This window comes from Stenella coeruleoalba (genome assembly GCF_951394435.1).
Source record: "Stenella coeruleoalba genome assembly, chromosome: X".
NCBI lineage: Eukaryota > Metazoa > Chordata > Mammalia > Artiodactyla > Delphinidae > Stenella > Stenella coeruleoalba.
This window is the reverse complement of record NC_137152.1, coordinates 33,134,075-33,278,253: the sequence shown is the minus strand read 5'-3', so window position 1 is coordinate 33,278,253 and position 144,179 is coordinate 33,134,075. Positions and strand designations below refer to the sequence as shown.

Below are 144,179 nucleotides of genomic sequence, written 5' to 3'. Positions count from 1 at the left end.
AGCTCCACGTAATATCAAATGGTGAAAATCTCCCAAAGATCTCCATCTCAACACCAGCACCCAGCTTCACTCAACGACCAGCAAGCTACAGTGCTGGACATCCTATGCCAAACAATTAGCAAGACAGGAACACAACCCCATCCATTAGCAGAGAGGCTGCCTAAAATCGTAACAAGTCCACAGACACCTCAAAACACACAAACAGATGTGGACCTGCCCACCAGAAAGACAAGATCCAGCCTCATCCACCAGAACACAGGCACTAGTCCCCTCCACCAGGAAGCCTACACATCCCAATGAACCAACCTTAGCCACTGGGGACAGACACCAAAAACAATGGGAACTACGAACCTGCAGCCTGCAAAAAGGAAACACCAAACACAGTAAGATAAGCAAAATGAGAAGACAGAAAAACACACAGCAGATGAAGGGGCACGATAAAAACCCACCAGATCTAACAAATGAAGAGGAAATAGGCAGTCTACCTGAAAAAGAATTCAGAATAATGATAGTAAAGATGATCCAAAATCTTGGAAATAGGATGGAGAAAATACAAGAAACATTTAACAAGGACCTAGAAGAAGTAAAGATGAAACAAACAACGATGAACAACACAATATATGAAATTAAAAATACTCTAGATGGCATCAATAGCAGAATAACTGAGGCAGAAGAACGGATAAGTGACCTGGAAGATAAAATAGTGGAAATACCTACTGCAGAGCAGAATAAAAAAAAAAGAATGAAAAGAACTGAGGACAGTCTCAGAGACCTCTGGGACAACATTAAATGCACCAACATTTGAATTATAGAGGTTCCAGAAGAAGAAGAGAAAAAGAAAGGGACTGAGAAAATATTTGAAGAGATTATAGTTGAAAACTTCCCTAATATGGGAAAGGAAATAGTTAATCAAGTCCAGGAAGCACAGAGAGTCCCATACAGGATAAATACAAGGAGAAATACGCCAAGACACATATTAATCAAACTGTCAAAAATTAAATACAAAGAAAACATATTAAAAGCAGCAAGGGAAAAACAACAAATAACACACAAGGGAATCCCCATAAGGTTAACAGCTGATCTTTCAGCAGACACTCTGCAAGCCAGAAGGGAGTGGCAGGACATATTGAAAGTGTTTAAGGAGAAAAACCTGCAACCAAGATTACTCTACCCAGCAAGGATCTCATTCAGATTTGATGGAGAAATTAAAACCTTTACAGACAAGCAAAAGCTGAGAGAGTCCAGCACCACCAAACTAGCTTTACAACAACTGCTAAAGGAACTTCTCTAGGCAAGAAACACAAGAGAAGGAAAAGACCTACAATAACAAACCCAAAACAATTAAGTAAATGGGAATAGGAACATACATATTGATAATTACCTTAAATATAAATGGACTAAATGCTTCAAAGCTTTTGCACAGCACCAGAAACCATAAACAAGACCAAAAGACAACCCTCAGAATGGGAGAAAATATTTGCAAATGAAGCAACTGACAAAGGATTAATCTCCAAAATTTATAAGTAGCTCATGCAGCTCAATAACAAAAAAACAAACAACCCAATCCAATTATGGGCAGAAGACCTAAAGAGACATTTTTCCAAAGAAGATATACAGACTGCCAACAAACACATGAAAGAATGCTCAACATCATCAATCATTAGAGAAATGCAAATCAAAACTACAATGAGATATCATCTCACACCAGTCAGAATGGCCATCATCAAAAAATCTAGAAACAATAAATGCTGGAGAGGGTGTGGAGAAAAGGGAACACTCTTGCACTGCTGGTGGGAATATGAATTGGTTCAGCCACTATGGAGAACAGTATGGAGGTTCCTTAAAAAACTACAAATAGAACTACCATATGACCCAGCAATCCCACTACTGGGCATATACCCTGAGAAAACCATAATTCAAAAGGAGTCATGTACCAAAATGTTCATTGCAGCTCTATTTACAATAGCCCAGAGATGGAAACAACCTAAGTGTCCATCATCGGATGAATGGATAAAGAAGATGTGGCACATATATACAATGGAATATTACTCAGCCATAAAAAGAAACGAAATTGAGCTATTTGTAATGAGAGGATAGACCTAGAGTCTGTCATACAGAGTGAAATAAGGCAGAAAGAGAAAGACAAATACCGTATGCTAACACATATATATGGAATTTAAGGGGAAAAAATGTCATGAAGAACCTAGGGGTAAGACAGGAATAAAGACACAGACCTACTAGAGAATGGACTTGAGGATATGGGGAGGGGGAAGGGTAAGCTGTGACAGGGCGAGAGAGAGTCATGGACATATATACACTACCAAACGTAAGGTAGATAGCTAGTAGGAAGCAGCTGCATAGCACAGGGAGATCAGCTCCGTGTTTTGTGATCGCCTGGAGGGGTGGGATAGGGAGGGTGGGAGGGAGGGAGACGCAAGAGGGAAGACATATGGGAACATATGTATATGTATAACTGATTCACTTTGTTATAAAGCAGAAACCAACACACCATTGTAAAGCAATTATACCCCAATAAAGATGTAAAAATAAAAAGAAACGCTCAGCAGCATCTAAAAATAATTAATTTATTATGTAACTGATAGCCTCAAACTAAAATAATTAAATATATGCCTTGCTTAGAAAAAAAATTTGTTAACATTTGACTATAATTATTTCTCTCTTAAGATAGTTACTGAAATAAACTGTCTGTGGTAGCAAAACAAAACAAAACAAAAATTTGTTTGTAACAGCCAAAAAATGGAAACAACCCAAATGTCCATTATCAGGTGAATGGATAAACAAATTGAGGTATTTTCAATGAAGGGAATATCATTCAGTAATAAAAAGAAATGAATTATTGTTGCATACAATATCATGGATGAATCTCAGCATAATTATGCTAAGTAAAAGAAGCTAGACCAAAAAAATTACCTACAGTATAATTCCAAGATCATGGTGGTGTTCCCTGCCCTGATCCATTCCAGCACTCTTCATTCTTGAGGATGAATTTAGTGGGAGGGAGGAATGGAGGGAGGCAGAAAGCAACCTTGAACTCACACTTAGAAGCAATTGGGAAGATTTAAAATATACATATATCAGTAAAAAATGAAAATAAAGTAAATATAATAAATATAAATAAAGCAAGTGAGAAAAGAGGAAGTTGGGGAACATGTACAAAATAAAAGCAAGTTGAAGCCAGATGTGAGGTTAGGAAACAAAATGCTTAGTGTAAAGACCTATGCACTCATAAGACAGGAGTCATGAATTTGGCTCTAAGCTTTCTACATCAACTCAAAGAGAAAAAGATAGTTATTCAATATGACCAAAAAATAAAAGCAAAAAGGGCTTTGGAGGTAGTACAGCAGAGGTCAGACAGGAATTTCTTCCATGGGGTCATCTAAACAAGAGATATTTAATGCAACAAAAAATAAACTTCTTCAGCAACACTGTACAGTAAATACAACAGGACCACTTTTATTGAACTTTTCCTTGTAACGTCCCTCAGTATAGATCAATGACATAAAGTCAAAGTGTGATTCAATAAAAACAGGATTTGGGGGGCGGAGGGGGGGAGAGTGGAAACAAGCAAAAACAACATGGTCCAAAAAATAAAATAAAACGAAAACAAAAAACCCAACATGATCCAGGTGTGTGGCCCTGTGAAGGTCTAGGTTAATCAAAGGATACATTTTAGCGTCTTTAGAGAAATGGGTGTTTGCATGTCTCTTGACTGTCCTCTATTCATAGAATGAGGTTTTTTGTCATGTTAGTCAAGAGTGAATTCAAGGTTATACTTCTTGAATATATCTGAGGTCCATATATTCTAAGTTGCTGGTGAAATGAACATCGAAAAATTAAAAAAAAATTAAAATGTGAAAATTGTGCAGCCAAGTGAAAACAAGTGCCCAGCTGCTCACAGAGGTCGTCAAAAACTATACGCAGAGAAGTCTCTGGATTTTCTGCAAAATAATTTTGGGTCTTCCCTTCCATATGAATTAATAATAGGTGACTGAGAATCAAGATGCATAGCATAGAATATGCATGCAGGAATTTTTGCCTAAAACTCTTCAAAGTGGCTATTACCAAATGCCAACTTTGATCAGAAAAGACATAGATGGATGGTAAGGAGGTAAGTAGATGTAGTAGGTTGGAAGTTACACTTGTTGATAGATATGATGTCTAAATTCAAGTCAGTGAACATCTTAGGAAACCCTCCCAGAATAATTGACTATCAAATGTGACTGCATTTTTTAGCCAGAAGATATTAGCATTGTTTTGGAGTGAGGGTGAGGGCATTCCCTCCATCTAGAGAGCAGTGAAATCCCTGGCAGAATCTTTCCATCTGAGTTATCTTTTCCTATCATTGTGCAAGTTCTACTTATTCTTTTCTGCAAGACTCTTTCTGGTTTGGACCCACATTGGTCCCTTATCTGTAATGGAGGTTTCCTTGTATCAGACCTTTATCACTCATTACAACAAATTTTCAGAAACTGTAGGCAATCAGTTCTAGAGACTATTCTGAAAACTCTTCACACTTTCTGTGATTCACTCACTATCCTGAGAATGGTTTAGCTACTTATTTTCATGGCTTTTCCCCCTTCGGCCCCTTTCTTAAGTACTTCTTGCTGCTTCAGTAGAGTAATGGGTTGGGGGCAGTAGTGTAAATACCTCTGTTTTTAATCAGCAACAGTAATTTCCAGATTGGCCCCAATCTAGGGACAGATTCTTCAGTTGTATAGAATGCAAAAAAAAAAAAAAAAAAAAAGCTTTAGATGCTTCCTGTGTGACGCTCCAGCTCCTCCAGCAATATAGGGGGTTTCCCCATTCACACCTGCTACTTTTAGAGTTGTGACATTACTAGTTCAAGGTTCTTAATTGAACTGTCGATAAATTTTAAGCTCTTCTTTTTCAGTGACTTTCTCAGGACTATAAAAATGACCTCTCTGTGTTTCTGCACTGAAACCTTGCCCTTGCGTCCCAGGACTAAGGATAAAAGAAGCCTCCATACTTGCTCCTTGGTCACCTCCTCTCTGCTTCACATTTGAAAGGGTCTCTTCATTTGCATCCAGATAATTTGCATCTACGAAATTAGGTCCCTAGGGCCCCTCCTTAGCTACTTTTGACCTGATTCTCTCCTCCATCTCCTGCTACATCCATAGTCAGAGAGATCCCTACTTGCCCTCTCTCATATATAGATATTACGTTCTTACCACTACATCTTTTTTTTGTGTGTGGTACGTGGGCCTCTCACTGTTGTGGCCTCTCCCGTTGCGGAGCACAGGCTCCGGACGCGCAGGCTCAGCGGCCATGGCTCACGGGCCTAGCCGCTCCGCGGCATGTGGGATCTTCCCGGACCGGGGCACGAACCCGTGTCCCCTGCATCGGCAGGCAGACTCTCAACCACTGCGCCACCAGGGAAGCCCTTACCACTGCATCTTTGTCCATGGCAGCCCAAGGCATTCACACTGTGCTTTCTATCATTTACGACTTACTATCCTTTAAATTTCACTGGAAACCTGATCTCCTCCAGGACTCCCCTTCTATTATTCCCAGCATTCTCATCACAACATTCCTCTGCACAGATATGTGTGAAAACTGGACTAATACCGAGTGCATTAGGTTGGAGCAGTAGTTCTGCACTGTGCCATCTTGGATAAGTCACTTAGCGTGTCTTAGCCTCTCTTTGCTCATCAATAAAATGAGGATGATGCTACTTAAACTCCTTTAACTCACCCAAGTTCAAGATGTTCACAGGAAAGAGCGTGGCAAAAGTTCTATTCATTTTTTCCTGCTTGACTCATGCTCGTTTTGCCACTCATTGATCCCCTGTAAAGGAGGGTTTCTCTGTATCAGGTCTTCATCACTCATTATAGTAAATTCTCAGAATCTGTTTGCAATCATTGTGTTGCCAGACCAGCAGAATCAATGTTAACTCGGAATTTGTTAGAAATGCAAATTCTCAGACTCCACCCCAGGACTATTAAGTCAGAAACAGTGGGGTAGACCTAGTCATCTATGTTTTAACAAGCCTTCCAAGTGATTCCGATTCACACTAAAGTTTGACTGGCTAATTATCTGCACTGCATTTCTATTCATCTGCACTTGTTTTGTTCACTGTAAATGTATTTAGCTACTCCCTTGAAATTGGAAACTTCCTGTGAGAAGGATATGCCCTGAATATCTGCCACTAGCACTCACTAAAATCCTGTGGAAGGGTTATTTCAAGATAAATTATCTTAATATGAGTCTGTATTGCAGCCTGAAAATATCAGTTAGCATTTTCATTTTTACAAAGAAGATCACTTGGATTCATAATACTCACAGAAATGCAGTTAATTGACCCATTTATTTTTCACAACATGTTGAAAAACTGCCAGGCAAAGACAGTGCCAAATACAAAGCTCAGTTGGCAACTCCTACACGCCTCCATCTTCAGACAATTTTCCCGGGACTTCAAACATCAGAAGCTGAAGTGAGGCAGGAGGGAGGAAAGGAAGGACTTAATAAAAGAAGCCCTGAACTTCTCTCAGGGCCTTAACATTACAGGAAGAACAGCACCCAGTGGAATGGCAATGGTGCACCAGGCTTGACAAATTGACTGCAATAAATCAATAAAGCCAGCTCCTGTACCTATATTCTGATTTTAATTTACACATGTTTTTCAAAGCTGGACTATGAATAAAATGCAGCTAAAAAGCTATCGTAAACACTCTGGAAATTTTGTAGAGAATAATCGACAGTTTTGGGGTCAAGATCATTTTAAATTCTAAATGGAGAGTCATATTTTCCACCTGATATCACTCTCTGCAGAGGTTTCTGATATTCAGTGAAGTCACTGAAAAATACACATTAGTAGAGTGAAAAATGATGACAATTTGGTCTTTTCAGATACATCTGAATATAGCACAATGCTCATCAATATTGGAATTTTCACTGCTACAATCTGGTTACATAAGATTAGATATCATTTTTGCTCTCTTTTTAAATAAAAAGGCTAGTGAATATTTGAATATAGTTTCATCTGGCTTTCATAGGCAGGAATACATTCTGTATATTGTGTGTATCTCACCCTGAAGTTCTACCAAACAGGAACAGAACTATGTTCTCAGATGATCTTTCTGTCCCAGCAGAGTCAATGTCCTAGGAATTTCTTGTCGTTTCATCTTCTGAAAGGTTAGCATTTAGAAAAATACAGTTCCATGAAGGATTCTCAATATTAGTTTGTATTGGCATCTCTGTATTTCTGGTTTAATTTTAAAAGAGGACAATGGAAAACTAAGAAGTAATATCTTTCTGACTTGTGTGATTATAAAAAGGTCTTGCATTGCACTCATGAGGCAAGTAAATGCAATCTTTTCCATTATCCTGTCAATATTGACTTTTAGGAAATTGTTCATTTCAGTTTAGGCTGGTGTCCTATGAAGCAGCCTTAGCTCCAGAACTCTGATGACTAGACACTTTCATTTTACCTTTTATTTAATATTAATTTCCTTTTCTTAATTCCATGTTGTTCTTTTTTCCACATGCACTGGTCCTTCAAATGAATTTTCTTGTTTTTCAGGTTTTCCATTATTGTGAGATGATTTTCTAGCATTGAAAAGTCAGGGGGCTCTGTTTTCTCTGAGTTATAAAACTTTTTTTTACTCTGACCCTTTTGAAAGATTTCCCTGAACCTTTATCCACCAGGTATTCCTGACACATCTCAGAAACTGCAAAATTGAATTAGATAAACTTTCTAAGTAGTAAATTTTCCAGGTAATTTTAATGGAACAGGATAGAAAGCCCAAAGATAAACCCACACACATATGGACACCTTATCTTTGATAAAGGTGGCAGGAATGTACAGTGGAGAAAGGACAGCCTCTTCAATAAGTGGTGCTGGGAAAACTGGACAGCTACATGTAAAAGTATGAGATTAGATCACTCCCTAACACCATACACAAAAATAAGCTCAAAATGGATTAAAGACCTAAATGTAAGGCCAGAAACTATCAAACTCTTAGAGGAAAACATAGGCAGAACACTCTATGACATAAATCACAGCAAGATCCTTTCTGACCCACCTCCTAGAGTAATGGAAATAAAAACAAAAATAAACAAATGGGACCTAATGAAACTTCAAAGCTTTTGCACAGCAAAGGAAACCATAAACAAGACCAAAAGACAACCCTCAGAATGGGAGAAAATATTTGCAAATGAAGCAACTGACAAAGGATTAATCTCCAAAATTTACAAGCAGCTCATTCAGCTCAATAACAAAAAAACAAACAACCCAATCCCAAAATGGGCAGAAGACCTAAATAGACATTTCTCCAAAGAAGATATACAGACTGCCAACAAACACATGAAAGAATGCTCAACATCATTCATCATTAGAGAAATGCAAGTCAAAAGTACAATGAGATATCATCTCACACCAGTCAGAATGGCCATCATCAAAAAATCTAGAAACAATAAATGCTGGAGAGGGTGTGGAGAAAAGGGAACACTCTTGCACTGCTGGTGGGAATGTGAATTGATTCAGCCACTATGGAGAACAGTATGGAGGATCCTTAAAAAACTACAAATAGAACTACCATATGACCCAGCAATCCCACTACTGGGCATATACCCTGAGAAAACCAAAATTCAAAAAGAGTCATGTACCAAAATGTTCATTGCAGCTCTATTTACAATAGCCCGGAGATGGAAACAACCTAAGTGCCCGTCATCGGATGAATGGATAAAGAAGATGTGGCACATATATACAATGGAATACTACTCAGCCATATAAAGAAACGAAATTGAGCTATTTGTAATGAAGTGGATAGACCTAGAGTCTGTCATACAGAGTGAAGTAAGTCAGAAAGAGAAAGACAAATACCGTATGCTAACACATATATATGGAATTTAAGGGGAAAAAATGTCATGAAGAACCTAGGGGTAAGATAGGAATAAAGACGCAGACCTACTGGAGAACGGACTTGAGGATATGGGGAGGGGGAAGGGTGAGCTGTGACAGGGCGAGAGAGAGGCATGGACATATACACACTAACAAACATAAGGTAGATAGCTAGTGGGAAGCAGCCGCATGGCACAGGGATATTGGCTCGGTGCTTTGTGACAGCCTGGAGGGGTGGGATAGGGAGGGTGGGAGGGAGGGAGATGCAAGAGGGAAGACATATGGGAACATATGTATATGTACAACTGATTCACTTTGTTATAAAGCAGAAACTAACACACCATTGTAAAGCAATTATACCCCAATAAAGATGTTAAAAAAAATTAAAGAAATGAAGGAAAATGGTAAGAGAAGACCAAACTGGAATTAGCATTCCAATTACAAATATCAAAATATAAATAACTTTACAGTAATATAGTCAAATTCTCCTGATTTCCATACCTATAATGCCTGTTTAGTGGGTCAGAAAAGATCAAATGGGAGAGCTAGAAGTTATAGTCATGAATGTTTAAATATATGATGGTTTCAACCTCACCTCCTAAAAATTCCCATGGATCTCTGATCTGTGTCATTCCAATATTGCCCTTCTGATAATTCAAATTCTTGTGGAGCTTTGCTACTTTGATAATTAAGTCCTGAGCCAGATTCTCCACTTTTTCTGCCCTATGGCTTAGAAGGATAGCTTTTTCCTATGTTGCCAAGGATACCATCTGACTTACACATTTAGCTTTTAATTACTGATTAATCTATTTCGGCATTGAATTTCCTTTACCAAATGCAATGGCCCTAAACAACAGCTGTCCAATCCCAAATTCTTTTTTTTTTTTTTTTTTTTGGCCGCGTCTCACAGCATGCGGGATCTTAATTCCCCAACCAGGGACTGAACCCACGCCCCCTGCACTGGAAGCATGGAGTCTTAACCACTGGACCCCCCAGAGAAGTCCCCCAAATTCTTAAAATTACTACCTCTCCAAACATCTCAAATGCCTGAGATATTGTACTCACCAGTGCATTCCACTCTGCCAATATCCCACACTAGTTTACCACTGGTAGGTGGAGTAAGGAAAGCCACCAGTGTTGGAGTCTGTTTTGCCAGCCAGCCTGCAGATGATCCATCTATACCATCTTAGAATCTGCTGTCTAAGACCACTTCTTATATGAACTGTCACAGGTCACATTTCCAGGGAAACAGATTTGCATGTGGGAAGGAGTGTTATTGGGGAATATTCTTGAACCAAAATACCTGTGGGGGAGCAAGGGAAGCAAGAATGGGTAGAGGGGGCTTCCCTGGTGGCGCAGTGGTTGGGAGTCCGCCACCCGATGCAGGGGACGTGGGTTCGTGCCCCGGTCCAGGAGGATCCCACGTGCCGTGGAGTGGCTGGGCCCGTGGGCCATGGCCACTGAGCCTGTGCGTCCGGAGCCTGTGCTCCGCAGCGGGAGAGGCTCCAACAGTGAGAGGCCCGCGTACCGCAAAAAAAAAAAAAAAAAAAGAAACAAAGAATGGGTAGAGGGAGAGGTTGAACTATGGTACAGTCGCACCGGCACCTTTGGCTAATCCAGTGGGGGAACTCTGAAGCTGGGATGGCCTTTCAGAGATGCACCATCTTAAGACAAAGAAACTGTGCCTCTGAACAACAGCATCAACCAATCATGAAATACAACCTTGAATGGTGCAGCATTCTCTGGCCAAGGGTAAGACCCAGAGGGGGCACAGCTGTGACCTGTCAGTAGCCAACAGTTGAGGTAGATGGTTGAGGTAAGTGATTCTTTCCTGAAAGGACATCTGGGCGGCAAAGCATAGTATTCACTACAGCCATAATATACAAAGAGACCTACAATTGAATTAGCACCAGTACATTTAAGTAAAAAAATCAATTCACAGAAAAGGAAATTCAAATGGAAAAAAATATGAAAACATGTTCAGCCTCATGAGAAATTAGGAAAATTCACATTAAAACAAGATATTTTCATTCATCAGATAATATGTATTTCTAAAGATTGGCAATATTTAGTGGTGATGAGAACACAGGGAAGTAAACACTTCACATATTGCTAATGGGAATGTGTCTAAGAACATAATTGGATGAACTGGACAGTATTTAATAGCATTAAAATTCAAAGTAAAGTGCTTATTTCCCCCAAATTAAATTATAGATTTAATGCAATCCCAATGAAAACCCAAGAAAATGACGTGTGCAAATTGACAAGCTGACTCTAAAGCGCATGTAGAAATGCAAAAGATCAAAAATTGCCAAGGCAATCTTGAAGAAGAAAAACAATTGGAAAGTGTTCATTACCAGTGTCAATACTTATAAAGAGGGATTAAGATAGCGTGGCACTGTTATAAGAATCAACTAATAGACAAATGGAACACAATAAAAACCAAGAAACAGACCATCCAGATCACCCAATTTATAACCAAGATGCCAGCCACTGAAATGTAGTAAGAATGGGTGGATTTTTTAATAAATAAAGCTGGGTCAAGATTTTCATATGGGAAAAAATAAATCTTGACCCCTACCTCATCCTATATTAAAAAAGGAACTCCAACAAATAACAGAAACTTAAAAAAAAAAAAGAACTCCAAATGGGAGAGGCCTAAATGTTAAAGACAAAACAATCAAGCTTCTGAAATAGCACCATCCAATACAACTTTCTGAGATGATGGATATATTCTCTCCCTGTGCTAACACAGTATCCACATATGGTTACTGAGTGCTTGAAACTTGGCTGCTGTGACTGAGAAACTGGATTCTTAATTTTATTTAATTTCACCTGAAATAGCCACATGCGGCTCCCATATTGAACATTGCAGTTATAAAAGATAACATAGAAGAATATCTGTGATAACTATTGGATGTCTTGACTTGACCAGGCTGAACTACAGTTCCAAGGGAGATTCTCTGGCAAGCATGAGGGAATGGAATGGAGGCGACAGCCATTTTGTAGCATACACAGGCCTAATCTGGGTGCTGCTATAAAGGGATTTTTTTTTGATTTAAAAAAGTTTTTATTTTGTATTGGAGTATAATTGATTAACAATGATGTGTTAGTTGCAGGTGTACAGCAAAGTGACTCAGTTATACATATATAAATATATATATATTCTTTTTCTAATTCTTTTCCCATTTAGGTTATTACAGAATGTTGAGCCAAGTTCTTTGTGCTATACAGTAGGTCCTTGTTGGTTATCTATTTTAAATATAGCAGTGTGTACATGTCAATCCCAAACTCCCTAACTATCCCTTTCCCCCACCCTTCCCCCCGGTAACCATAAGTTCTTCTCTAAGTCTGTGAGTGTTTCTGTTTTGTAAATAAGTTCATTTGTATAATTTTTTTTAGATTCCAGATATAAGCGATATCATATGATATTTGTCTTTCTCTGACTTACTTCACTTAGTATGATAATCTCCAGGTCCATCCATATTGCTGCAAATGGCATTATTTCATTCTTTTTAATGGCTGAGCAATATTCCATTGTATATATGTACCACATCTTCTTTATCCATTCATCTGTCGATGGACATTTAGGTTGCTTCCATGTCTTCGCTATTGTAAATAGGACCGCTGTGAACATAGGGGTGCACGTATCCTTTCAAACCACGGTTTTCTCCCAATATATATCCAGGATCTGGATTATTGGATCACATGGTAGCTCTATTCTTAGTTTTTTAAGAAACCTACATACTGTACTCCATAGTGGTGGTACCAATTTATATCCCCACCAACAGTGTAGGAGGGTTCCTGTAAAGGGATTTTACAAATGTGATTCAAGTTCATAATTAGTTGACTTTTTAAAAATTGAAATATAGTTGATTTACAATGTCATGTTAGTTTCAGGTGTACAACACAGTGATTCAGTTATACATACATAGGTATGTATATATATATATATATATATATATATATATATATATACACACACACACACACACACACATATATATATGTAATCTTTTTTGGATTCCTTTCCCTTGTAGGTTATTACAACATATTGAAATATTGAATATAGTTCCCTGTGCTATACAGTAGATCCTTGTTGGATCAGTTGACTTTAAGTTAATCAAAAGTCTTTGTGGACCTGCTTTAATCAGTTAGAAGAGCTTTAGTAAAGGGCTTAGGCCTTTCTTGAGTTCAGAGACTCCAAATAGCACCCAGGTCTACAATGGCTCTCCCATTCCTCCTGGATCTTCCTTCCTAACTGCTGCCTTTGGACAATAAACTTGACTCACGCTGTGCTGTTCCAGCCTGCTGGCGATCTGCCCATTCTACCTGCTTGCCTGTGAACGAGCTTCAGCCCGTGCCTGTAGGGAGCCAGCCTGCTCATGATCCTGCCTTCCCAGCTGCCCGCCCTACAGATTTGGGCTTTGCATAGCTAGGCCCCACAAAATGCACTAACAATAAAGAAAATGATTGGACAATTGTAATCCATTAAAATTAAGAACTTCTCTTTATCAAGAGATAGTGAAGAAGCAAAGCCCAGATTGGAAGAAGATATTTGAAAGATATATATGTCATGTCTAGAATATATTTTTTTAAATGCCTCTAGAGATAGGGACTTTAAAGAACTGATAAAGTTAAAAGGAAGTCACTAGGATGGGCTCTCATCCCATCTGATTGTATCCTTATAAGAAGAGGAAATTTGGACACAGACACACACAGGGGGAAGACCATATGAGGACACAGGGAGAAGAGGGTCATTTGCAAGCCAAGGAGAGAGTCTCAGAAGAGACTAACCCTGCTGACATGTTGATCTTGAACTTCCAGCCTCCAGAACTGTGAGCAAATAAACTTCTGTTGTCTAAACTAAAAAAAACAAAAAGCCTCCTAATCAGTAAGAAGCAGACACCCCATTTCTTTCTTTCTTTTTTTTAATGAATGAAAGACTTTAACAGACCTTTCACAAAAGAAAATATCCAAGTAGCCAATGATAAGGTGCTCAATCAGAACCACAGTGAGATACACACCAACAAGAATGGCTAAAATTAGAACAACAACAATAATAGTAAAGTTTAAAAACCTCGTAATATCATGTGTTGACCAAGATGTGGAGCAACTGGAACCCTCTTATGCTACTGACGAAAGTATAAATTAGTAAATTTACTTTAGAAATTGGAACAGAGGTGTGTGTATGTGTGTGTTCAATTTATCATAAATTTTCATCTATGATTAGTGTTTTTTCTGTTCTGTTGAGAGAGTTTGCCGACTCCAGGGTCATATATTCATATACTCGCTATATCTGCCTATGCATTCTCCCAGAGGCTTTATATTTTAAGCTTTAATTTTAGGTCTATGATCCATATCAAATTAATGTTTATATATGTAGGAGGTAGAGCTTACGAATCTTTTTTTTCATATAATATTCAGTTGCTCCAGGCCCACTCAGTTATTGCTCACTGAAAAGACTCTCATCTCCTCCATTGAGTTGCATTGGCATCTCTAGTTCCTTATACATTAAGCTAAAAAAAAAAAAGGTTGCATGATACGTAGGATTATTGCCTTTTTTGGTCAAAGAATTTTAAAAGTTTGGATATTTTAATATAAGAATCTACAAAGGTACAGAAGTTACACATTGAACATTCTCACATTAGTTACCTTGAAGGGATGGAGGGGCAGATTATAAACTATTCCTTTATATGCCTCTGTATTATTTGATTCATCATTATGCAATATCTCTTTACGCTTGTAACTTACACAAGTTTTGAAAGCAAAACAAATCAGAAGCAAAACAAGGAATGTGATCTTTCCCTCTTTTCAAATGTCTCTTCTGGGGCCTAACATCTACCTTGCATCAAAGATGATTTGTGTCTCTGTCCTGGTTGCTGCTCTTAAGTTGTCATCAAGTAGTGGGATCACATGATACTCTTCTTTGCAACCCCAGTGCAGCCCTTTCCAGTGCCATGGAAGGTTGCAATCAGTTGAAGGACAATAAACAAAGCAGGGGTTTCTCCTCAGTTTGGCTCCTCAGGTGACTTTTGTGAATTAATTCTTTTATGGTAAATAATTATTTCCTTTGCATGAATGCTAGATCATTATATGGCTCTCTTTCATTTTTAAATCTCATTATTAATAGGAATACAAGTCTTTTAAACTAGATACAGAATAGGATGAGTTCAAAAGGCTAGCTTTGAAAACTAGCTCAGCCATTAACATGGACTGTACTTATAATGGGAACGCCATGCTGAGGATTCATCTATTTCTCTCTTTTAACTTTTGCATCTAATTAATCTTTGTCTGAAGGGCATGTTCCTGGTATTCAGAAGCATTCCTCAGTGGGGCTAATGTGCTGCAGCAGAGTGACCTCTACTGAGAAAACAATTTTCACCCAATCTTTTTCCAGCCAATTATCTCCAAAGGTACAGAGAAGGAGTACTTATTATGCTCTCCTCTCTCACAAGGGAAGAACATCGAAAAATTAATTTTGTTTCCCTAGGAGAGGTTATAAACCTTTGCATAATATATCATGAAAGGGCAAGGTATTGTTGACATGATTTCAATACATCTCTGAATTTTCAGGCATCCCTAAGAGGATCTCCAAATACTGTTTAGTTGACTATAATGTATGCTTAGTAAATAGGAAAATCCTAGAACAGAGACCTAAGTATTGAGATGGAAGCCTTTTTTAATACATGTAGAATTTTTACATATGCAGTATAGAAGTTGTACTAATGAGCACTTAGCCAAGTGGCATCTGGGGCCCCAAAGAAGGAACACAAGATTGGCAAGAACTTGCTCCAATAAATTAACAGGTTTTCAAGCAATAAACTCCAACACCTACAATGCTATGGTTTTGTCTTATAATTGGCACCCACACTAGAGACATGAGAAAGTAGTTGAAAATTCACAGCCTGGTGAAAATTGTTTTAAATTAAGAGAAAATTTAAAAACCTATTTACAGGACTATAGTCAAGTCTCTAAAAGTAGGGTTAGATCATGGAAGGTCCAGAATGTCTTGCTTTGCAGTCTGTGGTGAGGCTATATGCTGATGTCGTAGATCAGATATCACCAAAGATTCCCCAAAGGAATTTGATAACATTCAACATCTTGTACTGGTAAAACTCTTAGTGAAAAAATAATAGAATAATCATAGGAACACTTATATTGCATTTATTCTGTGCCAGGTACCGTTATGTACACTTCACATGTTTTTTGAATGCATAAGTTATTTAATCCTCAAAACAAAGCCACATGTTAAAAATATTGTAGAGTTTGGTACTTTTATGTAGCAAATACTTTAATATATCCAGAGCAGAGGGTACAGAGAGGAAGTAGGTGAGGTTGGAAATGAAAGGAGGGGTTATATCATAGAAGTTCTTGAGTGTCTTACTAAGGAATTACACATCATCTTATGCAAGTAGGATGAGTTCAAACAGGGATGTGACATAATCAGATGGGTATTGAAAAAAAATGAATCCTGAAAGTAGAAATGCCATATAAACATCACTATAGTTGCCACAAAGGCATTTGATAAAATCCAGCCTCTAATGTTGATAAAATTCTTAATTAAATTGTAATAGAGTAATAAGAAATAGCACTTATATAATACATGAAATATCATTGTTTTTATTATATTGTATTATATGTTGTACAACTATCATATTGTATTATATTATGCTATATTATACTGGTATTATATAATTAAGCATTTATTTAGCAATTATTATGAACCAAGCACTGTTCTAAGCATTTTTTCATATTTTTAACATATTTTAATGAATTTAATTTTGAAAAAGCCCTTTGAGGTACTGTTATCATTGCCATAATATTCAGATGAAGAAATGAGTGCTGAAAGTTTAAGTAGCTTGCCCAAACAAGAACACATTACACAGCATGTAAGTGGCAGAGCCAGAATTTGAGCCAGGATAGTTCTTTACACGATATACATCTCAAACCAAAGGCCAGCATCGTGTTTATCAGTGAGAAAGTCAACAAATTCCCATTAAAGTAAGAACAAGGCAAAGATACCCATTATCACCAGAAATTATTATGTTCTGCCAGTACTAGTCAGTGCAAATAGATAAGAAAAAGAAATCAGAGGAATAAATGTTGGAAAAGAGAAGGTAAATATTTTCACATTTTTTTTTATTGGCAGTGTCACACAGCTCTTGGGATCTTAGTTCCCCGACCAGGGATTGAACCTGGGCCCTGGCAGTGAAAGCACCGAGTCCTAACCACTGGACCACCAGGGAATTCCCTTCACAATTTTATAAATGTAAATTTTGAAACCATAAGCAATAAGAAAAATCACTAAGAAGACTATTCACAAAATTACTATAATTAATATACAAAAAATGTTAGCTATCTTTATACAAATAAGAATCACTTGAAAAATCCAAAATGTCAGACCACCAGGAACACACCTAGAGTTGAACAAGTTGGGTTTATCGCTTATCACTATGAGAGAGAGTGCATGCCACAAGGGATCATCTCGGTTAAAAAGTGTTAGAAAGGACTTATTACAGAAGAACCTAGAGGCGTAGGGGAAAATTTCTTCCTCCCTGAAAAGGCTTTCTAACTTTAGAGGATCAGTCTTAAAATAGGTAAAGTCTTTGGAAATAAGGTGGTGGGGTTAGCTGGATGAAAATTGATGACATCATGTTTCCGAATGCTGTCCCCTCAAAGGCAGACCTCAGGTAGTGGTGGAGGATATACGGAGTGAGGTCTAGTAACTCCAGAGAAGAATTTGACAAGAATTTAGCAGGACCTTAACCCAGGTAAGTGGTAGGTAGATTTAGGGGGAAACTGTGGGCCTACTTTGGCCAGGCTATTGTGTAGGGATTAGGGGAGAACACACATCCCTAGCATACTTTACCCTTAGTGTATTGCATTAAAACTTAATTCTAAGTTCTTTTTTTTTTTCTAAGTTCTTCTTGATGTCCAGCTGGAGCTTCAGATATTTATGGCATGTGGGATTGTCTCAGCGCCTGAGACCAAACTTTGCCTAGAAGAAAAACCTGCCAATGGTTACAGGAAGCTAGACAGGTGAAGGAAAATTTAGGAGAGAGGAGTTGGGGGCAAATAATGACTCCTTCAAAGGGTTTACATTCAGACTGAGGAAGGAACTCTAACATTCCTATGAGAAAATAACAAATGATATATGACTGCACAGGTGGTCACCGATTTCTACCACAATGCATTGCATTTCTAGGAACAGAGCATATCGTCCTGAAATAGGTCATCTTTCTCCTTAAGGAACAACGTAATAATTGGGATTGTGTTTCTAACCAAGAATATGATACAAAATAAATTATAAACATGAACAACAGTATGTTATAGAAGCCAAGATGTAATGACTACAAACAACTACAAACCTCCACAGCAATTTAACAGAGTAAAATTTTGTGTCAAGTCCTATGTAATGGGCAGAAATATATTGTGCACGTTGACTATACAAAAGGACCTCCAGGGTGCCATAAAGAGTATATACAACACATAAAACTACAGCTCTCATGAATCATGAATTTGACCTAAACTATCATGCTATGTATAACTCACATTAAACATTTACTTAATAATTTCATGTGCCTTCTTAAAAAAATCAAAGGGCTTTTTAAGAGATGGTTTTGCTGACATCCCTTTGAAGAGATATCTAGGAAGGCTTAAATAGATACCTTTCTTTTTCTTTTAGTAAACTTTGCAATAGTAATGTATTGAAGATTATTTCACTGTCCTTAAGGATGCCATAATAAGAGCAAGGTGATAGGATTTAATTCAATATACATTTATCACATGTCTATTAAAAGTTGGGCCCTGTATTAGGTACTAGAAACATACTGATGACAGAACATGCCTTTGTTCACAGTCCTCAGAGTCGCCTCTTCTGGTTACCTGTCTCCTCAGAACAAGGATCTTGCAGCATTCCCATTTACATATCTCTCTACCCAACTAGGCTGGGAGTTACTTGAGAACAAGAACCTCCTTTCTTTATCCATCTATCCTCAGCTCTTAGCAGTATGCCCCCAAAAGAGTAAAAGTCCATGATTTTTTTTTTGTAAGTAAACTACTGGATATATATTGCCTGTGATGATTTTCTTTTCTTTTGAAATTCAGTACGTATCCAACATGATTGATTTTACCTACTTCTAACTCCTCTTAGGCTATTCGAGGGTATGATGCCAACTGTTCAGTCTCTAAGCAGACATCAGACCAAAGTAGTGATGATAAGAGAGAGAGACAAAAACCCCAGAAATGGTTGTTAAAGGCCTCTTTCTTAGAGTTCACAGCTACAGAGAAGAGAAAGCTATTGACAGCTATTAGAAGGACTTCACACTTCATTGGAGAACCATGAACAACAATTACCAGGTCTTTGGCACAGATTTTTCAAGAGGAACTTCAAAACATCTCTCATAGAATTGCTAAGACAGGCATAGAACTGGAAACACATTGTCTGTTTTTTTTGCCTTTATACTTAGATTTTGACAGTAAGACTCCAAAACAGTAGGTAAAGTGAGAGAAAATTGGGGCATGGATTTTAATTCGGGAGCAGGTTTTCCTGGGACTCATCAAAAGACAGAGATTGCCATAGACTAAGTGCCCCCCCCCAAAAAAAAAATAACAAACAGTGGACAGTCAATAAATAGAGCTACAATGTTAAGTAAGGCTTGATGAAGGGGTGAATATTGAGCTTGAACACGGAAAGGATTAGTAAGGGCCTCAGTATAGACATGGATTTATAGGTGACCCCATGTTCCCTAGGCAGTGAGGAAGCCAACCTGCTTGCAACAGATTAAATATGCTGTTCGCTAATAAGTTAGATCCATAAGATGGGGCAAAATCAATAGAAACTTGGATGAGCTTCCTGAGACGACTCAATACTTTCCTCGATTAACAATTATATTCCAGGGCTTCCCTGGTGGCGCAGTGGTTGAGAGTCCGCCTGCCGATGCAGGGGACACGGGTTCGTGCCTCGGTCCGGGAAGATCCCACATGCCGCAGAGCGGCTAGACCCGTGAGCCATGGCCGCTGAGCCTGCGCGTCCGGAGCCTGCGCGTCCAGAGCCTGTGCTCCGCAACGGGAGAGGCCACAACAGTGAGAGGCCCGCGTACCGCAAAACAAAAATCCTAAATCTTGTGAATGTTCTTCCTTAACATACACACACACACACACACACACACACACACACACAAATAAAATAATAAAATGGCAGGTATGATCTTTAAAAAAAATTATATTCCAAGTGTGGACTCATAGTTAATATAAAAAAGTACATGTTTTGGCCATCAATTTTTGTAATGAAAATTCCAATTCAAATAGCTTCTAACTATTCCTCCGGCTTATATCAACTGGAATTTAGTTCTTAATCATAGCCAATGAGAGCCCATATGAGTATACACATGCTGAAATATCTGTGCTGGTCTTCCCCATCTGTGGGTTAATGAGAAGGTTAATTTCAGGTTAATTAGCTGCGGTGTGGGAGATGAGCAAGCCTTCTCAGCAGCAGACTCAGCAAAATCCCAGGAACCTGGAAAAAAAGCAGTGAAACATGGACAGGGAATTTCCCTGATTTTCCTTCCAATTTGTGTAAGCCTGAGCATTGAACTTCTGGGACCCTAGGCTAGTTTTAAAATGAAGACAGTTCCAGCTTAAGCTCTAGAGATAACACGTGGCATCTATACCTGGGGGCAAGACAATTAATCTCATTATAAAACAGTGGAAGTGTTTTCTTCAAAGGAAATTTCCACCAGCTCCCAGCCATTCGTGGCCTTTGAAATTCAAGATAGTTGGATAAATACTCATTTAGGATAGAAGGAAGCTACGTCTAACACAGGTTGTGGCCTTTCTTCCCCAAGGCTAGAACATGCTGGACTGCTCCACAGAATACTCATCATGTTTTGGTCTCTGGAACTACACAAGTTTGCTTAGCCAACCAAGTCAGCTAGTAAAAAAAAAAAAAAAAAAAAAAAAAAAGCTATGAGATAACATGGAAATAAAGACCATCATAAAGTAAGCTACAATCAGACAACACTATACTAGAAAGCAGTCTATTATGTCTCAAGGCTCCAAACACTTGTTTGGTCACTTTGAATCTTTTCAACAAGGCTGCTTATTTATTTATACTCATTTCATTCTGAAAATAGATGCTTAGAATGAGAATGTACCAGTGACACACAGGCCACTGTCAGGGAGGAAGAAATTTTCCTCTACCCTTCTAGGTTCTTCTGGCTGGTCTAAGAATTAAATTGACATGAGACAGATTAACAGGAGAAAATCAAACGAAAGTTTAATAACATGTGTACATCAGAGAGACCCAGGAGAACTGAGTAACTCCCCAAATGGCCCAAACCCTCACCTTAAATACCATCGTCAGCTAAAGACAAAAGAGGATGTTGAGGGTAGTGGTTTGGGATTTATAAGAGGGGGAGGCAATTCACACAGAGATAGAAAAGCAAATGTTTGCTAGGCCATGCAGGGACAGTGGGACCCAGAGAGGGATCTTAACAGACTTTGCTAGGTTCCTCTCTGTCTACCATACCTAGTTCATACTATAGTTACCTATGGTGATTGCTCCCTTCCTGGAACAAGTCCTCTATCTACTTCTACTAGAAGATCAAAGGTCTTCTCGAGTCTTTTGAGCCTAAAAATAATCATCCTAAATTAATCCTCATGCCAAAGAGACACAATTTGGAGGTGGCAAATTTTGCTCCACTACACCACTGACCTTGACACCTAGTAAGTCACCAAAGAAGAAATTTAGTAAAGTATGATGTATAAAATCACTCTTCCACAGGAGCCAAAATTGAGCATCATGGGTATCAATATCACTTGGTGTTGTTTTCTTCTATTCTATGAGGTATGGCTCAGAAGATGGGCTGACCTCCATTTTCCTTTACTTGTTGGGCATCTACTAATACCTGACTGTAATACAAATGTAAATGTCAGTTGAATGCTAAGTAAATTAGCATTTGTGGTTTTCCAATTCGATTTTAACTTGCATACAAAATAAAATCGAAAATCATCCTCATCTCCTAGCTTCTTTCCAAAGAATAGAATGAACTCAGAAAATTGTACTCTACTCTCCCATTTTCATGTTATTGTATTTTAGCTCCCTCTTATTTTAAACACACCAAAGTTAGTCTTTTTTTTCTTTCTCTCAATTATTCTATTATTGTTTAGAATTCCTATCATGCTTACCCATTTCTTTGCTCACCATGGTTTTTTATATTCTACATGTTCTTTTTGGATAATTGCTGAAGCACTTTCTTTCATTCTTTCAGCAAGGTTCTATGAATAGTAAACTTTCCCGTTCTCATGTAACTCTAATGCCTTTATCTGACATGGAATTCTAGTGTAACAAATATTTTCCCTCAACAATTTGGAAATGTTATTCTTCTGTCATAACTGACCAAAAGCTTGCTGTCTATCTTTCTAGGTAAGCTCTCTTTTCTCCTTGACTGCTTTTAAAATTTTCTCTTTGTCTTTGGTATTCTACACATGTATTACATTGTGTCTAGGTATTGAGCTTTTAAAAAATTCTGCCTGGGACTCAGCATGCAACTTTAATTTGTATTTCCTCCTTGACTCAACTAACAAGACTTATTTTTCTTAATTCCCAGTAGATAGCTTTTTTTCTGATTATATTTTTAATTTGTAGTATTTTTGCAACAGAACAAGAGAATGTTTCTTGGTTTTGTTTTGTTTTGGAATTAACTGAGATTTTTGTTTTGTTTTGTTTTTTGTTCTTTTTTTTCATGACTGCTTATTGTGTACCAGAAAAAGGTTAATTCTGTATTTTCAGGATAGAGTTTGATATGTGTGTATTAGATCTATCTTCTTAATTGCATTTGGCTTTTATATCATCAGAAAACAAGTGGGGCATACATAAATTGGATAACTTGAAAGTAGTTTAATAAAGGGATACACAATGGTATAGGCAGAGTATAGAGGGAAAGCACAAGAGATAGAACAGTAACTCAGATGTTTGAGGGGGGTGCCATTACCACATATAGGCTGGAAGGTGAAGGAGAAGGAGTGGTTACAGAACTTGAAATAGAGATAATATGTGAACAGGGCTTATACCCTGAGAAAACCATAATTCAAAAAGAGACATGTACCATAATGTTCATTGCAGCACTATTTACAATAGCCAGGACATGGAAGCAACCTAAGTGTCCATCAACAGATGAATGGATAAAGAGGATGTGGCACATATATACAACGGAATATTACTCAGCCATAAAAAGAAACGAAATTGAGTTATTTGTAGTGAGGTGGATGGACCTAGAGTGTGTCATACAGAGTGGAGTAAGTCAGAAAGAGAAAAACAAATACCGTATGCTAACACATATATATGGAATCTAAAAAAAAAAAAAGGTTCTGATGAACCTAGGGGCAGGACAGGAATAAAAATGCAGATGTAGAGAATGGACTTGAGGACCTGGTGGGGGGGAAGGGTAAGCTGGGACGAAGTGAGAGTAGCATTGACATATATACACTACCAAATGTAAAGTAGATAGCTAGTGGGAAGCAGCCACATAGCACAGGAAGATCAGCTCGGTGCTTTGTGACCACCTAGAGGGGTGGGAGACACAAGAGGGAGGGGATATGGGGTTATATGTCTATATATAGCTGATTCACTTTGTTATACAGCAGAAACTAGCAACATTGTAAAGCAGTTATACTCCAATAAAGATGTAAAGAATAAAATAAAATAAAATAATTAAAAAAAACAGGTCCACCTGACTGGAGTTTTAGTAGAAGGCTATAGCTAACTTGTAACAACTCAACAGGGAGCGAGACATTAAAATACTCTGATCTCTGTTCATCTTATGGAGAATTTCTTGTATGTGATGATGAGTCACGTCTCTCTTGCTGCTTTCTATTGATAGAGTCTCTCTCTGTGGCTTTAGTTGGTTTGGTTATGATATGTCTTACTGTGAATCTCTCTGAGTTAATCCTGCTTGAGTTTATCCTACTTGGAGCGTGTTGAGCTTCTTCAATATGTAGATTCGTATTTTTTCATCATTTTTGGAAAGCTTGGGCTGTTATTTCTTCAAACAAATATTCCTTCTGCCCCTTTCTATTCTCTCCTTCGGGGACTCTGATTATCTGTATGTTGGTATGCTTGATAGTATCCCATAGGTCTCTGGGGCTCTGTTTATTTTCCTTCGTCATTTTTTTCTTTCTATACCTCAGATTGGATAATCTCAATTGACCTACTTTCAAGTTGGCTGATTCTTTCCTCTGATTGTTCAAATCTGCTGTTAAACCCTTCTAATGAATTTTTAATTTCAGTAATTGTACTTTTCAATTCCAGAATTTGTACTTGGTTCCTTCCTACGATTTCTGTCTCTTTATTGATAGTCTCTATTTGGTGAGACATCGTTTTTGAACTTTCATTTAATTCTTTAGATATGGTTTCCTTTAGCTCTTTGGACATATTTAAAATAGCTAATTTAGAGTCTTTTGTTTGTTTACCGAACTCAGGTTTGGCTGCTCACTATTCAAAAACCATACTCAAGAGGCAAATGTTGGTAGAAAGGAAAGTTGCTTTAATCAGAAAGCCAGCGATCTGGGGAGAAGGTGGACTCATGTGCCCCAAAACCAACTCCTATGATTCCTTTAACCGTGACAGTTTTTAAATGGAAAAAGGGGAAGTAATCTCAGTTAATCATTGAGATAGAAGGTTAGGTTCACATCATTTTCCATTGTGTGCAGGCTGGCTGACTCCTCATGATATTTCTTCAGATGTTATATTGCCCAAGTGGTCTGCCTGCAGGATTGCTAAGGGGACCGTTGGGGATAGAGAGCTACTCATTCTTTAACTACTTAATTCTTCATTCCTGCTTCTTTTAATCTAGGGAAAGAATCAACAGGTTAGGCTAGGTATTGTGTGCACTTAGTAGAGCATAAGTCAGGAGTTGGGTTAAATGTTCCTTAATGATCTCATTTTTATAATGAAGGTTTAAGGGGAACAGAAACAGGCAAACAGGAAAGAGGCAAAAGAGCTCCTTACAAATCCCCACTTGTCAGGCATCATTCCATTTCTAAGGGATTGGGGCAAAAGTCTGTCTTTTGTAACTTCTTCATGCTGACATAGGGTGCTGTATTCTTAGAGTGGAAGATGTTGACATGGGTCTGTAGCATCTCTTTGCTGACAGTTTTAGTTGCCTGCTTACTTATATCGGCAGAATAAGCTACAATTATTTTCAGGCCCACAAATATATAGATTATTATGAGCAATATTGTTAATCCCATTCTCTTGAGGCCAGTTCTCGGAACTGTGCTAGTCATAGATTCAGCACTGCTCAAGATGGAGTAGCTTATGTCATGGCTACAGTCTAGTCACCATGCAGTTAGCCTTTTCCCTCTGGTGGCAGTTATAGTATCTGTAAAACAACTCAGGAGTGTGCATCAGACACTGAGTTTGTGACTCTATCATCCTCATCATTAACTGCTTGAGCCTGCTCTTTTGTAACTCTGGGAGGCCTGTAGACTTCAGCTTTTCTACAACCAAGAGGCAGGGGACAAAGAGGGGCCTTTTCACTTGCGGGGACCCTGCAGGGTTCTGTTTGGTTCCTTATTTAGTAAGTCCAATGTCTGGTCTTCCTCAGGGACACGTTCTATGGATTGATTTTTTTTTCCTGTGTATGGATCATGTTTTCTTGTTTCTTTGCATGTCTTATAATTTATTTTTTGTTGTTGAAAACTGGACATTTGAAGTAATATAATGTGCTCACTCTGAAAATCAAATTATTTCCTCTCCCTAGAGTATGTTGTTGTTTACTTGTAGTTTTTGCTGTTTGTTTTTTAGTAAGTTTTCAGTAAGTTTTCTGTAAAGCCTGTATCTTTGTCATATGTGGCCACTGAAGATTGTACTTGGTTAGATGAGTACTCAGCTAATGATTGGACAGAGATTTTCTTAAATGTCCGGGACAAGTAAATCTCTCCCAGTCTTTGCTGAGGGGCTCTGTGCATGTGTTGGGGTATGCCTTCAATACTCAGGCAGAGCAGTTTAAAACTTTGCCTTAGCCTTCACTTCCTATCTGTACAGAGTCTCAAAGTCAGCCAGAGGTGAGAGCTTAAGGCCTCCTTAGATCCTTCATGTGAATGTGCATAGCCTTCGGTGTGCAAACAGCCTTAGGCATGTGCCAGGATTTATAGATTTCTGGGAATATATCAGAGATTTTGAAAGCCCCTATGGAATTTCATTCCCCAGCTTTTGCTTTGAAGTTTTTTGGTTAGTGTATTGTTTCCCTCAACTGTTATCCTGTGCCTCAGGCAGCCATGAAATTCAGCAATGGTCTTTAATTGCTTTTTGATAAATGTTCCTGGATGATAAGGCTTTTCACACTGGGCAAGTCCGGTAAGATACAGACAGCTTGCAAATATGGTCTTCTAGGGGACCACCAGGCAGGTCACAAATTGACAACTTTGGGGAATGATGCTTTGAAAGAGCTCCAGCCCCATTCTGCTCTCCCATAGTTGCCAACCTTCACCATCACTGTGGATTATTCTATTTTAAGGCCACTGTGTTTCTGGAAAGCAGAGAATGGAACCAGGAAAAGTTAAAATGCTCCAAAGCTTGTTGTTTTCACCAAGATTTTCAACTGTTTCTCTTTAATAAAGATTCTGTGAGCTGTTACAAGCATTTAGTTAATTTCCAGAGTTTTAAAAAAGCTGATTCTGATCAATTTTGCCAGTTTTCTCATTGCTTTTATGAAGGAGAGAATTTTTGGAGGCCTTAATTTGCCATTTTTACTTTATATCTATAAATTTACATAATACCCTTAATCTTCCACTTCTTAAGCAGTATCTATTATCTGAGCTATGATAAACTTAGGATATTCTTTTTTCCTCTTATTTCCTTGCTTCACTTCTACCACTCAATTTTAGTTAATTATACTGTATTTCTGTTGATCATTCATAGTTAACTATGCTTATGCTTCTATGACTTTATTTGCAACTTTCAATTATCTCCTTGGACTGCCAGCAATTACAGATGAAGCAGATATGTGCAATAGTATAGTTTCTTTCTCCCCCCCTCAATCTATTTTGACTAGTTATATTGTCTTAATTTGGGTTTCTTCAGAGGCAGACCATGAGACAATGATTCAAGTGTAACTTCTTTGTTTGTGAAGAACAAGAAATGCCAGTAGGGAAGTAAGGAAGTACACAGGAAAGGGAAAGCAACCAATAAAAGAATTATTATGCCAGTTATTTCTGTGGGTGACTAAAGCCTAATATTGTGAAGAATTTCTGGGAAAGATTGTAATACACATGCCTCAGAGTTGTCTCTCCAAGATCTGGAGTATGTATTCACCAAATCCTATCAATCCTTTGTTGAGGGCTTCTCCTGGGGGGATTTTAATTCCTTAGTACTTCTTTTATGCGGCCCTTAGGAAAAAGACACATATATTGTTCAATGGAATCAGCTAGGACAAACTGAAGTGGTAAAGCTGCAGTGATATAAATGGGACACTAATGGAGTCCCCTACATATTACATCATTTCTCCATTATTATTATATATAACTTTTACATTCTGTTTTGTGCTTTCTTCCTCACATGTGTTTTAGGCTTGTTTCTACTATTAAATATATTAAAAAATCATTGTGAATTCTTTCTCCATAATTTCTTTGTTAATCTCTTTATGTCTTAAATTTGTCCTCCATTAATTTTCTCAGGAAGTGTTCATGGCAGTGATATTCCCTGAGCTCTTGCATGTTCAAAACTATTCGTCTTTATCCTTTTGTACTTTAAACACAATTTGATTGGATAGAATATTCTTGGCTCACATTTTTGCCAAGCTGTTATAGGAAGCTGTGAGCATCAGTGATGGTTTCTTACATTTCGTGACTTAACTGCTGTACTAGGCTGAATAGTATCTCCCCAAAATTCACGTCTACCTGGAACCTCAGAATGTGACCTGATTTGGAAATAAGGTCTTTTCAGATGTAATCAAGTTAAAATAAGATCATACTGGATTAGAATGGGCCCTAATCCAAGAAAAGATTGGAATGATGAGTATAAAAGAAGACTTAATAAATTTTAAAGGATTGAAATAATACAAAATATGTCCTCCAACAACAATGAATTAAATTAGAAATCAGTAATAGGAAGAATTTTGAAAAATAAAGATATGTGGAAATTAACCAATACACTCCTAAATAACCAATAACCAAGAAATTGCAAAGAAAATGATCTAATAATTTGAGATGACCAAAAATAAAAAGCCAACGTACTAAAACATCAAAAACAATGCTTAGAGGAAAATATATGTGTATATCTATACACTTATCTATAATATATATATATACACACACACTTATATTAAAAAAGAATATCTCAAATCAATAACCTAACTTTTCACATTAAGAAACTATAACAAGAAGAGAAAATTAAGCCCAAAGCAAGTAGAAGGAAGGAAGAAATAAAGATTAGAACAGATTTGATTGGAATAAAAAAATAGAGAAAATCAATAAAACCATAGTTGATTCTTTGAAAAGATCAATAAAATTTACAAACTAGCTATACTGAGCAAGATAAGAAGAGAGAAAACTCAAATTATTAAAATCAGGCATGAAAGAGGAGACATTACTACTGACCTTATAGAAATAAAAATATTATAAGAGAATACTATGAACTACTGCATGCCAACAAATTAAATAACTCAGCAGAAATGAACAAATTCCTACAAAGACACAAACTGCTGAAACTGACTCAAGAAGAATTAGAAAATGTGAATAGATGTATAACAACTGAAGAGACTGAATTAGTAATTAAGAAACTTCTCACAGAAAAAGCCCAGCAACAGATGACTTCACTGGTGAATTCTACCAAACATTTAATAAAAAATTAACACCAATCCTTCACAAACTCTTCCAAAAAATTCAAGGGGAGAGAACACTTTCCAAATCATTTTGTAAGGCCAGAATTACCCTGATATTGAGTCCAGACACAGTAAGCAAATGAAATCAGATTAAGAAATCACAAGAAAACAGATTAAGAAATTACGAGAAACTACAGATGAATATTTCATGAATATGGACACAAAAATCCTCGACAAAATATTAGCAAACAAAATCCAATAACATAGAAAAAGATTTTACAACATGACCAATGGAATCTATTCCAGAAATGCATGATTGGTTTAATATCCACAAATTAACCAGTGTACTACACAATACTTATTGAATTAAGGTCATTAAAGAAATGACCATCTCAATATGCAAAAAATAAAATGTATTTGGAAAAAATCCAACACCCTTTCATGATGAAAACTCTGAACAAACTAGAAATAAAAAGGAATTTCCTCACCCTGTAAAAGAGAATCTGTGAAAAACCCACAGATAATATCATAATTAATGGTAAAAGACTGAAAGCTTTCTCCTTAATAACATTAGAATCAATACCAGGATGTCTATTCTTGCCATGCTATTCAACATCATACTGGAAGTTCTAGCCAGAGCAATTAGGCAAAGAAGAAAAAGAAAGAAAGAGGGGAGGGAAGGAGGAAGGCGAATAGAAAAGAAGTAAATAAAAGGCATCTAATTTGGAAAAGAAGAAGCAAATTTATCTTTATTCAGAGATGATATGATCTTACCTATAGAACATCTTAAAGAAACCACAAAAAATCCTATTAGAGTTAAAAAACAAATTCATCAAAGTTTCTGTGTACAAGATCAACACACAAAAATCAACTGTATTTCTATACACTAGAAATGAACAGTCTGAAAAAGAAATTTTTTAAAAATTCCATTTACAAGACCATCATAAAGAATAAAATACTTAGGCATAAATTTAACCAAGCAGGTGGGTGAAAGACTTCTACACTTAAAACTATAAAACATTGCTGAAAGAAATGAAAGAGGACCTAAACAAATGGAAAGACGTTCTGTGTTCATGGATTTGAAGACTTAATAATGTTAACTTAATAATTTAAGATAGCAATACTACCCAAAGCTATCTATGGATTCAATGCAGTTTCTTTGAATACCCCAGGATGAAATTCACTTGTTCATTTATTTTTATTCATTCTTTCATTTACCCATTTGCTTCTACTCAATAGAAATAATTGTTTAGTGTCTTTTTTTGTGAATGCGAATTATCTGTGATCCGGAGTATTAGTTAAATGTCTATTGTCTCTTTACACATGTTAGACTCAGTTTCCCTTTAAATGATCATTTCTCTGCACTTTTCCTGCTTGAAGAGGAATCTCTGAGAGATGTTGGCAACACAATGGTAATTGAATAGTTTTTCTTTCTCCTTCATCTGTTAATATCACACCCTCTCCCTCAATTTGGCACCAATCTACAGATCTGGCAGTCTCTTTTATTACCACCCAATTCCCCTTGTGGTAGAATCCTCTGTATACAACACAATGCTCTCCCAAACTTCTCCCCAGTCCTTCCCCAAATTGAAGCTAGCTAGACCACTGGTGCTCTGGACCTGATTACATGCAGCTTTTCTCATTACTAACATGAGGAAAGGAGCCATGACCAGGACAATAAAGCATGGGTTTTGGACAGGGTAGCATTCACATAAAATTTTCTGCTACTCAACTGGGCTCCCACTATGTTCTGTTATCTTATCTTTTGATTGTAAGAATGTATACGTTATTTGATCTTTGTCATATTTCTATAAGTATTAAAGTTCTCCTATTATATTTTCCTAAGTTTATAAATAGCATCAATGTTAAAATATCCTCATTTATCATCCCACTATTGTCCTTCTCCTTTGCTAAGTTCTCTCACTAAAGGAAACTGTTATTTTATAACCTTTATGAACGATATCTGACCAAATTATTCTTACTCTAAAATAATGAATTATCTTCTGATTCTTACCAGATCTCATCACTACATACTAATCTCAGATAGCAATATAGAAGCTTCACAAATCGCACTATATTTATCTAATTCATTCAAATGTATTTTTTAAACATATGCATCAAGCCCTATGCTAAGTGCTGGGACATGGTTCCTGAATCCCAATAGCTCATAATCCTTATGAATAATGCAATCAGTCCTGTAGCAGTGACATGTACAAAGTAGTAGAAAAGCACGGAGGAAATTGTGCCTGGAGGGATCCAGGATTACTTCATGAGGAGGTTCATAATTCGTCATTTTAGTCATCTGGTAAATTACTAAAATTTTAATGAAAAATAAAAACATTAACTTTTGAATCTAAGATGTGTTTCAATCTACTTTTTCCTTCTGTCTTCACTCCTAACTCTATACTATCAATGTTACTGTTCTGCTAAGTATCGTTGAGACCGTGCAAAACATGTATGATTTTTCTTTTCCTTATTGGCTTTTGAGCCTCTCTTACCTGGGCAGACAACAGAATATGTGGACTGCATTAGTTACATTACTGATTTATCTTCTTTCAAGCAAGAAGCCATGAACAGTGGGCCTCAAGATCCATTTGACAGATCCGAGCCACCTCTGTGTCTAGGGATTCATCTCAGGTGGATTGATAGGCAATACAAATGAAGTGAAATTTATATATGATATTTTCTTCCAGAAAAGGTCTTCTCCCACTCCCAACATTCATGAACCTTCCATTGAGAGAAGGTAAGTTGTAGAACTACTACAAATGGTTACCAAGCATCTTTTAAATAGGGGCCTATGGAATATCCTGAACTTGAGTACATATTTCAGACACGGATATCAACAAGAAATGTAGCAGAAATAGCCTGATGACCAGACTCTGACCTCTCCCTCTTTTCTATATGGGTATTTATTTTGTTAACCCTGACTTTAGGATATGACAGCCCTGTGGCAGCACTGTATTCTACACAACTTCCTTCCGTCCTCACAGCTCTAACTGACTTTAAGCCAGAAATACTCCATTACATCCTGGGGTGAAATCCACACTGACCCACCCTCTGATGGCTGTGATCATTTCAGAGTCACTTAGATGCCACGAGAATCATTTATAATAGGGAAGACTCGATAAATAAATATATTTCTTACATTTCCCTTGGCATGATGCCTTTTTCTGTAATGTAAGGGGACCTCAATAATGAATGTTTATTTCTCTTTTTCCTTAAGTTTCTGCTACCCCAGCCAATCACACAAGAGAAAGACTGGTTTGGCTTGAAACAGGCCTAAGTGTTAGATTACTACAAAATAGCCCCCTATAAATCATACCACCATGAATTCGTGGACTTGTACAGCCTCCTCTAACATTGAATGAAGGTTGGCCTTATAACTTACTTGGGCCAATAGAAGGTGAAAGAAGTGATTCTGCACAGCTCTGGACTAAGGACCTATGAGGTCTTACGGCTTCTTCTTTTGTTCTCTTGGACACCTAAGACAATCATGCAGCAAAAAGTCTGGAGTGAAAAACCACCTGGGAAGAGAAGTCCAGTCCTCTCAGCTATTCTAACAGAACTCAGCCCCCATCAGCCCTTTCTGCTCAATAAGTGATTCCAGGCAAAACCAACCGAAGGCAAAAACCCAACCGACCTATGGAATCATGAGAAGTAATAACTTGTTGTTTAAAGCCTTTAAGTACTGGTGCGCTACGCAGCAACAGATAAATAATTCAGTTATTGTTGGTAAAGTTTTCTGGGGCTGGGAGCTGGCTACCCTTACAAGACTGAACTGCTTGGACTTACAGTCTCAGGCTCATGCATGGACCTATATTTACAAGGAGAGTCGGAGCCAAGTTTTTCATCTGAACCTGCGAGGCAGAGTTTTACAATGATGAATGTTTCTCAGTTCCAGTTTATGTTAGTATGTACAGAGTCTGAAAGTGCAGCAGAAGACATGACCTGCTTTTTAAAGAGCAACTGACAAGAAGCCTAGTGAGAAAAGGAGAATACAAAAAGCTCTGCAACTCTAGGTAACTCTGTCCGTGTTTGATTATTTCATTTTCCAATGGCAATGTCCCAGCTGTGCTCCAGTGTCTCTTCAGCTTATATCTGTGTTCAAATGGGAAGTCTTCCTAATTTCTCTCCTCTGTCATTTTCTTTTTTTTTTTTTTTTTTTTACAGTATGAGGGCCTCTCACTGCTGTGGCCTCTCCCGTTGCTGAGCACAGGCTCCAGATGCGCAGGCTCAGCGGCCATGGCTCACAGGCCCAGCCGCTCCGCGGCATGTGGGATCTTCCCGGACTGGGGCACGAACCCGTGTCCCCTGCATCGGCAGGCGGACTCTCAACCACTGCGCCACCAGGGAAGCCCCTCCTCTGTCATTTTCTTATCCAAGTTTCTTGGTTTTGCTGTCCAATTTATCATTGACAAAGCCTCGGGTGAAGTACTTCTGTGCTTAGAGTCTTATTTATACTATTTATCACACTGGAAATTAGTGAGAAGAGCCTCATTTTAGAAACACAGACACCACCAAAAAAGAGAGTCTCACCATGTAGAGAGGCAGAATAGTGTAATGGCAAAGCATATAGGCTCTGGAAAAAGATTGCCTGGCTTAGAATTCTAGGTCTGCAAGTTACTAGCTGTAAGACCATGGATAGGTTATTTAACTCTTTCCTTCACCTTACTTATCTGTCAAGTGGGGATGATAATAGTCGTACATACCTTGGAGACGTAAGTGCAAATGTAAACTTGGCACTTGGTAACTATAGTAGTTTAGTGTTAGCATTATTTTGATTATTACGAAAGAAGAACTGAGTGTAATAGTTGTAGACCCAGATCTTTGACAAACTAAACACTTGACCTTGAGTAAATTACTATGTCTCTGGGTCTCAGTGTTTTCATCTGTGAAATGAGTACTGTAAGGGCCCTTTCAGCTCTAAAATTCAATAAATCTATGAAATGTGAAAAGCATGGCTAACTTTGACCTCTCAGATCATGACCACTGAGGGTAAGGCATTTATTTTCCTTGCCCAGAAGGGACCAGAGAAGTCTTGAAGCATGGCATTGTTTCATACATAAATCAAGCCCTCATTTTGTTTGGAAATCTGGTTTCAATTGTAAGCAGGGCAGTTTTTCACCTGGCATCTGATGAATAAGAAATGGTAGAAATTGAGGATTAAATATATTTATGATATCCTATTGTTATATATAGTAACCAATCGTTAATAATATCATATATATATATATATATATATATCCCTTATATATAAAGAGAGATTTATTATAAGGAACTGGTTCATGTATCAATAGTTATGGAGGCCGAGAAATCCCAATATCCACAGTCTGCAAGCTGGAGACCCAGGAGGGCTAATATGTAGTTCTAGTCTGAGTTCAAAGGCCTGAGAACCAGGAGACCTGATGGTTTAAGTTCCAGATCAAAAGCTGGTGAGCTCAAGGCCCCAAAGCTGATGTTTCAGTCTAAGCTTGAGGGCTGCGAAAAAGACAATGTCCCAACTCAAACAGTCAAGCAGGAGGAGTTCCCTCTTACTTAGCCTTTTTGTTCTACTCAGGTCTTCAATTGATTGGATGAGGTCCACCCACATTCAGGACGTCAATCTGCTTTACTCAGTCTAAGGATTCAAATGTTAATCTCATCCAGAAACATCTTCACGGACACACCAGAATAATGTTTGCCTAGTTGCCCAGGCAAATTAACGCATAAAATTAACCATTACAGTTACCTTCTTATAAGTGCCAATTCTTATATTTGCATTAAAAGCCAAGGCTCTTAGACATTTGGGGGGACACCTACGCATGAATGAAAAAAAATTAAAATAAACAGAGAACTCGCTTTCTAGAGAAAGAGAGATAATTTTAGGAGCATATGAAAACTTGAGAGAAAAGCACTGTGCACAAACAGATTTGTGGCATTAATACATACGTAAAACAAGAAGAGGATGCAATTGTGAAGGAATGATCCAAGATTAATAAAGATCTCTTTGCAATTAAAAATATGAATACTGGGCTTCCCTGGTGGCGCAGTGGTTGAGAATCTGCCTGCTAATGCGGGGGACATGGGTTCGAGCCCTGGTCAGGGAAGATCCCACATGCCACGGAGCAACTAGGCCCGTGAGCCACAACTACTGAGCCTGCGTGTCTGGAGCCTGTGCTCCGCGACAAGAGAGGCCACGATAGTGAGAGGCCCGCACACAGCGATGAAGAGTGGCCCCCGCTCGCCGCAACTAGAGAAAGCCCTCGCCCAGAAACGAAGACCCAACACAGCCAAAAATAAACAAATAACTAAATAAATAATAAAAATAAAGGAATTCCCTGAAAAAAAAATATGAATACTGGGGCTTCCCTGGTGGCGCAGTGTTTGAGAGTCCGTCTGCCGCTGCAGGGGACACGGGTTCGTGCCCCGGTCTGGGAAGATCCCACATGCCGCGAAGCGGCTGGGCCCGTGAGCCATGGCCGCTGAGCCTGCGCGTCCGGAGCCTGTGCTCCGCAACGGGAGAGGCCACAACAGTGAGAGGCCCGTGTACCACACACACACACACACACAAAAATGAATACTGGAGTATGAAGTTCAAAACAAGGTTGTTAGGTAAAGTTCAGATTATTGACCCCTAAAAGACAAAGTGAAAAAAATTATGAAAAAAAAATCAGAGGTGTAGAAATCACCTATAAATTTCAGAAATATATACCAAAGAAAGTACAGTGAATAAATAAGAAACTTTCCAAAACCTGAGGAGAGAGGTGATTCTTTAATTGGGAGGTCTAATTTAAAGGCCCACCATGTGAAAATAGTGAGACTAAAGAAAAATTTTTTTTTAATTTTCCGGAGAAAAATAGGTGATTTCCATAAAAGTGAGAATTACCTTAGCCCTAACACCATCATCCACATTGGATTTCAGAAGAGAATGGAGCACTCTTTTTTTTATAAATTTATTTGTTTATTTTTGGCTGCATTGGGCCTTCATTGCTGCGCGCGGGATTTCTCTAGTTGTGGCGAGCAGGGACCACTCTTCGTTGCCATGAGTGGGCTTCTCGTTGCAGTGGCTTCTCTTGTGGCGGAGCACAGGCTCTAGGCACACAGGCTTCAGTAGTTGTGGCATGTGGGCTCAGTAGTTGTGGCTTGCAGGCTCTAGAGTGCAGGCTCAGTAGTTGTGGCACACGGGCTTAGTTGCTCCGCGGCATGTGGGATCTTCCCAGACCAGGGCTCGAACCCGTGTCCCCTGCATTGGCAGGCGGATTCTTAACCACTGCACCACCAGGGAAGCCTAGCACTCTTTTCAAAGTACCATTAAGTAATGACTTTCAAGTAGAATTCCATTCCAACCAAATTATCATAATAATTAATAATTAACATGAACATGCTTTATATTTTTTAAAAAGCACACAATATGGATAAAGTTAAAATCCTTCTTGTCCACTGCATCCAATCACAAAAACAAAAAAGAGGTTATCAATCACTTCTGTCATTATTGTGTGCAGGCTTTTAGGTGTTTTTCTATATAAATAAAGCTGAAATAAATAATTTTCTGTTTTGTCTTGTTTGAACATAAATAGCAGTTTGCTTTTCAACTTAAGGACATATCTGTATTCTCTATATGTATCCACATAGGAACCCCACATCATTGTTTTTAACTACCGTGTCATATTTCAGAGCATAATTTCAGAGCACTACAATTTATTCAATCATTCACCTATCAGTAGATAGACTCTTCTCTAATTTTTGTTTTCTTTTATAAACAGTGCAACAGTGAACATCCTTGTACAAGCCTCCTGGTGTCTGAGACTAATTTTCTGCAAAAAAAATACTTTTCTATTTATTCATTCATTCATTCATTCATTGCCTATGATGAATGTCCCCAGGGCCTCCTTATTTCTCTGTCTTAGCTTCCTGTAAGTATGACAAGTTTTGTTATGTCACTCAGGGTTCATGATCTTTTCTTTCCTTCTGTGTTGTGTTGAGTAAGATTAAGGGGCCTTCTGACAGAAATCTCTAAACTATCATTTTTATGATTCATTTCTGCACTACGACATTTACTCAGTATTATAGAATTATAATTTCCTATCTTGAGGGACAAAGATAGGACTAAATTCCCTAAGATGCTTTTCTTGACAATACTTAAGGGTAAAAATCAAGCTGCTAAATCTTTACCTTTATGTCTGTTAGCTTTGAGTTATTCTGCAACTTGGGCTCTAAGGGTAAATTAGCTCTTCTAGTCAATTCAACTAAGAATCGGTCAGCAGTTAGGTCCTAAAAATCTATTCTTAAGAATTCTAAAGTATCCATAATCCTCCTTACATTACATTCTTCTTGGGAATCTCTTTTTATAGAAATTTTCTTTCTGTGTTTAGTGATTGCTCTTGAAAGAAAGTCACAAGTAAGAAATGCATTCAAATGCCTAAATATGCCATCAAAGATTTAAGGGAAGATCAAGAGCCAGTGACATTTATTGGTGTCTTAGATATATGCATTGTATAACTTAATCCTTATCACAAATATTAAAGGCAGATATTGCCTTCATTTTATAGACTGTCTAACTAAAGCGTGGAAAGAAAAAGTAACTTTCTCCTAGTCTCACAACTTATAAATGATACAAGGAACCTCAATATATCACACAATCTCATTTGGGCAGTGAACACAATTTCAGTTTGAATCCCAACTAGACCTCTCTTTAATAGTCTACTCTTAAGCAAATCATTTTCTGTTTCCTAGATCTCCGTTTCCTTCTCTGTGAAATAAAGTTCAGTGAAAATTGCCTTATAGCCCTAAATGTATATAAATCATTTATTGAATACCCGTTACATATTAGTGCTGATATTAAGTAATGTTAGTGCTAAGTGTGCACTTATTCTATGGAGGATTAGTTAATGAAAGTTTAAAGTGCTCTACTGTAATTCCATCTCTGGGGAGTTGGAGAAAGTCTCCCTGAGGAAGAGAGACTTGAGCTGAGATATGAAGGAGAAATAGGAGTTATCTAGCCTGGGAATGAGACTGGAAGTGAGGAGGATTGCCAAGGTCTTAAGATAGGAGAGAATATGGTTAGTGGATGGACCCAAAAGATAGCCAGTGTGATTAAAACAGGGAAATCTAGGAGCATCATGGCACAAGATGAGACAGTAAAGTTAGGAGCCAGGCCATCTGGGTATGCAGACTCTGTGAAGATTGTGATCTTCATCTTAAGAATTACAGAAAGTCTTTCTACTATTTGAGGTAATTAGGGAAGAAGAAGCTTGGCTAACATGATCAGAATTGCATTTTGAAAAGCTCACTCAGGATTCTTGGTGGAGAACTAATTAGAGGGAAAGAAATGGATGCAAGGAGATCACTTAGGAGATTGTCCAAGCAAGAGGTAATGGTAGCTTGGACTGGAGAGGCCATAGTAGAAATGGAGATGAATGGACATACTAATTTTATTTTGGAGGTGACAATATAAAGGAGTTGGCAACAGTTAGGAATGATAGATAAGATACAGGGGATGAAAAATACAAAGATGTCGAGGGGAACTCCAGCCTTTGTTGCTTGTTTGGTTCCTTGCTTTTGCTTGATTTTGCACTACCAGGAGGACTATGGTACTATTCGCTGAAATGGGGCACAATAGAAGAAAGCCAGAGAGGAGTGAACATGAATTTGGCTTTGAAATTGTTGAGTTTGAAAATATTTAAGACATAGAAATAGAAATGACAGCTAAGAAGCTGGAAATCCAAGATCTGGGTCAGAGATGTAAATATATGCAGAGAGTCACTGCATATACATGGGGATTAGAGCCTTGAACATGGATGAGATGACTTAGGGACAGAGTAAAGAGGAAAAGAGAGAAGAGCCTAGCATTGAGCTTTGAAGAAGGTTCCAATAATTGCCAATTGGTGAAAGAAAATGCACAAGTAGAGAAAAAAATTGTAAACATTTATGGAGGGTTTTTATTTGTTTCTGCGATGAAATGTTTTCTGGGTCAAAAATGATCTGACCCATGTAAAATCTTTCAAATTTCATTTCTTTAAAAAATACTAGCCAGGCAAACAACTAATCTGTGGTCAAATGTGGCCTCTTGACAACCGTATTGTGACTTCTGTTTTAGGGAAATTAAAGTAGACCGGGGCATAGACAATGTTTGGAAGAATTGTGTGAGTGACAGTAAAGCACCACTTCTACTCAGATTGGAAAAATGTTTCTGGGGATGAGGGGAAGGAGAGACAGAGGGGAAGCAAGGAGACTGAGACCAGAGGCTGGAATAATTCTGGGCCCTTCTTTTTGGGTTAGTGTTCTGGGGAGTTGGAAAGACCCAATGGGAAGCTGGAGGACCAAAGGGCAAAGAGATTTATACTCTAAAAGTCTGTTTGGATTCTCAGAGTGACCACAAAGTCGAGGTTAGCAAGTGGTTGTGTAGGGGCCACGCAGAGAGGAATGAAGTGTAAACAGACTGATGGCCAACAATCTAGCAATGCCTTGGCACTTGACAAGGATATGAGGAAAAGGGCTTCCTCTCCTCGTCGTTATTGGTCATATGACTTGTGGAGATATATTTGTGGGTATAAATTTGGTATTACTTATCAAAATAAATAATGTATATGCTTTAACCAAGAAATTCTGTGTAAAACTTTAATCTGACAGTGATAGAGTAGTACTATCTTGCAATCCCAAGCTGTGTTTAGTCAATGCTACTTGCTGCCTTGGAGATTCTATGAGGTACCTGCCATTCTTTATTAAATTGCCTTCTGTGGTAACTGGCTAGAATGGACTCTGTTGCTTACAACAAGAGATTCTGAATTATATAAGAAGAATCACAGAATTTTGAAGTTGACAAGACACTTACAGCTCATTTTCTCCAAAGCCTTTTCAGCCCTAATAACCCATTCTTTTATTTTCCCATTTGAAAATTTTTTACTAGAAAATGAAATTATCCTTGACTTGTTCACCCTTTTTATAAACAAAAGACACAAACTGCTAATTATTGTGAACTAATAGAATTCTAGACAAAGCCAAAAAATGATATTATGTTTGCTCTCTACAAATATAATATGGATAAAATATCAGATTTTCATCAGCTTTCTTGAAATATTAAAAATAGTGTATCCATTATTAATTTTTTGGTTCTAGTTTGAAAGATCCTGCTATATCCTTCTCATCTTCATGCTGAATCAACAACAGCTCAAGGGCCTCCCTGGTGGCGCAGTGGTTGAGAGTCCGCCCGCCGATGCAGGGGACACGGGTTCGTGCCCCGGTCCGGGAAGGTCCCACATGCTGCGGAGTGGCTGGGCCCGTGAGCCATGGCCGCTGGGCCTGCGCGTCCGGAGCCTGTGCTCCGCAACGGGAGAGGCCACAACAGTGAGAGGCCCGCGTACCACAAAAAAAAAAAAAAAAAAAAAAAAACAGCTCAAGAATGCGGATACTTTGTCTAAGATGACACGGCTAAACAAATGCAGAACTTGAAGGAGAACCTGCCGTTGGATAATAGCACACTTTATCAGGCACCAAAGAAAGACATACCACCTCTCTGAGGCATCACCACATGATTCATCCAAATATTTATTGAGTGCCTACTCTGTGTCTGGTACTGGTTCAGGCACTGAGGATATACCAAGGAATAAGATGCATAAGATCCTGCCTTCATACTAGTGGGAAAAGACGGACAGCAAATAAGAAAATAGAGATAAACCTAACTTTGGGTGGTGCTGAATGCTGTGCTAAATAATAACAGTAATCATAATAATAATAAACAGAAGGGTAGAGAGTGGAGGGTGAGGGTGGTCAAGGAAGGCCTCACTGAGGAAGTGGTCTTTGGGCTGAGACATAAAAGCTTTTCAACACAAAAGATTAGAGACAGAGCACTTTAAACAGAGAAAAGGGCAAATGCAAAGTCCCCAAGGCTGAAGCAAACTGTGCGTTTAGAAGAACAGCAAGATGGTGATCAAGGGGAAACAGTGGAACATGAGGCCAGAGAGGGACAAGGTTGGATCAAAATAATACTCCTGTTGAAGGAGGAATTTGGATTCTTTTTATAGATTCAATGGAAAGACAATACAACCTTTTGAGCAAGGGAATAACGTGATCCATTTTCCTTTTTTAAAAAATCACTCTGGCTCCTGCCTAGTGAATGAGTGTTCAAAGGGACAGAAGTGGTCTGATTTCTGTTGTACATAGTTGTATCTGCTTCTTTGTTTCTTTGTTTATTTCAGGTTAGTGTATAGACCTAACAAACAGGAAAGACTAGAGAAAATGAACTGAAGGCAAAGTTCATTCGTTTCCTCCGGTACCAATAGTAATAAGGGATTAATGTATGTTTGGGGGACAATAACAAGACTAACAGTTTATGTTATTTTAGGAAGATGCAAGCTTATGACTACTACGTCATCCATCAAAAATGTCATTCCTTAAAACCACACAGTCACACTATGATAGATTTGAAATATTTGCTTTTCTATGATAAGCCTTAGTGCAGTAATTTTTCTTCATATCAGTTTGTACTATGCATATACATATTAATTTAATGACAGTTGAATATTTTTAATTGAAGTATAGTTAATTGACCATGTTGTGTTAGTTTCAAGAGTACAGCAAAGTGATCCAGTTATGCATACATATATATTATATATGTATATACATATACATACATATATATCATATATGTGTGTATATATATATATACGTACATGTATATATATTCTTTTTTAGATCATTTTCCACTGTAAGTTATTAAGGTTATTACAAGATATTGAGTATAGTTCCCTGTGCTACAAAGTAGGTCTTCGTTGTTTACCTATTTTATATGCAGTAGGGTGTACATGTTAATCCCAAACTCCTAATTTATCTCTCCCGTCTCCACCACCCTCTAGCCCAATTGGTAACCATAAGCTTGTTTTCTATGTCTGTGAGTCTGTTTCTATTTGGAAATAAATTCACTTGTATTATGTTTTGAGGCAGGAGATAGATGGGCCCTAGGCTGAGCAGCTGGAATCTGTCCCCTGTGAACAGATACTTCAAGATAAGGATAATGGCAGGAGCAATGAGGGGCTGAGTCCTGCTTGGATAAGAGATAAAGAGACCACATATTTCTCATTCTTGAGGTCAAGGAGACCCCCAAGCTACGCATGTGCAGAAAGGATCCTCAGGGGAGGAGGTGCCAGACCATAATATGTTCTGTCAACTTCCCAGAGACCCTTGCACTTGAATCCATCTTGGCTAAAAGATGTGCATGCACACAGAGGAGGGCCTGAGTCAGACCAAATTCAGACTCAAAGCCAGACAAAGCAAGATGATTGGCCAGAGGGAACCTGGAAAAACTGCCCCCATATAAGTGATTTAATCCACCCCAAAAGCTCATCTCCCTCTCCCTCCCCCTCCCCCTCCCCTCCCCTCCCCCTCCCCCTCTCCCCCTCCCTCCCTCCCTCCCCGTCCCCTCAGAGCCTGCCCATGCTTTCTCCGCACGCATCTTCTCTCCTAATAAACACTTTACTAGTCTCACTGCTTTTTGTCTCTTTGCTGAATTTTTTCGTCAAAGCAGACAAGAGCCAGGGCCCTGCTCCTAGCCACTAGTCAGTCTCTGGTAGTCTAGCGGTTAGGATTCCGCGCTCTCACCACCTCGGCCCAGATTCAGTCCCTGGTCGGGGAACTGAGATCCTGCTTCAAGCAGCCACATGCCGCAGCTGCCCTACAGCCACACGAGACCAATATCATATGATATTTGTCTTTCTCTGACAGTTGAATATTAAGGTTGCTCAGCATATAGATGCTCTGAATATAAAGGCTCTGAAGGAGCTGAAATAACCTGTCAATTAAAGAATATGTGTTTCAGAAGCACTTAACCAAGAAACCATAATGACTCAGAGTGGGCTTGCTAAAGTGGAATGGGGAAACCAACTCATGACAGCTCTTCTCAGGCCAGTGAGAGGACAAAAGATGTCTTCAGCACCACTGGACTGATCTGACCAAATAGGTTCAAGGGTAGATTGCAAGGAAGTGTAATTTTAAAATAGTATTCTTTTTCCTGTGTTCTTCTCCTTCAAGTTTTCTGGCCCTCAAGTTCCAGGCAAAATAAAAGTTTAAAAGTAAACTATAGTGCTGGCTGAATAGTAGGAAGTTGAGCCCATGTGTTGGCTAGACCTTTTCCAATAGGGAAGCATAAGGAATTTACAGTAAAATGAACTAGTACAAATACTCTTATCCTTACAATGTATGTTTTATTCTTTTTAAATTGAAGTATAGTTAATTTACAATGTCATGTTAGTTTCTGGTGTACAGCAAAGTGATTCAGTTATATATATATAAAATAAATATATATTCTTTCTCATTATGGTTTATTACAAGATATTGAATATACTTCCCTGTGCTATACAGTAGGACCTTGTTGTTTATCTATCTTGTATATAGTAACTGCTAATCCCAAATTCCTAATTTATCCCTCCCCCCTGTTTTATTCTTATCAGTAGTAATACTAGTTAACCTTGTTGACCACTTACTGCACACCAGGTGTTGCGCTAACGTTCCACACAATATCTCAGTTGATCCTTTCTACAACCCTGTCAAGAAGATATTACCAGGTATTCTTTGTGTACATGGGGAAATAGAGGCTCAGTATGGTTAAATAATTTCTTTAGGTTCACAAAGATTCTAAGCTACAGAAATTAAGGATAGAACCTGGCTTCCTGCATCCTTCCTGCATTCACTAAATTGCAACACCAACTGTCAGAAATTATTGCCCCTTCATTAACTCTAAGTAGCATCAAAATGAGATCACCTGACATGACCCACACTACACAAGGCAATGTTTTGAAAATGGGCCTTTTACTAAACTGCCAAAGTCCACAATAGTTTTTCAACAGATCTCCTCTGGTTTATCTGACAGAATGATTTGCATCTTTTTTTTTTTTAAAGATTCCCTACCTTTTTTAAAATCTAAATTTATTTATTTATTTATGGCTGCATTGGGTCTTTTTTGTTGCACACAGGCTTTCTCTAGTTGCAATGAGTGGGGGCTGCTCTTCATTGTGGTGTGCGGGCTTATTGTGGTGGCTTCTCTTGTTGTGGAGCATGGGCTCTAGGCATGCAGGCTTCAGTAGTTGTGGCACACTGGCTCAGTAGTTGTGGCTCACGGGCCCTAGAGCGCAGGCTCAGTAGTTGTGGCGCATGGGCTTAGTTGCTCCGTGGCATGCGGGATCTTCCCAGACCAGGGATTGAACCCGAGTCCCCTGCATTGGCAGGCAGATTCTTAACTGCTGCACCACCCGGGTAGGGTAGTCCCAATGATTTGCATCTTAAAAGATGTAGAATTGCATACAAACAAGTTCAAAGCTTGAGTAAATCTTTATAACTAATTCCCCTGAAGCAAGGAGTCTTTGTTTTCCTCTTTGCATAGCAACTTCAAAATTCTAGAATGTCCTAGATCATCTGAAAACCACATCACTTGATGATTTTTTGTCCCCAGATGGACCCAGCATCCATGGAAGAGTGCATTTAAGGGTTATCAGCACAGTACAAAATATGGCCAAGCCTCTTTTTCTCCCAATTCACAAAATGAATACTCAGATTTCTCTTACTTGGAGGTTGAGCATGATAATTATTGAGCAGTTGTGAAAATTTCCAGCATTCTGTGCTAAGGATGAGGGTTCTTGGTATTTCTTCCATCCTGCCCTCACTCTCTAATTCTACTGCCAAGATCTATATACATGCCCCCTAGGTCCTGGTGCTAAGGATAGAAATATTTGTCCAATGAATGAATGAATGTTTTCTGAAAATTGGAAAGAACTGGGGGCAAAAACATATATATATATATATATATATATATATATATATATATATATATATATATATATATATATAAAGGTTTAGTACATTAAAAAGGCAAGTAAAATGCCTATCTACTTTATCACATTTCTAGGATCAAGAAGAACCATTTTGTTATGTGACCAATCCTTAAACAAAATTGAGACACAGACAAAATTTACCCAACTGTGTTGATCCTTACTGGATGTTGTCAAGGGCAAACATTTACTAGATACGTTACACCTCAGCCCCTTCCCTTGACAGTCTATTCCCCCACCCACTTCCCAATTGTCCTGATACTGTCTGGCTGACGTTGATTTATTAAATACATATTTATCAGGCACTTACTATGTATCAGGCTCCTTTGTTGGATCTTGGGATACATCTGATCCAGACAAAGATCTTGGCATTCATGGAACTTACATTCTACTGTCCTAGGAAAATGCTTTGATTGGTATTCAACTTCCTCTTAATAAAACTAGTTATGGATCACAAAAGTGGAATTAAAGCTCAAGAAAATTACTTGAGAAAATTAGAAGAATGCTTGGTTGCACTTTTCTAATAGACCTGCAATAGCTGTTTCCAAAATATTAAAGAACAGCAACTTGCAGAGAACTTGATATACTTTATTAAAAATATGTTTGTATAAGTATAGAAAAACTCCATCAGGAAGTACACACAACAGTTAAGGGAGGGTTGGAGGGAATACATAGAATTGATTACTTCTTCCTTTGCACAGATATTCACTGCTTAAATTTGTTGAATTGAAGTATATTATTTTTGTAAATTAAAGATATCCAATACAGATTTATTCATTTATTTAATGTGACCTGATTTTCAAATCATCGATTGAGAGATTAAACTAGACTGGCAATTCTCAATCGTTTCTCCACTCATGGCAGGTGGCATTCACATGTATAACACATTCCCAAAGGTATAACCAGACCTATGTGTAATTCCCTGGCAGGAATCTACCTTTTTCTCTCCTACTAAGGATAGCGTGTCAGAAGCTAGATGTCAAGGAGAATAACATTATTATGGGGATAACCTTAAATGACTTTCATTCATAGATACAGATGTAAATAGAGACAGAGACAGAAATGTGCAATAGATACAGCTACTCGTATAGTTACAGTGGGAAAAAAAAACCTTCGTGGCTTCACTAGTGTTGGTAACAAATTACCTGTGACGTAATTACAAAACACTAGAATGTCAGAGAAGTGAAAGTAAAACAAACAAACAAAATTGGTCTTAGACCTTGCTGCTCAATACGTGCTCCACAGACCAGCAGTACTGGCCTTACCCGGGACCTTATTAGGCCTACAGAATCTCAGGCCCCTCCTCCATGCCTGCTGAATCAAAATTTGCATTTTAGGGCTTCCCTGGTGGCGCAGTGGTTGAGAGTCTGCCTGCCGATGCAGGGGACACGGGTTCGTGCCCCGGTCCGGGAAGATCCCACATGCCGCGGAGCGGCTGCGCCCGTGAGCCATGGCCGCTGAGCCTGCGCGTCCGGAGCCTGTGCTCCGCAACGGGAGAGGCCACAACAGTGAGAGGCCCGCGTACCGCAAAAAAAAAAAAAAAAAAAAATTGCATTTTAACAAGATCTCTATATGATTCACAAGCACATTAAAGTTTGAGAAGCACTGGCCTAGATAAATGTTGAGTTCCTTCCAACTCAGAGATTTGGGAAATCTAGGTAAAAGTGACAGGACCAGATATGACCTCAGCCCCCGCAATAAAATCGAACCTTCTATGTGCCTGCTTCCATGCTTCCAAAATTTCAAATGACCTTTCATCCTTCAAGCATTAACCATGCTACCAAAGGAGACAAACTGTTTTCTGGAGAACAGTTGCTATTCAGTGTTCGGTTGCTGCCAGATTGTTTCCACACACAACTGCAATTCATAACTCAAGCATCTGCTCTGACTTTCAAGATTCGAAGCATTAGGTGCAACAGTTTTGAGTTTGTGATTTCATCTTCATACCCACCCTCACCCCCATGACTATTGGCACGTATCTAAAGATCGATCAGAAAATAAAACCATAAAACAAAACGGTACTATAATTTGAAAGACAGGAGTGCTTTGAAACTTTTCATTATGTTGTCAAAAAAGAAAATCGGTGTTTGTAAGTATTCAGTACTTGATGGTGGTTTTCTCATACATGACTTCGTGTCTGCAGTGTGCTACCCAGTATCAGTTTTGCAGCAATGCATTACATATATACACATGTCATACGAATGATTTTTATCTTGTAGTTTGGAACTGATCTGGAAAAGACTTTCTCTACTACAGGTTCCTTGATGAACAGACAAAGGGAGGGATTTCTCTTTTTCTTTGTAAGAAGATTGGGTCACTAACGCAAGCAGCTTACTGAAAAATAATAAACCTCACGATATACTGAATCTCACTTTCCTCATGTCTCTTTGCCTTATTCTGTTTTTCTCCATAGGAAAAATTTTCAAATGCCTTGGAAAATGTTACCAGACCAAGCCTAAATTCATAAACCTGATTCACCTATTTTTCTTTGGCTATTGTCTTCTCTTTGGTCCTTCATGGCTTTCTTTTAGAGTCCATGCATCTCAGTTTCTTGTTGATACTCAGAGGGGCAAATGTCATCTTAATAATAGTTATAAGTTGCCCAAGAGCCATTTCTCATTAGATGATGGCAGGCCCTGTCATATTCAATACTTCCCCATGAAAAAGTAAAATGAAAAAGAAAAGGGACTTTATTTCTGAAATATTTGGAAGTATAATGGCACAGAGAAATAGGAAATGGAATAATTCAGGGCACAACTGACCCTAATAAGACTTCAACAAACAATAGAGACAGAGATATATTGCCTGAGCCGTGAAGCAATTTTCTGCTTTGTCTTTTTTTTTAAGTGTATACTTCTCAAAAAAACTGATGATAAAATATGTCATTTTGAGCACAATTATCGAAAGTGACCGTTTTGCATTGGGATGGGGGCCAATCTCTTTGAAGAACTGAGTCCATCACTGCAGGAGGATTTTCTATGAAGGCTAAGGCAGCCCTCAGCTGGGACAACCCCAAACAATGACTGTCTGATGGGTCCACCTGCATTGATCCCTGCTATTTACTAATGAGAGCATTTCTCAAGCCCCTCCCGTGTGCATCAGCAGCTACAGGGGACACATAGGACATCAGAAACGTGATATCTACATGTTACATACTTTCCGTCTAGTGTTATTTGGAGTCCTTGTAAAAAGTGAGCCATGAGAGCCACTGAGAGATTGGCTGTTTGATGCTTGGACAAATATGGCCAGTCTCACCTGTGGGGGACCATCTGGGAGATGAGGTTTCAGGGGCGTCAAGAAAGTTGCATTGTCCAAAAGAACATATCCTGCAACCGCTACTTAGATGCCTAAAATAGCACCAACCCGCCATCCTATTAAGTATGTATAGGTCTATGCAACCTGTTACAATGACAATTCCCTGGGGGAAAGTTATCAGCTAAGAGAAATTTACTCTGCCTTTGCAGAATAATTATTCATGCGATTCTGGTTTGTACTGAGAAAGTGCAGACAACAGTGGAGCATCAGTTGGAGGGAATGCCAGAGAACCCACCCTGCCCATTCCTTCTTTTACTTTTCTTTCTACATGTGCAATCACCACAAGTCGTCAATGTGAATGTTTGATTAAACGAAGAGTGATGGGCCCCTTCTTGTATATTGTTAGAAAGGGTATAGCAATCCTAGTGCTGCCACATATTACAGATCAGTCCCCCAAACCATTTGTACTCATCTGCGATGGGCCACCTTCACCATCCTCTGCCTGATGTCACCTTCCCTGGCTTCTCTTCACCTCAGTGCCTAGTATAAAAAAAGACCTATATACGAAGCTTTCTTGGTCCCCCTCGGGCAGAATGAACTTCTCTCCCTTTGTACTCCATTTTGTGCTTGCTTGGCTTTCCAGAGAATAGGGAGTATTGCCTCCAGCTGTGGATCTGGACTTGTCTGAGTCACCTGCCAGATGGGGCAGGATATCTCCTACTCCAGTAGTTCTCATGGCAGCTCCTGGACCAACACCATTAGCATCACCTGGGAACTTGCTAGAAAATACAACTTCCGGAACTCGGCCTGCCCCAAGCTCTACTGAATCAGGGGGTTCTGATGCTCAGTGAAGTTTGACAGGCAACACGTTGGCATGACTAAGATAGCACCAAACTCCACTGCTAGGTTTACTTCTGTTGATTAGAGCTGAAATGTGTTAACCTTAGTTACTGGACCGGTTGTCAGAAAGGAAGAAGATTCTGTCGGGTTACATCAGCCAGAATAAATTGTCAGCTGACACTCTTTGCATGTGGTAGAGACACAAATACTATAAATCATTGACTGGAATCTGATGACAGCTTTCCTGCCCCACCTCCCTGCACGTAACATCTTGTTAGTGAGTCGTGCGGATGCTAATAATATACTTACTGCATAAGTATGCAGTAAGTATCTGATGAAATCTGATGATTCTGGGAGTTATTTTTCTTTTTGTGTGTGAAACATCATAAAAAAGAATTGCAGCATTTCATTTCCTTTTCTATTACACTCTCTTGCTGTTTTTATAATACTCTTTCTAAAATACAGATGTATAATAACAAGAAAATTTGTTTCCAGAAGAGAATGGCTCACACGTTGGGTTATATCTGTGTGTGTGTGTTTTTCTCCCCAGCGATATTTGTACACATGGGAAATAATCCTGCTATAATGTCATCTTTAAAGGTCTCCCTCAAGGAACCTCAGTGTTGTCAGCAAAATTGAATTCCGCTGCCCTAGATCACATTATTGCTTTTCTAATTTGACTATGGCTCATCCAGAGCTACAAAACTTGGTCAGCTGGCCTATAGATACCTTGCCCCAAAAACTTTCTCACTTGTGCCTCCAGCTGAACTTGCTAGCCCCTCATGTTTTTGTTTTGTTTTGTTTTGTTTTGCGGTACGCGGGCCTCTCACTGCTGTGGCCTCTCCCGTTGTGGAGCACAGGCTCCGGACGCGCAGGCTCAGCGGCCATGGCTCACGGGCCCAGCCGCTCCGCGGCATGTGGGATCTTCCCGGACCGGGGCACGAACCCGTGTCCCCCGCATCGGCAGGCGGACTCTCAACCACTGCGCCACCAGGGAAGCCCGCCCCTCATGTTTGAACTTGAGCTTCAGAGGGCCCGAGTTTCAGGTTTTTAATACTTCTGAAAATGGCCGTTTGGCTCCTTCTTTTCTTCTTTTAAAGTGCTGGTGCTACTGGGGAATGGCACAGGCCAAGGAGACAGGGATGTCAATATCTGATTGGAATATGAGACCCACATTGGGACCCCTGGCTCCTACCACTTCTAGAGGTGGCAGGTAGCAAATAGGAAAGTGTGCTGCCAGAGCAGTCCCAGAGGATCTGGATTTTTAGTGCTGGCTGTGCCACTAACCACCTGTGTGACCCTGGGCAAGTCACCATAACTTTCTGGTCCTCAGTCTTCGCAGCCAGGCAGGTAAGAGCTTGGATGATCTGACTTTCAGTATTTCCATCTAAGCCTTAATAATACTTTCTGGACTCTAATTTTATAATGTTTATAAATAAAAATAGTTGATAAGCTTTTAAGGATCACATGGTAGCTCTATTTTTAGTTTTTTAACGAATATACCTGGAGAAAACCATAATTCAAGAAGATACATGTACCCCAATGTTCACAGCAGCACTATTTACAATAGCCAAGACATGGAAGCAACCTAAATGTCCATCGACAGATGAATAAAGAAGACGTGATATATATACACAATGGAATATTACTCAGCCGTAAAAAGAATGAAATAATGCCATTTGCAGCAACATGGATGGACCTAGAGAGTTTCCTTTTTTTTAATTTGATTTTTTTGGGGCTGTGTTGGGTCTTTGGTGCTGTGCACGGGCTTTCTCTAGTTGCGGCGAGTGGAGGCTACTCTGCGTTGCGGTGCGCGGGCTTCTCATTGCGGTGGCTTCTCTTGTTGCGGAGCATGGGCTCTAGGCTCACGGGCTTCAGTAGTTGTGGCACGCGGGCTCAGTAGTTGTGGCACGCGGGCTTAGTTGTTCCACAGCATGTAGGATTTTCCCAGACCAGGGATTGAACCTGTGTCCACTGCATTGGCAAGCGGATTTTTAACCACTGTGCCACCAAGGAAGTCCCTAGAGATTTTTATACTAAGTGAAGTAAGCCAGACAGAGAAAGACAAATATATGATATCGCTTATATGTGGGATCTAAAAAAATGATACAAATGAACTTATTTACAAAACAGAAACAGACTCACAGACATAGAAAACAAACTTATGGTTACCAAAGGGGAAAGTAGGTGGGGGGGAGGGATAAATTAGGACTTTGGGATTAACATATATACACTACTATATATAAAATAAACAACAAGGACCTACTGTATAGCACAGGGAACTATACTCAATATTTTGTAATAACCTATAAGGGAAAAAAATCTGAAAAAGAATATGTGTGTGTGTGTGTGTGTGTGTGTGTGTATGTGTGTATAACGGAATCACTTTTGCTGTACACCTGAAACTAACACAACATTGTAAATCAACTATACTTCAATTAAAAAATAAAATTAAAAAATGATAAGTGTGAGTTCTATTTTATCAATAGCTCCTTCCCTGACCAAGCAGGGTCAAGAGCAAGAGGTTGAGCACCTTTTCATTTCCCTAACCATGAAATATCTTAGCATCCTTTAGGGAGCAGGGAGAACATTTCTCTACTACACACCCTTCAGCCCGTTTCTTTTCTTTTTTCTTTTCAGCCCGTTTCTGCAAGGCCTGCCTTCTGATATCTTTGCCATTATTTTCTATATAACTCCTGGCAGACATTCCCACTGATGACATTTTTCTTCACTGAACATTCCCAAACTAGATTATCCTCTTGGAAGGGGGCAAAGTTGATGTTTACTATGTAACGTCAGAAATTCTCATTGATGTCCTGTCTCCTTAGTGACCTGCACTCAATGAATATGCTGGTCTGAATCACTACAGTAGAAAATCTCCTCACCCCCATTCTCAAAACAAGTGATCACTCAGAAAATCAACCCTTGGGATAAATTGCTTTGGGCAATGACTCTTGCAGCGATTTTCCAATTGGCGCCCCCTGCCCGAGTCCCTGTGATGTCTCAGGAGCCACCTCTGAGATCCCAAGCAGTGAGAATTCTGGTGTCCCTACCTCCACGCAGACACACAAACTCCATTGCTTCCTAGCTCCAATTTTACCAATTTTTATTCTGTAATTCTATGTAATATTTAATTTGTAAAACAAGGTTTACTGGGCTTCCCTGGTGGTGCAGTGGTTAAGAATCCACCTGCCCATGCAGGGGACACGGGTTCGAGCCCTGGTCCGGGAAGATCCCACATGCTGCGGAGCAACGAAGCCCGTGCGCCACAACTACTGAGCCCACGTGCCGCAACTACTGAAGCCTGCTAGCCTAGAGCCCGTGCTCCACAACAAGAGAAGCCACCACAATGAGAAGCCTGTGCACCACAACAAAAGAGTAGCCCCTGCTCGCCACAACTAGAGAAAGTCTGTGCACAGCAATGAAGACCCAACACAGCCAAAAATAAATGAATAAATAAATAAATTTTTTTTTTAAATTACTGCTTTAAAACTTACAATGAAAAAGATGGAAAACCACTGTCTCACTGAACCTCTCTAGATCTGCCCATATTTCCAGGCTCTTCCTTTCAAAAGATTTTTGTTCACTTCCCTCAGTTCATTCACCCACTTTGCAGAAATATGGACATCTGCCGCAGAATATGGACATGTGCCAACGATTGTTTAGGAATTAACGATGAAGTACACAATCCTTCTCTTAGTTTGGGTTCCTCCTGCAAAAGCAGAGCCGGAGAAAAAGGCTTTCATTTGGGACTGTGATCCCAGGGGGCAGGATAGCAGGAGAGGGCTTGTGAAACAGGGAAGGAAAGAAGCCAACACGAGTCTGCACGCATCAGTAAGTTGGCCATCCACTCCCCAGGCTCCACCAGGAATCCAGAGTGCAAGGGATTCATGCCCCTCCCCTCTCCCAGCAGGCCTGAAGTCCAGATGGCAGCAACTGATGTATAAATATACTCTAGCTCCTTCGCCAGTGGGGTGGAGGTAGGCCATGGGGGTAACTCTTCTACATTGACTTCTAGAGTTTCTCAGGAGCATTAAGCTCTAGTTGCCTACAGTAGGAACTGCTTTTCCAATGCATCCTTTGCCTCCTGCCCTTCTCTGTCTCACTTCCCCCATCCCCTACCAGTATTTTCGGCAAATCTCCTCCTGAGTAAACTACTTGCACTCGAGTCCTTGTCTCAGGGTCAGCTTCCAAGGGAACCCAACCTAAGGCAGGGATATTTAATAGAATATCAGAAATTTGGGTTTGGAATATGAGAGAGAGAAATATAGATTCAAAACCAAATAGCACTTTTATTTTTATATTACACAATATCCAACATAATTCTCCAAGTACTGTGGACAATTCTTGGGTGGACTGATGTACACCTTCAGATGCTACATGGCTGAACTAGTATTAATCTCCACTTCTGGCAGCATGATTGGTCCCAAAAAAGCTGACTGCTTCTCATTGTTTTACTAATTTCTCACCAATGGCACCCAGTAGGACATCTGGGATACCTTCCTTGTTTATGGTAGCTTTTGGTTTCTTAGGTGTTCCAACCTTTGGTTGAGAATTTCTGGTTCCTGGCTTAGTTCTCCTTTTGGACCAATTCCTGTATTTACCGCATTTGGAGAATGGCTGCATGGAAGGGAAATGATTCTTAGTGGAAGAAATGAAACCGTGGAGTGATCTACCGTCAGGCTTAACAATCAGTTAGTTTAAATATCAGTGACTTTTTAAATGTATTTTAAAACTGTGATGATAGAACAGCATGCATATTTAGATGTATTTATCAAATATTAACCCATTGAAGACCACTGAAGCACAACCTCACTTTTGTGCATTCAGAATGAAGGTTCTCCTACTGGACATACAGTCAATGGTCACACTAAATATTTGTTGAAAGAAGGGCTTTCTAGGTCTGTATCTAAATTTCATATAACGTGTCATTGACTAGGAAAGTTTTTGTCAGTCTCGGGTGTGTGTGTGTATGTGCGTGTGTGTGTGTGTGTGTGCGTGTGTGTGTGTGTGTGGTAGAACCACAGACCTATCTGCTCAGCCCTTGTCCTAGGGCAATAACAAGTGAATCGTGTAAAGAGGAATGTTGGAAAGAGCGCCGATCTTTTCTAAATTTTCGGCTTGTGGTAATGTTGACTAGATTGAGAGTTTTTAGCTTGATGGCAAACACTCAAAATTTGGATTTTTCTTAGGGCAACTTTCATGAAGCAGATTACTTTTAAATAATGTGCAACTGAGATCTGTAATACCTGGTGATTTCTTTAAAATATTTTGTCTGTGGCCCAGGTCACAAGGTCACAATCACGGTACTCTTGCCCTAGCATGAACCGCCAACGTGTTACTGCATTTCAGAAAACTCAAGAACTTCGGGAGGGCTGACTCATTCTATCTTGAACAGCTTGTATGTTCAGATCACAGTATGTGGGGTGGGTGCTGTGTACACTGAAAAGCAAAATCCCAATGCACTGGATTTTGCTTTTGGATTTTCAGCGTCTCCCTCAACATCCTGTTTACAGCTAAACACGCACAGACCCACTGTACCTGCCAGCCAGGACCAATTGCGTTTGTGCGGGTCTGTGCTGCCTTTCAGGCAGGTTTTTGAAAAGAGTGGCCTGGAGTATTTCTGAATAACGAAAGTTGGTTTTTTTGCCCCCTCACATACCGGAGGGTTTTCCTGTAGACCTGAAGATCAGCTTTTGAATCCCTGAAAGCCCTTACCACACAATACAGCTTTTTTCAAAGAGTACTGGTATCAGGAGATTCTTTTTCTGAGATGAATAACACAGTTTTAAAGTGATTGCAGAGCTCCTGAAGTTAGTAGGACTTTGGAGAATACAGGACAACTTGAACTTAAGGTACTTAAGACCCCTGTAAAAGTTTTATGGTTCTTTCATGCTTTTGCTTTTGTGTTCTAAAATGTAGAAAGACGTTGAGGGAGAGAAGAGGAAGCAAAATGTTATCAGAAGGGGGAAAAAAAAAACCTCTTGTGAATGCTACCTGGAGGGTAAAATGTGAAACTGGATCTTAATTTCCTTTTTGTTTTTGAGAAGACTGTCACTGCCTATGAAATATGAGGCCTGTGAAAGACAGAATGTTCCGAAGTCACTCTTTGGGACAGTCCCCAACTTCCACATGTGGGGTGTTTTTCTCATGTGACTGATTGAACAAATTGTAACTGACAGTGAAAACTCTGGAGTCCCCTTTTCTCCACTCACAAATCTCAGTCTTCCAATTACCTGTCACCTACCATTTATTCTTCATTCCATAAATATTGTGGTAATACCTACTATATGCCAGCTACAGCATCATGTTGTGAAGCTGAAGACAATCCTGAGAAAAACAGACACCTTCCCCTGTGTCTTGGACTTGACCATCTAGTGTACACAGATAATAAACATAATTGCCACAACTCCGAGTGCTGTCAAGGACGATAAGAGAGGCCATGAAAGCACCCTATCTGCTTTGGAGGTCAGGAAACAGGCTCTTGTAAGGCAGTCATGACTGAGCTGAAATCTGAAGGGACACTGCAGGCTGTGGGAAGAACCCAGGGAAACTCTGGGACAGGAAGGGAGGAGAGCGCTCCTGGAACCAAAAGGCCAGCATACAAAGCTAGAGGCAGGGTGCGGAGAACTGGGGTGCGGGGGGAGTCCATCATAGAGCTGCTTTCTGCCTCTTCTGGATTTGGGTCTTTATGTGAAAGAAAATGGGCAGCCGTTAAAGGGTTTGAAAGAGAGATGCGACAAGATCTGATGGCGTTTTTAAAAGACCACACTGAATAGAGGGTGAATGAGAGGTCGGAAGGCAGCAGGAGGGGTGATGGGGATGAGGGCTAGTTCAGAGGCTGTGACGGTGACCCCGACCACAGATGGTGGTGACTTGAATCAGGGTGGCGGCAGAATTGGAGTTTCTTGAAATATTTAAGCCAGTAGCGAAGGGCTGGATAGGAGAAGAAACAATATGTGATCATGGAGGATTGGGGGGGGCAGAGGGAGGAGTTCCCAGCCAGTGTAAGTGTCTGGGCATTGGGACCTTTAACCGAGGGTCAGGATAGGAAGGGTCCTCTAGCCCCTAGGTCTCCAATCTTTCCAACCCAAGGAGTGGCTTTGAAACTTTGGCCTGTGACCCCCAGGGAGAAATACGTTTTACACTGTCCGCCCGCACACAGACAGGGGATAGAGAAATTCACAAGACAGTGCTTCCCCGTTTCATGTGCAACGAAGGCAGATTTCCTATCTTACATTATTAAACAAACAAACAAACAAAAACATAGGTCCTCTTGGCCTCCCCTCCCCCCCCCCCAAGCGTTGACGGCGGCACTGATGGCGGCGGGGACCACTGTGGCATCACCCGCGTTGGACTTTGTGACACCAGGGCCGGGAAGTCCCAGAAGTGGGATGAGTCGAACTTCCTGGCGACCTACCGCCCAGCGTACAGAAACTGCGATTTCATGAAGATGAATGAGCCCGGCGCTCGCCAGCTCGGTCTGGAGGAGGACAGGAAGGAGGTGCAAAGAGTGATTTCGAAACTAAAGAAGCCATGACCCTCGACAGCTTAGCTAATAAATTAGCCACCACTGATACCTCGGAGCTCAACTATCCAGGGCGGGAGCCGAAGAAGGATGGGGCGCACACCAGCAAAATCTTCCTGGACAAACAAGAGAAACAGTGGCAGTTCGAAATGAAAAGGAAGCTTCACTGCAACCAAGGACTGAACATCAAACTGGCCAGACAGCTGATTTCCAAAGATCCACAACGTGAGGAGGTTGAGGACGAAAACAAAGAAAGTTGGCGTGCCACCAGCCAAGACAAGACTACCACCATGAAAGAATCAGAGGACGGCCCCACCAGCGACGAGGAACTGCAGACCCAGTCATTCAACGACGAGAAGACAACGTTTGATCAACGCTGCAATTGTTTGTCAGATCCAAACCCTGTTACTATAACCTGCGGCTTCTTGTTCTGTAGAGCTCATGCTTCAAGTACTGAAATACTTATCAGTTAAATTGTACTGCGATAATTAAACGGTAAACTTAGAAGATAATAGGTTAACTGGAAAAATCCCTGCTTGCTATTCTGTCTGGTTCTTTGCCACAAATACCAATTCTGATATTCGTCTAAAGCCCCATTACTTTGAGAAAACTGTTGGTTGATGTACGTAGCATATAGCTTTCGATGTGTTAAAATGTGTAAAGGGGGACTGATTTATATTCACTTCTAGCTGTACTAACTTTTATAGAAAAGGTTTTGTTACAAAATCTAAATGCAATTGGTACAGTGGGTTATGTAGTCTGATAAATATTCAGGCTGAAAAATACTTGTCTTTAGGGTGATTGGCCTGTTTAATTGAGAGGAGATATATTATAAGAGTTATTGTTACATTTTACCTTTAAATTTTCCCTTTATTTGCTTTCAGTGTTTATAAGGAAATGACTGAATGTTTTCTCAATAAAAAAATAGTCCTTTTCCCATGGATTATCAGGTTAAAATGGTGCCAACGTCTATTTTGTTTTTGTGCACTAGATGGGCAGATTTGATATCAATTATTTGTAAAAGTCTAATATCATCTAAGTGGTTCCTTAGACCTGTCTTACCCTCTCCACGCTTTGCTTCCTCAGTCCTCCTGGGGCATACACAGCACAAGGCTTTATGGAGTATCATAGATTGTCAAAATATTAGAAACTCTTCTTTCTCTTAAATATTCTTTTATTTGTTGCAGTAATGTCACTTCTATTTCAACCATCATGGCCTCTTTAGGCTTTTAATATGTGGAGAAAACACATTGAATAGCAGAAGTGCTATAGTCAGGAAAAAGAATCCAACTGCTACATTTCTACACCTTTTTGGTTTACAGCCTGCTAAATAATTTGCTATTATGAGTTCATCATTTGTCCTAATTAGCTTTTAGAGAACAACTGAGGTTTTTTTTTTTCACAACTGACTCCTGTGCAACCAGTGACATGATCATAGTTCCTGAATGTACACAGACAGACGTCAGCCCAAAGGTTTTATGTGTATTTCCATTTTTTTTCATTGAAATTTTTACTGAGATAACTGTGGGTTCACATGCTGTTGTGAGAAATAATACACAGAGATCCTGTGTACTCTTCATCCAGTTTCCCCCAGTGGTAACATATTGCAAAATGGTAGTACAATGTCACAACAGGATATTGACGTCAGTACAATTAAGATACAGAACATTGGGCTTCCCTGGTGGCGCAGTGGTTGAGAGTCCGCCTGCCGATGCAGGAGATGCGGATTCGTGCCCCGGACCTGGAGGATCCTGCATGCCGCGGAGCGGCTGGGCCCGTGGGCCGTGGCTGCTGGGCCTGCGCATCTGGAGCCTGTGCTCCGCAACGGGAGAGGCCACAGTGGTGAGAGGCCCGCGTACCGCAAAAAAATAAATAAATAAAATAAATAAATAAAAGATACAGAACATTCCATCACCACAAGAATCCCTCATGTTGCCCTTTTATAGCCACATGTGTTCTCCATTTCTATAATTTTGTCATTTCAAGAATGTTCTATAAATGAAATCATATAGCATGTAACCTTCTGGGATGTACCAGGTTTTTTCACCCTTTCACCCACTGAAGGACACATGGACTAGTTCCAGGTTTTGGTATTACAAATGAAGCTCCTATGAACACTCATGTACAGGTTTTTGTGTGAACATAAGTTTTCACTTTTCTGGGATAAATACCCAGTAGTGCAATTGCTGGCTCACATGGTAGTTACAGTTTCTTAAGAAACTTCCAAAATGTTTTTCAGAGTGACTGTGCCATTTTACATTCCCAGCGGCAATGTGTGAGCATTCCAGTTTCTCTGCATCCTCACCAGCATTTGGTGTTGTCACTATTTTTTAGTTAGGTCATTTTTATAAATGTGTCCTGATGTCTTACTTTGCCTTTCGCTAATAGCTAATGATGTGGAACATCTTTCCACGTGCTTATTTGCAATCTGTATATCCTCTTCTGTGAAATGCCTTTTGCCCATTTTTTGATTATTTTACTGTTCAGTTTTGAGAGTTCTTTGATTTGCAAATTTTTCACAATCTGTACCTTATCCTTTTACAGATACTTTTGCAAAGCAAAAGGTTTTAGTTTTGATGTGGTTCAGTTTATCAGTTTTTCCTTTTATTCATAGTGCTTTTGGTACCCTAGTCAAATGTAATCCAGAAAGACATTTTTTTCCACATCATGATTTCCTAATTAAGTGACACGGCATTAGGATGCATAGAAAATGGACCTTTATTATTTGTTTGATTTTCCTTTGGAAAAAGGAATCTGAAAATGTTCAGTTCCAGTTTCAACTTTCTATCAGCATCACCTCCTCTGCTTAACTCCTTTGATGTTACCATTTGTTCACTCATTTTTAAGAATTAAATTCAGCCAGGCTGGCTATTTAAAACCTGGGACAGAAAATGGTATAAATGGATTGCTAAAAAAAAGTAACTTCCACTTGAAGGTCAAAGCAAATGCATTTTCCCCCTAGACTTTGAAATTATTTCCATTTTTTCCCTCTACATTAGTACACTAAATAACATGTTGTAATAAGGCACGATATTATTTTAAAAAATGATAGTAAGAGCCACTAAATTTGTTCCTTTAAATTAAAACTTCAATTTGACAAACACTGAACTCAAAGCGTCTTAATATTTTCACTTAAAGGATTTTGTTCTTTGTGTGCAAATACCACCTGGGACTAACACTGTAGTACTTATCAGTCCTTCACACCTTAGAGTAAATGAAGAACATGGTATACATATTGACTGGGGGGGGGATTATAAAAATGAAAGGAGAGAAAGAGGTACCCAGAAGTGAAGAGTTGGTAAGGGAGGAGAGGAAAAAAAAATGAGGGGGAAAAAAAAGAAGAATGGAGGTTTAAGTTCACTAGCGTTAAAAGTCAGGACTAGCTCTCAATGAGTCATTAACTCTGAACTGGCATCAAGAGGACACGAAATCTTAGTGAAGAAATGATGAGGAAAAGAAGAGTTCTCTTCTCCACCCAACCAAATAATTAAAGCAATACTACTACCACAGCCTGTACTACTAATTGTCATTTATTGAGTATATGCAATGTGTCAGACTCGGTACCAGGGCTTTGAAAGCCTTATCAAATTGAATGATGCCAACGATCCTTTAAAACAGTATTTTGCCCGTTTTAGAAATGAGAAAATTTCAAATAATTAAAATTACGTAATTGGCCCAAGTCTATAGCTGCTAGGTGGTAGAATCAGGATTCACACCCAGGCCTGTCTGGCTGACTCAGGCATGGTCTTTTCCCCACCATACAACACTGGCTCAATGCAGGTCCTTGATGGTGATAGAAGGCCCCCCTCTCACCCTCCCCTAAGCACACACGTCTGTCCTGATAGTGTAGGAGGGGCTATTTTTCTGTACAGCTGAGAAGTACAACCGGTCTAAGGAGAATGTTCTCCGACCTAGGAACTGCCCGTGCCCTCTGACACACTGCCCCGAGCCCTAAGTCCTCCTGCTACTTCCTCCCATCCCCTATTCTGAGCCTGTGCTCAGCCAGGAACCTGAGACATTCACTCACACAAAGATACCACTGGGTGAAAGCATATTTGTCAATTGCACTTTCAAGTGAACAAACATTTACCAAGTACAGCCACGTGTCAGAGGCAATAGCGGGGGCTAGGGAGAGAAAGATGAATGAAATACAACCTCTGCCCCTAAGGAGGTCTGAGTCTAGTGGGGGAGACCTGTATGGTTCTGAAATGATCATTTATGAAGCCTTAAGAGGAAGAGGCTGCCTGTATTAAAAGAGGGATGAGTCCTGGTTTAGGTCATGTAACTGCTTGAAAGCAAAGAAGTGATTTCCAAATGCCTGCAGAGAGAGCAGCAGCCTTCAGAGGAGCTCTGGTCTCTTGTGAGGTCCTCCTGTCTGAAGGCGAGGACAGAGGGAGCCTAGCCCTTGAGACCTGATCTGGTTCAGGAGTACAGGAGGTCCAGCTCACACTTGGCTGGGCTTGGGGAGGAGTGCAGTACAAAAGGGACTGGGGGCAAACCATAGCAGGATTCACATGTGGGGAGGTAAACAGAGAGAGATGAGCACATAGAGGGGAGTAACAAAGGGTTCTGCGTTGCATTCTTGAAGAATCCTTTTCCACTAGACAATGCTGAGAGTTTTGTTTTTATCTTATTGGAATGAGGAATTGTAGATACTCTGTCTCAGAAGCGAAGCAGTTATGTAAAATGTGAACTGTAAACCATGCTTCCTTCTGTTGGCTCATGCTTTATGCAGCTGTATTGTCCTTTTCTGGAACATTGGGGCCATTGTTGAAACCCTGGGTCAGGGAGGGTGCTGGTATGTGCTGTGGGGAGAGAGGTACATAACCTCATCCCTTCATTCCTCCAGATGGCTGGGGAGGGGGTGTGGAGGAAGGCCAGGAGAGTGGCAGCAGGAGAGGCACGTCAGGCTGGAGCGTGACAGAAGGAAAGGAGAACGGAAAGAAAAAAGGGGACGAAAGACTCCAGGTGTGTAGGAAATATTGAGAAAGTAATGACAGCATTCAATACCATAAACCTCTTGGATTTTTCTACTGTGTTAAAATTTTATGTCGCTGGGCTTCCCTGGTGCTGCAGTGGTCGAGAGTCTGCCTGCCGATGCAGGGGACACGGGTTCGTGCCCCGGTCCGGGAAGATCCCACATGCCACGGAGCAGCTGGGCCCGTGAGCCATGGCCGCTGAGCCTGCGCGTCCGGAGCCTGTGCTCCGCAACGGGAGAGGCCACAACAGTGAGAGGCCCACGTACCGCAAAAAAAAAAAAAAAAAAAAAAAAAATTATGTCGCTTTCTTGGGCCATTGAGCCAGTTCCTGTCTGTTTTACAAATGGTCTAAGAGTCCTGCCACTCCTCTGCTACCCTGGTGACAAATCAGGTCTTTGGGGAGGGCCCCCCTTGGCGAGAGGCTGGCAAGTGGAGACAGAAGTGAGGAGTGGGGAAGAGAAAATGCACACAAAATGAGGTGGCTGGAAAGATGATTTAGGATTCACAGGGGAGTGAGGTGATGTCCCGTGTAGGACCACACCACTCAAGAGACGCTGCTTTTTTTTCCAACTGAAGTATAGTTGATTTACAATGCTGTGTTAGTTTCTGGTGTACAGCAAAGTGATTCAGTTATATAACTATATACTATACTTCAATTAAATATATATATATATATTCTTTTCCATTATGGTTTATTACAGGATATTGAATATAGTTCCCCATGCTATATAGTAGGTCGTTGTTATCTATTTTATATATAGTAGAGAGTATCTGCTAATCCCCAGGAACCACTTCTGTGTGCCTCCCTGTCCCCCAGTCTCAGGTAGCAGCCTACACTTTCCCCCAGGGGCTCTGATGACTGCTCACACTATTGTTTGCCCAACACAATACCGTACTTCGATGATTAGGATTATTAGGGAGAAACGTGGGCAAGGAGAGAGATGAGGGATGGAACCTCCAAAATCCAAATGTAGGGAAGAATACACGCAGAAATCTTTGATAAGAAACTTGATCAAATTAGTGCTACCATTTTAAGACAGAAAAGTCAGTCCATAAGCTACAGGATGCAGCATTTATACACATTCGTTGGCGATGGGGTGTGGGTAGAAGAGGCTGAGCTCTGTGCCAGTGTCCACACCGCTTGGGCTTTAGCAGCTGAAGCTGCACGTGCAGGGGCTTTTGGAAGATTTAAGGATACAGGCTGCAAAAAGCCTGGGGAAAACTGAAAATTGCTGGTGTGTGTCTGTGTTTGTGGCAGGGGTGTGGGGTGGTGGGCTGAGGGGGGGAAAGCTGCCTTAGGCATTTTTTCTCACCAGTATAAACACAGTTCTCTAATATAAAGTTATATATTATTAGCTCTTAAAAATATAAAAAATTGTTTTTATCATTGTGTAGGCAGAGCATATTTGCATCACTGAACCTGCCTATGCATGCTGGGTAATAATATCTTATTCTTGCAAGGAGCCTTCTTTTTCCTTTTTTTTTTCTTTCCTGTTTTAAAGCAGACTCTTTGAAAGGTGCATATGAACCCCGTTTCCATAGCAATTGCAAGCATCAGTGATAACCCAGAGCTTCTAACTTATAATATACAGGCTACTCTATTAATGAACTTCAAACCGCATTTCCATGAGACAACGGCTCAGCCACTGATAGATAAGGTCAGACCCCATCTCCAAACTTTAAATTAAATCAGGTTAGATCAAAATGCAGCAGAAGGAGTGTCCTTTTGGAAAGTGTGCTGTTAAAAAAAAATACATTCTTTGTGGAGGCAAAACAGTTGCTTTTCTGGTTTGTAGTGCCCAGATGGAAAAATCCTAAAACAGATACAGCTTCTTCTGGGTTATTAATGGCATGTTGTCATTTCCTTATGCTATTTGTGAGTGAGTTTTTCCCGTGGTAGCTCAGACTCTAAGAAAGCACATAATCCTTTACCCCATGAAGAACAGGTATGATGGTTAATTCTAGCTGGGTCTGAAATGACACTACTTCAATTGTAATTTATCAACTTGTTTATTCATGCACTAAGTGCCAAGACTCAGTGTCTGCCTTCAAGGAGTCCCCAGATTAGTGGAGAGCTCAGCCTTGTCACCAGACCATTTCTATAAGGTGCAAGAGCACTTTACAGAGGCCCTCGAGGGGCACTGCCCAAGGTCTTAAAAGGCCTTTCCATGGTTGATTTCGAGGATAACACTTGGAGGCGAAGTGGAATTTAACCAAATGAAGAGAGGTGAGCCCAGGGAGACTGGCATTTCAGATGTAGGTCAAAGGCAATGTGGTTTGTTTCAGGGACCTATATGGTGTCCTATAAAGGAGAACGGGAGGGACTAAAGAGGTAAGAAGGGCTCTGGAAGGTTTCACCTACGACGCTAAGGCCTAGGGAACCAGTGACATTTTTAAGAAGGAGAGTGACGTAATCAGACTCCTGTTTTTGAAAGACCATATGCTACAGGGTGGGGCCTGGAAAGGAACAGGGTGGGGAGGGCAAAGCTGGAGACAGGAGCACAGATGTGACATTGGTCTCAGGAAGCTAATGATTTTAACGTTCAGATGTGGACCCTCTTCACCTCTCACTCACAGCAAAGGCACACACCGCTCTATGCCAGGCAAAGCTTGGTTCCCAGAACGGCAGCATTAGCGTCACCCAGAAGCTGCTTAGAAATGCAAATTCTCAGGCCCCATCCCAGACTTACAAAATCAGCATCTCTGGGGCTAGTGCCCAGCAATCTGGGCTTTAACAAGCTTCCCAGGGGATGCTTATGGACGTTCAAGTTTGAGAACCTCTGCTGTACCATACAGCTTCTGAATTAGCTGAGCTCAACTCTCTGTAGGCCAGACCTCACTGTTACCGTGTGTGTGTGTGTGTGTGTGTGTGTGTGTGTGTGTGTGTGTATAAAGTGGATACAATTTTGCAAAAATTCATCACATTGGATATCTGGACAATGCACAGGTTTGCCGAGAAACTTCCACAGGTACGCTGTCTGATTCAGATTACAGCTATATTCAATCTCTCCCCACCTCTCCATATGTAACTCTTTCCCTAGGCTTTCCTCACATTTCTGTACACTGAGTCCCCCCCATTCACATCCACACACTCACTGGTGCAGTGGGCATCCCTGCTGCCACCCGCAGAGCCCCAGGATTTGTCCATATTTCCATCTTTGCTTGGGCTATTCGTTTTGCCCGGAATATATGTCTTCCTGTTTTACCGCATATTTTATTCACTCCTCCACATTCAGTGCCAACCACACCTCAAACTCCTAAGTTAGAATAGTGGGTGCTTGCCTTAGGGGATGCAGAAGAGTAGAGTAATTGACAGGGAAAGATTTAGAGTCAAAAAAAATCTGGGTTTGCCCTATGTTCATAGCAGTACTATTCACAATAGTCAAGACATGGAAACAACCTAAATGTCCATTGACAGATGAATGGATAAAGAAGATGTGGTTCATATATACAATGGAATAATACTCAGCCATAGAAAAGAATGAAATAATGCCATTTGCAGCAACATGGATGCAACTAGAGATTATCATACTAAGTGAAGTAAGTCAGGAAGAGAAAGACAAATACCATATGATATCACTTATATGTGGAATCTAAAATATGACACAGACGAACCTATCTACAAAACAGAAACAGACTCACAGACATAGAGAAAAGACTTGTGGCTGCCCAGGGGGAGGGGCGTGGAGGAGGGATGGACTGGGAGTTTGGGGTTAGTAGATGCAAACTATTACATATAGAATGGATAAACAACAAGGTCCTACTGTATAGCAGAGGGAACTATATTCAATATCCTGTGATAAACCATAACGGAAAAGAACGTGAAAAAGAATGCATATATGTGTATAACTGAGGACTTTGCTGTACAGCAGAAGTTAACACAACATTGTAAATCAACTATATTCAATAAAAAAAATCTAGGTTTGAATCCAGGCTTTACCATAAATTAGCTGAGTGACCCAAGGGAAAGCATGTCACCTCTCTGAACCAAGTTTCTGCACCATCCAATGAGGATAATAATAACAATGCCTTCCATGTATGGTTGTTGGAATGATTAAGTGAAAAGATGTTAATAAAACACATGGCCTTTAATAAGTATTCAATAAATGGTAGCCATTATTATTATTTTCTCATTTGCGCACATTTTCTCTACATCTGTTAAACTGCTGATCATTTCTGTAATAGTGCTAGACATTTCTGAGTCTGCCTCTTTTCTCCCACTGGACTGAGGACCTCTTGGAGATAGGAGCTGTGGCCACATGTCTGACATCTCCCAACACAGTGCCTTCTACCCAAGAGATGTTGAAGAATGGAGCTAGAAGTTGCCCTTGGAAATTTCTTCTTCCTGTCCAACTGGATTCTCTCATGTGCCTGTGATTTACCTAGTCAAATACAGTTTGTTCTCCAAGGCTCCTCAAGCTTCAGCACCGTGAGCTGTGAGGGGTACAGGTGAAGACAAAGTGAAAACACCAAGGCCATCTTCAAAGAGAAGGTTACTTGAAGCAGCTGCTTGGTGTTTTCATCACCACTAAGTCTGCACAGTAGGAGATGAAATGGGAGGGCAGCAAGCAGGATTTAGATATAAAGCCTGTCCAGGTTTTAATTTTACAATGTGTTGAAACGTCTAGGACACAGCCAAGTTTATGGGGCTATATGTATACATATAGCTGATTCACTTTGTTATACAGCAGAAACTAACACAACAATGTAAAGCAATTATACTCCAATAAAGACGTTTTAAAAAATAAAATAAAAGCAAAAACCATTTGAAATCTCAAAAAAAAAGTTTATGAAATAAAGGAATTAATTCTGTCTCATGAATCCAAACCACAGGTAAGAACCGCATTCCCTTATTTATAGGAACACCTGACACTTTATACTCTCAGAGTGTTTCTAATTCTTTTTTCTTCTGAATTCTCTTTATTAATTATTATTGACTTTGATAGCAACATAAAATTTTTAGAGCTGGGACGAGTCTTAAAGACCCTTTAGCCTAACCAAAGGGTTACCTCTACCTCACCTTAGCAGTAAGGTCCTCTGTTTCATAATCTACAGAGACCAAAAAGTCACCCAGGGCATATGAAGCCAAGGGGAAGTGATATTTGTATACAGTCTCACGATCGCTCCCTTTTATATCTGGGGAACATAAATTGAAGACAGATTGAAGCGTGTTTTCAAATTGGTTTGGGCACCGCTCTTGTATTTAGAACTCAGAAAATCCTTCGGGGAGGATTTGTCCTTTCTCAGAAAGCCTGACTGCAGACCAGCCCCCGACACCCTCTCTGGCTGACATTTTGCCTCTTCCAGCTGTGTGGGGAGGCACCTTGGTCCTCTGGGAGCATTTGAGCCTAAAGACAATGCAGGAAAATAAGAAAGATCAGTGGTGCACGTGGGACCACCCACGACTCCTGAATTCCTCATCTTCTCTGAGTGAGGGAAGAGGAGGGACTCATGGTCCCCTCCCTGCCTGTGTCCCTGCAGCTTCCTCAACAAATGTGAGATGCAAAACTACCTGCGTCCTGGGGTTGTTGTGAGCACTTCGTGAAAGAACACCTGGAGAGGGCTGAGGATGGTGCCAGGCACTGTTGGCTTTATTTAATATTCTTCTTGCTGTGTTAGCACTGTCTTGAAGCTCTCCGTGGAGCTCTGGGATCAATCACAGCCAGCTGGGGCCCTACCTTAAGAACTGGCCCTGAACAAAGGCAAACTCTGATGCTCACAGCTGGGCAGAGCGCATCCCAGGAGCCAGCAGGCTCTTCAAATCACAGGCTAGGTTTGGTGCTTGAGCTGAGACTTGGCTGCACTTCAATCAGACCCCATGGTGATTGCTGTGATCTGCCATCCAGATCCTCCCTTTAGGATTACAGCTAATGAGAGTGCCCTCAGCTGTCAGCCCTCTCCTGCCCAAGAATGCCTCAGGTGAAGACAAACACTTGGCTCAAGATCACCCCTCCTTCCTGGAGCGGCCCACATCCAATGGCTGATATGTGGAGGACCAAGGGGTCTTTCGATCTGGACCCAACTCAGGACAACTCTGAAAGGCCACTCCAGCTTCAGAGTTCCATGTGGATCTGATCGAGATGCACCACTGAGACTTCAGCCCAGCTGGACTTCTCCCTCTGCCCAGTCCCTCTTCCTTCCCCTCCTTACTATGGGTGTTGCTCCCAAGAGCCCCTCTAAGAACATCCTGTATGCCAATATCCAAGTCAGAGTCTGCTTCCCGGGGAAACCAACTTGGGACCAACCTCTAGCACATGCTGAGATGAGTAAGATCTAATGTCAAACCCAAATCTCTCTATCCAGTCCTCAGAAATGGACCATCTGCAGTCCACTCTAGCTGCTGAAGTTTCAGAGATATGTCTGGCTTCTGGGTTTTTCATGTCAGAACAGCATACAAAGTTAGGGATAGAGGTTAGTTAGCAGTGAGAAATAAACAAGAGACAGAACACCCACCTTAAACATTGCCATACTTAAGTATTGCTTGGACAGGACTCTCCTGACCCCAACTCTTGGCTTGGGACCTGGGAAAAGCCAACATTGCCCTTGCCCAGTTAGCTCTGTTGAAGCTTTAATCAGCCTTTTCTCAGGCTCCTCAGGAACCCCCCCACTCTCTTTTTGTCCATAATTTATTAGGGATTTCTGATCCATTAGTTCATCAAACTCTGATGAGTAGTGGTTGCCAGTATGGACACTGGTTGACGACAGTCTTAAGTCCAGCTGAGAACAAATATGTACCAGCTACATTCTTAAAAATCCCTCCAACATACCTAAAAAGGTGGATGGCCATGCCACCTGTTAGAAAGTACTTGCAAGTTGGGTTTCCCTGGTGGTGCAGTGGTTAAGAATCCACCTGCCCATGCAGGGGACACGGGTTCGAGTCCTGGTCTGGGAAGATCCCGCGTGCCGTGGAGCAACTAAGCCTGTGCACCACAACTACTGAGCCTGTGCTCTAGAGCCCGCAAGCCACAACTACTGAAGCCCGTGTGCCTAGAGTTCGTGCTCCACAACAAGAGAAGCCACTGCAATGAGAAGTCTGCGCACCACAACAAAGAGTAACCCCCACTCTCCACACCTAGAGAAAGCCCACGGGCATCAACAAAGACCCAATGCAGCCAAAAATAAATAAATTAAATAAATAAATTTTTTTAAAAAAAGAAAGTACTTACAAGTTATCATGAGATGGAAGCTCTTCCATGTCTGGTTTGAAATTCACTAAAGGTTTCTCATCATCATTTGAATGCTATATATAGCTTTGGTGTATCAACTCTGCCCCGAGTTGCCAAGACTCTAATCTGTGCCCTTCTGGTGCCCTGTGATAAGAAAGAAAAATTATATTCTAATTTCCTGTCTACTTCTTCTAATTTCATATCTACTTCTTCTATTGCTAAAAATGATCTATTGTCTGTGACACTGGATTTGGGGGAAAATAAGATGGAGAAGAATAAAAGTAACGTGCATGCTACTTGGACGTACGTATTTATTTTCATGCAAGACCATTAATATCCCTGGGGTATCCAAACCTATTTATATCCCATCTGTTTTCTTCCTGCCACAAACAAAACTTCCATGTCCTGGAAGGCACAGAAACAAAACTTCCGTGCCCTGGAAGGCTTTGATTCCACTGCTCTGAAGCTTCAGAAACAATGTGTGCAAACATTCCGTAGTCTATAAGCATCATGTGAGCTAAAGAAAAAAAAATTTGGAAAAGAAAAACAACAAAAGCAAAGGAATTTTAGAATCTATAACCTCCAATCTCATCTTAGGATCAGAAACGAGAGTAATCACTAATGGAAAATCATATGTGCATGGGTAGGTTCTTGATGATTTGAGCCTACAGTCATTTTGTTTGTTTGTTTAAACATTGACCCTGTATGTATTGGTGTGCTGGAAGTTCAGCTCATCTGAGATTGGGAGGACAGTAGTGGCATGAACTTTCCTAAAAAGTCCACACAGCGAGTCTCACTTTTTTAAGTTCATTGTCTCCAGAGGACCCAAGAATATAAAGTGAGTACACAGATTTGGTATCTTCACTAATGCCCCTTTGGCTAAGTAACTTTAATCAAATATCCTTGAGCTTGAAATTTTACATAAATTTTGTTTCTACTACTCTGGGAATGCAAAAAATGAATGATCTGATCCATGTTCTCAACGAACTCCTTTAACTGGGGCAAATGTTTGCTTAATAATTACAGCACATTTTGGCAAAGATGTCATAGGTTAGTGTTGAGGAAGCACAGATAAAGGATGTTGAATGTCTATTTCAAATGGAGTACCTCCCCTCCCCCCTACCAAGCTTCTATCTGTAGAATTTACATAGCACTGAATCTTTGGTAAGTGATTAAGGAGAGCAGAGAGAATTTTCTGATCACTCCCAACTTCCATCTTTAATTTTCTTAGCATGTTGAAGCAATATGGTGTATTGGAAATAACTTGAATTTAGAGTCAGAACACATGAATTTTATCCAGGATCTGTCTTATTAACTGAGACTAAAACTTGACTGATGCCACAAAGCTTTGTCATCTGTAAAAGGGAATAAGAGATAATTATGAAGAAAAATAATAAATAATAACAATAGCTAGTATTTCTCGAGCACTTACTATGTGCCAGGACCTGTTCTAAGTGTTTACAAGTATTATCATTTATTATCGTGATCCTTTGAGGGAGTTAACATTATTAATCTAAGTTTACAGACAAGAAATTGGATATAAGAAAAGACAAGTAGTTTATAGAAGATTAAGATAGTTTTCAGCAAGTTAACTGGCAACTCCAAGACTAAGATACAACACAGTCTAATTGTCTTCACCACTATGAAACAGCTAATATAACCTGATATACGTATCTCAAAGGCTTTTAATGATGCTCAACTGAGATATATGTAAATACTTTTTAAGCCATAAACTTTGTAAACAAGTGAATACAGATTTTAATAGTGCAGTATGGGTAGTTTAATAACAGTTAGCATTTGCATACAATTGTTAAATTTGCATCATGTATAATATAGTAAAAGAGTATTTCAACCAGCATTTTAATATTTAGAATGCCAAGGAATCTTCTGGGAACAGAATTTGAAAGATGGAACTACTACATAAAAATTAGCATAAATAGCCTGACTTCTTTCTGTAATTCTCTTTCCTTGGAGCAGACTTCAATAGAATGAGGTTTATCTAAAATTCATTCAGCCCACTTCAGGATGGCAGGTTTTACTTTTTTTTTCCTAAACCTCACTGAAATGACAGTAAAGAAGTATAAAAGGGAATACATTTATAATAGAACTAAAAAGGGGATAAAGGACCAAGGATTGACCAGAGATTTTGACAAATGTCTGAAAGACTGAAACTATATGGGGTTATTTTAACAAATGAAATGTTGTGGAGGCAACAGCTCAGAACACAGAAGACAGAAGAAGAAGAGGCAGCTGAACAGTCTCTGAAGGTGGAGGGATTCTGAGTGAGGAACGCACAGGTACAAAGAGTTAGATTGAGAAATGAGGTGGAACTCAGAATAATTAATTGAAATACTATGTAAAAAGTAGCTATAACAAGTACTCCACTCCCACACCCATATGTGAAGAGACTGTCTCTACTTTCAAACAAGAGAATGGTTCTATGAAGGAATTGAAAGGTCTGGAGTCCTATTGTGGTTCTTGGGTACCCTACAGTAAAGGCCTCTTTGTTTCGACTATAGGGAAGATATTCAACATGCCTCCCTTATTTCTGTCCCTTTGTGCTCCAAAATAAAACTCCCCTATGAGTGATATGCCTTACCTTTCAGATGGAGAAAGATCTACGCAACACCAGAGAAAACCAATGCCAACTATTTTTTAAAAATCAACTTATTCCCACATTTCTAAGTCCAAATGTACAACGTAGGATTACATGACATTTGAGAAAAAAACAACTCACAGTAGAAGGTAATAATTTCATTTTAAACACAGAGGAGAGAATTCAAGGAATAGAAGATAAGTTAAAACCAAGTCTATGGTAGTAGTGGCCTGGCATGTGCTGGGGGAGACCCGGAAGATGGCGCTCCAAGTGATGTAGCAGCTGAGGAGGAGAAGAGGATGAGGCAGCACCGCTGTGCTGACAGCCAGTGACCAGAGCATTACAAAGCTTTGAGCTAACTGAAAGAAAAAGTGTTTATAACTCACTGAACCAACGTTAGCCAATGGGGGCAGATGCAAAACACAATGGGAACTATGAACCTGCAGCCTGCGAAAAGGAAACCCCAAGCACAGTAAGTTAAGAAAAATGAGAGGACAGAGAAATATGCAGCAGATGAAGAAGCAAGGTAAAAACCCACCAGACCAAACAAATGAAGAGGAAATAGGCAGTCTACCTGAAAAAGAATTCAGAGTAATGATAGTAAAGATGATCCAAAATCTTGGAAATAGGATGGAGAAAATACAAGAAACGTTTAACAAGGACCTAGAAGAACTAAAGATCAAACAAACAATGATGAACAACACAACAAATGAAATTAAAAACTCTCTAGAAGTAATCAAGAGCAGAATAACTGAGGCAGAAGAACAGATGAGTGACATGGAAGATAAAATAGTGAAAATAACTACCACAGGGCAGAATAAAGAAAAAAGAATGAAAAGAATTGAGGGCAGTCTCAGAGACCTCTGGGACAACATTAAACTCACCAACATTTCAAGAATAGGGGTCCCAGAAGAAGAGAAAAAGAAAGGGACTGAGAAAATATCTGAAGAGATTATAGTTGAAAACTTCCCTAATATGGGAAAGGAAATAGTCAATCAAGTCCAGGAAGTGCAGAGAGTCCCATACAGGATAAATCCAAGGAGAAACACACCAAGACACATATTAATCAAACTGTCAAAAATTAAATACAAAGAAAAAATAATAAAAACAGCAAGGGAAAAGCAACAAATAACATACAAGGGGATCCGCATAAAGTTAACAGATGATCTTTCAGCAGAAACTCTGCAAGCCAGAAGGGAGTGGCAGGACGTATTTAAAGTGATGAAAGGGAAGAACCTACAACCAAGATTACTCTACCCAGCAAGGATCTCATTCAGATTGATGGAGAAAGCAAAATCTTTACAAACAAGCAAAAGCTAAGAGAATTCAGCACCACCAGACCAGCTTTACAGCAAATGCTAAAGGAACTCTCTAGGCAGGAAACAAAAGAGAAGGAAAAGATCTACAATAACAAACCCAAAACAATTAAGAAAATGGTAATAGGAACATACATATTGATAAGTACCTTAAATATAAATGGATTAAATGCTCCAACCCAAAGACATAGGCTGGCTGAATGGATACAAAAACAAGACACATATATATGCTGTCTACAAGAGACCCACTTCAGACCTAGGGACACATACAGACTGAAAGTGAAGGGATGGAAAAAGATATTTCATGCAAATGGAAATCAAAAGAAAGCTGGCGTAGCAATACCCATATCAGACAAAATAGACTTAAAAAAAAAGACTATTATAAGAGACAAAGAAGGACACTACATAATGATCAAGGGATCGATCCAAGAAGAAGATATAACAATTGTAAATATTTATGCACCCAACATAGGAGCACCTCAATACATAAGGCAAATACTAACAGCCATAAAAGGGGAAATCCACAGTAACACATTCATAGCAGGGGACTTTAACACCCCACTTTCACCAATGGACAGATGATACAAAATGAAAATAAACAGGGAAACATAAGCATTAAATGATACATTAAACAAGATGGATATAATTGATATTTATATGACATTCCATCCAAAAATGACAGAATACACTTTCTTCTTACGTGCTCATGGAACATTCTCCAGGATAGATCATATCTTGGGTCACAAATCAAGCCTTAGTAAATTAAAGAAAATTGAAATTGTATCAAGTATCTTATCTGACCACAACGCTATGAGACTAGATATCAATTACAGGAAAAAATCTGTAAAAAATACAAACACATGGAGGCTAAACTATACACTACTAAATAACCAAGAGATCACTGAAGAAATCAAAGAGGAAATCAAAAAATACCTAGAAAAAATGACAATGAAAACACGATGACCCAAAACCTATGGGATGCAGCAAAAGCAGTGCTAAGAGGGAATTTTATAGCAATAAAATCCTACCTCAAAAAACAAGAAACATCTCAAATAAACAACCTAACATTACACCTAAAGCAATTACAGAAAGAAGAACAAAAAACACCCAAAGTTAGCACAAAGAAAGAAATCATACAGATCAGATCAGAAATAAATGAAGGAAACAATAGCAAAGATCAATAAAACTAAAAGGAAGAGATATGGGGACATATGTATATGTATAACTGATTCACTTTGTTACAAAGCAGAAATTAACAGACCATTGTAATGCAATTATACTGCAATAAAGATGTTAAAAAATAAAAATAAGGGCTTCCCTGTTGGTGCAGTGCTTGATAGTCCGCCTGCCGATGCAGGGGACACGGGTTTGTGCCCCGGTCCGGGAGGATCCCACGTGCCACGGAGCGGCTGGGCCCGTGAGCCATGGCCGCTGAGCTTGCGCGTGCGGAGCCTGTGCTCCGCAACAGGAGAGGCCACAACAGTGAGAGGCCCGCGTACCGCAAAAAACAAACAAATAAAATATAAAAAATAAAAATAAAAGCTGATTCTTTGAAAAGATAAATAAAATTGATAAAGCATTAGGCAGACTCATCAAGAAAAAAAGGGAGAAGACACAAATCAATAGAATTAGAAAGAAAAATGGAGAAATAACAACTGACACTGCAGAAATACAAAGGATTATGAGAGATTACTACAAGCAACTCTACGCCAATAAAATGGACAACCTGGAAGAAATGGACAAATTCTTAGAAAAGCACAACCTTCCAAGACTGAACCAGAAGGAAACAGAAAATATAAACAGACCAGTCACAAGTACTGAAATTGAAACTGTTATTAATAATCTTCCAGCAAACAAAAGCCCAGGACCAGATGGCTTCACAGGCGAATTCTATCAAACATTTAGAGAAAAGATAACACCTATCCTTCTCAAACTCTTCCAAAATACAGCAGAGGGAGGAACACTCCCAAACTCATTCTATGAGGTCACCATCACCCTGATACCAAAACTAGACAAAGATGTCACAAAGAAAGAAAACTACAGGCCAATATCACTGATGAACATAGATGCAAAAATCCTCAACAAAATACTAGCAAACAGAATCCAACAGCACTTTAAAAGGATCATACACCATGATCAGGTGGGGTTTATCCCCGAAATGCAAGGATTCTTCAATATACACAAATCAATCAATGTGATACACCATATTAACAGATTGAAGAATAAAAACCATATGATCATCTCAATAGACGCAGAAAAAGCTTTTGAGAAAATTCAACACCTATTTATGATAAAAAAAACTCTCAGGAAAGTAGGCATAGAAGGAACTTACCTCAACAAAATAAAGGCCATATATGACAAATCCACAGCCAACATCATCCTCAATGGTGAAAAACTGAAACCATTTCCTCTACGAGAAGGAACGAGACAAGGTTATCCACTCTCACCACTATTATTCAACATAGTTTTGGAAATTTCAGCCACAGCAATCAGAGAAGAAAAGAAAAGAAAAGGAATCCAAATTGGAACAGAAATAAAGCTATCACTGATTGCAGATGACATGATACTTTACATAGAGAATCCTAAAGATGCTACCAGAAAACTATTAGAGCTAATCAATGAATTTGGTAAAGTAGCAGGATACAAAATTAATGCACAGAAATCTCTGGCATTCCTATACACTAATGATGAAAAATCTGAAAGAGAAATTAAGGAAACACTCCCATTTACCATTGTAACAAAGAGAATAAAATACCTAGGAACAAACCCAACTAAGGAGACAAAAGACCTGTATGCAGAAAACTATAAGACACTGATGAAAGAAATTAAAGATGATACAAACAGGTGGAGAGACATAGCATGTTCTTGGATTGGAAGAATCAACATTGTGAAAATCACTATACTATCCAAAGCAATCTACAGATTCAATGCAATCGCTATCAAACTACCACTGGCATTTTTCACAGAACTACAACAAAAAAATTCACAATTTGTATGGAAACACAAAAGTCCCCGAACAGCCAAAGCAATCTTGAGAAAGAAAAACGGAGCTGGAGGAATCAGGCTCCCTGACTTCAAACTATACTGCAAAGCTACAGCAATCAAGACAGTATGGTACTGGCACAAAAACAGAAATATAGATCAATGGAACAGGGTAGAAACCCCAGAGATAAACTCACGCACATATGGTCACCTTATCTTTGACAAAGGAGGCAAGGATATACAATGGAGAAAAGACAGCCTCTTCAATAAGTGGTGCTGGGAAAACTGGACCGTTACATGTAAAAGAATGAAATTAGAACACTTCCTAACACCATACACAAAAATAAACTCAAAATGGATTAAAGACCTAAATGTAAGGCCAGACACTATAAAACTCTTTGAGGAAAACATAGGCACAGCACTCTATGACATAAATCACAGCAAGATCCTTTTTGACCCACCACCTAGAGAAATGGAAATAAAAACAAAAATGAACAAATGGGACCGAATGAAACTTAAAAGCTTTTGCACAGCAAAGGAAACCATAAACAAGATGAAAAGACAACCCTCAGAATGGGAGAAAATATTTGCAAATGAAGCAACTGACAAAGGATTAATCTCCAAAATTTACAAGCAGCTCATGCAGCTCAATATCAAGAAAACAAACAACCCAATCCAAAAATGGGCAGAAGACCTAAAGAGACATTTCTCCAAAGAAGATATACAGACTGCCAACAAACACATGACAGGATGCTCAACATCACTAATCATTAGAGAAATGCAAATCAAAACTACAATGAGGTATCACCTCACACCAGTCAAAATGGTCATTATCAAAAATCTACAAACAATAAATGCTGGAGACGGTGTGGAGCAAAGGGGACCCTCTTATACTGTTGTTGGGAATGTAAATTGATACAGCCACTTTGGAAAACAGTATGGAGGTTCCTTAAAAAACCTGAAAATAGAACTACCATACAACCCAGCAATCCCATTACTGGGCATATACCCTGAGAAAACCATAATTCAAAAAGAGTCATGTACCACAGTGTTCATTGCAGCTCTGTTTACAATAGCCAGGACATGGAAGCAACCTAGGTGTACATCGACAGGTGAATGGATAAAGAAGATGTGGCACATATATACAATGGAATATTACTCAGCTGTAAAAAGAAACGAAACTGAGTTATTTGTAGTGAGGTGGATGGACCCAGAGTCTGTCATACAGAGTGAAGTAAGTCAGAAAGAGAAAAACAAATACTGTATGCCAACACATATATATGGAATCTAAGGAAAAAAAAGTTGTTCTGAAGAACCTAGCGGCAGGACAGGAGTAAAGATGCAGACGTAGAGAATGGACTTGAGGACATGGGGAGGGGGAAAGGTAAGCTGGGATGAAGTGAGAGAGTGGCATGGACATATATACACTAGTAAATGTAAGATAGATAGCTAGTGGGAAGCAGCCACATAGCACAGGGAGATTAGCTCAGCGCTTTGTGACCACCTAGGAGTTGGGATAGGGAGGGTGGGAGGGAGACGCAAGAGAGACGACATATGGGGATATATGTATATATATAGCTGACTCACATTGTTATAAAGCAGAAACTAACACACCATTGTAAAGCAATTATACTCCAATAAAGATGTTAAAAGAAAAAAACCACGAAATCTATTTAAAATCCTTTAAGAGATTTGAGAAAATATTGCATACATAAAATAACAATAAGATGTTATAAGAAAGAACATGCAGAGAAAACTAAGCATTCTTGAAAATTTTATATATAATTTGTTAAATACACATGAGAAAAGAGATAAAAAGAAAACTAGGAGATATAGAAAATCACATATTGGAGGTTGAATATCTAATGAGAGTTCCAGAAAGATGGAACAAGAAAATGCAGGGAAGGAAATAACCAGAGAAATAATAGAAGAAAACTTCCCAGATTTTAATTAAATGATATCTTCAACTTTAAGGAGCCCAATAAATGTTCAGCTGAATAAGTACAGAAAAGCTCCCTCTGAGATAAGTAACTAAAATTTTATAATAACAGTGATAAAAGCACAATCCTAAAAGCTTCTGGGGGTGAATAGTCTGTGGAGAATGGAAAAAGAAACCATAATGATAAATGGCATTACATACACTGCATGCTACAAGACAATGGGGCAATGTCTCAAAGTTCTGAGGGAACAATTTTTCAAACATAGTATTCTTTATTCTAAATAAAGACTTTGTCAGACAGACAAGGACAGAGGAAGTTTAATAACTACACACACTTCTGAAAAAAATTAAAGTTACTTGAGAGTGTGGTTCAGCAAAACCTGAAATAGAAGGAATCCAAGAATAAGAAAAATGAGGAAGACTTGAGAACCAAGATACAGCACAATGAAAACAAATTCCAGGATGAGAATTCTACAGTAAGCCTGTAAGGCAACAGGTCATTATTAAACACAGACATATAAGGGCTCTATGAACAATTTCTTTAAGCATATGGATTTATTTTAAGAAAGTGTATGATTTTGAAGTGGGTAGTTTTGGTGTTTAGGTGAAAACATGTGCTGCATTTGTTAACTAGGAAAAAATGGGCAATTAAAAAGCCCAAAGGAGAAAAAACTGATCAAAAAAACATGGTCAATGGGAATTCCTTGGTGGTCCAGTGGTTAGGACTCTGCACTCTCACTGCCGAGGGCCCAGGTTTAATCCCTGGTCGGGGGTGGGGGGCGGAAAAGATAAGAAAGCAAAATAAAATGCGATGTAAATTTTACCCAGTGATGTAGAGAAAGCAACAAAGGCAGAAGGTTTGAGGGTGTGTTTTGGTGGGGAGGGAGAAGCTGTGAAATAATAGTGTTCTAACAAGTGTCAATGCATTCCCTTTTATCTAAAATATTAGGAACTAAATGTCCACCAGCCAGAAATAAAGTGTTACTAACTACACCTCATAGACATTGACAGTTTTGCAAAGAAGTGTCATTTAAAGAAATGCATTTAACACTAAAACCACTTTGAATATAATTTAGTCTTGGATAATTCAGAAGAAATTCTAAGATCAGGCATTGATCAAAGGTCATGATTGTGAATGTCTTGTCCTCATGTGGTGTGGAAGTATTGGGTAATTTATCTGGAGGATAAAAAGCAAGAACAAGGTCTTTATTTTACAGTACACACACACACACACACACACACACACACACACACACACGCACAGATGGATACTGAGGAACAGCATTCAAGGCTATCAGTGTTTTCTAAACAATGACTGGTCCTGTGAACACACACATGTTCTCCATGGCCATTGTGGAGGTAGAAATTGCACTCTAGAATGTTCTACTCATAAATTCACCAGTGGTAGGAAGAATGGGAACTGTCTGCTTCAACTCTCCACCCCACCCCCACCTCTACCAATGCTTTACCCCAATCTCTTTACTCATCTGCTCTGGGGCAGCATAGAATGTTTTTTTCAAAGAATAATCCATGGAACACTAGAAATAGCATAGAAGGGACTCAGGGGCTCAGATTTTGGAGAGGGTGGAGAAACACCTAACCCATCCATCTCTACTACCTTGTTCTTGAAGAAGAGCTTCTCTCTTACCTGCTTTACCTATTATGCTTCCTTGGCAGCTTTCATCTGAAGAAAAGGTTTGCTTCTAGGGGGTAACAATTGCCGTAAGATAACTACTAAATCATGAATTATTGGATTTTGAGTCTATCTCCCACATTGAAATCTGTGACATATTGATTGACTTTAGGGCAGTATCTCTGCTGCCTTTGAATCATGTGGAACTACCCCATTCCACAAATACCCAGCCACGGAGAGCAGCCTTCTGAACCTGGTACCATAGAGGGTCACTTTTCCTTTGCCCCTTAGGATCATCTCTTTCTTGAGTTCCTTCTCTAGCACATCCTACCCTTGGCCCCATACACTGATCTCAGGACCCACCTTTGGATTCCCTGGCTACAGCATCCCGTTGGGCAGCTTTCAAACCACATCACCGAAATTTCTACTTTGTCTGCCCCCACAGCTTGGCATAGCTCCAGGCTGGGAGATCCCTTAAGAACCACAGACCCAACTCTGCCTCCCCTAATGTCTTCACTGAGAGGGCAGATCAAACACAATGATCTGAAAACTGCCTCTGAAAACTCAGTTTGTGGCAGGCATGGGAAGAGAGTCAGAAAGAGTCCACATGGATGTGAGAATTCTGCATGCTGCCTTCTGCCTGACATAGTCTGGGATTCAGGAAGTCATGCGGGCTGAGCATCCTTGAGGGGCCATGGGTCCGCCTACACGATCGCGTTCCCTGAAAGGCAAACTCTGCCCTACTTATTCTATGACTCACTCGGCGACCGTTCCCTCTTGGAATTCACCCAAGGAAAAGAGTCCTCTCAGCAAAACAAAGTTTTCCTGCCTCCTTGTGTGTGGCCTGCCTATTTTATTTTTTTGGAGCTTTACTTTAGAAGTGTTGAGCAGCCTGAGGGCCTTTTCTCTCCATTTTGTTTTGTGTGTCTTCTTCAAATTATATCTTGGCTAGAACTACTCTTTCTCCCTTGGTGGTTTTAGAACTCACAAGGTGAACTGTGACCCCGAAAGATCAATAGGAATCCCCTCAGGGTCAGTAAAAAGAGTATCGTATATAATAAACATGCTTCCCAGCGCCGGAACTGGGGCCTCAGGAAGAAGGACATGAATTCTTTCTTGGTTATTGGAAAATGGGACCAAGAGGGCTAGAAGTATTAATACTTCAGGGTAACCTCAGGGCAGACTTTAAAGCCAGTAGATACCTGGGGCTGGGGAGAAGTATATTTGAAAACTGCTCTGTGTTTGGGAATGAGATGACAAGATTATTTCCTCATTCCTCTGAATGCCAAATTCTAACTATCTGGTTTTACAGGTCTTAGCTTGGGCTACCTAGGAAACAGAGTTTTAGGCAAAAAGCTTATATGCCAACTTCATCAGAGAGAGAAAATCCGAGAAACTAGGACTGAGGAGAAAGGGGGTACTGAAGTAGGGAAGGCAGGAAACAAATATTAGAGATTATGTTTCCAAGGTAGCCACAGCTTCATAACAAGCGTGGGCAATTACCTGGTCTTATGAGGCATCTTCAGAAAGGCTGTATGAACTATTGCATTTCACAACAGTCCATCATGGTGGAAAAAAGAAAAATGTATCCTCTGGACAAAGCAGACTCCTGTCATGAGAGAAGTTCTCAAACAAAGAGATACAGATGCCGGCATTTGGAAGTCAGGCCAGGGTACACTAAAACTGGTTGAGCCTAGGGGAATATGAAAGAGATATCAACAGCCTCTGCTGGGCTGATATGGTAAATGTGCTCGTTTTCAATTTCTGTTAGTAAAGTTTTAGAGACCATTTTTGGCTACGGAGCATTTGTGATGGAGATTCCAGGACGGCCCCCAATTTTCCCTGCCTCCTGCTTTTCATATCTTTGTGTGATCCCCTCCACTTTAGTGTAGGAGGGGCTTGTGACTTTCTTCCAACCAATAGAGTAATTGATGGGATGGCACTTCTATGATTAGGCCATATACAGTTGTGACTTCTATTAGCCTAGCACATTTTCTCCCTTCCTGATTTTGATAAAGTAAGCCACTACACTGGAGAGGTCCACATGGCAAGGAAACAAAGGTGGCCTCTTGGCTAACAGCCACCAAGGAACTGAATCCTGCCACAATGCATGCACCGAGCGTTACCAAATCGAACTTGGGCCCGCTTGCCTGCTTGCAGTAAAGCCAATCTACTGACACCAAGTTGTGGTGAAGAAAAGTGCAGCATTTATTGTAAGTCACCATACATGGAGTCTGGGATAGCTAGTGCTCAAAGCACCTGAACTCCCTGATGGCTTTCAGCAAAGCACTTTTAAAGGCCAGGTGAGGGAGGGGAGTCCCAGGGTATGTGATCAGCTCATGCACAATTCTCTGATTGGTTGATGGTGAGGTAACAGGGCGGTGTCACAGGGGTTAACATCATCAATCCTTAGGCACCAGTAGATCTGGGGACTATGTGCTCATGGTCATCAAGTAGTTAACATCTTCCATTTGGTGGGAGTTTTAGCATCTGTAAAACAACTCAGGAAATGTGCCTCAAATACTGTCATCTGGGTACTTCAGAGAGGAGCTAAAGTATAAGATACAGGGGAGGAGTCTGTCCCAGGAAGGCCCCATAGGACCCTTCTCAGTTACACTAGAAGCAGATCCTTTCCACTTGAGCTTCAGATGAGACTCTAGGCCTGGCCAACACCCAGGCTTCATGATGCATAGGACCCGGCTATGCCATGTTGGATTCCTGACCTATAGACAGTGAGATAATAACTGTATATTGGGTTTTAAAATTAATTAATTAATTAATTTTATTTTCGGCTGCGTTGGGTCTTCATTGCTGCCCACAGGCTTTCTCTAGTTGCGGTGAGTGGGGGCTACTCTTCGTTGCAGCGCGTGGGCTCTCATTGTGGTGGCTTCTCTTGTTGTGGAGCACAGGCTCCAGGCGTGCGGGCTTCAGTAGTTGTGGCACACAGGCTCAGTAGTTGTGACTTGCAGGCTCTAGAGCGCAGGCTCAGTAGTTGTGGTGCAAGGGCTTAGTTGCTCTGTGGCATGTGGGATCTTCCTGGACAAGGGCTCGAACCCATGTCCCCTGCATTGGCAGGCAGATTCTTAACCACTGTGCCATCAGGGAAGTCCCAATAAGTGTATATTGTTTTAAGCTGATAAGTTGGTGGCAATATGGTTATTCAGCAACAGATAACTAATATAGCATCCTTGAAGGAGTCACGGCTAAGAGGGTTGGTTAATGGACAAGATGAGCCTCTAGTGAGTGTTAGGAAGTGTTCATATAAAATAAAAAAGACCTGGAGAATGGAACAGGCTGGAGATCAAGTGCAGACACAAGGATCCTTTGGGCAACACGAAGGATCTTGAAATGCTACTGCCAAGTGGAAAGACATTTTTAGGACACTGTAATTAGAAATGCTCAATGAACAGAAACAGACTCATAGGCATACAAAACAAACCTATGGTTACCAAAGGGGAAAGGGGGTGGAGGAAGGATAAATTAGGAGTTTGGGATTAACAGATACACACTAGATAGAGAAACAACAAGGTCCTACTGTTTAGCACAGGGAACTATATTCGATATTCTGTAATAACCTATAAGCGGAAAGAATATGAAAAATATATAACCGAATCACTTTGCTGTACACTAGAAACTAACACAACATTGTAAATCAACTATACGTCAATTAAAAAAAAAGAAATGCTCAATGTCAAGAATGTTCAATGAGAATGTGTGATTCATGTGTTAGAGCCCATTAGACACTGAAGAAGAAACATGTTTGCACCAAGCTTGGCACATAGTAAGACTTCCACAGATGGTTTTAAGTTGCCCGTGTCCCTTTGCTATAAGGAATAGTAAGGTTACAATAATGATGCGGCTGGGCTGGGAGTTCAGTGAAGCAGACAAAGATTTTGCAAAGCCCATACCCTCTAGGAGAGACACTGAGAAAAGAGAAGTGCAGTAGTAAAAGGCAACTCTGCTTGCTGCCAGTCCCAGGGGGACTCAGAAAGGAAGAGATGATGGAAGAGTCTCACTGGATGCATGGGACACAATATGTCCTAAAAGATGATGTCATGATTAAAATTTTTTTTCTGCATTTGATGAAGTAGTAAGATAATGCATACATGCAAGGGTGAATCTCTGGTCTCAGAAAGATATGGTATGATGGTCAGGGTCATGAGGAATATTGTTTTATTCAGGCTTTCTTTAGAATCCAGTAGGAATAGGGATTTTGTGTGCTCAGAAGGAGAGAAAGGGGAACTTTTCCACCTGTAATGCATACTTCCCACATATAGGCCGAAGCATCCTCTTCTCTTTTCTCTGCCATTTTGTGATGGTTCGATTTCTTACAAACAGTTCTGAGGCTTAAGCTACACAATAGTTGCTTTGTAGCTAAATGTGGGGTTTAAGGATTACGTATGTGGTATCCATGGTTGATTCGGGGCTAGGGAGTGGCCCGAGGGGGAGCATTCTAAACCCCAGAATATAGTGTTTTATTCCTGCCTCCAAGACTATGGCTGGAAGAGCCTGTTTATAAAAAATGCTGTCAAAATTGTAGAGTTCCTTCTATATTTGAAAGCATTGTCTTGGGCCTTCTAGAATAATCAAAGAAATAGCTCAAAAAAAAAAAAAGAGCTTAGCAAGCATCTGAAGCACTGAGCTAACACCATCAAAACACTTTGGGCTGGAACTCATCCCCAGAACAATTGATTTTTCAGTGCATTCAACAACTGCCTAATAGTTACACCCATCAACTTAAGGGGGAAAATATACACTGCCATATAAACCTCTGAGTGTGCTTTACAATAGCTACAATTTCAGAGAAAGGAGACCTTATTTAAAAGATGGATTCTTAAAGCTGCTGCAATTTTTGAGTAATACTAATGGGCAGGGGAGGAGCTGGCTTCAGTAATAGTGCTTTATTTAAAAAAATGCAACTCAACAGCCCACATCCTGTTTCTTGTTCTATACAATTCTTGTTACCCAAGGCAGGGTGCCAGGGAGAGGGAAAACTTGAAAGATCAAACACAAAGATTGAATCACAGAGCACCCCAGCAAACAGGACCCCTCCTGATACTCTCACCAGCCAGCCATCTGCTTATCCAGTATTGCTTTTGAAATCTGAATAATATACAAACGTCTGCTAAAGGGAAAAAACCAAAGACTTCAAGTGTTATGTTCACTTATTTCTTATTATGTTATTTAAATATGTAGGGAGATTATGCTAGGTATAAAAATCTGCTCATAGCTATTGTTATTGTACAAATGCAAATCAGAAGTTGCTTTACAAATGAAACATGAGCAAAGCTACAAAATGCCAAAATACAAATTAACAACATTAATGTGATAAATAAGGTAGATGTGATAAAGGTAAACTGGTACTCAGAGTGTAAATATTAACTCATTTACGCATTTGTTCATTCAGCAGATGTTCATGGAGTACATGTTATTTCCAATGGCATTCTCCTAGGGGCTGCAAATATGTCAGTGAGTAAAACAAACTTCCCTGGCTTCATGAAGCTTACATTCTAATGGGATAAGACATAATAAACCAAATAAATGAGTGAAATATATAGTGTGTCAGATGATAATGAACGTTAAGGAGAAAAATCTAGGGCAGGAGAAAGGAAGATTTGGGGGGAAAGGGAGTTGAGGTATAAGAAAGACCTCACAGAGAAGGTAACGTTTGTATAAAAACTTGAAGAAGGTGAAAGAGTGAATATTTGGGTATTATTTGTGGGGGGCAGTGGTGAGTGTTCCAGACAGAGGGAACAGTGGGTGCCACGCCTGTGAGGCAGGGGCGAGCTTGTTTCTAAATGGTGCTGCTATAGGGCAGGTTCTTTTGAGTTCAGCAAACTTCTATTGATACTACCATTTGCCATATGACAACTCAGTTCTCCCACCACTTTCCCCTTTTTCAAACTACTGTGAAACCTTTGCTCTTACTGGGTGGCTGTTAGATCATCTGTCTTTCACTGGAGGCTCTTATTACATCCACTTTATTTTTTTTAATTACGTAATGTGATGGTTAATTTTATGTGTCAACTTGACTGGCCTAAAGGATGCCCAGATAGCTGGTAAAACATTTCTGGGTGCATCTGTGAGAGTGTTTCTGGAAGAGGTTAGAATTCGACTCGGTAGACTGAATCCACCTTCACCAATGTGGGTGGGCATCATCCAATCCCCTGGGGACCTGAATGAATCAAAAAGGCAAAGGAAGGGCAAATTCTCTCTTCTTGAGCTGGAATGTCCATTTTCCCCTGTCCTCGGACATCAGAGCTCCTGCTTCTCAAACCACTGGACTCCAGGACTTACATCAGTGGCCCTCTGGTTCTTAGGTTTTTGGGATGGGACTGAATTACACCACTGAATTTTTGGTTCTCCAGCTTGAAGACGGCAGACTGTGGGACTTCTCAGCCTCCATAATCACTTGAGCCAATTTCTATCATAAATCTCCTCTTCTATCTATCTAACTATCTGTCTGTCTATCTATCTATCTATCCCCTATTGATTCTGTTTCTCTGGAGAGCCCTAATACAGGTAATGATGGTACAGTGATATTGTGTAACATCAATGCAGAGTAACCTTAATCACATGCAGGCACTGAAATACAATGACAGGGCTCAGCATTAATTGGTCAATGGGATTATATGGATGATGCTTAATTTAATATTTTAAAATTAGAGGCTTCCGGGAAGACGGCGGAGGAGTAAGACGCGGAGATCACCTTCCTCCCCACAGATACACCAGAAATACATCTACACGTGGAACAACTCCTACAGAACACCTACTGAACGCTGGCAGAAGACCTCAGACCTCCCAAAAGGCAAGAAAGCCCCCACATACCTGGGTAGGGCAAAAGAAAAAAGAGTAAACAGAGACAAAAGAATAGGGAAGGGACCTGCACCAGAGGAAGGGAGCTGTGAAGGAGGAAAGCTTTCCACACACTAGGAAGCCCCTTCGCAGGCGGAGACTGCGGGTGGCAGAGGGGAAAAACTTCGGAGCCACGGAGGAGAGCACAACAACAGGGGTGTGGAGGGCAAAGCGGAGAGATTGCCGCACAGAGGATCGGTGCCGACCAGCACTCACCAGTCCGAGAGGCTTGTCTGCTCACCCACCGGGGCAGGCGGGGATGGGAGCTGAGGCTCGGGCTTCGGTCGGATCCCAGGGAGAGGTCTGGGGTTGGCTGTGTGAACACAGCCTTAAGGGGGCTAGTGCGCAACGGCTAGCCAGGAGGGAGTCCGGGGAAAAGTCTGGAGCTGCAGAAAGGGCAAGAGACTTTTTCTTACCTGTATGTTTCCTGGTGCGCGAGGAGATTAACAGTGCCACTTAAAGGAGTTCCAGAGACAGGCGCGAGCCGCGGCTATCAGCGCAGACCCCAGAGACCGGCATGGGACGCTAAGGCTGCTGCTGCCGCCACCAAGAAGCTTGTGTGCGAGCACAGGTCACTCTCCACACCTCCCCTCCCAGGAGCCTGTGCCGCCCGCCACTGCCAATTTCCGGGATCCAGGAACAACCTCCCCGGGAGAACGCACGGTGCGCCTCAGGCTGGGGCAACGTCACGCCGGCCTCTGCCGCCGCACACAGCGCGCCTCACGCTGGTGCAACGTCATGCCGGCTTCTGCCGCCGCAGGCCCGCCCCGCACGCCGGGCCCCTCCCTCCCCCCCGGCCTGAGTGAGCCAGAGCCTCCGAATCAGCTGCTCCTTTAACCCCGTGCTGTCTGAGGGAAGAACAGATGCCCTCCAGCGACCTACACACAGAGGTGGGGCCAAATCCAAAGCTGAGCCCCTGGGAGCTGTGAGAACAAAGAAGAGAAAGGGAAATCTCTCCCAGCAGCCTCAGAAGCAGCGGATTAAAGCTCCACAATCAACTTGATGTACCCTTCATCTGTGGAATACATGAGTAGACAACCAATCATCCCAAATTAAGGAGGTGGACTTTGAGAGCAAGATTTATGATTTTTTCTCCTTTTCCTCTTTTTGTGAGTGTGTATGTGTATGCTGTGTGAGATTTTGTCTGTATAGCTTTGCTTCCACCATTTGTCCTAGGGTTCTATCAGCCCACAAGAGACCTCCCAGCTTGACGTAATATCAAATGGCGAAAATCTCCAAGAGATCTCAGTCTCAACCCCAGCACCCAGCTTCACTCAACGACCAGCAAGCTATCAGTGCTGGACATCCTATGCCAAACAACTAGCAAGACAGGAACACAACCCCACCCATTAGCAGAGAGGCTGCCTAAAATCATAATAAGTCCACAGACACCCTAAAACACACCAACAGACGTGGACCTGCCCACCAGAAAGACAAGATCCAGCCTCATCCACCAGAACACAGCCACTAGTCCCCTCCACCAGGAAGCCTACACAACACACTGAACCAATCTTAGCCACTGGGGACAGACACCAAAAACAACGGGAACTACGAACGTGCAACCTGCAAAAAGGAGACCCAAAGCACAGTAAGATAAGCAAAATGAGAAGACAGAAAAACACACAGCAGATGAAGGAGCATGATAAAAACCCACCAGACCTAACAAATGAGGAGGAAATAGGCAGTCTACCTGAAAAAGAATTCAGAATAATGATAGTAAAGATGATCCAAAATCTTGGAAATAGAATAGACAAAATGCAAGAAACATTTAACAAGGACCTAGAAGAAGTAAAGATGAAACAAACAACAATGAACAACACAATAAATAAAATTAAAAATACTCTAGATGGGATCAATAGCAGAATAACTGAGGCAGAAGAACGGATAAGTGACCTGGAAGATAAAATAGTGGAAATAACTACTGCAGAGCAGAATAAAAAAAAAAAGAATGAAAAGAATGGAGGACAGTCTCAGAGACCACTGGGACAACATTAAACGCACCAACATTCGAATTATAGGGGTTCCAGAAGAAGAAGAGAAAAAGAAAGGGACTGAGAAAATATTTGAAGAGATTATAGTTGAAAACTTCCCTAATATGGGAAAGGAAATAGTTAATCAAGTCCAGGAAGGACAGAGAGTCCCATACAGGATAAATCCAAGGAGAAATATGCCAAGACACATATTAATCAAACTGTCAAAAATTAAATACAAAGAAAACATATTAAAAGCAGCAAGGGAAAAACAACAAATAACACACATGGGAATCCCCATAAGGTTAACAGCTGATCTTTCAGCAGACACTCTGCAAGCCAGAAGGGAGTGGCAGGACATACTGAAAGTGATGAAGGAGAAAAACCTGCAACCAAGATCACTCTACCCAGCAAGGATCTCATTCAGATTTGATGGAGAAATTAAAACCTTTACAGACAAGCAAAAGCTGAGAGAGTTCAGCACCACCAAACCAGCTCTACAACAACTGCTAAAGGAACTTCTCCAGGCTAGAAACACAAGAGAAGGAAAAGACCTACAATAACGAACCCAAAACAATTAAGATAATGGCAATACGAACATACATATCGATAATTACCTTAAATGTAAATGGACTAAATGCTCCCACCAAAGACACAGATTGGCTGAATGGATACAAAAACAAGACCCATATATTTGCTGTCTACAAGAGACCCACTTCAGACCTAGAGACACATACAGACTGAAAGTAAGGGGGATGGAAAAAGATATTTCATGCAAATGGAAACCAAAAGAAAGCTGGAGTAGCAATTCTCATATCAGACAAAATAGACTTTAAAATAAAGACTATTAGAAGAGACAAAGAAGAACACTACATAATGATCAAGGGATCGATCCAAGAAGAAGATATAACAATTGTAAATATTTATGCACCCAACATAGGAGCACCTCAATACATAAGGCAAATACTAACAGCCATAAAAGGGGAAATCCACAGTAACACATTCATAGTAGGGGACTTTAGCACCCCACTTTCACCAATGGACAGACCATCCAAAATGAATATAAATAAGGAAACACAAGCTTTAAATAATACATTAAACAAGATGGACTTAATTGATATTTATAGGACATTCCATCCAAAAACAAGAGAATACACATTTTTCTCAAGTGCTCATGGAACATTCTCCAGGATAGATCATATCTTGGGTAACAAATCAAGCCTTGGTAAATTTAAGAAAATTGAAATTGTATCAAGTATCTTTTTCGACCACTACACTATGAGACTAGATATCAATTACAGGAAAAGATCTGTAAAAACTACAAACACATGGAGGCTAAACAATACACTCCTTAATAACGAAGTGATCACTGAAGAAATAAAAGAGGAAATCAAAAAATACCTAGAAACAAATGACAATGGAGACACGACGACCCAAAACCTATGGGATGCAGCAAAAGCAGTTCTAAGAGGGAGGTTTATAGCAATAGAATCCTACCTTAAGAAACAGGAAACATCTCGAATAAACAACCTAACCTTGCACCTAAAGCAGTTAGAGAAAGAAGAAAAAAAAAACCCCAAAGTTAGCAGATGGAAAGAAATCATAAAAATCAGATCTGAAATAAATGAAAAAGAAATGAAGGAAACAATAGCAAAGATCAATAAAACTAAAAGCTGGTTCTTTGAGAAGATAAACAAAATAGATAAACCATTAGCCAGACTCATCAAGAAAAAAAGGGAGAAGACTCAAATCAATAGAATTAGAAATGAAAAAGGAGAAGTAACAACTGACATTGCAGAAATACAAAAGATCATGAGAGATTACTACAAGCAACTCTATGCCAATAAACTGGACAACCTGGAAGAAATGGACAAGTTCTTAGAAATGCACAACCTGTCAAGACTGAATCAGGAAGAAATAGAAAATATGAACAGACCAACCACAAGCACTGAAATTGAAACTGTGATTAAAAATCTTCCAACAAACAAAAGCCCAGGACCAGATGGCTTCACAGGCGAATTCTGTAAAACATTTAGAGAAGAGATAACACCTATCCTTCTCAAACTCTTCCAAAATATAGCAGAGGGAGGAACACTCCCAAACTCATTCTACGAGGCCACCATCACCTTGATACCAAAAACAGACAAGGATGTCACAAAGAAAGAAAACTACAGGCCAATATCACTGATGAACATAGATGCAAAAATCCTCAACAAAATACTAGCAAACAGAATCCAACAGCACATTAAAAGGATCATACACCATGATCAAGTGGGGTTTATTCCAGGAATGCAAGGATTCTTCAATATATGCAAATCAATCTATGTGATACACCATATTAACAAATTGAAGGAGAAATACCACATGATCATCTCAATAGATGCAGAGAAAGCTTTCAATAAAATTCAACACCCATTTATGATAAAAACCCTGCAGAAAGTAGGCATAGAGGGAACTTTCCTCAACATAATAAAGGCCATATATGACAAACCCACAGCCACATTCATCCTCAATGGTGAAAAACTGAAACTATTTCCACTAAGATCAGGAATAAGACAAGGTTGCTCACTCTCACCACTCTTATTCAACATAGTTTTGGAAGTTTTAGCCACAGCAATCAGAGAAGAAAAGAAAAGAAAAGGAATCCAAATCGGAAAAGAAGAAGGAAAGCTGTCACTGTTTGCAGATGACGTGATCCTATACATAGAGAATCCTAAAGATGCTACCAGAAAACTACTAGAGCTAATCAATGAATTCGGTAAAGTAGCAGGATACAGAATTAATGCACAGAAATCTCTGGCATTCCTATACACTAAGGATGAAAAATCTGATAGTGAAATCAAGAAAACACTCCCATTTACCATTGCAACAAAAAGAATAAAATATCTAGGAATAAACCTACCTACGGAGACAAAAGACCTGTATGCAGAAAATTATAAGGCACTGATGAAAGAAATGAAAGATGATACAAATAGATGGAGAGATATACCATGTTCTTGGATTGGAAGAATCAACATTGTGAAAATGACTCTACAACCCAAAGCAATCTACAGATTCAATGCAATCCCTATCAAACTACCAGTGGCATTTTTCACAGAACTAGAACAAAAAATTTCACAATTTGTATGGAAACACAAAAGACCCCGAATAGCCAAAGCAATCTTGAGAACGAAAAACAGAGCTGGAGGAATCAGGCTCCCTGACTTCATACTATATTACAAAGCTACAGTAATCAAGACAGTATGGTACTGGCACAAAAACAGAAAGATAGATCAATGGAACAGGATAGAAAGCCCAGAGATAAACCCACGCACATATGGTCACCTTATCTTTGATAAAGGAGGCAGGAATGTACAGTGGAAAGGACAGCCTCTTCAATAAGTGGTGCTGGGAAAACTGGACAGCTACATGTAAAAGTATGAGATTAGATCACTCCCTAATACCATACACAAAAATAAGCTCAAAATGGATCAAAAACCTAAATGTAAGTCCAGAAACTATCAAACTCTTAGAGGAAAACATAGGTGGAACACTCTATGACATAAGTCACAGCAAAATCCTTTTTGACCCACCTCCTAGAGAAATGGAAATAAAAACAAAAATAAACAAATGGGACCTAATGAAACTTCAAAGCTTTTGCACAGTAAAGGAAACCATAAACAAGACCAAAAGGCAACCCTCACAATGGGAGAAAATATTTGCAAATGAAGCAACTGACAAAGGATTAATCTCCAAAATTTATAAGCAGCTCATGCAGCTCAATAACAAAAAAATAAACCACCCAATCCAAAAATGGGCAGAAGACCTAAATAGACATTTCTCCAAAGAAGATATACAGACTTCCAACAAACACATGAAAGAATGCTCAGCATCATTAATCATTAGAGAAATGCAAGTCAAAACTACAATGAGATATCATCTCACACCAGTCAGAATGGCCATCATCAAAAAATCTAGAAACAATAAATGCTGGAGAGGGTGTGGAGAAAAGGGAACACTCTTGCATTGTTGGTGGGAATGTGAATTGGTACAGCCACTATGGAGAACAGTATGGAGGTTCCTTAAAAAACTACAAGTAGAACTACCATATGACCCAGCGATCCCACTACTGGGCATATACCCTGAGAAAACCACAATTCAAAAAGAGTCATGTACCAAGATGTTCATTGCAGCTCTATTTACAATAGCCAGGAGATGGAAACAACCTGGGTGTCCATCATCAGATGAATGGATAAAGAAGATGTGGCACATATATACAATGGAATATTACTCAGCCATAAAAAGAAACGAAATTGAGCTATTTGTAATGAAGTGGATAGACCTAGAGTCTGTCATACAGAGTGAAGTAAGTCAGAAAGCGAAAGACAAATACCATATGCTAACACATATATATGGAATTTAAGAAAAAAAATGTCATGAAGAACCTAGGGGTAAGATAGGAATAAAGACACAGACCTACTAGAGAATGGACTTGAGGATATGGGGAGGGGGAAGGGTAAGCTGGGACGAAGTGAGAGAGTGGCATGGACATATATACAATACCAAACGTAAGGTAGATAGCTAGTGGGAAGCAGCTGCATAGCACAGGGAGATCAGCTCGGTGCTTTGTGACCGCCTGGAGGGGTGGGATGGGGAGGGTGGTCTGGAGGGAGACGCAAGAGGGAAGAGATTTGGGAACATATGTATATGTATAACTGATTTATAAAGCAGAAACTAACACACCATTGTAAAGCAATTATACTCCAATAAAGATGTAAAACAAATAAAATAATTATCAAAATCCAAATATTGAATTAGTAAATTTTCATAGAACATTCACAGACTTCTGACAACATGTCCATGGACCCTCTATCGTCTGAGGAATCCCACTTTAATAAGCAAGGAGGGATTCTTTTGAAGCTGACCTTCTTACTGGCTGGCTTATGGCCATATGTTACACTAGTGAGTATGGAAATATGAGATTTCTTCACCTCAGCCCCTGTGATGTGGGATGATGATTCAACACATGGTTGGGAAATTTTCAGGGTGCATGTCTGGAAAATAAATCCAAAACAACAATCTTGGTTCTTTTTTGTTATACTCACCTGTGAGAAATGCTTCTGTGATTTAGAATATGTACCGTCCAGATCCTCTGTCCACAATCATCAGGGCGAGAAACAACTTTGTCAGTTTTGCAGTATAGAGAGGAGATTAGAGTCTGCGCAAGGCAGCATCTGCACCATTTCTATTTCACCTCAAATCTGCGCCTCAGATAGGATGGAGAGCCTGAAAGCAAATTTTGTGATGATGCCCTGTTAGTCAAATGGCAAGACTGGGTCTTAAGAGTGAGGGGGGAAAGGGCATGTAAGATAATGAAAGCTCAAGGAAGATGTCTTTTTGCGCATAGCTTAGGAAGCTGACTGTTCTGAAAAAGTTCTTTTTCAAAAAGCATAACACTAGAGAGGTAAGTAAGGCCCCACCATTAGAAATGAATGTAGTTGGCAATATCTGTTACAATAACTGGTGCATATCTTTGGGTTTTTTTTTTTTGCGGTACGCGGGCCTCTCACTGTTGTGGCCTCTCCCGTTGCGGAGCACAGGCTCCGGACGCGCAGGCTCAGCGGCCATGGCTCACGGGCCCAGCCGCTCCGCGGCATGTGGGATCTTCCCGGACAGGGGCACGAACCCGTGTCCCCTGCATCAGCAGGCGGACTCTCAACCACTTTGCCACCAGGGAAGCCCTGGTGCATATCTTTGACATTTAAGGTGAAATTGGAAGAACTCCAAGATATTATGTAAAGGAATTGAGCATAGTAAGAAAAAAAAAACCCACAATTTTTACCATGGTTATGTGTTCTTCACTAAAGTTAACTTCACATCGGAAAGTAGATTGTTTTGATAGGCTATCCAGACTAATCTGGACTGGATGGAACGGATTTAAGTTTCTATCCTTAAATTTTTCTCATCAGGAGTAATTTTAGACCACCAGACTAGTCCTCCTAACTTCTAGTGTAGTGATATTCTAGTGTAGTGTCTTCTAGTGTACTGTCATGATATTCTAGGATATAATATTGGCAGGACAATGTGATTATTGCCTCTTAGAATAAGAACATCAATTTCACCTATACAAAAATCTTTTCTCTTTTATTTGTACCCTCTGCTTATGCCCTCGCCATCAGCACCACCATCCTTCCAGCGCACGCGCGCGCGCGCGTGCACGCACACACGCACACGCACACACACACACACACAGCCCACATACGCAATGCACATTTAAGAGACAGAACTGTCTGGGATCCCAAAGGATTAACATATCATTTGATCATCTCTAAGAGGTGAGACATGGAAATCTCACATTCAAGATCTTACTTCAGCTTTCATGTGGGGTATCAGAAGACACATGGCCTCGGCATTTGATAACACAAAGGAGCATAGCATAGGGATGAGAAGCAGGGACTCTAGAGGTAGACTACCTGTGTTGAAATCTCAGCTCTACTACTAACCAGTTGTGTGAGTTACTGAAACTTCTTTGTGCCTCAGTTTGCTTGTCTGTAAAATGACTTTAATAATTTTACTTGGGCTTCCCTGGTGTCGCTGTGGCTAAGAATCCACCTGCCAATGCAGGGGAAACGGGTTTGATCCCTGGTCTGGGAAGATCCCACATGCCGCAGAACAACTAAGCCCGTGCCCCACAACTACTGAGCCTGCGCTCTAGAGCCCGCAACCCACAACTCCTGAGCCCGCATGCCTTAACTACTGAAGCCCGCGCACCTAGAACCCGTGTTCCGCAACAAGAGAAGCCACCGCAAGAAGAAGCCTGAGCACTGCAATGAAGAGTAGTCCCTGCTCACCGCAACTAGAGAAAGCCCGGGCGCAGCAACGAAGACCCAACGCAGCCAAAACTAAATTTAAAAATTTTTTTACCTAACTCATAGGGTTGTTAGGAGAATGAAATGAATTAACTTTTGTGAAGCACATAGAGCAGTGCCTGGCACATCATATGCACTATATAGCTAATACACTGAAATAAATAAGCAAATAAATAAATGAGGCTACCTTAGGAAAAAATAGTAAGGAAAAAATAGGAAGAGTATCATTATAAGTTGTGAAGACATGACAACGAGGTTGTCAGAAAGTGTTAGAACCCTGAAAAAATAGCAGGTTTTTAATTTTTCAATTTGTGTGGGATTTTGGTTATGCAGATGATATTGTTCTTGAGTAGAAAGCAATCGGTGGCCTCAGAACTATCAGGCATTTTTCCCCCTAAGGTGAAGCATGAGTTGTAAGAAAAAATAATACATATTCATGAAAATACACTGATAGGCTGAGAAATCAACAACTGCTTGATATTCCTGAAATGTCTTTTTTCAGTATATCATGAAGGAGCTCAGGAATGAGTGTCAGTTGTAGAATAAAAACTCAGTAGACGTTAAGAACCAGAAAGACCCAAATGTCCTGAATTGTTGCAGGAGTGCTTGCTTTACACTTCATAAGCACTGTAGTGGATGCTGTCATGTGCTGTTAAGATGCTACCTGAACATTGAACCACTCATTCCTTCAGCTTTTGAGAGTGTTTAGGCTGAAAGCCTTTAGCTGTTAGCCCTCTCTGGAAATTGTCCTCTGCTGAAGAGAGCTGCCTCACCCAAGTTCATACCCCCTTCCTGAGAGGGACCAGGATCCAATGACTGATCAGTCTGGATAAAGACCTGACCCACCTGATCCAATTTGGAACAATTCTTCAGGGCCATCTTAGGTCTTCATCTCTCCACAGGATTGGCTAAGGCCTTTGTTGTAATTGCTTCTCAATTCAACTGCTCCGCCTACCCAATCCTGCTTCTTCCATTCTCCTATAGTTGTTAATCCCCAAAGCACTCCCCAATAAACTTCCTACATGCAAATCTCTGTCTCAGAGCCTAATTCTTGGGAATGACCTACAACAGGTACTTACTGAGTAGGGTGTGTATACCAGCTGCAGTGATAAGAAGCCATGGGCATTCTGATATTTCATTTCCCTTTTTCACAGGAATATCTTCATGTTTTGTGATCTTCTTTAAGAGCTTCCTTAACTTCTTCAACAAGGTCATCATCTATTGGTCCCTGGATCAATCCTCATCAAAGCACCAGGCTACAATTGGAATCCAAGATTTCCATAGAACAATGGCCAAGTCCAGGGTGAATAGAATTTTCCTACCAAAGGTCCCATACTTAAACTGATGAATGAGTGTTTCAGTGGTCCTGATGATGATTGTTAAAGAACAGGTAAAATAATACAGGGTAAGGTTAAATCATGTAATACCTTCCCCTCAGAAAGAACACAAAGGAGTTTATCAAATGACAAAAAAAAAAGAGTGTAAGTGCTGTTTCAATGCCTCGTTCTTCAAAGAGCCCACGTGATCACATCAAGCTCACTCTTATCATTGAGCATAAATGGAAGGCATAACCAGTGTAGCTAAGAAAACTTGGACAATGTGTTTTGTTCAAAGATACCTTGTCTGATTAGATGCTAAAGATCTTTATTTTTCATCTTAGGCTTACAGAAACAGGTATGCTTCTATCCTTCATGTGAAGTGAGTCGAGATCTGGGTCCGGCTGAATTGGATTCATTTATCTTTATGAGTTCCTAAGTTCTCACACAGTGCCTTGAGAATGCTGTTACAAAATTCCTGAAGATACATAATTCCGACAGTAGTAATGGCCTGAACCCTGATACCCAGTATGATAAACAAGCCAGGCCCCAGGTTTTCTTGTAGTCTTTTGTAACAACACACAGCAGCAAACAGTGTAGGTATATTGGATAAGTATTTACTAAACACATAAAAGAATAGTGATGGTAGCAGTTAATTATGCAAATTTAGTATAGACTGTAGCAGCATGATACATTCATAGAAAAGTTATCCTTGTGATTTTGATGAATACTTGGTAATTCTAACAACATTGGCAAATGGCATTTTAAAGAAAAGATTGAAAATGTTATTACCAGTTATGGATTCCACACAACAGAGACACCTCCATTTGGAATTCAGAGCCACTGCTTCACATTACTAAAAATACCACATAGTGCAGAAGCACGTTGGTACTGAAGCAGCGTCATTTGACCTGCTCTCATCCCTCTTGGACTGAATTTAACAGCTTTTGATTGGCATAGTCTTTCAAAGGCAGTCTCACTTCAGGTACAATCTGCATTTAACATCCCTGAAGGCATAAGCACACCTCCACATACAGGATGGTAGATATGTGGCCAGGATGATCAATGGAATTCCCTGTGTTATGCCAGTCCAGATGACAAAAGGTCTAAGTCTCTGGCTTATGTACAATACTTATTCCATAAAACAAACTGTGTCTCATCTCTGACCACTGCCCTCAATAGATTTTTACATCTGTTGGAAGTTATTTCAAATCTTGGTGAAGAATGGGTCTCTCTTGTTGGATAATTTTCTTGAGCATCAAAAATTATAACATTTCCTTTCATCAAGAAACACCATTGGATTGCTTTGTTGGAGACCCAATGTACAAGACATGCCTATATACATACATATATATATATATTTTTTTAACATCTTTATTGGAGTATAATTGCTTTACAATGCTGTGTTAGTTTCTGCTTTATAACAAAGTGAATCAGCTATACAAATACATATATCCCCATATCTCCTCCCTCTTGCGTCTCCCTCCCACCCTCCCTATCCCACCCCTCTAGGTGGTCACAAAGCACCGAGCTGATCTCCCTGTGCTATGCAACTTCTTGCCACTAGCTATCTATTTTACGTTTGGTAGTATATGTAAGTCCATGCCACTCTCTCATACCCTTCCCCCTCCCCGTGTCCTCAAGTCCATTCTCTACATCTGCATCTTTATTCCTGTCCTGCCCCTAGGTTCTTCAGAACCTTTTTTTTTTTTGGTTCCATATATATGTGTTAGCATACGGTATTGGTTTTTCTCATTCTGACTTACTTCACTCTGTATGACAGATTCTAGGTCCATCCACCTCACTACAAATAACTCAATTTTGTTTCTTTTTATGGCTGAGTAATATTCCATTGTATATATGTGCCACATCTTCTTTATCCATTCATCTGTTGATGGACACTTAGGTTGCTTCCATGTCCTGGCTATTGTAAATAGAGCTGCAGTGAACATTGTGGTACATGTCTCTTTTTGAATTATGGTTTTCTCAGGGTACCTGCCCAGTAGTGGGATTGCTGGGTCATATGGTAGTTCTATTTTTAGTTTTTGTTTTTTGGTTTTTTTTTGCAGTATGCGGGCCTCTCACTGTTGTGGCCTCTCCCGTTGCGGAGCACAGGCTCCAGACGCGCAGGCTCAGCTGCCATGGCTCACGGGCCCTGCCGCTCCACGGCATGTGGGATCTTCCCGGACCGGGGCACAAACCCGTGTCCCCTGCATTGGCAGGCGGACTCCCAACCACTGCACCACCAGGGAAGCCCTATTTTTAGCTTTTTAAGGAACCTCCATACTGTTCTCCATAGTGGCTGTATCAACTACATTCCCACCAACAGTGCAAGAGGGTTCCCTTTTCTCCACACTCTCTCCAGCATTTATCGTTTGTAGATTTTTTGACAATGGCCATTCTGACTGGTGTGAGGTGATACCTCACGGTAGTTTTGATTTGCATTTCTCTAATGATTAGTGATGTTGAGCATCCTTTCATGTGTTTGTTGCATGCCTTTATATATTATGGAAGGGTACTCTCTTAGATTACAATGCTGAAATAAATGACACAGCACTGTGAGGTAAACAGCAATTCTTTTAGCAGATTGATTCTGTTTGTGACATTTAAGTCTCTAAACCATGACTGATTGTGCTGGGGAAGAGGGTGTGGCAGATTACATTTTTCAAAGATGGCCCACCGTACACGCTCTTCTGCAATGTGACCTTACTACTGCCTCAGTGAGAGGTGGAGTCTATTTCTTTACCTTTTAAATCTGAGTAGGCCCTGTGAATGCCTAGACCTTTAGAATATGGCAGAAGTGACACTGCTAATTCTAGGCAAAGTCATTAGTTGGCCTGGCCAATTCTTCTTCCTACATCTTGGAAGCCAGCCTCCAGGTCAGAAGTATAACCACACTGAGACCACCATACTGTGAGAAGTCCAAGCCACAAAGAAGGTGAGATCCTGTGTGAAGAGAGACAGAGGGGCGGGGGAAGAGAAAGAACAAAGCACCAAGCATGTGTATGAAGGAGACACCTTAGAAGTTGCTCTAACCCCAGTCATCCCAACTAATGCCACATGGATTCACAAAGGGCCCAGCTGAGCCCTTCCTGAATTTCTGACTCATAAAATCATTAACAAAATAAAATGATTTTTTTCAATCCATGAAGTTTGGGGATAGCTTGTCACGTAGCAATAGATAACTGACGCAAAGGGTTTTGCTAATAACCTGATTAATTAAATGCTCAGGGATGCTGAGCTGAACTAAGATACAGAGACTGTCCAACTTATCTTCTCCTGAGAACTTTCGGCATATATTGGCAATATTGATCTTTCTTTATTCATCTAATTTTGTGCTTGCTACCCAGTTTTCCAAAAATAAACAATTAATTTCCTTAAGGATCAAAAAACCCCTGGTTAATTAATCAAATATGCTGGAAAGTATAGGAGGTCAGGTGCATGATTGAGACGAAGGAGCCACGTGCCTGCCTTTACATTCCGGCTGTGCCACTTACAAGCTCTGCGATGCTGAGCAACCCACACCTCAGTTCTCTCATCTGTAAAATGAAGATAATAATAATAACTACCTCACAGCGTTGTCAGGAGGATTTAATTAATTCAAACTTACAATAGTGCCTGGAACTTTAGGAAGTGTTACACAGATTTTAGCTGTTATTACTCGGATATGTAGCTGGGCCTCTACAATGTAGACCAGCGCAGTGCCCTTCTGTTCGGCATTGTAGGACTGAGTTTTTAGATTCAGACAGAGCTGAGACTAAATCCTAGATCAGCCATCCCTGTGTAATTCTGGAACCCTGTCTGGGCCCCAGTATTCCCATCTGTAGTATAGGGATGGTAATATTTCCTTCTCAAGGTTGTTGGGAAGATTAGCTGCACTAAGCAGGTAAAGTGTTGGGTTCAGAGCCTGGCATGCATGTTGATTTCCTCGGCACTCCAACCTCTCTATTTGTTTCCACACAGGATGAAACTCTCTCAGCACAAGAGAAGAAATGGCTGACTGGTTTTCAATTCTTCGGCCATGTTAAGCATGGAGTGTAGGTACTCAGGCTCCAGGATGGAGTCCTGGTTCAGCCGTTTTCAAGAACCACCCGGAAGCGTACCTATTTCCAAAAGTAACCTGCTGATATCTGGTTTTCTTTTCTTTTAACAGGATGCTGTTCTTGTCATACAAAACTGTACCGTTTGGGTAGCAGTAACTGGCTAAGGATGAGCAACATCAATTACCTATTACAACTCCAAGCTATCAATCAAAACACATGTTATTTCCTATGCCCCAGGCAACCCAAGGAATCAAACTAACAAAAACCCAGAGGAGCAAATAAACATGAATGCTGAGCTACAAAGTTCCCAGGAACACAGTGCACCACAGGAGCCCTTAGTCCCATCAGCTCACTCTGGCTGGTACCAGATGCAGGTGGAAACATAGGAGTGGTGGTGGAAAAAGAATGGGGCAAAAAAATCCCACGACTGGAGCTGACACAAACACAAGAGAGAATATAAACACTCACTCTGCCTCATCACAATCAAGTCAGGAAGGCTTGGCCCATGATTTCTGGTGACTTGCCCCCGGGGACAAAAGCAGTAAGAAAACTTAGAGTGATGTCTGCTCATGAGAAAATAATGGCAAAGTCAGAAAACATAGAGAAGTGGATCAGAATAAATCACCTTGTAAGTGAGCAGAGTCAGAGACCAGGAAGGACAAAATTCCCCATACCTGTTTTGTATCCGCGTGGGAAACTAGCTCATTTTAACCTGTCATTGTACATAAGTCACTCTTCAAGCTTGGTGGAGGCAGAAATTCTTCCTCTAATACTTTATATTTACCTGAAAATGGGTTGCCATAAAACTATAACGGTGGTATAAAACCTATAAGGATTGCCCCCAAGAGAAGATAATTATGAAACGAAAGGGTGAAAAATATTCCTAAAAGACATATAAGCATGATCAAATTCTTGGTATAATGGGGAAAATAAAGGAAAATGTAAAATCATAGTGTAGAGAGTTCTAAATTCCAGATTCCTCAATCAGAAGTGATCTAGTGAACTCTACCCTACATCGAGATCCCAATAAACCATATAATAAAGTGCTATTGAGTACCAACTGTGTGCTAGGCTCAGTACTCCTCTTTTCAAATGCATGACTTTATTTAATCCTTACAATAACCCTCTGGTGCAGGAACTATTTCTAACTCTCATAATATAGGTAAATACACTGAGACAGAGAAATTAACTTACTTGCCCAAGTCATACCACTACTAAGTGGCTAAGTCAGGATTTGAATTTAAAATTCCTTGATTCCAGAGTCAGTACTCTCAAGGTCTCTGCTATATTACCTCTAGATAATACCTTCTTTTTCTAAAACTTTTATTTATTTAAAAAATTTGGGGGGGGTTGTGTGGGATCTTAGTTCGCCGACTGGGGATCGAACTCGTGCCCCCTGAAGTGGGGGCTTGGAGTCTTAACCACTGGACCACCAGGGAAGTCCTAGATAATAACTTCTAGATAATACTTATGTTTTCATGAAGACTTCTCCAACTTGATTACCGAGATCATTCCATGTCATCAGATCACTTTTCCTTTTTACATTCTGTAACTATAGAGTGAATAAAACAAAAAGTAAATATAATTTCCATGTATTATAACAGGAGAAGATAAGGCAAACGCTTTAGGAAGTATTCAAGCATATTTTGTACTGTTCAAACACCTCCTCATCGAGAAAATACACAACAGATATTGTCCATTGACTGACAAACCACCAACCCGCCTTGGAAGAAATGTTTTTCCCAGGCTTCTAAACAAAGTGAGTTAAGAGCCCGTGTCAGACAGCCTCTAAGAGGCCCCCTAGTGGTCCCTGCCTCCTGGTGTTCATGTCCTTGTGTAATCCCTTCCCCTTGAGTATGGGCTGGACCTGGGGGCATGATTCTAAATAGTAGGGTAGGGCAGAAGTCATGAGATGTCCCTTGTGAGATTAGGTCACAAAATCCCTCTCTCTCTTTCTCTCAGAGAGTCCTCACTCTGGGGGAAGCAAACTGTCATGCTGTAAACTGCCCTATGGATATTTCCATGTGGCAAAACATTGAAGGTGACTCTGGCTGACAGCCAGCAAGAACCTGAGGCCCTCCAGTAGTCCCCCAAACAGAATCCTGTCAAGGACTATGTGAGTGGGCTTGGAGGCTGATCCTCCCAGAGGTGAGACACCTTGATTGCAGGACCCAGTTCAGCTGCTCCCAGATTCCTGATCCACAGAAACTGGAGGATAATAAATGTTTGTCATTTGAAGCCACTAAGTTTTGGGGTAATTTGTTATGCAGCCATAGGTAACGAATACAGCACCCCTCTGTTCTCGTGATATAAGGGTGGTAGTGCTGGAGATGTTTCCATTTAAGTAAGTCCAGTTACGGAAAAAAACGGAGAAAATCTTGTTGCCATAGCAACAGGTTGCTGTTTTCCTCTGTCCAGTGTAAACACTGGATAATAATCCCAGTAGTTCTTAGCCCACAAATTTCCTCCATTAAAAGAGGGATTAAATGTTGAGGGAGTCATAGCTGGTAGGCCTCTCACATGGCCTTTGATCCAGGAATCATACCGCAGTGACCCCTTCCACATTCCGGTACTTACTTCAGGGCTAAGCAGAAGGGACAGTAGGGGGAGTTATTACTTAGTCTTTGGCCAGAAGGATGGTGGTAAAGGCAAGTCAGTCAGATCTCCCACTTCCAGCCAAATAAAGAGAACACTGCTTTCAGAAGGAGAAATGGGAGTGGGGGAACAAGCTGAATCCTTTACATCTGTTAAATGCTCCATTCTTTTCCAGCCACTGACGTAATGCTGTCTCGTTGGCACCTCACAGTGACCTAATTGGATAAACAGGAAAGGCACTAGTTTACATTTGATGTGGTCAAAGTGTATGTCTGTGATTTTTGCCTTGCGTTCAAAACATAAGAGTAACTATCAGAGAAGTGACTGTTCCGATACACAAATTTGGGGGCGACAGAAGCAGGGTGAGAACCGAGTGTTCATTTCCCAGTAGCTGAGCCTCTCCTTTCCAGCACCCCTCTCTACTGGGCAGACATCCCCCCAGCAAACACTTCTGTTCGGCTCTGGGAATACAGCAGTGCCACTTCGGGGGCAGTGCCTCTGAGCCACCACCGGCACCACGAAGCTCGTATGTCTTTCCCAGGAGTTTCTATCCTTACATCCCAGAGGCTACCTTCACATTTTAAAAACTGAGGTCATTCTTGAAACTTGATGTGCACAGAGTTAGCTAGGAACAGAGTTAATGTTCAGAATCACATCCCAGAGATTCTGATTCATTAGAACTGGAATGGGGCCCAAGAGTGCATTTTTTTCCAAGCACTTCCATGTGATTGATTCCGATGGTGGTACACAGCCATCTTTGATAAACGTTGCCTGACCAACTTCTCCTTATCACTACTGTGCTGTAACAAAGAGCTAAAAGACACACACGAGCACACATACGAATACACACACAGAAGAGTATCTTGCTTTATGCAGTAAATTGTTTCTAAAAAGGTTGTACGCGTATCACATTTTATACAACAGTTCACATGCGAAATACTTGACATTCACGTGGTATTTCCCTTCAGGAAAAGGACTGCACCTTCAAGGTTATTTAATCCTTAGCACCTAGCACAATGCCTGGCACTTAGAGTTGGTTGGATTAGTATTTAGGTTTTGTTGTTGTTGTTGTTTTTTGGCCACACCCCGCACAGCATGTAGGATCTTAATTCCCCGACCAAGGATCGAACCCTAGCCCCTGTGCTGGAAGTGCGGAGTCCCAACCACTGGACTGCCAGGGAAATCCTGAATTAGTATTTGTTGAATGAACAACTATTCAGTTTGTTCAAAGCGAGGGTAGGTCTGAGGATACCTGGATGATAAGTCAGAGACTCATTCAGCATACAGCAGTATAAATTCACATTGTCCACTCCTATCTCCATTTAATAATGGTAATGTACTGCTCTTATTTTATGATTCAGAAGGGTGAAACAAAATATAAGAGGGACACTGAAACAGCTCTGTGAATGGAAGCCTTCTCGGTGTCTTCTTTTCCTCTCTAACCTCAAAAGTTATAACCTAGGGTTTCCCTGGTGGCGCAGTGGTTGAGAGTCCGCCTGCCGATGCAGGGGACACGGGTTCGTGCCCCCGTCCGGGAAGACCCCACATGCCACGGAGCGGCTGGGCCCGTGAGCCACGGCCGCTGAGCCTGTGCATCCGGAGCCTGTGCTCTACAACGGGAGAGGCCACAACAGTGAGAGGCCCGCGCACCGCAAAAAAAAAAAAAAAGTTATAACCTAAGCCTTGCCAGGAGACTTTATGATCTATTACATCTGTAACTCCAGGAGAAAGACAAAGGATGTGATAAATGGGACCAATGTAAGGCCTCAAATTCCTCTTTCCCAAATAACAGAGAAGACAAGCTTTGTTCTTGAATCAACAAATTACAAGATATTAGAAAGCAGGGAAAATTAGAATCTCCTAAATAGGTGTGGAACAGTGTTACAGATACTCACTAGAACAGAAGCTGATGAGGGTTTTGCTGGCCGAGTTTATGAGACCAAAATACAGCAAAGAACTGCCTTTGGTAGGCCTCTGGAGCAGGCGTTTTTTTCTGAGCTGCTAAATGGAGGTTTTTCAGCTGATTTGTTTATATGACAGCTTGCCTGTTAACAGAAAAACATTGATTCCTCTGGCTTAGCAATGAGGCTCCTGAAACATTTCATCCCTGAACTCATAAATTGGTAATAAAAAAATTTAAGCTTTCCCAAGGAGTTTGCTTGGCCTCAAATGTTTGATTGGACAAGGCACAGATATTTTTCCTGATTCCACAGTTAAAAGCCAGACTTGCCAGTTTTCTCTGGTTTGACTTATTGGATAAGCCTTTTGAAAAATGGAACTTGTACTCTGTGTGTTTTATTTTAACCTCAGTGATGATCTGTATCTCCGCCATAAATTTTTAAATAGCTGTGCTATATATGCTGAATAAATGATGAGCCCAACTGTGCTTTGAGCTACCCTCATAGAGCATCAGGAAGGGTCAAGATTGAGGGACAGAAAAATTTAATGCATGTCATGTCCTGACAAGTGATGGATTATTGATTGATGCCAAACTAGGCTCAAAAAAACTAAAACCATCATATATGCTGCAATCATTAGTGACATACTCCCCAGACGCCAAGAAGGATCTTGTGAAAATGTGTGTTAGTAAACTTTATCATCAACACTTAACAAAGGTGATCAGATGTAAGCACAGATAATAACAGCCGCTCACATTGTGTACTGTTTGTTTCCGAAGCCCTCGCACATACAGTATCTCAATTCATCATCATAATAGTCCTTTCATGTAAGAGTTACGATCATTGTTTTTTCTTTAATTTTCAACAGCTTTATTGAGGCATAACTGACATACAATAATCTGCACATATTTAAAGTATATAATTTGACAAGTTTTGACATATGCACACACCTGTGAAGCCATTACCACAATCAAGAAGGTGAACACATATATCAGCTCCAGAAGTTTTCTTGTGCCGCTCTATAATCTCTCTGTCACTCCTCCCACCCCTCTCCCAAGCAACCATTAATCTGCTTTCTGTCATGATAGATTAGTTTGCATTTTCTAAAATTGTATGTAAACAGAATTTATACTACATACTCTTGTTTTTTCACTCAGCATAATTATTTTGAGTTTCATCCACATTGCTGCATGTATCAAAGTTCATTCCATTTAATTGTTTTGTTTTGTTGTTTTTAATTGTTGAGTAGCGTTCCATCATATGGATATATGACAATGTTGATACATCAGCCTGTTGAGGACACTTGAGTCATTTCCACTTTGAGGCTGTTACAGATAAAGTTGCTATGAACGTTCACACACATGTCTTTGTATGAACGCGTGCTTTCTTTTTTCTCTTGGGTGAGTGCTTACATGTGAAATACTTGCAGGAACCCAGACATGGCTTAGCTGAATGTCTCTGCTTCAGTGATTCTCACAAGGCCGTGATCAAGGTATTAGCTGTGTCTGCTGTTTTATCTGAAGTCTGAGTTCAGGGAAGATCTGTTTCCAGACTCACTCATGTGTTTGTTCGTAGGTTCATTTCCTCACAGGCTGTTTGATTGTGGGTGTAAGTTCCTCTCTGGCTACTGACAGGGGGACTCCATCAGTTCTGTGCCACATGGGGTTCTCCATAGGGCAGCTCAACTTCCCTCAGAGCAAGCCAGCAAGAGAGCAAGAGAGGGCAAGCAAGACGGAAGTCACAATCATTTATAAGCTAATCTCAGAAGTGTCATCCTATCACTTTTGCAGAATTCCATTTGTAAAAAGTGAGTCACCACTAGGTCTGGCCCACACTCAGGGGAAGGGCTTATATAGGAGACAAGAATCATTGGAAGCCATCTTAGAGTCAGCTGTCAGCCTACCACAATGCCCTTTATCAAGAAACCCAGTGCCAACACCTTGATCTTGGACTTCACAGCCTCCAGGACTGTGAGAAATAAATTTGTTTTTTTTAATTAATTAATTAATTTATTTATGGCCATGCTGCGCAGCTTGTGGGATCTTAGTTCCCCAACCAGGGATTGAACCTGTTCCTTAGGCAGTGAAAATGCAGAGTCCTAACCACTTGATCCCAGGGAATTCCCAGTCCCCTTCTATTCTTAGTTTGGTGAGAGTTTTTATCAGAAATGTGTGTTAGATTATGTCAAATGAATCTTAATTCTGTTGAAATGATCACGTGTTGGTTTTCTTTTTAGTTTGTTAATATGGTGATGTTTTAAAATTTGTTTACACTGATTGATTTTCAAATGTTAAATCAAAAAGGAAACCCTAGGATAAACATCACTTGGTGGTAATGTATTAGTCTTTTTATATATTGCTTGATTCTACTTGATAAAATTTTGTTTATAGTTTTTGCACCTATGTTAATGCAGTATGAGGGATATTGGTCTGTACTTTTTTTTCTTCTAATGTATTTGCCTGGCTTTGGCGAGAGGGTGGTAGTGTTGTTCTCATAGAACCAGTTAAGAAGTAGTCCCTCCCCTTAAATTTTTGGAAAAAGTTTGTATAAAATTGATGTTATTTCTTCCTTATATATTTGGTAGAATTTATCAGTGAAGCTATTTGGACCTAGAGCTTTCTTTGTGGGAAGGTCTTTAACTAGAAATTCAGTTTTCTTAATGGAGATAGGCCCATTTCGGTTATCTATATCTTCTTGAGTAAGCTTGGTAGTTCATATCCTTCGAGAATTTTTTCATTTCATCTAGGTTGTCAAATTGATTAGCATAAAGTTGTTCATAGTATTCTCTTCTTACCCTTTTAATATATATAGGATCTGTAATGTCATCTCTCCCATTTCTAATATTGGCAAATTCTGTCATCTTTTTCCTGAGCAGTTTGGCTAGAGGTTTACCAAATTTACTTTTTTCTTCAAAGAAATAATTGTTGGTTTCATTGATTTACTTTTCTGTTTTTGTTTTCTATTTCATTGATTTTAGCTTTGATCATTATTAACTCCTTCTGCTGACATTGTTCTCCTTTTTCTAGTTTCTTAAGGTGGAGGCTTAGGTCATTGATTGATAACTGTCTTTTCTAATATAAGCATCTAGCGCTATAAATTTATTTCTAAGTATTGCTTTGGCAGCAGCCTATGAATTCTAATATGTTGAGTTTTCATTCTAATTTAGTACAAAATACTTCATAATTTCTCTTTTTTTTGATTCATAGGTTATTTAAAAGTTATGTTATTTAGTTTCAAAATATTTGGGAATGTCACAAATATTTCTGTTATTGATGTTTTAATTCCATTGCCATTAGAGAACCTAATTTGTATGACTTACATACTTTTAAATTTATTGACACTGTGTAATGGCCTAGAATATGGTCTCTCTTGGTAAATGTTCCTTGTGTACTTGAAAGAAAGATGTTTTGATGCTCCTATTGAGTGGATTGTTCTATAAATGTCAATTAAGTAAAGTTGCTTGATGGTATTGTTCTATTAATTATTAAGAAAGAAGTACTTTTAAAATCTCCGATTATAATTGTGTATTTTTCTATTTCTCCTTATAACTCTATCAGGTTTTGCTTCATGTATCTTAAAGCTGTTTTATTAGGTTAGTAAATGTTTAGGGTTGTTATGTCCTCCTGATGAATTAACTTTGTTTTCATTGTGAAATGACCTTCTCTATCCCTGGTAATATTCCTTGCTCTAAAATCTACTTTGCTATTAATATAGTCACTAAAGCTTTCTTTTGACCAGTGTTAGTATGATTAGTTTTCATTGTCCTTTTACTTTTAACCTATTTGTGTTATAATACTTAAATTTTATTTCTGTCGGCAGCATATAAGTGGAACTTGTTTTCTTTCTCAATCTGACAAGCTGCCTTTTAATTGGATCTTTAGACCATTTACATTTACTGTGATTATTGTCAATTTTTTGGCTTATATCTACTATCTTGCTATTTGTTTTCTATTTATTTGTCCCACCTGATCTTTGTTTCCATTTTTCCTTTTTCTGCTTTCTCTGTATTGTTTTTAAATTTTACTTTATATCCTCTGTTGACTTATTAGCTATAATTTTGTTTTGTTGTATTAGTAGTTGCTTTATAGTTTATACCATGCTTTTTTCATTTATCACAGTTTACCTTCACAGGACACTATATCTCTTCACATACAGTATAAGAATCTTACAATAGCACAGTTTCAACACTTTCAATTTGATTAATTAATTGATTGAATGATTGATTATTTTCCTCATTATGGGTCTTATTTTTCTGCTTCTTTGCATGCCTTGCAATCTTTGATTTGATGCCAGTCACTGTGAATTTTACCTTGTTGAGTTCTGTATATTTTTGTATTCCTGTAAGTATTCTTCAGCTTTGTTCAGGTATGCTTTTACATTATTTGAAAAGAGTCAAACCTTTTCAGGTAGTGCTTTTATGATCTGTTAGGCAGGTCTGGAGCAGTGTTCAGTTGAGAACTAATTATTCACTACTTCTGAGGCAAGAGCTTCCTGAGTACTCTACCTAACACCCCATAAATTGTGACTTTTGTCAGCCTGGATGGTGATAACACATTATCCTGGCTGAATGTGAGTATCAGGCACTGTTCTTCCTGATTCTATCTGATGTTTTTTTCCCCAGCTTCAGATGGTTTTTTCACACACATGCTTTGATCAATACTCTACTAAGTACTTGAGTGTCACCTTCTGCAGATTTTGTAGTCCTCTCTCTGCACCTCTCTTCTCTCTGGTACTCTGCCCACCTATCTCTAGTTGCCTTGGTCCCCCCATACTCTCAGCTCTGTCTCTTCAACTCAGGAAGATCACCAATCTCTGCCTGAGTTCTGCTTCCTGCACCACAGCCTGGTGAGTTGGGGGTAATCATAGGTTTCACCTCATTTCTTTCCCTCTCTCAGGGATCATTATCCTTTACTGTCTGATTTCCAGTGACTTGAACAGTGTTATTTCGTATATTTTGTCTGGTTTCTCTGATTGTTTCAGGCAGGAATATAAATCTGGTCTATCTTGCTCTATCCCGGTTAGAAGTGGAAATCTGTTTGTTCCATTTTAAGATGAAGAAATGATGTCAAGACTGAGAACTCCGAGATGACTTAGTGCTATAGTAAGTGGTAGAGCTGGAATTCATGTGCAGTTCTTTCGACTCCTTCTTCAAAAACATCATCTTAGAAGTATCCATATGGCTAGAAGAACTGCAGGGTCTTTCTCCCCCAGCCTACAGTTTTTTTGTTTTTTGTTTTAAATGATTGTTCACTTTATGTTTAACCCTTAGGTTGTTTGCTCGTTTGTCTGTTTTTAGGAATAAAGGTGAGCAGCTATTTGGGGCTGTTAATCTACTGTCCATCTTTCTTTTCAGAGAAAATAATGGCCTTAAGAGCTCCATTCCTTAATGCCTGGGGTTGGTTGTGAATCATTAGAGAACCTTTCTATGTTTGGACCATGGGTAAATGTTCAGTTTCTGGTCTTATCTCTTAGGTGCACTTATAGATTATACCCTTGCCCAGTTCAGATCCTTTGTTTGTTTCTTCCTCTGGTAGAGTACTCGTCTGTCATTCTTCCCCACCAAATCCCACCCATCATTTCAATCCCATCTGAAGCTCTATTTCTACTATGAAGTCTTCCCACCTCTTTGCTGCCACTTCTATAAAATCACACCAGGTTCATTTGGACAAGATGATCTTGGGGGTTCCTTCCAGCTCTGAAACAAGTTTTGTGGAGGCTAAGATTACTTTCCCCCTTCCCTAAATTACACAATTTGGCATTAATTGACCCTGAATTACATTCTAAAATTGTATCATATATCTCTCCACTCTGTCTGGCAAACTGTGAATCATCAATAAGTTCTAAATAAATCTTGTTGAAAGACTGGATGATGGCATTTTTTTCCCTACTCATTCAATGTGTGTATCTTTTTCTTTGTTACCAGAAAATAAGTTTCCTGAGGGTAGATTTAATGTCTTTTGCTTATTTTATATTACATAGAAGACCTACACTCTGCTGGAGGTATTGTTGTGTGTCTGCAAGGACTCTGATTCCAAGAGGCCATCAGCAACCTGATTTTCCAGAATCACGGTACCAACCTCAGCCGATAATATATAGTCCCAAAGTAAATATATGTTGAATGTACAATGAGGTGGCTCTGGAACAGAGAGTTTAGCAAGACATTCGTGCTTACACAGAGAAACAAAGATGCAGATAGTGCAGACGCACTCAAATTTTATTGTTTGTTTGATACATCTGCTGCTTTGAGGCTTATACTTAATGTGAGTCTGTTGAATGATTTACAGGTATACTCATGCACTGAGATGAAGGGCTTTGTTATAAATCTTCCTCCTTTTGCTGTAGGATACTGTGCATTTTTCAATGCTGTAAACATAAATAGAAAAGTGTTTTGTCTGTGACAAGGACAAATGTCAGTTGGCAAAGCTCTTAAAGATGCAGAGTTTTGAATTTCAGTTCTCATTATTATAGTGTCCTGATTCAAGAGGTAAGCATAAAAAATGCCTTATTCTTATAAATTTTATTTCATAAACCTTTGTAATAAGAAAAATATAATAAAAGTTATTATATAAAAATAATACATGTAGAAAATAGTGTTAAGCAAAAATAAGAAAATAAAATCCATCCCTATCTCCAACATAGATAACCATGGATAACATTTTAGAGCATACTCTCCCAGTCTTTTTATATACATATTTCATTCAAAAATGTAATTATACTGAACATATTATTTTGTTACATGCTTTTTCATTTACTGACATGGAAACTATTCAGCATATATTCATAAAAATTCTCCAGATCATCATTTCTCACTGCTGCTTAGAATTTTAATGTATGGATCTACTGTAATTTACTTATCCAAACCCCTAATTTGGGTCTTTTTGGTTGTTTTCAATATTTTTGCTGTCATGAAATTGGAGGAATGTGTCCCTGCAGCTAAAGCTTTATGCACATCCCTGATTAATTCCTTAAAATAAATCTCTAAAAGTGGAATTCTTGGGTCAAGAAGTATGCAAAATTCTAAGGCTTTTGACACCAAAACTACCCTCATTCCAATTTAATCTCCCAGCAATGCATGAAGCACCTTTTAAATGTGATTTCACTTCTACTTTTAACCTTTATGCAGGAAAAGTCTAAAGCATTCATATTTAGTAGTTGGGGAAATCAGTGTCCAGAAGAATCAAGGGTAGACAGCATCAAACTCAGAACTATAACCCCACTTTCTACATTCCTTAGAATATACTCTTAGAACAGTGCTCATTGCATCTCCCAAATAGTGTTTGGAAAACTGAGTTTGGGAGATTCTCTGAGCAAAATTACAGTTTATTAGTTAAATACATATTGAAAACAAAGTTAAATAGTCTGCAAAGCCTTTGGCGGTAACAGGATGAGTCATGCCTGTAAGCTGGTCTCTGCAATTTAAGTTATTTGCCACCAGGAGGCAGCAGAAAGTCACTTTTGATCTTTTTCCAAGGATGAAGTGTGGTTTTCCTGAGATAGTCTCCTTTCCACCTTGCCATTTGTTGCATAATCACAAGTTACAAAACTTGCCTTGTACCCATCCTGACATTTATAAAATTAGGATTTCCAGTTTGGTTCAAATAGAGATAGAAAAATAAGTTTTATATATTTCCTCATGAAATCTTAGTTATACTTAAAACATTTTTTTTTACTTTATAGGGGACTATCTCACTGTATACTTTGAGCTAGACTTGAGAAAGTTGATTTATTTTTAAAAACAAAATAAGACTCTTAACATAATTTATTGTTCTTGATCTAGTTAGTTTTTTTAAAAATTATTTATTTTATTTATTTATTTTTGGCTGCGTTGGGTCTTCGTTGCTGCATGTGGGCTTTCTCTAGATGCGGCGAGTGGGGGTTACTCTTTGTTGTGGTGTGCGGGCTTCTCATTGTGGTGGCTTCTCTTGTTGCAGAGCATGGGCTCTAGGCACACAGGCTTCAGTAGTTGTGGCACATGGGCTCAGCAGTTGTGGCTTGTGGGCTCTAGAGCACAGGCTCAGTAGTTGGGTGCACGGGCTTAGTTGCTCCGCAGCATGTGGGATCTTCCTGGACCAGGGCTCGAATCCGTGTCCCCTGCATGGGCAGGTGGATTCTTAACCACTGCACCACCAGGGAAGCCCCTATCTAGTTAGTTTTATGATAATTTTCCTGGATGCCATGGTGACTGCGAAAAATAAATAAATAAATAAAAAGACACAGCATGATGCAATTCCTCAATAACAAAGAGTACCTTAATTCTTTCCAACCTGGGAGATGTATCCTTAACCTGATATATGCTTTTCAATTATTAAGCCTCCTATTCCAAGGCAGACTGATTGCAAAAATGGCACAGTTGACCATGCCCCTCTGAATCCATGCCCTTTCCAACATGACTTTGAAACTTCTTCCATCAAGAAGTTGAGTTTATATCCCTTGTGATTCGCTTTGCCAAGAGAATGCAGTAGAATTGATGGTGTTGCAGTTCCAAGCCTAGTAGGCCTCATAGGGCCTTGCACACTTTTGATTGCTCTCTTGGACCCCAGAGATCTGTGAATAAGTTGGACCAGCCTGCTGGAGGATGAGAGACTATATGGAGGAGAGCCATCTCAAACAAGGCCATCAGAGACCTTCCACCGCCCAAGAGATAATCCAGCTAACTACTGACACATGAGTGCTTCCAGACAAGATCATCTTAGACTAGCCCAGACCATAAGAACCACCCAGCTGATCCACAGACCCATGAGCTATAGTTTTATTTTTTTGAGGGAGGGAGGGAGGAGTTATTATGCAGCATTATTTATGGTAACTGACACTTTGGGACTAAAACAATTGAGCTAATAATGATTATGTACCATTCCTCCACCTGGGATTCAGGATAGAATAAGCCTGTGAGAACAAAGACTGTTTCTGATTTGGCAGGTTTTGTGAACATAGATCAATGAAGTGGTTTGACTGTATTTATATCACTAGACACTTAGGAATAGCTTAAAAATAATTCACTGGCCTGGTGTCCAGCCATTCCCAATCATGTCATGACTGCCTTAAACCATTCCTTGTTCCCCAAACACCACAAAGGCTATAACACTGGCATAGCTTAAACCTGTTCATCGTTCCCTCCTTCTCTCTTTATCAAAATATTCTGGGTAATCTAAGAGGCAGCTGAAGTTCTTAAAGTTCTTCTCTGTGAAACATATGTGATCACAGGTCTCCAACCTCCAGTATAATAATTTCTCTTTCTTCTCTGTTTAATACCTGTTTTGTAGTGCTTATTTCAGTTTGACTTCAAGTCAAAGATCTAAAATTCTACAAGTATTATATAATCTGGGAGACTAAGAAAGAGTAAAGCAAGTTTTCAGATAGTGTCTTAGATATTTTCTTACAGAATATTGTCATGAATTTCTCTCCTGGGGAAAAGAGGCAAAAGTCATTTTAGCCATGTTTAGAGTTCAGAGAGTGAGTATATTTTGGCTTAAAATATACCACTGAATCAGAATTAACTTAGCACTGGCCATAATGACATAACCAAAGAATTGTTCTTGTTTCTACTATTAAACTCTGTCTCCTTGAGAAAAATGGAGCAGACTTCTACCATTAAACTACTGGCACTGAGAGAGAGAAACAAGAAAGACCTGGCTCAGTTCAGGTGGAGAGGAGTGATTCGTGGAGAATCTCATCAATGTTTTGAATGCTACAGCTGGAATTCCATCCATATTGTTAATGGACCTAAACTCAAGCCTCTGATTCCCCTATATTCAAGGCCAGCACAACTAAGCCTTGATCCCACATAAAGACTTGAATGTCTCCATGACTGTGACCCACTTCTATCCTGAGAGGAAAAGGTCACACTCTATAAACATTTTTTATTGGTTATATTTTACCATATGACCAAGAGGGAAGAGTTAGGGGATGGATATCTGATGCTTATTTGTTTAAAACACACGTCTAAATAGGTCTCTTTTCTTTTGTTAAAGAACTTTTTATAATAATGCTCCATTTAATTGAAACATGGACTTCCCTGGTGGCACAGTGGCTAAGAATCCGCCTGCCAATGCAGGGGACACGGGTTCGATCCCTGGTCGGGGAAGATCCCACATGCTGTGGATCAACTAAGCCTGTGTGCCACAACTTCTGAGCCCACACGCCACAACTGCTAAAGCCCATGCACTCTAGGGCCTGCATGCTGCAACTACTACTGAGCCTGCGTGCTGCAACTACTGACACCCCCGCGCCTAGAGCCCTTGCTCTGCAACAAGAGAAGCCACCGCAATGAGAAGCCTGTGCACTGCAACGAAGAGTAGCCCCAGCCGTGCGTGGCAACAAAGACCCAATGCAGCCCAAAATAAATTAATTAATTAAAAAAAGAAACATGTTGGCGAGCTAAGGAGGAATGAAATACATTTATAAATCAACAAGCAAGCCTAGTAGCCTTTTTGCAGGACAGTCAGGCAACAAGGTATTGAATTCCATTGGCTAGCATGGTATAGTCCCTAGTACAGACTTAAAAAATGTTTCTGTGTGCAAAACAAAGATGATACAATTGAGCCAACAAGAGTTTTAAATGATATCGAATAGAACATGAATAGCAAGGATAGGAAGAAAACTGATTTATATCACAAAGTCATTGTGGATCAATAATATACAATGACATGCACATGAGAAGCAGTCAGTTACAGAAGACATTCAGTGATTCATGAGCATATTAAGTTCCTGAAAATAATAAGCCCACAACATCACATATTATATTTTTCTGGACCAATAGCTATGCAACTGAATAAGTGAAAGTGGAACTTTGTGTGTGTGAATTCTAGGTATTCTTTTTATTTTTAAATTAATTTATTTATTTAGTTAGTTTTGGCTGCACTGGGTCTTCGATGCTGCACGTGGGCTTTCTCTAGTGGCGAGCTGGGGCTACTCTTCCTTTTGGTGCATGGGCTTCTCATTTCTGTGGCTTCTCTTGTTGCAGAGCACGGGCTCTAGGTGTGCAGGCTTCAGTAGTTGTTGCTCGTGGGCTCTAGAGTGCAGGCTCAGTAGTTGTGGCACACGGGCTTAGCTGCTCTGTGGCATGTGGGATCTTCCTGGACCAGGGATCAAACCCGTGTCCCCTGCATTGGCAGGCGGACTCTTAACCACTGCGCCACCAGGGAAGTCCGAAAGTGGAACATTTTTTAAAGGTGCAATAATAAGGGTGACAAAGCTGTGCAAAGCTATTTGTCTATATAGCAACATTAAGTATAAAAAAATTAAAAGGTTTAGCATGGAATAAATACAGAAATGTTCCCCATAACAAAGTTATTAGTAGACACATTGGTGGACCATGGTTAATTTTTGTCAACAAATGGGTTCTCTGCTTAAGAATCTCTTTTACAGGATAGAAAATTTTATATGCTTATTTACCTACTTCCACTGGGTCATAAAGGAAGCAGTGTGTTAACAGCAGTGTAAGTTACCCCCAAGCCCCATCCCACTCCAGGAGTTCTAACTAGTGTGAGACGAGGACAAATAGAGGACCAAGAAAATCTCCAAGGAGAGAAACGACAGCCAACGAAACCTATTTTCTGACCGATCCACCAACGATGTTGTCTCTTTCAGCAACGAAATTTATTTTACAAAGGGTACATTCAAAACTCAAAATATTCCCTTACTGAAAGAGTCCTTACTCTGAACGAAGGTTTTCATCATACGTCTTATGTCGATTCCTTTAGAAAGCCTTTCATTATCTTTCTGTCTCTCTGTCTCTCCCTCTCTCTCTCTGGCTCTCTGTCTCTCTGTCTGTCTCTCCGTCTCTCTGTCTCTCTCTCTCTCTCTCTCTCTCTCTCTCTCTCTCACACACACACACACACACACACACACACACACACACACACAGCAAACATGTCTCAACTCCTAAACCAAGAATGGAGATCATGAAGGTCAAAAATGAAACATGATTTTAAAAGAATCGAGGAGGATGTTTAACAATGTTTAACAATCACTTTGCTGTACACTTGAAACTAACACAACATTGTTAATCAACTTGCTCCAACAGGAAAAAAGAAAAGTATTTGCCAGATTATTCTAAAACAACACAAAATGGAGATTCTAAGCCATGGAAACCTATATCCAGGTCTTTATTTGGGTGTGTCTTTTTCTAGTTATGTTTGTATGTCCATGTGGGTTTACATGTGTGTTCCTTTCTCTTCTGTTACTGTATTTAAAGCTTCCCCCCAACCTGTCTATCTCTCTTCCTCTTTTAATGCTCTTTCTTATTCCTGTAACTTTGGACAACAGAGAATGAAAATAGGAAAGTGCATATATATTTTTTATTTGTTCTATTTATTGAATTTTTAATGTTCTCTCTTCTTTCTATATAACTGAGAAGAGCCTAATGTTTTACATTTCTCTTTTTTAAAAAATAAAAACCCAATTAAAATTGCCTTTTTCATATTGATCATCAGTGGTTTCTAACTCCTTTGAGTCACTGATCCTAAAAAGAAACAAGCCTCACCTTCATTCTTTTTTTGTTTTTTAACATTCTTTATTTTAAAGTCTATTTTATCTGCTATGAGTATTGCTACTCCAGCTTTCTTCTGATTTCCATTTGCATGGAATATCTTTTTCCATCCCCTCACGTTCAGTCTGTATGTGTCCCTAGGTCTGAAGTGGGTCTATTGTAGAGAGCATATATATGGGTCTTCTTTTTATATCCATTCAGCGAGCCTGTGTCTTTTGGTTGGAACATTTAATCCATTCACATTTAAGGTAATTATCAATATGTATGTTCCTATTACAATTTCTTAATTGTTTTGCGCTTGTTTTTGTAGGTCCTTTTCTTCTCTTATGTTTCCCGCTTAGAGAAGTTCCTTTAGCATTTGTTGTAGAGCTGGTCTGGTGGTGCTGAATTCTCTTAGCTTTTGCTTGTCTGTAAAGCTTTTGATTTCTCCATTGAATCTGAATGAGATCCTTGCCGGGTAGAGTAACATTGGTTGTAGGCTCTTCCCTTTCATCACTTTAAATATGTCATGCCACTCCCTTCTGGCTTGTAGAGTTTCTGCTGAGAAATCAGTTGTTAACCTTATGGGAGTTCCCTTGTATGTTATTTGTCGTTTTTCCCTTGTTGCTTTTAATAGTTTTTCTTTGTCTTTAATTTTTGTCAGTTTGATTACTACATGTCTCGGTGCGTTTCTCCTTGGGTTTATCCTGCCTGAGACTCTCTGCGCTTCCTGGATTTGGGTGGCTATTTCCTTTTCCATATTAGGGAAGTTTTCGACTATAATCTCTTCAAATATTTTCTCGGGTCCTTTCTCTCTCTCTTCTCCTTCTGGGACCCCTATAATGCGAATGTTGGTGTGTTTAATGTTGTCCCAGAGGTCTCTTAGGCTGTCTTCATTTCTTTTCATTCTTTTTTCTTTATTCTGTTCCACGGCAGTGAATTCCACCATTCTGTCTTCCAGATCACTTATCCATTCTTCTGCCTCAGTTATTCTGCCATTGATTCCTTCTCGTGTATTTTTCGCTTCAGTTATTGTATTGTTCATCTCTGTTTGTTCTTTAATTCTTCTAGGTCTTTGTTACACATTTCTTGCATCTTCTTGATCTTTGCCTCCATTCTTTTTCCGAGGTCCTGGATCATCTTCACTATCATTATTCTGAATTCTTCTTCTGGAAGGTTGCCTATCTCCACTTCATTTAGTTGTTTTTCTGGGGTTTTCTCTTGTTTCTTCATCTGGTACATAGCCCTCTGCCTTTTCATTTTGTCTTTCTTTCTGTGAATGTGGTTTTCATTCCACAGGCTGCAGGATTGTAGTTCTTCTTGCTTCTGCTCTCTTCCCTCTGGTGGATCAGAAACAAGCCTCACCTTCGTTTCTTAACTTATTTTTCTGAAGTCAGAGTTTACATTTTCAGAAAAAAAGTTGGGGAGGGCTTCCAGTTTTTTCTTGCACCCAGAATTTTGGTTATCACAACTTCTGGATTTCAATTCTTGACTTTTCTTTGTTAAAAATGAGAATTAATATCTCTATTTTTCTATAATTTTGTGCATGCATCATTGTATATGCCTGGCCTAAATTCCATTCTACCCTTGCCATACTTCACCTCACCCTTTGAAATGAAGGATTCTGCTTAGGAGAAATTCTTTTCTCTCCTTTTACATTCTCATCCAGCCCAAACCATTTTCTTGCTTTCGAACCTCTCATTCACTTCCTGATTTAAGCAGCAAACAGCATGTTCTAAAATTACAGCGTCTTGGGGTTAGAAGGGATTAGTCAGTATATCTAATTTGACTTAGTGGCCCCACAGTTTTAGTGTCTTTGGCTTAAAGGATGAGACAAGAAATAAGGCTTATTAATTATTCAGCTCGACAAACATTTACAAAGCAAGGCACTGACGGACACTGGGGATTCAGAAATGAGTAATGCGTGGTTCCTGTCTTCAGGAAGCTCATAATCTAGTGAGTGGGAAAATAAGTAAACAATTACCCAATATGTAAATAAAATCATTTCTATGAGAGAGAGAGATTATGGGAGCATATACCCAGGCTGCAGGGTTTTCTTAAGGGGACGCCTGACCTAGGCCTTAAAGGACAAAGCCTCAGAAATCCTCAAACTCTAGAAAGACTGTCTGTGTGAAAGCATGATGTTCAGAATGCAGTTGCAGTTCCTATACTATAGGAATAACTGTAAAAATGTCACCTTTATACTCAAGATAGCACGGCATGGTGTCTGTGTAGTTTATTGGCAATAGCAGGCTTATTACTTTTAATGTTGTAATTTTCCCAGGGTCACCATTCTACTTTCCCTGTTATATGTGTTACATAAAACTGTACTTCTTCACCTCTATTGGAAAAAGCAAAAACGCCTGCAGAGGAAGTTGCTTTTGGATAACAGCATATCTTCCATGAAGAAAATGAAACCCTCACACACTCCTTTCACTATGTTTTGCTCCCTCCTTCATGGCTGTCGTTCCCACGTCAGCTCCTTCTTTCCTTCTCCCCTTCTCCCCAGTGGTCCCCTCCTGTTGCCCTGGTGATCCTGGCAGGACCAGGAGGCCCTATCCAGTGCTCTTGTTAAAGTTGTTATAACTCAAAGTGCAGATGGACGATTTTCCAATTATCTTTTGCTAATGAACATTTTAGCCAAAGTACATGTACTCTCATTCAAGGCTGTAAGAAGTACCTGGATATTTTCCAAGTTTGATAGACAGATGTTCAGTGTTGTAGGATACAGATATTCTTCCTTACAAGCACTGTACCAGCCCTTTCAAAAGTGGATTTAGGGACTCCCCTGGCAGTCCAGTGGTTAAGACCCCACACTTCCACTGCAGGGGGCACAGGTTCGATCCCTGGTCAGGAAACTAAGATCCTGCATGCTGTGTGGCTCAGTCAAAGATAAATAAACAAATAAATAAAAGTGAATTTATACAAGCATGGACATTTATACAAGCATGGGCATTAGTTTCAATAAACTTTTGTTTTCATATTCATTATTAAAAAAAAGAAGCACCTGGGCTTCCCTGGTAGCGCAGTGGTTGAGAGTCCGCCTGCCGATGCAGGGGACACGAGTTCGTGCCCCGGTCTGGGAAGATCCCACATGCTGCGGAGCGGCTGGGCCCGTGAGCCATGGCCGCTGAGCCTGTGCGTCCGGAGCCTGTGCTCCGCAATGGGAGAGGCCACAACAGTGAGAGGCCCGCGTACCGCAAAAAAAAAAAAAAAAAAAAAGAAGTGCCTGGAAAGCTAGGCTACTTCTTGTGTCATTGGAGTCTGAGAGCAGGGACTTCCCAGATCAAACTTATTTTATACACAGAATGTTAAAGACCATGAACCCATTCCAGGGCTGCAAAAAAGAGAGAAGGATGCCATGGGGTAGGAAGATGAGTCTTGGGAACAGGAGGTGAGTGGAATAGTGACTGAAAAATAGAGCCCTACTGACAAAGCTGCCTTGTTTATTGCAGTCTGGTGATGAACACAACATTGACCGAGGTGGGAGATCAGAAGTGGGCACTAGGGGCACTCGCCAACAGGAAGCGGGCATGCAAGCTCTCGGGCACACCTCAGATGCCCGTGCTGGCTGCAAAAGCCATCTTGCTCTCAACAGTGCCAGTTTTGCAGCCTCACACCCTCCTCATTGGCAGGGCCGTGTGTTGGCCCCCATTCAAGCATAATGAGAAGGTTTCTATAATTATCGCCCCAGCATTGGCATTTGCACACAGCTGCGTTATCACACACAGATCTTCCCAGTCCCTGAGGGTGAGTTCCAAAACAAGAGGGCTGCTGTGCTTGATGATGCCTCTGCCGCCAGGGCCCTCAGACCTTGCTCGGTCCCCACTGTGACCAAAGTGTGATGCTGACCCAGGACCTGAGATGTTGGCTTTCTTACTTTTTGTAGGGTTTAATTTGAAAAGAAAAAAAATAGTGAACTTGTCTAATATCCTAAACTAGAGAGCCAGGGATTAGCAGGCTGAAGGTTGGTAGCTGGCAGAGCCATCCTCTGGAACACACTGTGGTCGGTGCCTTTCCAGTGTCAGCTGGGGTGAGAAGAACACAAACACTAAAGCCCTGCGCATTCCCAGGGGCTCAGGTCTGGACCTGTATCTGGTTTTCTAGGCCCAACGGGAGGGGCTGGGAAAGAAGAGAATGCCTTTTTACTGCCCATTGTGGGTGACGGTGCATGAATTCTCAGACCTCTATGTCTTCTGTCCCACTGTGGAACATGGTGGGGCAGACCAGAGGTATCTCAGAATTCGTAGAATTAGAAAGGACCACAGATGTCCCCTAGTCCAATTTCCCACTACATGCAGTTTTCCACTTGAAAATATCATGGAGCTGTCACCCAGGCTGTCTTTGCCTGCTTCCAGGAACTGGCTGCTCACTCCTTGGCAAGGAAGCTTGATTTATATCTGAACAGCTCTGATTCTTGGACATTCTTGCTCCCTTCCAGCTGCGACGGAAAGAGAAAGTCGTACTGGATGCCTCCCTGCTTTCAAATTTTCAAGGGACTCCCATGGCCCTTGGGATAAAGTCTGTGTTCACAACAGCTCTGCATGTTTGGCCCTTCCCCACTTCAGCCTCATGCCTTAATGTTCTCCTCTTCCCAACTGGAGCCATCTTTCACCTCCCAGAAAAAAACCTCTTTCACTCTCATGTCTAGCCTTCTCACATATAAATTCCTCTTTCTGGAGCATCCAGATCAGGTTCTCCTTTCTGTCCCCTTTAATCCCTACTCATCTTTTGGATTTTTTTTCTTGGGAGTCCTCCCCAGTTTATATCCTAGATTAGCTCACTTTGCTATAAGCTGTTAGAGCACTACTTCATCCTTAACAAAATGCTTGGTACATCGGAGAAGCTTAATAAGATTAGATGAGTGAATAAAGGAGTGGATGAATGCAATCTCCCGTAGCTTCCACTCTCTTGTCTTAATTCCATCTTCTTTCAGATGGAAGCCCTTGAAATATTCAAAAATAATCATCCTAATCATTCCAGCATCGTATGAGTCTGGCCACAGCAGGAAACAGATCACACACTCAGGCAGGGTAATTGAGGAGAGCATGATAAAAGGGTATTTATGAAGATGTGAGCAGGGTTAAGCAAATCCTAGGAGCACCCCAGAGCTAGCAAGAGCAGGAGCTTAAGCATGAAGGGTCAAGGGGAAGGTAAAGGTTACCTGAGATCAGAGAAGGTGGCTGAAGGTGGAGGAGAGAGCCACCCAGCAAGCCAGCAGGGAGGCAGCCAAGGGAATAAATACCCACTTCACTCTCCTCCTACCCTCTAATCTCCCCCAGTGCCTTGCACTGGCAAATAAAGGACAGGGATCCTCTTAGGATACAAAACACGATGGAGAAGAATGGAGAATGAATGAATAGAGAGAGAAAAATGACAAACATCCAGTATAATCATCCGCTCCCAACAGCCACTCAGAATCTACTGTTGCCAGACTAAACAGCTTGAGTTGTTTCTACTATTGCTTGAAAAGTGGTTGCTGCTGGACTCCTTATTATCTAAGCCAGTATCATCTGGATAGGTTCTGGATTGCCATTCCTTGCCTGGCCCGAAGCATGCTGCCAGGAACATCACAGTGCTGCAGACACCCTCTGACTAGCACAGTGGCCAAGGAATGTATACCAATCTCTGCCACTCTGAACATTACCATTGTATTCATGCAGGTTTAAAACTGTACTTCCCTGCTTATTGAATATATTTCTATTGTTTTTATTGCACTTATGATCAATTAAATCCCCCAGGCTTCCTCACACAAACTACTGTGAAATCAAGCTTCCACCTAAATTGTACTCATATTATTGATTTTTGTTTTAGCCTAACTTCCAGATTTTACATTTATCCCTGTCAGATTTTATCTTAGTTACTTCTGTCCATTGTTCCAGATTATTAAATCCTCATTTTGTTATCTAGCATAGCAGTTTTTCTTCTCCACTTTGAGTCACCAGCTAATTGGATTAGGTAATTCTCTTTGTTTACATCTGTACTGATGATGAGTGAACAGAAACCCAGAGAGCTGGGCATTGAAGACCTCCTCTGGTTGAGAGACTGAGTAGTATAGTGTGGTAAGTGTGTAAAATAGAACACTATTTCTGCAGTCTGTTAGTGGTATAATGGGGAATAAAAGATCCATGATGAATTAATTTGGGGAAAATCCTGGGTTACACAAGGTAGACAAGTTTCTTTCCTAAAGTGTCTCTTAGAGCTTTTAAATTGCTAACATGTATGAATTGTCTCTGGAATAAGATATTCAACAGTCTACTGGATTGATTTTACTATGGAACATACATATGTTTGTGTATATGTGCGTATTTGTATGTGTGTATACATGTAGTGTTTCATGGGACAGACTTTCACAAAGTACACCTTGGAAAACGCTGGCTGTGGAATCTAACAGACCTGAGTTTCAGTCTCAACTCCACCACTTACCAATTTGGGACAACTTATTTAATCTCTCTAATCCTCAGTTTTCTTATCTAATAAATGGGCATAAAATAAGATGTTATCTCATAGATATGTGGTGAGAATTAAATAAAATAATGCATGAATGAATGAATGCCTCTTACCATGCAAGGATAGTAAATACTCAACTATATTAAAAAATATCTTTATCATTATAATCATTATCATTAATGTTATTTTGACATTGATGCACTAATTAGATTTCTTATATCAAGTATATAAAAATATAATAATCTAACCTAAAAAGCTAAAAGATATATAAGAAATTAGAAATGTGTTTCTAATTTATGACTATATGACTGAGAAATGATGAATATTCTAAATACCTGAAAAAAATTCTCACAAACCAACGATAAGGAAAACAATAGATCCTAAAAGAAAATGGGAAAAAGACATGAGCACATAATCCACAAAGAAATATAAGTGGTCTTAAATGATCATTGTTATTTTTGATGAAAATCCCCATGGGTGGCTATTGTGAGGGAAAATAGGCACTTTTATCTACTGCTAGTGTGAGTGCAAAATGACAACAACAATAATAATGGCTAACAAGAATTTAGTGTTTAGAAGTTATTCAGACATTCACAGAAAGATAGACAAGATGAAAAGGCAGCGGGCTATATACCGGATGAAGGAACAAGATAAAACCCCAGAAAAACAACTAAATGAAGTGGAGATAGGCAACCTTCCAGAAGAAGAATTCAGAATAATGATAGTGACGATGACCCAGGACCTCGGAAAAAGAACAGAGGCAAAGATCGAGAAGATGTAAGAAATGTTTTAAAAAGACCAAGAAGAATTAAAGAACAAACACAGATGAACAATACAATAACTGAAATGAAAAATACACGAGAAGGAATCAATGGCAGAATAACTGAGACAGAAGAACGGATAAGTGACCTGGGAGACAGAACGGTGGAATTCACTGCCGAGGAACAGAATAAAGAAAAAAGAATGAAAGGAAATGAAGACAGCCTAAGAGACTTCTGTGACAACATTAAATGCACCAACATTCACATTATAGGGGTCCCAGAAGGAGAAGAGAGAGAGAAAGGACCTGAGAAAATAGTTGAAGAGATTATAGTTGAAAACTTCCCTAACATGGGAAAGGAAATAGCCACCCAAGTCCAGGAAGCACAGACAGTCCCAGACAGGATAAACCCAGGGAGAAACATGCCAAGAAACATAGTACTAAAATTGGCAAAAGTTAAAGACAAAGAAAAATTACTGAAAGCAGCAAGGGAAAAATGACAAATAACATACAAGGGAACTCCCATAAGGTTAACTGCTGATTTCTCAGCAGAAACTCTACAAGCCAGAAGGGAGTGGCATGACATATTTAAAGTGATGCAAGGGAAGAACCTACAACCAAGATTACTCTACCCAGCAAAGATCTCATTCAGATTTGATGGAGAAATCAAAAGCTTTACAGACAAGCAAAAGCTAAGAGAATTCAGCACCACCAAACCAGCTCTACGACAAATGCTAAAGGAACTTCTCTAAGTGGGAAACACAAGAGAAGAAAACGACTTACAAAAACAAGCCCAAAACAATTAAGAAAATGGTAATAAGAACATACATATCGATAGTTACCTTAAACATGAATGGATTAAATGCTCCAACCGAAAGACACAGGCCCGCTGAATGGATAGAAAAACAAGACCCATATATATGCTGTCTACAGGAGACCCACTTCACACCTAGGGACACATACAGACTGAAAGTGAGGGGATGGAAAAAGAAATTCCATGCAACTGGAAATCAAAAGAAAGCTGGAGTAACAATACTCATATCAGACAAAATAGACTTTAAAATAAAGACTATTAGAAGAGATAAGGAAGGACACTACACAATGATCAAGGGATCAATCCAAGAAGAAGATATAACAATTATAAATATATATGCACCCAACATAGGAGCACCTCAATACATAAGGCAAATGCTAACAGCTATAAAAGAGGAAATTGACAGTAACACAATAATAGTGGGGGACTTTAACACCACACTTACATCAATGGACAGATCATCCAAACAGAAAATTAATAAGGAAACACAAGCTTTAAATGACACAATAGACCAGATAGATTTAAATGATATTTATAGGACATTCCATCCAAAAACAGAAGATTACTCTTCCTTCTCAAGTGTGCACGGAACATTCTCCAGAACAGATCACATCTTGGGTCACAAATCAAGCATCAGTAAATTTAAGAAAATTGAAATCATATCAAGCAACTTTTCTGATCACACCGCTATGAGATTAGAAATCAATTACAGGGAAAAAAATGTAAAAACCACAAACACATGGAGGCTAAAAATTACGTTACTAAATAACCAGGACATCACTGAAGAAATCAAAGAGGAAATCAAAAAATACCTAGAGAAAAATGACAATGAAAACATGACGATCCAAAACCTATGAGATGCAGCAAAAGCAGTTCTAAGAGGGAAGTTTATAGTAATACAAGCCTCCCTCAAGAAACAAGAAAAATCTCAAATAAACAAGCTAACCTTACACCTAAAGGAACTAGAGAAAGAAGAACAAACAAAACACAAAGTTAGCAGAAGGAAAGAAATCATGAAAATCAGAGCAGAAATAAATGAAATAGAAACAAAGAAAACAACAGCAAAGATCAATAAAACTAAATGCTGCTTCTCTGAGAAGATAAAAAAAAAATTGATAAACCTTTAGCCAGACTCATCAAGAAAAGGAGGGAGAGGACTCAAATAAATAAAATTAGAAATGAAAAAGGAGAAGTTACAACAGACACCACAGAAACACAAAGCATCCTAAGAGACTACTGCAAGCAAGTCTATGCCAATAAAAGGGACAACCTAGAAGAAATGGACAAATTCTTAGAAAGGTGTAACCTTCCAAGACTGAACCAGAAAATAGAAAATATGAACAAACCAATCACAAGTAATGAAATTGAAACTGTGATTAAAAATATTCCAACAAACAAAAGTCCAGGACCAGATGGCTTCACAGGTGAATTCTATCATTTAGAGAAGAGCTAACACCCATCCTTCTTAAACTCTTCCAAAAAATTTCAGAGAAAGGAACACTCCCAAACTCATTCTATGAGGCCACCATCACCCTGATACCAAAACCAGACAAAGATACTACAAAAAAAGAAACTTACAGACCAATATCGCTGATGAATATACATGCAAAAATCCTCAAGAAAATACTAGCAAACAGAATCCAACAACACATTAAAAGGATCATACACCATGATCAAGTGGGATTTATCCCAGGGATGCAAGGATTCTTCAATATACGCAAATCTATCAATGTGATACACCACGTTAACAAATTGAAGAATAAAAACCAGATGATCATCTCAATAGATGCAGAAAAAGGTTTTGACAAAATTCAACACCCATTTATGATAAAAACTCTACAGAAAGTGGGCATAGAGGGAACCTACCTCAACATATTAAAGGCCATATATGACAAACCCACAGCAAACATCATTCTCAATGGTGAAAAACTGAAAGCATTTCCTCTAAGGTCAGGAACAAGACAAGGACGTCCACTCTCACCACTATTATTCAACATAGTTTTGGAAGTCCTAGCCACGGCCATCAGAGAAGAAAAAGAAATAAAAGGAATACAAATTGGAAAAGAAGAAGTAAAACTGTTACTGTTTGCAGATGACATGATTCCATACATAGAGAATCCTAAAGATGCCACCAGAAAACTACTAGAGCTAATCAATGAATTTGGTAAAGTTGCAGGATACAAAATTAATGCACAGAAATCTCTTCCATTTCTATACACTAATGATGAAAAATCTGAAAGAGAAATTAAGGAAACCCTCCCATTTACCAATGCAACAAAAAGAATAAAATACCTAGGAATAAAGCTACCTAGGGAGACAAAAGTCCTGTATGCAGAAAAGTATAAGACACTGATGAAAGAAATGAAAGATGATACCAACAGATGGAGAGATATACCATATTCTTGGATTGGAAGAATCAACACTGAAAATGACTATATTACCCAAAGTAATCTCCAGATTCAATGCAATTCCTATCAAGTTACCAATGGCATTTTTTACAGAACTAGAACAAAATATCTTAAAATTTGTATGGAGACACAAAAGACCCCGAATAGCCAAAGCAACCTTGAGGGAAAAAAACAGAGCTGGAGGAATCAGGCTCCCTGACCTCAGATTATATTACAAAGCTACAGTAATCGAGACAATATGGTACTGCCACAAAAACAGAAATATAGATCAATGGAAAAGGATAGAAAGCCCAGAGAAAAACCCACGCACCTATGGTCAACTAATCTATGACAAAGGAGGCAAGGATATACAATGGAGAAAAGACAGGCTCTTCAATAAGTGGTGCTGGGAAAACTGGACAGCTACATGTAAAAGAATGAAATTAGAACACTCCCTAACACCATACACAAAAATAAAATCAAAATGGATTAAAGACCTAAATTAAGAGGCCCAGGGTGGTGAACAGTCTCCGGCACGATGTCTGGTTTCTCTGGCCCACAGGCCCAGCGTGGCCCTTGCCCGTTAGCGTTGCTGCTTTTACTCCTGCTTGGCCCCACCTCGGTCCTCGCCATCTCCTTCCATCTGCCTGTTAACTCCCGCAAGTGCCTCCGCGAAGAGATCCACAAGGACCTGCTGGTGACGGGCGCGTACGAGATCACCGACCAGTCTGGGGGCGCCGGCGGCCTACGCACCCATCTTAAGATTACAGATTCTGCTGGCCATATTCTGTACTCCAAGGAGGATGCATCCAAGGGGAAATTTGCCTTTACCACTGAAGATTATGACATGTTCGAAGTGTGTTTTGAGAGCAAGGGAACAGGGCGGATACCTGACCAACTCGTGATCCTAGACATGAAGCATGGAGTGGAGGCGAAAAATTACGAAGAGACTGCAAAAGTTGAGAAGCTCAAACCTTTGGAGGTAGAGCTACGACGCCTAGAAGACCTTTCAGAATCTATTGTTAATGATTTTGCCTATATGAAGAAGCGAGAGGAAGAGATGCGTGATACCAATGAGTCCACAAACACTCGGGTCCTGTACTTCAGCATCTTTTCAATGTTCTGCCTCATTGGTCTAGCCACCTGGCAGGTCTTCTACCTGCGTCGCTTCTTCAAGGCCAAGAAGTTGATTGAGTAATAAAGCCCAGTCTCCTCCCACCTTGTATCTTAGCCAGCAGAACATCGCTGGGATGTGCGTGGCCTAAGACATCCTACCAGCAACACCATCAAGGCACGTTGGAGCTTTCTTGCTAGAACTGATGTCTTTTGGTGTGGGAGGACGTGGGTTACCACCTACACCCAATAAGTCAAAGAGGGACTTCTTTTTAACTTGGTAGGATTTGGACTGGTTTTGCAACAATAAGACTATTATTAGAGTCACCTATGACAAAAAAATAGGGGTTACCTAGATAATGCCAAAGCCAGCATTTGTACTGGGTTTCCTCGTATGATCTGTTTGAACCATGTTTTCTTTCCTTCTCCCACTTGCTCACCAGCTTGGGCTTCCACTCTAGTTCTTTTACCAACATTTGTATGACCATGTTGAACTTGTTTCATTCTGATTGTCCTCTTTGGATTTCTGTGTGACAATACCATTAACTTTCTCTTGACCCTTAGCTGAAATGTTTAGATTGCTTCTGGTGATACCCTTTCACAATTTTATGTCTCTTAAAAGTGTAATGGATGTGACACCTCATAGAAATGAGCTTTGAACTGTAGATTACTCTTAAAGAAAATTTCATTTTAGAGAATTAAAGTATTTGTGCTCAGCCGCTTGAAAAAAAAAAAAAAAAAGACCTAAATTAAGACTGGACACTATAAAACTCTTAGAGGAAAACATAGGAAGAACACTCTTTGACATAAATCACAGCAAGATCTTTTTTGATCCACCTCCTAAAGTAATGGAAATAAAAACAAACATAAATAAATGGGACCTAATGAAACTTAAAAGCTTTTGCACAGCAAAGGAAACTACAGACAAGACGGAAAGACAACCCTCAGAATGGGAGAAAATATTTGCAAACGAATCAACGGACAAAGGATTAAGCTCCAAAATATATAAACACCTCAATATCAAAAAAACAAACAACCCAATCCAAAAATGGGCAGACCTAAATAGACATTTCTCCAAAGAAGATATACAGATTGCCAACAAACACATGAAAGAATGTTCAACATCACTAATCATTAGAGAAATGCAAATCAAAACTACAATGAGGTATCACCTCACACCAGTTAGAATGGGTATCATCAGAAAACCTACAAACAACAAATGCTGCAGAGGGTGTGGAGAAAAGGGAACCCTCTTGCACTGTTGGTGGGAATGTAAATTGATACAGCCACTTTGGAGAACAGTATGGAGGTTCCTTAAAAAACTAAAACTAGAATTACCATATGACCCATCAATCCCACTACTGGCCATACACCCAGAGAAAACCATTATTCAGAAAGCCACATGCACCCCAATGTTCACTGCAGCACTATTTACAACAGCCAGGTCATGGAAGCAACCTAAATGCCCATCGACAGACGACTGGATAAAGAAGATGTAGTGCATATATACAATGGAATATTACTCAGCCAGAAAAAGGGACAAAACTGGGTCATTTGTAGAGACGTGGATGAATCTAGAGACTGTCATACAGAGTGAAGTAAGTCATAAAGAGAAAAACAAATATCGTATATTAACGCATATATGTGGAACCTAGAAATATGGTACAGATGAACCAGTTCGCAGGACAGAAATTGAGCCTCAGATGTAGAGAACAAAAGTATGGACACCAAGGGGGGAAAGCAGCAGGGGTGGTGGTGGTGGTGGTGTGATGAATTGGGACATTGGGTTTGACCTATATACAGTAATATGTATAAAATGGATAACTAAAATATCCTGCTGTATTAAAAAATAAATAAAATAAAATTCAAAAAAAAGAAGTTATTCACTTGTCCTTGGTCTCTCCCATGTATACAGGATGGTGTCATGTTATTAAACTTTTATTTGTTTCTTTTTTCATCTGATAATCTGTCTTTTTATTGCAGAGTTGCCTCAGCCAAGAGCCTAGAAAGGTTGAAAGAAAATTATTTTCCTCTCCCACGGTTCTGGCAACCGAGATGGGACTTTCTCAGACACCATACTCACTCCAGAACCTGCAGACACTATCCTGGAAAACCAGCAGGAGCTGGGTTTGATTTCTATTGATCCTCTTCTTCCCAGAGATGGTCATTATTTTCTTTTGTTTCTGTCTATTGTGTTATTTGTCATGAGGAGAACCATAGGTCTGATGAGGTTTTCCTTTCATCTTGTTCTCTGTCTTCAGAGCTTGGCTTTGTGACCAGTAAGAATATTCTTTCTGGGTTCTGCCATCCAGAGGATGCATGTACTGGCATGCAGCTGGCTGACAGCAAATAGGCTGTGGATCTGAGAAGCAGCATTCTCTTTGTCTGACTGTGCCAGCTCTCGGGGGAGTTTGTCATAAGGGATCCCAGTCCATTAGGGACCTTTGTCATCTCAAACTTCATTGTCTCATTAGTACTGGAAAAGTTTAATTCCAGTAGCACCTGCCCAGTGTTACAGATTATCAGGTCTGTGACTGGAGCTGTCTCATGTTCTTGTGGGAAACTGAAGACACTTTTTTCACTACACCATTCTTACTGCCTGTGACAATGAAGGTCTTTCCCTTCTTAGGCTAATTCTGGGAGTGAGCTTTCTGGATCCTGTGAGAACTGCATCTTTTTCCCTCTCTTTTGGGATGCCTCTTGCATCCATGATTAAGCCATAAAAAGGCTTGTTAGCTTGAGTTGCTACTGAGATTAATATAAGATCCTACTGGTCAGTGGCCAGACTATGGACTCTTTGAATTGGAAAAACTCTATACTTGAAAAAATGTTTACAGAGTTCTCATCACAAACAATTGTCTGATTGGTACCTATGGAAAGATCAAATTGAAAAAAGGACACAAAGGATTATGATGGCTAGTCTTAGGGACTCCCTTAAAAAATGAAATTACAAAGCTCTTTTTGCCTCCATTTTCGGAAAATCCTACCAAACTTAGTGAGGAGTTAGAAACATTAGTGGCCATTCAGAACCCCCACTCACAGGTACCTTGATTGGCTGCTAAGGTCTGTTCTTCCTACCCATTATACTGTAGTTACAAGACAAGCCAAATGGCCCCCTGGGGAAAACCCCATTTCACAGAGGAAACAGGTGACCAGAATTTCTCCTAGGCCCTTGTACAGATGATCAGCTGACGGCTGATGTTCACAGGCTGATAAAATCAAGAGCAGAGGTTTTCCCCCCTAAGGTGAATTGCTCCAAAGTTGAATTGTGCACTCAAAAAGAAGGACTTTGTTGAATGCCCTATACAGAATTTTTTAAAGGCATACTCATCAAACTCTGAAGTTCTAGAGCACAGAAATCTTTTGATTTATATCTTAGTTAGAACTCTCCCTAATATAAAGAAGTAAATTAAAGAAAATGTAGTTGGATGGGAGATTCAGCCTTTTGATACTATTGAGGCTACAACTCAATTCTTTGAGAAACATGAAACAGTTGTCTTTGTCTTGCAAATCTGTATGAAGCCAGAAATGCAGTTCTAGAAGCAATTCAAAGTCCACCTATTCTTTTCACCAATTCCCAAACCTCCTTTATTCATCTCAAAATGTTTGCAGATATAGTAAAAGATTAGGACATTGAAAAGAGAACTGTCCTGCACTTAACAAAAAAAAATTTTTTAAGTAATTACATTATACCTCTGATAATAGATAAATATATCTTAAAACTCCTTGGAAAAAACTTGGATATCTTCTCTGTACCTTTGAGATATAAATATTCTACCTCCATCTTCTCTAGGACCTAAGAGCCATTCTTTGAAATGCAAACTTTAGAGAAATGTTTCTCAACAGAAAAAAAAAAGAGAGAAGCTGTTTGGAATATGGGCAAATGAAAAATCTTAAGTATCTTCTCCACAATTACTAGCTAAAAAAAAAACTTCAGCCCTCTGAGTGGGGAAATTTATTCCAACTGCCAGAAACAAAATTTGGATCCAACTGTTACTTATAAACTAGTGAGTTTTGTATTATCGTACCTGAATCATGACTAAAATTTTAGCGCAATAGCTATAAAGTCTCTGTTTGCATCTGTCCATATGTTTGTGTCGATGTATGTGTGATATTTTTCTACCTTCAGATGATATTGCCAAAATTAATTTGTAAAAGAGCTCTATTTGGTTGGTTTGAAGGAGAAGCTCTTATAAGGAATGGGTATCCCCAAACTCTCAGAAAAAGAGAAACTAATCCAAATGTTTTGCAAGTTCACGTGATCTGGGATAATCTTCGGTAAATAAAACTTGCTTAAATTTGTTGGTTTAATTCAAATGATATGTCTTCAGAGGTATCAGCATTAAATACAATGCAGACACACAACTTTTATTCTGAGTTTCATAGTCATAAGTTCAAAACTTGTCAGCAAAAAAAAAAATAGCTTGAGATGATGTTGATGGTTGACTTTGTCTAATGTCTCATGAAGTTTTTATAGGTAGTCTAAACATAATTGTTAAGAACAGTGATTTAGCTAGATATAAGTAGGATAAGAATTTTTAGGTGAACTTTTCAGCAATAATTATGTTTTGTGGTATGTCTACTTAAAAACAGTTTCCCAAATCTTTTGGTAATTTCCATCACCCAGAACTGTTAGTTTTGCTAAGTTAAGTTAAATGATGGCATTTATGTGTGGAATCTAAAAAAGTCAAACCTATTAAAAAAACAGAGAGTAAAACGGTGGTTACCAGGGGATGGAGGGGGTGTAAGAATGACAGTGTTTAAGGTGACCAACTTGTAATGAGTAGTGACTAAGTCATAGAGATCTAATGCATAGTATGATGAATATAGATAGTAATATTGTACTACAATTATGTAATGTGATAAATATTGCTTCAATGATAATATTACAATGTATAAATGTATCAAAGTAACATGCTGTACACCTTAAATTTACAAAAATGTAACATGCCAAATTTATGGGAAAAAAAAGAATTTAATGTTTAGCATATTCCAGGTAGTGTTCTAAGCATATTATATTTACTCTTTTTTTTGTTTTGTTTTTTGTGGTTCGCGGGCCTCTCACTGTTGCGGCCTCTCCCGTTGCGGAGCACAGGCTCCGGACATGCAGGCTCAGTGGCCATGGTTCACGGGCCCAGCCGCTCCGCGGCATGTGGGATCCTCCCAGACCCAGGCACGAACCCGTGTCCCCTGCATCGGCAGGCAGGCTCTCAACCACTGCGCCACCAGGGAAGCCCTATATTTACTCATTTAATTGTCACAATGAAAACTCTATGAAGTAGACGTTTTTATTATTTCTACTTTACAGATGAGAAAACTAAGTACAAGTGATTAAGTATACCCTTTCTGGATCATTTTTTGTGAAACTGTGAAATTTTTGACAGTGGTCTATCAAGAGCCTTAAAATATGTATATGCTTTGATTCAGTGCAGTGGGAGCCATTACGCATTGCCCAGATCCCCTTCAGGTCTTATTTCTCTAGCTGCTACCAGCTGATGGTCCTCAGCTCTCAGCCCCCTCTAGATATTTCCCTCAGCTGGAGACATCTGCCTTTCCGATGTATGACTTTGGACCAGTCCACATGAAATGACTGGGTAATGCAGAAATATAAAGGCCTAGCTCTCTCATTTCATACAGGAGATCTCGTGAGGGCCATCTCTGCTCTAGAGCTTCCCATGAGATCAACTGAAACTTTGTTGAAGTTCTATCACACCTGAACATCTCTCTCTGCCCAATCCTGCTTTCTTCTCTTTCCTTCCAGAGGTTTTGACCCTAAGAATACTTCCTAACAAACTTCCACATGTTAATCTCCATCTTAGAGTCTGTTTCCTAGAGAACACACAATGCAACACCCAGTAATTTAACACCTAAGAATATATCCTAAGTAAAATCCAACTATGAACATAAATAATTATATGTGGGCCCTAGTGGATAGTAAAGCCACTAGAGGAAGGAGCCTAGGTCCCTGAATCAACGCATGTAAATTTTCATCCACCAGTTTCAGCTTGGAGATGTAGACAGCTGGAAAAAGTGTTGCTCCCATCCTTTCAACAACAGCAAGGAAGGTGAACAAACTACAAATTAATGTTTTTTTATTAAACACATGCGATAACTAAGGTCACAGGGCAAACAACTACCTGAAATCTAGAGACAGATGGGTGGTTGCAGAGAAAAAATAGGATGCCAGTACTTACTTACCTGGCACAGAGGCTACCAAAAGCCATATGAGCCAGGAAGAGGATTTAGCTAGATTTTTTTTAGATCAAATCGCTAAAGGCTGAGTGTGGACTAGTATGAGAGTATGATGCCTCTGGTGGCTGCAGACATAGAAAAGTTCTCACTTTCTAGCAGGATTTTTCTATTGGAATCCCATAGGTGCTCACAGGGGAGATAGAGGTAATCCTGAGAAAGGTTCCCCCTTCCCTGTGTTACTGACTGGTGGAGAGGAGCCGCAGCCACTGCTGAGACTCCACCCAGATTCCACCCCTATCTCCCATAAGAAACAAAAACAATCTGCAGGGACAAGGGCAACAAAAACTAGTCTGATGTCACCAGTAGAAACCAGAGTTCAGCTGGGAACAACTAAAAAAAGAAAAAAAAAGAAAAAACTTCCCCTGGGATGAGACAGAATGGGTGCTTGGCCCAGCATTATGTCTGGAAGAGGGGCAGGAATACTTCTGAAGGCCACACCCCCAACTCAGGTTCATAGCACCTGCTTTAGACTGGGGCTTCATCAGAATGTTACAGAATACCCCCTCCTCAATACTGCCACCACCGTTCTAACAAGTGTCAAGTAAAAATAACAATGGAATAGAGCTGGGAGAGCAGCAGAAGGAAGATTCTCTTTGGGGAACATGACAAGAAGACCCAAAGCCAAGTGGAAAGCAAACTTCAAACCCAGTCAGTCTCCCGATTATGTTATTACAAATTTTCACACTAAAGGCATAGCAAAAGGAATGGTATGCTCATCTCCAAGCATTAAAAAATGTATACCTTAGCATAGACTGTCCTAGATAGCATGCCCAGCGTTCAAAAAAAATTTCAGAGGCGTACGAAAGAAAGCTGGAGTAGCTATATTAATTATACCAAAAGTAAACTTTATAACAAGAAATATTATCAGGGTTAAAGAGGGACATTACATAATGATAAAGAAGTCGATTCTCCAAATAATCCTAAATGTTTATGTGCCTAACAAGAGAGACTCAAAATACATAAGGGGGAAAAAAGGACAGTCCTGAAAGGACAAATAGACAAATCCACAATTCTATTTGGAATATATTGATTGATATTTTGCCTAATAAATATCAGTAAAGATATAGATGATTTGGACAACACCATTAACCAACTTGACCTAGTTGACATTTATAGAGTGCTCTAAATAAACAACAACAGCTGAATACACAATCTTCCTAAGTGCACATGGAAAATTTACCAAGATAGGCCACATTCTGGGCCATAAAACAAACCTCATGAAATTTAAAATAGAAATCCTACAAAGTATGTTCTTGGACCATACCAGAATTAAAGTAGAAATCAATAGTGGAAAGCTATTTATAAAATCATCGAGTATTTGAAAAGTAAAAAACATACTTCTAAATAAGTTATGAGTCAAAAGGAAGTCTAAATGGAAGTTGAAAATATTTTGACTTAAATGAAAATGAAAATATGACATATCAAAAATTAGCTGATTCTAGGGTTCAGGCAGAAAATGACCCTGGAGCATCTTGTAGTAACAGAAAGCAAGGGAGTTCTAAAACATAAATTAATTAATAAATAAAAGTAAATAGGAAATAATTTTTTAAGTGGAAGTATATCAAAAGGGCAGAGGAACCAACCTGAAAGAGCTCCCAGTGACCAAAGCTGGAACAATTTCAACAACAAAATATAAATTTTGCATTATAAACCCAAAGAACAAATAAATATCCATGATTCCATACTGATATAAATAATTGAATAAATAAGTAAGTGGGGAGAAAGGAAAAACTTGTTATAACACAATCCCAAATAATACACATAGAAGGAATGAAAGAAATAGAAAATCAGCATTAGAACAGCACAGTAATAATTTCTGAAGGCAGTCTCCTGATGAATGCAAAGATTAGTGGGAAAAACTTTAAGGAGAAACAAAACATTTACATAGCCTCAAAGTATCTTCCTCTAAATATTTATTAATCATTGTGGTAGTTTTAGCATATGTCCACAAATTCCTTGTTATTTCTTCCTCCAGAAAATGGAGTGGGCTGGATTTGATGACTTGCTTGCAAAGAATGGAAAAAATAGTAACTTTCCAATGGAGAAAACTGGCAGACACTGCCTTAACCAAGGCGATGGAAGGAGACATAATTGGTGATAAGTCATGTGTATATTATCTATCCCCTAATATGATGTGATGAGAAGAAGTTATTCTTCCCCAAGTTCCATAACCCTAGACTAATCACAAGAACACCTCAGACAAACTCAAATTGCTGGACATTCTACAAACCATCTGTTTTCAAAAGTGCCAAGATCGGGGGAGAGGGATAAATTAGGAGTTTGGGATTAACATATACACACTACTATATATAAAATAGATGACTGACAAGGACCTACTGTATAGCACAGGGAACTATACTCAATATTTTGTAATAACCTATAAGGGAAAAGAATCTGAAAAAACCCAAATACATATGTATGTAAAAAAAAAGTTTTTGTCTAGTAAAAAAAAAAAGATTGAAAATGAAGTAAAACTGTCATATGATCACCTATGTAGCAAATGTGGTAGAATCTACCAGGGCTCATGAGCAATCCCCGGCCAAACCGCTCTGAGTTCAGCCCCATTAGCTGCTACAGTTCGTTCCTGTTTCCAGGCATGTGAATACCAGGCACCAGTGGGAATTTCTTCCACTCCTCTACTGGCCACAGGGACCGCCATAGGAATAGGGGTGGGGGCATTTGGAGGATCCACAAACTCTACAGGACCTACTAGCTGTTGCTCTGTGGGGATGTATCAGGTTTCTGTGCCCTTCCAGAGCTGAGACCAACATCCTAGTGGTCCTCTCTCCTTTTGTTGTCTCTGTCACGGTGCCCAAGCTGTAGCATCCGGAGTCATAGACACATCTAACTCAAATAGTAACCCTGCTTGGGAGATTCCCGCCTAGCTTTGCAAAACGGCATTCTACATTCTCCAACTTACATCCTATTCTGCCACCTTGTCCACCAGCCCCGAAGCTAGCAACGCAGTGGACCATCGCACCTCCTTCTAAACTCTGACCACAGCTCTTCTTCCATCTTTCTAACTTGAGCTCCTGCCTCCAGCTGGGTATTGGTGCCCAGCAACCTGCCCACAGCGAGGTCAATCCACTGCGTAACCATGCGTCCCCTTCTTTGCCGCAGGGGGCCACGTGCAGCCCCTCCAACAAGTGCATCAGACCAGCTTGCACTCAGGGAGTCCCTGTACTCACATGACAGTCCACAAGCATCTAACATATGGGCCACCCCTCCCCACATAGAGGTTGATGGTCAACTCAGGATTTCCCTCTCGGACGCCTCTTTTTCAAAGCCCACGTCTTGTCTCCTTGGATGGTTTGCCAACCTTTGGTTCTCAACCTGGCCCCCTCAAGGCAAGGAGAGACCAAAGAAAGAGGCAGATTACTCTAGCTCAGTAGGTGGCAGCTTTAATAAGCAAGGGAACTTACCTAGGAGGCTTATCTTGGGTAGCCACGAGTGGATCTCCACACCTGCCCACCAGAATCTTAAAGTTTATATAGAGCTCTTAATGGGATTCAGTCATGTATACCATCCAGATGGTCTCAACATCACATTACAATCTCAAGGCTGGTTCCTTGGGGCAGCTTCTAGTGCCTGGAGGCAAGCAGAACGCATGCCCAGGTCAAGCTCAGGGGTCAACTGGCAGTCACATCTTCTGCGTGACCTACTCCAACAACTATTGATTCATGAAACAGCATGGATGAATCATAAAATAATTAGACTGAGTTCAGGAAGCCAAATAAAGAGGAATGGGAAGGAGGAATAACAGAGGGGCATGAAGAAACTTTTGGGGGTGATGGATATGTGTATTTCTTGATAATTTCATGGGTATATATATATATATATATATATATATATATATATGATACATGTATGTCAGATGTATCAAATTGTACACTTTTAATGTGTGCAGTTTGTTGAATGTTGAATATTCCTCAATAGAGCTATTTTTTAAAATATGAAAAGGGTAATTTTTCACCAAATAACTACTACTGTGTACTACTTAAAAAAAAAAAAGTGCCAAGATCATGAAAAACAAGTAAAGACTAAGAAATTGTCACAGATTGGAGGAGACTAAAGAGACATGCCAACTAAATGTGATGTGGCATTCTGGGTTGGACACTGGGACAGGAAAAGCAAATTAGTGGAAAAACTGGTGAAATCTAATTAAAGTCCGTAGTTTAGTTAATAGGTCTGTACCAATGTTAACTCCATAGTTTTAATAAATGTACAGTTATATAACATGTTAATATTAGGAAAAACTGGGGAAATGGTAGCTGAGAACTCTCCACACTGTCTTTGTCATTCTTCTATAAGCCTAAAATTCTTTTAAAATAAAACTTTTAAAAAAGTTATCCATATACTAAGTACACCCACACTGGGCTTGTATGTAAGAAATTAAATTCTATTCTGTTAAGCCTTTGAAGAATCGAGACTTATTTTAATTGAAATTAGTGTCACCTTAATATACTGCGGATTATAATTATTAAACCAAATCTTTTCAAATTAATTCTATTCCATGAACATATATTTGACCACTCAATCAAGAAAAGATTGCATATTTGTTGTAAGTTGTCGTAAGAGAGCCAGAAGAAGTTGACCAGCTGCTCTTTTTTTATAATTAGTTCTCCAAAATTAAACTCTAAGTTATTCTCTACTTTTTTTGTTTTTGTTATTTTTATCTTTACAACCATACTGTAAGTACAAGAAGATTCTAGAGCTGAGAGGTACAAGAGGAGTCTGAAAGCTAAACCTGAGCAGGACCTTGAATGACATGTGGCAGATCTGACATCACAAATTCGGACACATTTGGGGACCAGGCAAATAATATACATGCTTGACTTCGATGAGAGCAAGTAGTAGGGAGTAGTGGGGCCTACCAGGAACTGGAGAATGCATGTTCACTTAGAGATATTTTAATATATATTTTTTAACATTGTGATCAATTGCAAGAAGTCTGCCATTAAAACGGTCTAAGGGTGAGAGACTGTGACCACTGATACAGATCCAATGGGAAGGAGAAACCAGAATACCTTTCAAGTATGAGGAACCTCAAGATGAAAGGTAGGTATAAGCAGAGCAGGTTCAGAGGATGATGGGAATCCAGCCTGATGTTTAAGGAAAAAGGTAACGTGCCTAGGACATCAGACCCAGGAGGGATTCTGGTGATCCTGTAGTTGAGTAGTATGCAGTACTACTGCATATTTTGCATTGCCTAGGGAGTCACAGAAGCCTCCCAAGGCCTGGGGAGAGGAGATCCAGAAACTCACCTCCCAAATCCATTTCATCTGATGTACACATGGTATTTCCCTGTGAGAGTTGATTTGAATAAATAGTTCTATGGCCAAAAAAAGATTTGAAGAACACTGATCTAAGACCCCCTAAGTTTTTTCATCTGTTATAAGGAGGCCCAAGGAGTGGAAGTGACTTGTCGACGGTTCCAAAGTTATATAGGTTTCCTTATATTTGACCTGCAAATCTGGCCCCAAAGCGAGCGCTCTTTCCACTATATTGTAGCCTCATTGTGGAGGGCTGGACATGCCTGGAACAAACTTGCTTCTGGGGAGGACCCATATTTTATTATTCCTTGCTCTCTGAGTTCCATGTCAGGTGCTGATCAAGAATTTAGGAAAGGAGGTAAGACTGAATTATTTTCATTTACTTCTTAGGTGAACAAAACATCTGAAAGCAGCTTTTTGTTTTTAAACATCTTTATTGCAGTATAATTGCCTTACAATGGTGTGTTAGTTTCTGCTTTATAACAAAGTGAATCAGCTATACATATACATATATACCCATATCTCCTCCCTCTTGTGTCTCCCTCCCACCCTCCCCAACCCACCCCTCTAGGTGGTCACAAAGCACCGAGCTGATCTCCCTGTGCTATGCGGCTGCTTCCCACTAGCTAGCTATTTTACATTTGGTAGTGTATATAAGTCCATGCCACTCTCTCACTTCGTCCCAGCTTACCCTTCCCTCTCCCCATGTCCTCAAGTCCATTCTCTACGTCTGTGTCTTTATTCCTGTCCTGCCCCTATGTTCTTCAGAACCATTTTTTTTTAGATTCCATATATATGTGTTTAGTTTTTTAAGGAACCTCCATGCTGTTCTCCATAGTGGCTGTATCACTTTACATTCCTGCCAACAGTGCAAGAGGGTTCCCTTTTCTCCACACCCTCTCCAGTATTTATTGTTTCTAGATTTTTTGATGATGGCCATTCTGACTGGGGTGAGGTGATACCTCACTGTAGTTTTGATTTGCATTTCTCTAATGATTAGTGATGCTGAACATTCTTTCATGTGTTTGTTGGCAATCTGTATATCTTCTTTGGAGAAATGTCTATTTAGGTCTTCTGCCCATTTTTGGATTGGGTTTCTTTTTTTATATTGAGCTGTATGAGCTGCTTGTAAATTTTGGAGACTAATCTTTTGTCAGTTGCTTCATTTGAAAATATTTTCTCCCATTCTGAGGGTTGTCTTTTCGTCTTGTTTATGGTTTCCTTTGCTGTGCAAAAGCTTTGAAGTTTCATTAGGTCCCATTTGTTTATTTTTGTTTTTATTTCCATTTCTCTAGGAGCTGGGTCAGAAAGGATCTTGCTGTGATTTATGTCATAGAGTGTTCTGCCTATATTTTCCTCTAAGAGTTTTATAGTATCCAGTCTTACATTTAGGTCTTTAATCCATTTTGATTTTATTTTTGTGTATGGTGTTAGGGAGTGTTCTAATTTCATTCTTTTACATGTAGCTGTCCAGTTTCCCCAGCACCACTTATTGAAGAGGCTGTCTTTTCTCTATTGTATATTCCTGCCTCCTTTATCAAAGATAAGGTGACCATATGTGCGTGGGTTTATCTCTGGGCTTTCTATCCTGTTCCATTGATCTATCTTTCTGTTTTTGTGCCAGTACCATACTGTCTTGATTACTGTAGCTTTGTAGTATAGTCTGAAGTCAGGGAGCCTGATTCCTTCAGCTCCGTTTTTCTTTCTCAAGATTGCTTTGGCTATTCGGGGTCTTTTGTGTTTCCAGACAAATTGTGAAATTTTTTTGTTCTAGTTCTGTGAAAAATGCCAGTGGTAGTTTGATAGGGATTGCATTGAATCTGTAGATTGCTTTGGGTAGTAGAGTCATTTTCACAGCTTTGATTCTTCCAATCCAAGAACATGGTATATCTCTCCATCAGTTTGCATCATCTTTAATTTCTTTCATCAGTGTCTTATAGTTTTCAGCATACAGGTCTTTTGTTTCCTTAGGTAGGTTTATTCCTAAGTATTTTATTCTTTTTGTTGCAATGGTAAATGGGAGTGTTTCCTTAATTTCTCTTTCAGTTTTTTCATCATTAGTGTATAGAAATGGAAGAGATTTCTGCGCATTAATTTTGTATCCTGCTACTTTACCAAATTCATTGAAAGCAGGTTTTAATAAATAGTAAAGTACAATGGACATTTGCGGGACAGGCAGTAACAACACAGCAATAGTAATAACTTACATTTACTGAATACTTGTTATGTGTCCAGCACTGTCCCCAGCACCTTATAAGTATTTTCTCATTTAATCCTCACCATAACCCTCCTAGGTAGCTAGTGTTATCCCCATTTAATAGTAACAAAAGTAACACCTAATTAGAGAGGTTAAGTAATTTTCCTAAAGTCAAATTATATTAATTATAGAATTATTAATATATTATTGGAACTTTTTTGAAAGCAGCTCAGTGCCTGGATAAGCCTATTCCCCGTCATTGTTTTGTCCAGAGCTGTATCTACTGCTGTGAGAAGTCTAGCCTTCTGTTGATGGGGTAGTTGCTCCCAGCCACCCCCAGCCACCCTCCTCCAGATAGCCTTTGGAAAATGGGCTCTTCCTGATTCCTGTAAAAAGGGGTTAGAAGATATTGGTGCAAACGTTCCTATAGAGATAGCATCTCAATGTCAAGGCAATAAAGCCACAAGAACACCAGGAATGAGGGAATCCAGCTGTAGTTTGCCTTAATCAAATGACTCGAATAGTTTTCAGATGTGGTGGGTGGGATGAAACTCAAAGCTTGTTGAACTTCAAACATTTCCCCCTCTCTTTAAAACATCCTGTGTGTTCTCCAGCGGAAACGCAATCCCTTATGCTTCTGTGATTCAACACAGTTGTTGCTTTTAAGTATATTTGAAATCCCAGAGGCCCCTTGGGCAAATCATTTTAAGTGAAAAAGTTACATTTTACAGAGTCAGATAACTCAATTTTGAGTTCCAAGAAGCCTGGGATGTGATTTGAAATTTCCAACCATTAAAGTATGAGCTGGTGTGAAAGGTGGAAAAGTGCATCTCATCTTTGTTTGTCTGATACCAAAAGCTGGGAATGGACCCCCGCCCACCATTTCAATGTACATGAAGCAAGAAAGGCCAATTCCCACACAGTCAGGGTGGGAGACAGTTCCTGCTCCTTTTCTCTCATCTACTAGAGAAGGAGGTGATATGAATAGGACTCCTCGATCTAGATCACAGCTTGATAGTGTCTGGACTACAACGTCCCATGGTACACTGGCCATGATTATTGTTTGAGTTGGAATCCAATCTCTTCCACTTTCAAACTATGTGTCTTTAGAAGTCGCTGAACTCTCTGGGCTTCAGTTTTCTCACCTAACAAATGAGGATAACAATAGCTCCCACCTCATTAGGTTGTTGAGAGTCTTCTATGAGTTAATCATGTAAAGTGTACAGGACCGTGCCTGGCACATTGTAAGAACTCAGTAAAGGTTAATGACATTAAAGCTATAATAATCTGTTCCTAAGAGGGTCTGGGCACCCAAAGGAATAGTAAGGCTCTAGAGCTCTGGCCATGATTTTGTCTCCCAGCAGTTCTCCAAATCATGGGGGCTAGTTCACAATTAGACTGACTTAGAGGTCATTTGGGAATGGTCTGATCCATTATGACTATTGGTGTGATCTCAACCTTGTTCTTCCAGAACGATTGTAGTCTCCTGGTACTATTTCAGACCCTAAATATGAACACTAAAGAAAGAAATGCTATAATATAAAGTGTCACTGTAACTCAAACCACATGGTAAGTATGGGTAGAATGCTAGCTGATGTGTGAGCAAGATGGTGACACAACCCAGGTAATGCGCATGGAAGCTGCATTTGAGGAAGGATATAGATTCTGAATGTGGGTCACTGGCTAAGGTGCTAACTAAGATTCTGGGGGCAGGAGGGGTCCTGTACTGGATTTCTGGTCAATGAAGAGAAGTTACACAATATTCAGTGAACACCTTCTAAACACCTACTATGCACATGGTATGTTGTAAGATAATTATTTCCACAAATATTTATTGAGTACCTACTATGTACCAGCATACTTCAAGGTCCTAGGTATACAACAGTGGATAAAATAGGCCAAAATCCCTACCCAAATGCCAGTTACATTTCGGTGGAAGAGGCAAACTATCAATAAGATAAATAAGTAAAATATCTAGTATTGCTACTTATAGATAGCAATAAGTGCTGAGGTGAAAAATAAAGCAGGGAATGGAGATAAGAGTGTGTCAAAAATGGAGTGATGATTGCATTTTAGATAGACCTGAAGGAGGTGAGGGAGTATGCCGTATGAATATTTAGAGAAGGAATATTCTATGCAGAGCAAAGAGCAGATGCAAAGTCCCTAAGGCAGAAGTGTGCCTGGAATGGTCAGAAAATGACAAGAAA

The 144,179-nt window shown here is 39.9% G+C and overlaps 2 protein-coding genes and 1 long non-coding RNA gene across 3 annotated transcripts; 2 read left to right on the top strand and 1 right to left on the bottom strand.

Moving 5' to 3' along the window:
• Positions 1 to 55,093: 55,093 nt before the first annotated feature.
• Positions 55,094 to 56,597, top strand: PPP1R2C (PPP1R2 family member C; the record flags this gene model as incomplete). The annotated part of the gene is given in 3 exon segments (XM_079910345.1): positions 55,094 to 55,350; positions 55,899 to 56,086; positions 56,089 to 56,597. Coding segments are annotated over 3 exon segments (954 nt in total).
• Positions 56,598 to 68,287: 11,690 nt separating this feature from the next.
• On the bottom strand, positions 68,288 to 104,443 carry LOC307179880. Its single transcript, XR_013825585.1, has 3 exons — positions 104,258 to 104,443; positions 92,645 to 92,825; positions 68,288 to 68,413 (listed from the first exon to the last, which is right to left on the bottom strand). It is a non-coding gene; the product is annotated as an uncharacterized lncRNA (long non-coding RNA).
• Positions 104,444 to 127,648: 23,205 nt separating this feature from the next.
• On the top strand, positions 127,649 to 129,054 carry LOC307180533 (transmembrane emp24 domain-containing protein 10-like). The gene has a single exon (XM_079910909.1). It carries the CDS (start codon positions 127,676 to 127,678, stop codon positions 128,333 to 128,335), a length of 660 nt encoding a protein of 219 aa, XP_079767035.1. The 5' UTR covers positions 127,649 to 127,675; the 3' UTR covers positions 128,336 to 129,054.
• Positions 129,055 to 144,179: the final 15,125 nt, after the last annotated feature.

Excerpts from the sequence above, each read along its gene's own strand:
- LOC307180533 (XM_079910909.1), top strand. The coding sequence starts at position 127,676 with ATGTCTGGTTTCTCTGGCCCACAGGCCCAGCGTGGCCCTTGCCCGTTA.